This window comes from Pleuronectes platessa, chromosome 4 (assembly GCF_947347685.1).
Source record: "Pleuronectes platessa chromosome 4, fPlePla1.1, whole genome shotgun sequence".
Lineage (NCBI taxonomy): Eukaryota > Metazoa > Chordata > Actinopteri > Pleuronectiformes > Pleuronectidae > Pleuronectes > Pleuronectes platessa.
The window spans coordinates 22,420,637-22,564,815 of record NC_070629.1 but is presented as its reverse complement, the minus strand read 5'-3'; the positions used below and the strand labels follow the sequence as shown (position 1 = coordinate 22,564,815).

Genomic DNA, 144,179 nt, shown 5'->3' with positions numbered 1-144,179 from the left:
TTCGGTCTCTCCATCGAGGAGGTTGTGTTGATTTATTGTTGTTTTTTTTAGCAAGATAGCACAAAAAAAACGGAATGAATTTACATCTAACCTCGTTAAAGAATGAAGTATGGGGCAGGGGATAACCCCGGAAATTTGGGGCCAGATCTGGATCAGGCTCTTGAATCTTTATTTGCTTTCTTCAACATTGTTTTCAGCATGTTTACCAATTTGTCCAGGGAGTAATTCATGGATCTTGATAAAAAAAAAACCGCAGGCACATTTAGGGAATTGATATCTATAAAAAAACTGGTGCAGCCTGATTGAATTCAAGGCGACTGTTGGGCCTTGGCGGAGGTAAGTGCTCCATTTTCTTTCTTGGTCCACCTTCATTGTGACTGACACGAGGTCTATATATTTTACTGGCATGTAACAGCATGCTTTTAAACCAATAGAATATTTGGATACAGCTTGGCTCGGCTGGTGGCACTCAGCAGCCAGGTTGCTACATCAGCTTAGTTGAATTTAAAAAATATTTATTGTTGTTTAGTTCGCATCTGAATGCGGGCTTATGATGTTTACGGAAAGGCTGCGATATTTCTTTCCGCGGTGGCGTAAAATCAATATCTTCTAAATAAACCTGAGTGGCGTCTCGGCTCTGGCGGCTGTTTGTTACCACGCCGTTCCGGTGGAGCCTGGGAGTGTCGAGAGGTTTGATGGAGAGTCATTCATCCAGACACTTTTGACAGCCACCAACTTGCTGATATGAAATAGCGTCTCAATAGCTTGTTATCGACTCTTGCAGTGTTTTATCATTTATTTTAATAAGCGGAATCAAATCTTGAACGCTGGCCAGGCTGCTGTTAGTGGAGTGGACCAGGCCAGTGCGAGTGTGCGTGTGTGTGTCTGTGTGTCTGTGTATTAGTGTGGGGGGGTCCCAGAGACAAAGAAGACACAATTAATGTCCATTCGTTATCTCTCTGCCTCGCTGGATAAACAGACTGTGAGGAGACTAGGAGGTCAGCGCTCTGCAGCCTGGGACCGGGGCCCAGAGGACGAGGCCTGACTCGGTCCTTTAAAGATGTTATTAATGGCCGTGGGCATACGCACACATACACGCCCTGTTTGCAATGCATAACTCAGGAGTAAGCCTCTTTCTGTGTCCTGTCACAAGAGATGGGGAGCAGGAGGCAGAACAGGGTGACTTTATAATCCCTGCTGTATTTATACTCCACCCTACTGACTCTTGCAATTCTCATGCTTATCTTTTTTCCTCCCATTTCTTTATCCTTTCTTTTTCCAACCCCCAATCTCCTCTACACACATATCTGATATTATCTGGATTCAAAAACCAAGACTTCTTCTTCTCATTTTGTATTTCCAAACTTCGCAGACCCTCCTGTCCAGTTTTTACATCACATTCCTCGAGGGGCTCTCGTTCTTGTTTTTTATTCTATCGCTTCCTCCTTTCTTTTTTCTTGCCCTTTTACTGTCTCAGAGTTATAGGAGAAGTAAGGAGCTAACGTGACTGAACTATTTCCTTTCCTCTGTCTCGTTTTCTCACTAAACCCAGGACTTATCTTTCATCTGACCCCGGCCTGCCTCCCACTTTTTATCAATTTCCTTTTTGTAATTTCTCTTTTTTCTCATATACCTTTCATTTGTGGCTGTTTACCGATACCCGACGATACATCCATGCACATACATCTTCATGATATTCATGCAGGCGCATACTGTCACTGATCAATACACAAACAGAATGAGAGTGACATTGTGGGGTAGAGAGCTCCCATAGAGCGTATAAGCAATCCCAGCTGGAGAGTCTGGATACCGACTGGGAAGGTGCAGAGAGGTCTCTTCTCAGATGACTCAGAGGATCCCCCACTCACAAACTTTTCGTGTTGAAGAAGAAAAAGATGAAAAACCCTAACAGAGAGACAGCACAGTCGGTCTCCTTTGAGAAAATCTAAACGTTTCACACCACAGGCTTGGAGGCACCATCATCATATCCCTTCTCGGGTGTTGTTTAGGTCACGCCGTGCTTGATTTGGCTGCACTTCAGAGAACACCCAGCAGACAGAGTCAAGAGGGTGAATCAGCTTGTGAACTGATGTGCTGAAACATACTGGTTCTCCCCAGGCTTAGCACACATACTTTAAAACCAGTAACAAAGAAAAAGGTTGTGCAACACATTAATCTATGATCACACAGTTATATCTTTATAAACTCTTTGTGTATGGATTTTCCATCCATCCATTATCTATACGCTTGTCCTTCAAGGAACAAAAAAAGAAAAAGATTCCTTAAATGTTCATTCTGCTTTTCCTGTAAGTCTGAGGCGGAGTATACACCCTGACAGGTTCCAGGGCCGACATACAAAGATAAACAACCTACGGTCAATTTAAAGTCAATTAACTTAACTCCAGTCTCGCTTGTCTTTGGACGGATGGAGTAAGAGAGAAAAAGTCTGCAGACTCAGGGAGAACATGCACCGGGATTCAAACCAAGAAGCTTCTTAATAGCCGTTGAACCTCAGGGCTGCCCCTGTATTAAATATGGCAGGAATCCTTTTTAAATGTCAACAAAAAACTGTCAAAATAGAAGAAATCTGGGCGATTAACTGCAGAAGAATCCTGTTGCCAAACATGAACTCAAACATCCCTGGCTCAGGAAAATAAATTGTGTGTGACACTTTGCATTACTTCACCAAAACATTGCCGAACAGTTTACAACCTTTCCTCATCCTCAATCAACAACAGAAACTAAGCCTCTTCCATCTGTTTCTTTTCTTTCTCCCTCTTCTGAATCGGACTCATCGGCTTCTACCGGTTATCGCTCTCCTTTTTCTTCCCGTGGTATTCCACACCAGCTGCTCTGTATTTCTGCAGCACCACAGTTTGTGTTTGTGTAAGCTTTATTATTATTATATATACTTTCCCTTTATGAATCTCAACAAGAGTCAAAACCTCAGATGTCGGAGCTGTGCCTTAATACCCACATAAGTGGAGACCCGTATGGAATTCAAGATGTGTAAGGTGCTTTCATGATTACAATAAATGCTACACAATTAGTATTTTAAAGCCTGCGCCCCTGTAGTTTCTTAATAAAAAGACAAGTTCAACAAGTTAACGTATTCCTCCTGGTACGTGTTTAATCACTGGCTTTAAAATTGCCTATAAAACCACCTGAAAACATCACAGCGCTGCATTGGCCTTGTGCTGTTGTAAGAACTAAAATTGCATTGAATGGATGTTTGAACCACATTCTTCGGTTCAGTGTAGCTGCTCACGCTTTTGAAACTCTACCAAAATACTCCAGGTATGACTGCACTTTGTATTTTCTCTATAAACACTCGTCGCTGTGGTTTTAAATTCTTCTATTTAAAATTTTAAAAAGCCGACAGCTGAATGGCCTCTGGTTGTCTTACATCAAAAATCTCCTCTGGTTCCTTCTCAGACTCTCGTTATTCATCAACAAGTTAATAAGCTGGTATTAGTGTGAAAGAGCAATATGCATCATTGGCAAGAGACACATTACTCTTTGTCCCTTATCATTTTTTACGATCTTATTTTCAGCCCTATTGATTTTCTCGTCTCGCTCCCTCCCTCAGAGCGTCTCTCACCACCGTCCTCAGCCTCCTACGTAATGCCACACAGAGGCACCGACAACTTAAACAACTTGTAAACCCAGATAAGGAGGCTGAGAGCACATCTCACTTTGACATATATATTGTCATTTTTACTACCAGTTTATACAATCCTTGCCCTTTTGCTACCTTTTTTTTATTTTGTTTCTTCAACCGCTCACAAATTGGACGTCGACTTTTACAGGTCAACTGTGACACAGGAGTTCACGGGGGGTCAATCACAGCAATTTGGCCTGTGTGTGTGTGTGTGTGTGTGTGTGTGTGTGTGTGTGTGTGTGTGTGTGTGTGTGTGTGTGTCTGCATCTCTGCATGTGAAGTCTGAGGTGTTTAAAGCTGGATATGCTGCTGTCATAAACATAGCAGAAGACACAAATGCCCAGTGAATCCTACTCAGCGTGAGACTTTATTGGACGCTCCCCTGTGTCCATGTTTGCACTCTCTCATCTCAGAGTGTGTGAGGGGGAGAAGAAGAGAGACAGCAATGCGAACAAGATGGAGGGAGATTTACACGTCCACAGACTAACGGGGGAACAAGCACTTAAGCTCGGGCATGGCCAGTGGAAGGGGCGCGGCCTCCTCTCGTTAAGTTTAATAAAACACTCCCCCAGTCGATGCCCCGGGCTGTAAAACTCCTGCTTCTGACACTCTCCAGCTTCACCCCTACTGTATATCTCCAAACTTTCCCTTTCCCAAGTAAGTACACACATACACACACAGACACACACCCTAGTAATTTATACTTATCCTGTTTTCCCACCCTTCATGCAGTCATTTCCACACTCTGGTCCAAGCATGATGCATTTCTGGGTTGAGGACAGTTCAAATTGTTTTATCGTGTAATATAAATTAAAAAACATTAAAAAAGCCCTGTGATACCATGAGCACAGATTCAATACTCTCTAGGATCTCTAGGAGAAATGATTTTAAGAGTAAACATTCACTGCCCTCTTAACATTTAGGACCCTGATACAACCAAAGTTCCCATGTTACGAATAAAAAAAATGCACACAATAGAAAATGGGCTACTTTAAAGGTAATCAAATTCAAATTAAAGAAAAATCTAAATATGATTCAAATGATCTTATTTAATATACATACATGCTTCTCTTATATAAAGCAAAAACCATGCCAATAAAAAAGACAAGCTATTGAGTTTAAGTCTGTTAAACAATGCAAAGGAAAACCTCATACAAATACAAACATTTAACTAAATTACAATCAAAGTATAATAAAATTAAACCAATATAATATAGATAAAATAAATAACAATAGAGTATAAACACAGTGATGTGTAGGCCATCTTGTACAGGGGAGTTCTAAGGAGGCACTTAAAAGTGGAGTCTGATCTCACACTGAAGGGACGGCTGTTACAAATCCTATCTGAAAAATGCCCCCTCAGTTTTATCCTCTGGGAGAGCTAAACGTTTTTGATCAGCTGATCCTGGGGTGCTGGCTGAGCTGTAAGAAGTTAAAAGCTCTTTAATATACTCTCGGGCCAGGTCGTCTTAATAAGACTTTAAAAATGTGTTCTACATTTAATGGGCAACCACTAAATGGACACTAATATGACAGGATATGGATTTAGTTCATAATCTGGTTGCTGAGTTCTGGATAAGTTGCAGTTGTGAGACTGGGTGGGAGTTTAAGCAGGAAAAGAGAGTCCAGGGAGTCCAGGTATGAAGATATAAAGGCATTTGTCACTTTGTGGTGGTCTCATGGGGGCTCTTATGGAGACCTTTCTTAATTAAGAACAATTTTGGATTGTCTTTTTGCCACATTCTTAATATATGTGTCAATGACCTTGGTTGAGCAGGAACACAGGCTGGATTGTTCAGTTTACACGCTTTAGTTAAGAGATGTCACATTGTATCATCTGCATAACGCTGAAAAGAATGTGTTGTCCCAAAACAATATGTTCAAGGGGTAGATTGTGCATTGAGAATAAACGTTGTTCCCAGAATAGATCCTTGGGGAATTCCGCAGGTGATTATATAACTGTAGTAGATTTAAAATCCTGGATGGAGAATACAAACCGCTCCAGTGCATCTCCAGTTATCACTGCCCATTGCCTCTGTCTTTCAATGAAAAGTTTATGTTCTATTGTGTCAGGCTCCATTGAAGTTCAAGCAGTTTCAAGTCTCTGCAGCCAGTAACATGTCATCTGTTACAGGAAGAAGATCTCCTTCCATACCATATAAAAACCACCGCTCTGGAATTTTTCAAAAAAATATTATTGTTCCTCAGCGCCTCTAGACGTTGACTCAAAACCACAGTCTCTAATACTTTTGAAATAAATGATAACTTTAGGAAAAAAAAGTCTGAAAGTTGTGTGTGCCAGCTGGTTCCAGTGTGGGCCCTTCTCTCCGGAGCGGCTGAGCACATGCCATCTTAAAGAGGTCAGGCACACATCCAAAGGAGAGGGAGCTGTTTATAATCGTGAGCAGATGAGGTGCGATGGCATCAATTACCCTTTTAAAAAATTTAGTGGGGAGAGGGTCAAGTGGGCGAGATGACATGCCCACATGTGACACTGTGTCAAGAAGGTCGCGTAGCAATGTGGGAGATATCCAGACATGTTGCAGGAGGACTTGTATGTGCTCTGGTCTTATTTATCATATTGATAAAGAAAGTAAGGAACTTATTAAACTTGGCTGTGGGGTTTCTGTGAGGGGGGGGGGGGGGTGCACAAGGTTATTAATAGTTCTGAATAAAGTTGGAGGATGATACTGGTTTGCAGAAACTAACTGTGAAAAGCATTGGTTTCAAGCTTCCGTCACTTTTCCTTCTTCACAATTTATTATAAAGTTGTAACAAATCTTTCAATGATCGATCCTGAACTTGTAATGTGCCTGATTCCATCCATCGTTTTCCTTCTCATGCATATTTCTCTTGATAGATTGATGAATATCACAGTTTATCCAGCGGGGCGCTCTTATTGTCGCAACCTTGATCAGGCGGAGAGGCACAAAATATGAAAAGCATTTTGTGAGGTAATTTCTATCTGATATGACCTTTTCCCTGTGGTTGGCTCAAGAGGGAGAGAAGGAAAAGTTAAGTAAGGAGGGATATACTGAGACAGAGAAGGAGAGGCATTCATAAAGAGAGAGAGGGGGAAAAAATATGAAAATAATGGATGTAGAGCAAGAAACTGGAGGAACTGGTGAGGTATGAAAAGAAAGGAAAGGAGAGAAGGAAAGGAGGAGGAGGAAGAGAAGGATATTAAATGGTCTGAATTAGTTATACCATTTTAGGGGTTTGAATCCCGGATGGGACTGTGTGGGTACTCTTGTTTCCTCCAACAGTAAGTGTGTCAGCTCTGTGATAGGCTGATGACCTCTCCACTGTTTATCCCCCATTCAACAACCCAGAGGTAAAGCGGTTCAGCACTAATTGCTTATACAGCTAACTCTCATGTCCCTATCAAATAAACTAAACTAAAAATACGTTACTCATCACATCTTAACCGCTGGGGAGAGAAATAGATGCAACCTGTAAAGGTGATGTTTTGATATCATTTGCAATTGTGGAGTTTGGGATTTTAAACTTATTATTGAGTACAGGAGAAGTTAGAGGGGGTGAAAAGACCATAGTTTTCTTAACATGCCAATTTTAATGAATATGAACCACCTACGGCTACTTATGGCTTAAACAGATGTTAATCGCTTAATCAGATAAGAGACTGTGCTTTATGAAGTTTAATATATGGAGACACACATGTTCCCATGCAGACGTGCTGAGTGATGCAGCGGGGAGGGCTGATTAATAAGTTGGGATGCGATGGAATCTCCATTTTTATTAAGATGTTGAAAGACATAGGACGTTAAGCCGCACACACACACGTGGACACACACACACAAATACACACACACACACACACACACACACACACACACACACACACACACACATACACACACACACACACACACACACACACACACAAATACAGTCGGGCCTGACTCAGGGAATTTGCTTTATGAATGACCACACATTAATACCAGAAGGAGAAAGGTGATACAAATTAAAAAACAACATTAGAGGCAGGAATTTCTTTAAACAAGCAGAGGCATATAAGATAAACTTTCAAATTGTTCAAAGTTACTTGTGGCGCATGAGGAACAAGACGGAGCGAAGGATTGTTTTTGGCTGAAGAATAATGAACAAAATGAGTGCAGATGGAACAGGCAGATGGTTTCATTTGTGATGGGCAGCCCAGGGCTGCCATGGTGCTTGATGGGTAATGGATATTACTCAATGGAGCCCAGGGTCCTTCCTGAGGACTGTGGCACAGTGTCAGTCACATGCTGATAGAGCACCAGTTTAGCATGTGATCCTTTAATTGCTCAGGTTAGAATTCCGTGACAGTAATTTGATCCTTCTTCTGTATCTGAGGGGGAAACCTTCCCACCTGCTCTAAACAACCTGGGACTGGTTTGAATTACATGTTCATTTTAATACATGTTATACAAAAACATGTTATTAATGTTCTTGTGTAGCTAAGCAATCTAATTTTAGATCAATTCATTTATTTGACTTCTCTCTGTCTATCCGTCTAGCTTTATTTCTGGTTGTGTGATATTTATTTTGTCTCAATGGCTAAATGTGGAGAACATGTGGGTCACACCGGGTAAAGCTGATTTTCCAGCCCCCCGTGTAAATGCTATTTGAATGGTCTGCGGGTTAAATGTCGGTAAGAGATGGGAAAAAATAACAGGAACCATAAGGAAATAACAGCACAGAGCAGCACTGGCCAAGACAAACAAACTAGATCAGCACCCTTCAGAAATACTGGGATAAATGGGTGAAATGAAAGATACGGACAAGATAAGGTCAGACAGATTGACCTCTCCCTGCCTCTTGAAACCACAGAGATGTTCAAGTGCAAAAATTACATTAGTTTCTCAATTTAAAAGTATAAGCGACATCTCCCCTAATCCCTTTATCAAAAGTGTAAATAAACTCTTGGGTGCATCTTTCCACAGCACAAGAAAAACTAAACCCATTCATCACCTCGGTAAATACCACAGCAGGACAGTGAAAACAGAGCTGCGAGGGAACTCTCTAAAGGAGGGTGATTGTGTATTCAAAGCTACGTTAGAATTATCTCTGTCCCCGAATCACAGGATTATCAGGCCACATCTGTTGGCCATTCACTGGCTGCATATGCTCTAATCAGGCAGTGAAGAGTAATTATCATTATGGAGCTTTGTGAACGTGTGAAAGACAGACAGCAGGGGCGCCATTATTATTATTATTTTTTATATAGAAAACTCCACATTCCAGAGGGACTTTGGAAAGATTTAAGAGTGACAGAACTTTGGAAATGTCGCCTAAAAAAACGTCCTGTGATGCACGGATAATAAGAAGCAGAGGGAAGGTGTGTGTTTCTCTCTCTCTCTCTCTCTGTGTGTGTGTGTGTGTGTGTGTGTGTGTGTGTGTGTGTGTGTGTGTGAAAGAGATGGTGCTAGTGACTGTATGTTTTTAGTGTGTGTGTGCATGTGTGTGCAGGCCTTTTCGTGTGGCTGCAGCTGAGTGCACTGTGCACTGTGGGTTTCAAGGTCAAGACTAAGTCAGTGTGTTCAGGCTCTTTTCCATATTGCATGTGTAGGTCATGTGTATTAATAAAAGGTGTTTATGTACATATGTGTGTGTGTGTTTACTGCTTTGCTGCTGTTTTTTAATTGGTAGGATTGTGTTAGTGGCTGCAGCTCTACTTTAGGGATTCAAAATCGAAGCCCCAAATGCTGAATAGGTGTGTTGCTCTGAAGGGAGTTTCTATACTGCAGGACTCTCCCAGTCAAACTCCTCTTCCTCTTCCTCTCCTCTTCCTCTCCTTTCCTCTTGTAGACAACCCAGCAATTTGCCTTAATCCATATTGACTGCTCTTCCATGACCTCACTCCATAGGGTCCAGCAGTGAGGATTTACTCTGAGACAGCCAATCTAAACAACCTGATTTAACTTCTTTTCCTCAGTATGAGTGTGTTTCTGTGAGTGTGTGTGTGTGTGTGTGTGTGTGTGTGTGTGTGTGTGTGCCTGCGTGAGAGAGAGACAACAAGAGTTAGCCATATGTAGGTAGATGTAGCTTGTTTTTTTACTATCAGTGTGACATGATGAATGGGGCGAAGATGTAAAGTCAGAGATAAAGCAAAGCCCCAGTGGCTCCCTGGGAGCCCCACAGCCGAGCCATAAAAGTCTCCTCACTTTTCACATCCAATCGTTGGCTTCGTACATGCAGGCCTGTCCAAGCAGCAGCCATGCACATATATTTTAACAGCGGGTTGGATGAGGTGGGGGTGGGCGGTGGGGGGGGTAGTCCTGTTGTAAAGTTGGCTGCAAGCAACTAAACTGTCCACACAAACAAAAACAGAAAGTTGGATGGTGAAGGGAAAGTGTTTCCTTGCTCCCTGACGAACTGCTCATCCCTTGCAGACAGTTCCTCTGTGTAGATTCTGTCTGTGTACATGTGCATACAGAAATGTGTAAGTGCATTTGTTGTCTACATTTTTCTCTGTTTTCAGATTGTGGGGGGTTGCGTTTGTAAATGTGTGTGTATGTGCAGATTGTGCGTGGGTGTGTGGGTTGTACCACCAGCTGGGTCAATTTCTATCTCTTTGCTTAATTAATGGTTTGCCGCTGGCACCACTGTGCAGAGAGCTCCGATCTGTCTGCTCCTGCAGCTTTCTCACGAGCTGCACAGTGTACACACAAACAATACGTTCCTCCGACGTTCACCCACACCCCGACAGGTGCACAGGTACTCGTGTAGGAAGACGAGAAGACAACAAACAACGGCAGCAGTGAACCTCTCACCTAGGATTGAACGCGAATAAAAAGTTTGAAAAAAGGACAGAGGACCCTTCACAATAAGCTGAACCTCCATTTTTAAAATGGATTTAATGGAACGTAAGAGGTTCGGTTGCGTTGGATCTATATGGTTCAAACAAGGGTCCCAATTTACACAGAGGTGCCAAATATATGTCTTTGTTGAATTCCTGATTCGGCAAGATGCACATTTAAGTCATTGTTATTTATTGTTAGCTCTGTAGCTTAGAGCAAAGCATATCACTGAAGTACGTTTTCTAAATTGTTCCTTTTTCAAGTGCTTTTGAAGTGCCAGGGGACCCCCAGGGCCCACCCATGAACCCACCCCTGTCTGGTTGTCTGTTTCCTGTGGCTGCCCACATAAACCCCAATAACTCAAGGACCACTGTTATCGCACTGATAAAAACCAGTTTGTAAAAGATGTGAATCTCATGACATTTTTAAGGACTTACATCACATCCTGCCTTGTAACCGAGTGTTTATTCCTTTAATGACTCTCTGACCTTTTACCATTATTTGTCGGCCTGCCAAAACAATTACCTCTCTATCCTTCCAGTCCCTCACCGCCTTCAAACTCTCGTCAATCTGTCCTCTCTTATTCATCCATAGCCTTGCCAATGCCGTTGTTGGGGTATTCATGAATTCTGAACCTTGTAGGAGGCGGGCATCTGATTCACTGACTTTAGAAAGCACTGGATATCCCGTTTAGGGTAGTGCTCTTTTTTCCCATGCAGCGTTATTAAGATGCACATGTTTAATTTATGATCAGAGACTTTCAAAGGGGATCTGTTGTCTCAGAATCAAGCTCTGTCCATACCTTCCATATATATTGCCTCATTCTCTGTCTAACTCCATTTTCTTATCCCCTTTTATCTCACTCGTGCTGTAATGTCGACATGGTAGACGCTCTAAGAGTATATACGCATGCACGCCAACACACGCTGACAACACACACACACACAATCCTGTATAGCAAGCATCTGTGGACTGAACATTCGCACAAGGATTCCAGGACCCTCAGAGCACCAAGAGGAAAATCCCCAGCTGATTCCAGTTAATACCAGAAAAACAACATTGGACGTGGCGTGTCTGATGTGCCATTGTTCCACAGGCACAGAGGAGCCTATCTGAAGTATATCCTGTGTCAAGTCTGTGAGGGAGCGGGCGATAAATCTCTCTCAGGTTTGTCAGCCTGTGATTGGACCTTGTGGGTCCAGGGGAATAGTGAGAGAGGAGCTGACAATGTGTAAAACTGTGGATAAGCAATTGTAATAGGTAATGGTATTAGTGGAGCCGGGGGATTAGCGCAGAACAATAATGAGAAACGTATGGGTTTTAGTAAAATGCGTCACTGCAGCTATAATATTGAGGAAACAGGGGTCAAACAGGTCCTTTTATATGGAACCAACCCCGAAAAGAATTAGATCAAATAGGTTGTTTGTCTTTGTCTTCCCAAACAGCCCACACAAGCATTTTCAGATTTTGGCACCAGGACAACTTAGGTTAGACCGAGTATTGCCGTTTTAATGGGGTGCGGATACCCTCATCGAGATGAGCCCACAGCAAACGCAACCATTCAGAGTCTCTTTTCTGATGAGCTGGCAGAATAGCTCCACATGTATTTATTATTTTCAAAAATAGCCCCTTAAGAGAAGTTCTGCTCAAACTCTGTCAAACACAAGTGGTGGAGGAAGCACTGAAATATTTTAAAGTAGTGGCATTCAACCCTGTTACATCCCACCACTGCCAGACACATTGCATTTCCTGAAGCTACAGCAGCTAAAAACAACAGGGCTGTAAGAATAATGCTGATGTCTGAAGGATGAACAGGAGCATAGGAACTAAACTAAACTCCAAACATATGACAAGTTACTGAGAGACAAACCTTTGAAAATACAACCAACGTGTGCTTGTAAAAATAAAGTAAATATTTATTATTGTGAGACACAGTAAAACCGTCTCAGGTTGACGCCGGTCCGACCTGCTACCAAACAATACCACAGGGGTGTGGGTCACGGTGGTTATGGTCCGCTGGGGGGATGCTGTGGTGCATTCGGAGCTTGGAGCAGCAAACAACTATTTAAAGGAGCCAAACCAGGTCCAGAGATCATGACCCAACAACCACTGAGGCATTTTTTTCATTTATATTCATTTTATAACAGAACTGTGGGTTTTTATAAAAGCAGCAATTGACAAACATGAGTTTGTGACAGAAATGAATGGAGCAGTGACCCCACTACTGTGTTCTACATGTAACTGTAAATGACCAATTACCATGCAGCATGTACCCCTGCCACAAACCTTAGAGTCATTGGATGATTTGCATAAGTAATTGGCTTGTTTCCTTTGGTAGGCAATAGATCTCTCTCTCTCTCTCTCTCTCTCTCTCTCTCTCTCTCTCTCTCTCTCTCTCTCTCTCTCTCTCTCCCTCACCACAGGGCCTCGAGGTCTGCAGCAGAGTGCAAATCCATTGGAGAGCTGTCATTGCCGCCCGTGTTCCTGCTCCACAGTGGCAGGTGGTCCCATGTCCCGCCTGGGGCCAGGAAGTGAGAGAGCGAGAGAGACAGAAAGAAAGACAGAATGAAGGAGAGAGAGAGAGAGAGAGAGAGAGAGAGAGAGAGAGAGAGAGAGAGAGAGAGAGAGAGAGAGAGAGGGAGAAGCCAGTAAGATATGGCTACAGGTGAGAATGTGAACATACTTCATGGGTGGCGGTGAACAAATCAGGACACGCTTGTGCTCACTCATCTTGGAAACCGATTCACCCGCTTCCGCTCGTTGTCATATTTCTTTAAGATGTGAGGGTGATTGACACGACAGGAGTCATGTTTTATTTTACTGCTCGTCAGACATGACACATGCCACAGAAGTGGGTGATGTGAGGCTCCTGTAGTGTAATGTATGTTGCCTTTCTACCTCCAGGCAAACATGGCGGCATAGAAATACATTACCTTGTCCTGCACGAACTTGTTAAACTACATGAAAAACTTGCGGAAATGTATCATCTGGACTTTGACGTTATTATGTTTCATTGTCTTAAAAATTATTACCGTCATCCTTCTTCTAGATCACAAGAGTAATGCAAGTAATTTAATGAGCCCGTGTCTCTGTCCAGGACATTACCTTGTCATCTGAATGCTTTGATGGAAATGTTAAATATCCTGTGGCCCCTGACCTGAGAACATGTTTCTTATGGACACCAGATGTGTTTTCATGGAAGCACGTACAGCCTTAATGTGCATGCAGTATTTTACAGTGCACACTGTGACACATATACTGTAGTAGTCTCAGGACCTGTTCGTTAACATCCATGACGGCTGATCTGCTCACGAGTAGACAGCTGTAAGTTCAGGTTTTAATGTACCAAAGAAACATTGAGGAGGTGCTTGAGATCCCATCAGTCACACCAGGTCTGAAGGTGCAGGTCTGCTCCGCTTGTGGCCACATTCCTTTAGTATTATGCATGCAAATGCATCCTGGGCCACATCAAAGGTCCTCCTACTCAACTGATGTCCTCTGGCCCGCTGCAGATACATAACAGACTACCCATACCTTGATTTGATGCAGCAGCCTGCCACAATATCAACATTGATTACCACACAGGCTATTGATTTTCTATATTCTATTTTACAATTTCAAATGAGTTAAATCCTATTTCATTGCAGAGCTGAGTGCAGAATATTGATCCCCGCCCCCCTCTCTCTCTCACATACACACACACACACACACACAGAGCAATGATGAACTAGGGTTTTATTTGTGGAAGAGTGGAAGTGAGAAAGTACGCTCGGATCACAAGCGGTCACTTGAAACATTTCTCTCTCTCCTTCCTGTAGTGGTGGTGGTAGTGCTTACTGGTCCCATACAGATAAACAAATGGTGACAACCCCAACAGCATCATCAGTCACATAACTGAGTCGATATATATTCATACAATACGTTTTCGTTTCCCCACAAGCATCTATACTAACAATACATAAAATGCTACTAACGAGAAACATGAATGGTGAAAAGTAAGACTACGTATAGGGACTATGTTTCTTGGTCCTAAGATGAGGTGGAGGACCACCCCAGTTTGTGCCTGTCCATACTACAACACTACCCCAGAGTTGTGAATGGAGGCAGCAGCATTACTAAATGTTTCAATTTGATGTCCTCGAAAACTCTGTGGCCTTCACAGACGTGAACGTAGCAGCAGTGATGGGTATTAAAACGAAGCAGAGTGGATATAGCTTGAGGTTCCTCTTCTACTGAGTGAATCAATGGAGATGATGGCGTTTGAAGAGGAAGGGAGAAAGGTACAAATTTAAAAACAGAGAGAGGCTGAGTTGTTATCATCCCTTCTCACCCGGGGGTTAATAATTAGCAGGCACCGCAACTGTCGCTGGCGTTACCAGCTGCAGCATCACTTGAATCATCGCTTCTTCTGTTCGAGGAGTCAGAAGAGATAAAAAGGCAAGCTACTCTTTTTGTTTTGGGCTGTTTGGGGATTTAAATAAAGGCAATCAACAGTTATTTCTAAACTAAAACTTCTGGAAGAAAGAGCTGTGTTGTATAATTAAGGGCCATTTGGAACAATATCCACCCAACGCTGTAATTACAATGAATGTCTGATTTTGAATTATTGTTGTTATAAACTCTTTAAGGCTTTTTTCATTGCCGTGTTTAAGTGAACAACAAGTTCATTCAAAGCGCGTCACGGGAGGCTGTTTATGATGCAAATGATTTGGTTGGAAAGTTGCTGATTGGCACAAAGCCCCCTCAGGCAATGGCATCCATTTGAGAGGACGGTGTCTATCCGATAGATCTCTCTTTCTCTTTTTAAAATCTCAGCGGAGGCCAGACCTGCTTGGCCTCTCTTTCGGCAAATGTCACTGCTAATTATGACGTGCTCCTTGTTCCTTAACAAGTCTGGTGTCGGTGCTGCTCGGAGTGTTTGACTGGGTCCTACAGATGAATTAGGCGCCGATGACCCCTGCGGTCCGAGGGGGGGGGGGGGGGGGGGGGGGGGGGGGTGTATATGAAGGTAATTGCTCCAATATCCTGAGCTGCAGGGATATATAGTGCTGACAAGTTGGTATTAGTCAAACATGGCAGTTCAGAGGGCAGCTCTGTGTTCTGCTGGCCCGCAGGTGTGGGAGTCTGGTGGGTGGATATTTAACAATGATACTTATCACACAGGGACGGTCAGGTTGCGTAACATGGCTGATGTTTACATGAGTCATTCACCTTGGGAGAAGATTTGGTGCAAATTTTCCAAATACTTCAAAAAATTCATCTAAACCTACTAAAAAAAGTTTTGTTTGGCCAAATCAAAATATTGTGTCAGTTATTTGCCATGAATTCTAGTGGTTGTTTTTCTGCAACCACCAAATGCATATTGTGAGCTATGCTTTAAAAAGGTATGTTAAACCGGTAAGTGTGCTCGGAGAGAGCATACCTCTATCAATGCCCTGTCTCACCATGTTTGAGAAAGTGAAATGAATAATATTATATAATTTATTATAATAATATAATTCCTGGCTCCATCTCTGTATCCCAGTCCGCTCCAATAATTTAGACATAATTTGACAACTTAATTCCCTCTGATAACTTATCAGATAAAGATTTCTTCAGTGAATATTGGAATTGTCTTGACTAACTCAGTTTTGCTGCCATAAATCTGGAGGACAACAAATACGTATGTTCCACCGGTACTAATCATTGTAATTAAGGTGTCACACTGCAGTAATATAGGGCCTACGCCATGATTAAATCAAAATGGCGGTGACATTATATTCCTGATCCATGTGTTTTGGAGGTGCCGATCCACCGCCTTAGATTGCACTTTCTTGTGAGTCATTGTGATTGATGTTACATTTGAGGAAAAACTGGACTGACCTCACATTTCCCTGGATTTTATCAGTGGACAGGGCACTGAGTGATGACATCATATTTCATAAAGAGCTGAGGATTAAATTGATGACATCACAACGCAGGTGGGATGGGCGTCGCTTTCAAAACACAGAGTCAAAGCGAGAGAGGCCAGATCTGTATTTGTGTGTCTGTGTGCAGTGTCTGAGCAGGAGGCAGGCAGCTCTGCTCATAATCCTGCATCTTCATTATGTGGCAAAAACCAGAGAATGTGCGTTTTCACTTTCCTATCAGATGTGATTAGCCTGAACGCTTCCCTTGAGGAAAAACACACCCGGAAAGATTTCCATACCCCATAATTTCCAAAGGCTGTATTTTCACGTCTCTGTGTCTGTGATTATGTCTGTGAGAATGTCAGCCCTTCTACTTCTACATGTGTCGAGTTGTGCGCGAGAATTGAAATCCGAATCTGTGCGTTATGGGTTTTGTGAGTGTGCGTGCCCATGTGTGTGTGTGTTTTTCTTGCCGGTTGTGTGCAAACGCGTGCAAACACAACTGACAGGAGATCAGATGGGAGTTTACCCTGAGCACCTACGTGTCCGTCATTCCTTCCATTAAAACAGACAAATTAAGAACACGAGAAGCAAGTGGACTATCTCAGCGACTGAGTGATATCTGGAGAGGGAGAGGATTACCGTGGCGTCGGGGGATATGAAACATTCGCGCATTCATACAGACAGTCAGGAATGTGTGACTGACACAATGGGGCCAAGAGCCGCTAACAAACACACACAAAATGATGTGGTTTTGTGGAAGTTTGATGTGTGTAATAACACCTCTGGAATGAAAATGAACTGTATATGAAAATGGATCGCCCGTAGCTGGAAACAGTCTTGCATATGCAGCGTGAATAACAAATGGCTCCTCGTAAATACCGCAGGGCAAATCTCTTTGTCAATAGCCTGTCAGCGATACTCTCCGTGGCAATTGTATTTCTCATTATCAGGTATTCCTGTTGGGAGGGAATGATCTTAATTTGATCAGCGTCATAAGCCCTCTCGCAAGCCTGGATCTCAGCTTATCCTTTTATGTGCGGAATTACAAATGGCCCGATTAGAAAACTTCCCATTATGGCAGTGAGAATTAGCAGGCTAAGCATACACTAATGCTATTGTACCATCATCAATGATGTATAGCTGAGCTCTTCAGTGGTGGCTTTTTCCACAGAGCAACACCCGCTAGAGAACGAGGGAGAGAGAGAGAGAGAGAGGGACGGAAAGACAGAAGAGTTTTAAAAGAGAATCAACTGGTATTAATAAGAGATTAATGTTCTTTGGCTCGAACTGACACACGGCACTATTATTCTGCTCCTTTGCTTTGAACAAGGCCGGCTATTAGCTTTGTCCTGGGCCTATGAATCCATATTTTCTTTCGACTGAAGAGCCATAAAGGGACAGTGGAACATCAATTTCTTCCTGGGACTTCAAAGGGAGAGACGTGAGGCCCTGTAGAGCCGAACGACTGCTGCGTCGCACACTGTACCCAGGGATATCAAAGGCTTTCTACATTCATAGCTATAATGAAAGAGCAGGCAGAGCACAAAGAGGACTCGATAGTTGCCCACCCTCTCTCCTCCCAGCTTTTTTGGTCACGATTGTGTGTAAGTATTACTCCGAGTTGAGGATAGCCACTCCAGACCGCGGCCCTTATTGCAGAACCCTGCAGAAGCACTGTTCACATTAGGGAAGGGACAATGTGCTCATAATATCTATATCAGCGGTGTCCTGTCTTAATTCACTTTTATTACATCCATTCATAACGCTCTCATAATGATGAGATGGATCCCAGCCAAGGGATTTTCACAGTGTCACCTTTATTATCACATACTGTGATTTGTCATTTGCTCCTCTACAGGCCCCTGTAATGAGGATAAGTTAGACGTCTCTGAATTAGATCTGAGGATAAAACCCCACAACGCCATGTATTCTTAATCATTAACCCTGCGCTCGTCCACTAGAGGTAAAATACACTCAGGGGTAATAAATGGTAAGAGTTGGGTTTAAAACGGCAACGAGGAAAAATAACTCAATACTGTTGTGGCTAATATGTTTTTAACACACACATGTGGACGCACAACGAGTTATACACTTTGTTGTCCTAAAGTTGGGAACACACACAGCTCCGCTCAGCTGGAGCTGATGTCATTAGTGCGCAGTGTGATAAAATATCGCACAACATAATGCATCACCCACACAGACATAAAGAAACAAACTGTTTTGTTGTGGACTGAATAAACATTTAGTGGGCCAGCGGGCTGTTTCTCTGTGTGTGTGTGTGTGTGTGTGTGTGTGTCTGTGTATGTGAGCGAGCCTTCATTCATCTAACTGTGGACAGAATGGGAGGGAAATATCACACAGCGTTACTGTAAGGCTGCAGAGAAACTGGGTGTAGGTCAGACATGAAACAGCTGTTTTCACACCAGTGTTGGCTGATAACGTCCAGCTAAAGAATGAAGAATGCTCTTATTAATGCTTTATCAGCTGATGGTATGTCCCACACTCCCCCAGTGAAACGAGCTTGTGTGGACACTCTCATTCATCCAAGAAAGTAAAACTGCTCTTTGGAATATTTATTCTTAAGATACAAGATAAGACTTTAAAAGCAAAAGTCCCTGAGACGTGTATGATTAAGTCTAAATACACAGATATGAGGTATGCGTGTACCTAGAGACTCCCACATGCATTACACATGCACATACACTCCCGGGTCGTTTTCTATAGAGGATCTAGATCATCCATATGCACCAATAACCAGAGCAAATTCTTTGTAGGTGTAAACCTACTTGGCAATTATTACTTTCTGATTCTGATTCTGATTCTTAAGTGAAGGCAAAGAACTTTTGTTTAATTTGATGGAATCAGAGATATTTAATATCAGAGATAGATGGACATTTTGGGGAAATACTCTTGTTGGCTTTCTTAAAGAGAATTAGATGAGAGGATCAATAACAAGATGCTTGTACAGTAAATATGCCAGTAACTGCTTGGCTAGGCCGAGTACAGATACTGTAAACAGCAGCTGTCCTGGGTCTGTAACAAAATCTGCACTTGTGCAAAAGTCAATCAATCAATCAATCGATCAATCAATCAATCAATCAATCACATTTTAATTGTATAGCCCTCATCAAGAGTAAGGAAAAACTACCAAAAAAACTCTTGACAGGGGAATGAAAAGTAGAAAACTCAGGGAGAGCCTTTGTGAGGAATCTCTCTCCCAGGAGTTACAGAAGTGGAATAGTTGCCAAAGTGTCTGACTTGGGCATCAGGCACATATCAACAGTCAGCGTTGTTTTTTTAAAAATCATGAGTGCAGTCTTTCCTTAACTTTATCAGGTAGTTTTAGGGGTCGTTCACGCCTGCCTAGATTGGTCCAGATCCTTGGACTTTTCAGTTTAGTCTGAACCAAAATGACAAGCGTGAAAAGGTATCCGGACTTATGAACAATAAATTCAGTGCGACCAACAGATGTGGTCTCGGTCCGGAGCAAACTGAACCATGGTTTGGTCTGTTTGAAGTGGGAAAACAGTTTTTCTGGGGATAGTTTGGACTTTCTGGCCAATTGCAGGAAACCGAGACAGCATTTAACAATAGAATAACTAAAAAGAATTGAAAGGATCTTGTAGTCTTGCTAACTTGTAGGATTGCTTGTAGTCTTTGACTCCCAGGACAACAAGGAATTTATTTTTGCTGTTAGTAATAACATAATGACATTATGATAGTTACGGTATTATATGGCAAAGAAGTTAACAAAGTTAACCAGATTATAGATTTTCTCCATTCAAACAGGAAAACTACCAAGCGAATTGACAACAAACCTACGTCCGACACACACCCGTCTTTATTGCGCTCTCTAAATTGCAAAAATGAAACAAAAACTAACTGGATCAAACTAACCAAAGGTATGACGCTTGTTTTGGACATGGTCTGGGCTTTCAGGGGAAAAGACCCAGACTCAAACTCGACCAAACCTTTATCCTGGAAAAATCATTGTCTCAACCGTCATGTGAGTCCGAATGATCTTTTTAAGTTTGGAAGTTCCTTCAAACTTTTTTCTGACCTTGTCCTTTTCCCCGCCTTATCCTTGAGGACATTCGGGCCTCAAGGAATAAAAGCCCACACACAGAATCCGTCTTCGAATAGTTCCCTTTTCCATCTCTTGCCTCTGCACAAACACCGGGAAGCCATCACCAGCGTAGGCTCCTGCTTTCTCTCTATGAACAGAGGGACCTTGGCTGTCACTATTGAAAACCTGACTCCTCATTGAATAGGAAGCCCTTGTCCTTACATCGCTCCGAGTACTGCACCGGTGGTGTACTAATGGCGACACCCCACCTGGTGTCCATCATTGGGATTCAGGGCAGGTCCCCGTCGCAGCAGATACATCCGATTAGTCCCTCTCATCGATTTGTGCTGGCTCGTCATGACTTAGTCAACCCAAGGTGTCTCTTCTATGACATGCTGTCTCCCTGTGATTTAGTTTGCCAATGCTCTAAGTGCATTGAGTGTGACAATAAAATCTTTAATCTAATATGCATCCTAAAGAGGGAGGCGGTGGAGAATAAAGAGCGAGTGAGGGAGCGAGACAGAGAGGGGAGGTAATGTTCTTGATGAGCTCAGATGTAATGAGAAAGGTTTGTGTCAAGTTTATGAATATAAATGATGCAGACGCTCGGGTTTCGAAGAATGCGCGGGGAAATTGGGCCCGGACATTTTTCGGAGATTGCCGTTCACACATGGAGAAGGCAGCAGGAGATTGAGGAGGCAGGAGAAAGAAATTCCACTGCAGAAATCATATGTTTTTGTTTTGTTTACAGGACACCGGCATCGTCCCTTATTGCCAAAAGCTCTTGAATCTCTTTGTCTTTCCAGGTTGATGTCTTGATTGGTATCTTCTTCTTTTTCACCCTGAGATATCTGTATAAATGTTGTGTTTACTTAGTTTTCCGTCCGTCGCGTGTTAGAAAATGTGATCTTCATCCATGCTGTGAATTCTCCGGACATTTTCCTGCTCTATTCTCACATGAGCTCACTCTGACATTTTACTGATATTTTACAAAGCAGCTGGAAGGAAGAGTTCCAGAAAATGATCATTTAACTGGGACCTTTCCTTTATTACCTACAACCCAGACAGAAAGTTTCAGGATAATGCCCGAACTTCAGTGCATGTCTGGGAGTAGTTTATGGGATTAAATGACAACTACACCCAGTGGCTTGTTTGTAACTCTTACCATTATCTTCTGAAGTAGCCGAGAAAAATTCTCATCTGTGCTCCAAAGAGGTGAAATCCTATTTTCTCCTCATATGTAACCGCGGCCTGTAATCTGCATTTGCAGTTCAGAGCATATGATAGTGTGAATGGGGAGCGATGCATGCGCAGCGCTCTCTGTTACTCCAGCTGACAAGGATCCCACTGCCTGGGATTGTGAGAGAGCATCATATTTATGGACGTGTGAGCTGTATATCAATGAGACTTGGAGCGACACAGTCTGAATAGATCATTACCCAGATCCTCTACGCTGCTTGATCTACTGTATCCCAGCGCTGCCCTGCATCTCTGTAAACAGACAGAGCATTAGGAAGGATGCAATATCTCGCAGTGCATAGTAAAAGGATATGTATACTTCACTTGTAAGATTTTTAAAAGGTGTCTTGAGAGCAGATTTAATGTTTCTTTTTTTTATGGTTTATGGTATTAAGAGCATCCATAATACCTGTACGGTGCCACTTTGTCTGTGCTGTGGTTTTATATCTGTTTTGATGGGCGGCCATTTCATAAACCGGTTAATGAAATTCACATACAATGGATGCAGCAGATCCCCAAATGAGAAAAGACGATTAGATTGTACAGTTTTAATTAGTGCTTTGCAAAAACAGTGTGACTTTTTATTTTTTTTCAGCTGTCACAAACCTCTAATTGACATATACTTTTGGAGGGAATAAATTCAAAGGAACCCTTTGGGGTTTTCACGGTAATAATTGGCTGTTGGCATGCCTGACCTGCCGTGTTGACACCAGACAAACCGAGGCACACTCTCACATCTTTTTAATGAGTCTGTGTGATGATGGGCTCTCTAATTGTCCTGTTGGCAAAAGAACAATAACATAATAAAAAAAAAGAAAAAAGGGTATGAACCACCTACTCAGCCTTCCCATCTCACCCGGCTGTGACCCTGGCTGAGTGAGCGTACACCATTCACCGTGTGTGAAAGGGGCAAATTCTTGGGCTCGAGGCCAGACACTTGTCCGAATGACTTCTAAAAATTGAAGCCCCTCGATGAAACCGGTTATGCATCAAAGAGGCATTACGAGAACCAAGGCCAGAATTGAATTGGACAATAGAATGTCAAATTTTAATGGTTTTAGAGGGAAGGAAAAGGAGTTGCGACACAATTTACGAGAGAGAATAACAAAGGGAGTTGAAAGAGATGTAAGAGACAGTGAAGAAGAGGGGAAATAAGCCTACGTGCACGACAGTCGCTCAAATTGTCATATCTCTCGTAAAACACATCATTTGATCGCTGATAGTGCGTGTGAGTATTGTTTCCTTCACACTAATCAATCAAACAGAAAAATAAACCCCAGCCTCTTTTGGGGGGGGGGGGGGGGGGGGGGGGAATAGAGTTCAAGCCATCGTCGCACCACTCTGCCAGAACACGCAAAGGGAGGCGAGGGAGAAAATAGGCCCGCGTGAGAAGTAATCAACGCAGCCCACTATGATAGTGACAGCAGGGTTAAGAAGGGGATGGCGGGGGGAACGCTCTGTTTCTGTTTCGGGAGAAAATGAAAGCAGCTGGGGGTACACTCTGTGTGCACTCGTCAGTTAAATATGCTTGTTACCAAGTGTGTTCTTGTATGTGTGTGTGTGAGACGGAGAGAGCGTGAGTGAGAGAGAGGGAGGGAGACGGGGAGGGAGAGAGAAATGGGACGCAGCAGGAGTGGAATGCAGTCATGGCTGTAAAGTGGGTGTGAAAACAGCCATGTCCACTGACCTCCAGGCTGACCTCTCCCCACCCCTCTCCCCTGGTGGTTGATAGTGTCCTCTCTGAGTATGTGTGTATGTGTGTGTTGCAAAAAACATGCTTGAAAAAAACGTGTTTATGTGATAAGACTTAGCATGGGTTTGTATAGTATAGTGATGGCGTGCATGTGTGTGTGTTTGTGTGTGTTTGTGTGTGTTGTGGCGCAAGTGCCCTTGTGTGATGATAGCCGTAAGTGAACAGCCCTTAGTTTACACCATTCCAAGGAAAGAGGTCAAGAGGATTATCTTAAAATATTAGCTGCCCTCTCACCCTTTCTCCCTCCCGTCTTCCTTCCTTCTCTCTTCTCTCGCCCCTCCTAAAGCAAACAGCACCTGTTGCACAAGCACAGAGAAGGAACTTTGGACACAAACTGCATTTGATTTTCTTGACTTTGCAAATATAAAAAATATATGTAACCGTCATGTTAGTTGCAGGAACTTATTACTTTCTTTTATTTTTGTTTTTACTTTCTGTCTGACAAACACTGACAAAAAAAGTAAGAAATGAATAAATATCTAAAAAACTTCTTTAGATCAGGTTTTCATGCCTGTATAAAGTATTTTTACCGTTTTGAAATGTATTTGTATTTTGGATTGATACTTCAACTCACATTACGGTGTTTGACCTTTAATGTATTAATTATACAACAATCACACGTTGTTTTCTACTTATGTGTCAAGAGGCCAAAAGAGAAAATTAAGTTCACACATTCTTCTAGAAAGCAATTTTTCATAACTAATCACTCACCACACACACCTTTAAAAACAATACTGTGCATATGGACTTTTCCACCTAACACTCCTAAATCTGGAGAAATATCACAACTCTTTCTAAACACACACGAAGCCAGACGCTCCGCGCTCTGAATCCACATGAAATTATGTTACAGTTATTTCTTTAGGGATTTCCCACCTGAATTTTGGGGCCTGCTGCTCATATTCTAAAGTTTCATAAATCCTCCCGGTGAGCACTTGTGTGATTTGAGGCGACGACAGACGCGGCTCCCCTGGCGCGCACTCGAACTTGGATTTGTCCTCGGCTGAGTCAGCGATCCCGCCTGTTTGCCACTGCGGGGCGTCTGGGCGCTGGAGCGGCGCCGCGGACCCGTTCAGCTCGGTGTCCGCTCCCCGCAACAGGCTGGACCGCTTCATCCATCTCCTGCCCCCGGAGCCTGCGTGGCCGTCGTGTCCCGGCATTACGCACATGGATATATATCCCACATGCAGCTGAGACGTCTCCACCCTCTGCCTGCACCCTCCTACTGAAAGAACAGATGTGACCTGGAGTAGAATTCCTTATAATTAAAGATAAATTATAAGGAATATTTTTTTTTAATTAATACTACTGAGAAAAATAGTAAATAAAATTAACCATAGAGAAAAAATATATATAATTATGCATTGTTTTCCCCATTCATAAATATATACAAGTCCAGTGTATATTATTTAAATACAGAGCTATTTTTGTTATTATGAAAAAATAGAAAATATTGGAATGGAGTTAAATTGAATTGAGACCCAGAGTCACTGGAGCCACGGTTCTCTCTGGTCCATTTTGCATATAATTAAATCGCACCGCGCGCACTTATCGGACGCATCTGACAGTGCATGGTCTAAAAGCGGGTCCCTGTCCTGTGCGCCCCCCCCCCCCCCCCCCCTGCCCCCTCGCCCCCCCTCGGCTCTACCTCTCAGTAATTGAATTAGCTCGGTTTTAGGCGGCGGGTGGGGTGGGGGTGTGGGGGGGGGGGAGGGGTTTGGCTTTGTTCGAGCGACGCCCATTCAAATAATTCCAAACCAATGGGACCGTCCCCCGCTCCTCCGTAACCAAACCCACTCGCTCAGTCGGCGCTCGGAGGCTGCCTGCTTGTTGCCCCGCACCTTCCTGCGCGTCCCGGCGTTTTAACACCCCCCCCCCCAAAAAAAAATAAGACGCAAGAGAAGAGGAAGACCGCGCGGCGCACACGCACATGGGGGAGAGCGCGAGGTTGCTTCTTTTTTTTCTCCTTCATTCCTGCGCGTCGCACGATGGCTCATATATGAGGAGGACACTTCGGGATGTGGACATACTCGAGTGTCTCCGCGGAGAGAAGCGCATGAGAGAAGGCGACCCCGCGTCCGACTCCTCCGACACCGAGACGGACTCCTCCCCACCTCGGCCGTGACACCTCCCGGTAAACCGCCGAGAGAGACGGATAAGTGTGTTTGTTCCTCCGCGGACGCTGGAGACCGACCCTGACGCCGCCATTCGCCCGCCAGTGACTGATTGTGTGGCTTTAAAAAGTTGCCTGGAGAACATGGACATCTGACGTGCGCCACACGGCGTCATTGGACACATAGGGCCCCTATCTCTCTCCCTCTCTCTCTCTCTCTCTTCATCTCTCGCTCTCTTCTCCATCACATCTCGGACAGGCTCATCCCCTGCGCTTTGGCTTTGGAGTAAGAAGAAGAAGAAGGAGGAGAAGTGTTGAGCAGTTGTCATTCGCCCTGACACGGGCTGCATCCAGGAGCTCTACCTGCAGGAGACCGCTGCCTGTTGTGCCGATGCGCATTCGCTGATCTCTGTATCTTGTGCACGTTCTGTCAGCGCACCTCGGATTTGTCAGAGCTGACATCCCGCATGAAATAAAGCCAATGAATCATCTGGACCCTCGCCCTGCACCCGAGTGAACAAACGCAGTGACGCGTAGCTTTTTTTCCTCCTGAACCCTAAACAAGTGTCATCGCCTGCCCCCCCTTGAATGGTCACAATCTTTTTTTGTGCCATTTTTCCTTTTTTTGCATTTCCCCCCCGAGCCACGCGTCTTGTTTGTCATCTGTGCGCGCGCTCAACCCCGAACTGCGCCAGAGAACAACACACGGCCACATGTGAGCGAGACCCGTCACCTGTCCCGGCTGCAGCGCGCGAGTCCACCGACTGACCGACCCAACACCGGAGAGGAATACGTGCCGAAGTTTCGCTGTAGTGATGCTGCAAGTGGAAATGATCATCGTTGTGTGCCTGGTGCTGTTGATGTGTGTATTCAGCCAGGAGCCCAGCTCCAAAGTGGTGGCGGACCGCTACGCCGTCTTCTGGAACCGGACCAACACCAAGTAAGTGGCCTCGCACACCGGGCAGCTTCACCGCGGAGAGTCGGCGATTTGTCCGTCTCCTCCGCGCGTTCGCGTGGATCACGGGGTTCGCATTGTTTCTCGCTGTGGAGCACATCGGTGTTTATTCTCCGCAGTGAGGGCATAATGCCAGTAGCTGTAGGTAAAGAGCCCGTAGCCGGGGCCAGGAGTGTAAAAGGCGACTTTGTCTTTATTCTGTAAATACGTGGCTGCTCGCATAGCGCGTCCCCCGAGGAGACGATAGATTAGAACCGTGCGTAATGAGGCCTGATCATGTGTTGAGTTTCTTCGCTTTAATCTGAGTCAATACTCCTGAGCCGAGGAAATCCAGCATCTCATTGTGAAACACTCCAGGTACAGAGACAGAGCTGTAAAAGGCTGTAAAAACCCGCAGCGTTATCTTGTGTTGTTTCTCTGCACCGGTGGCTGGATATTTGCACAACCCCACTGGACCCATTAACACCAGAGTCTAACTGGTCTCCACAGGGCCACACGGCAAACACGGCCCACATCAGCACAAAATCCACAAAGTCCATTTACTTTGTAAAAGTGGCCCTTCACTGCCGCACTTCACTCTGCGTAAAAGGCTCAGTGCCTTGATCTGGAAAAAACTTCAGTTGAAGGCGCACGGGCCAAACGTGTAGACCGGTGTGGTGAGCTTCTCTACGTGGGTCTGTGTGTTTGTTGTGTGGATTCATCACCGGAAAAAAGTGTAAATATTACCATCTAGAGCGTAACGTACCAGTCAATATTAAAGGAGCTGCCTCACGAAATTCAGTCCAGTTTCCCTAATGCAATTTACTGTGCTGATACGGCGGTCTCAGCACTTCTAGAAGTATCTGAAGAAGAGATTCATGAATATTACAGAGGCAGAGAATTAGCCTCCATAAAGTGAAACACACTCAAAAGCTGAAGAGGAATATTAAGATGATTTTAGGTGAGAATGTGTCAGTGTTTATGGCCCTTAAAGGAGATCAAGATGATTTTCTGTTCACATTTAATACTTAACACAGTCGTAGAACTGGACTTTTTAAATGAAGAGATGTTCTCTTAAGAACTCGAGCAAATTGTTATAAATTTTGAATGAACGATAAGAATTCAGATATTTCCCAGCCAGTGCGATACATTAGGTTATTTTAAACCGTGCAGCATAATAAAATACATGCATCTGAATACGTGACATTTAAAGCTCAGTGTTGCAAAGTAAAAGAATCCAGGGACATTTGGTTGAATAATAGGCCCCGGATTTATTTGCTAAAACAAAAACCTAAAGAATGCAAATAAATGCTGGAAAATAAAACCCAGTGCAGTGACTGTATAAAACTGAGAGAGGGTGTCGTTAAAGTAAGGGCAGTGGTGGCTGCGCTGTGTGGAAACTGGCGACTAACCCTTTAGAAAGTGGTGAAAACCTTCACTCTGTCGAACACAGCTTCCCTAAAAAGAGTTTCCCTCAATAAACAAGTTTCCTTTATAACTTTTATTGCACTTTAAAAAATACAAATATAGCTTTTCTCAAATAATTGAAATATTTCCAAATGTGGAGGACTTCAAATTGTTGTTTTCACTCCATTATTTATATTAAATCAACGTGAGGAGACTCAGCCAAATTCTGGCAGTAGTAACGTGAAGGTTTGATGTACCCTTGACTCCGAGGGGGGGTCAAGCTAGGGGACCTCGGGCAGAGTTAAAATTTCGAGTTCCTCAGATGTTCTCCCAGCTCCTCTCTGCTCGGACAACAGCCTCGAGTGGCTCAGCGTTCAGCGGGCGTGTTTGTCGACACAGCGTTTCCCACTGAGAGTCCTTCGCGGAGTCAAGACTGTACACGGCCTTGTCCCGGGCTTATTAACTCTAAACACTGCTGCCGGAGTTCACAGAGATCTTTCAGCCTCAAAACTGCCAACGACACTTAGTATTTGTTGAATAAAAACCCTTCAGCTTACACCCTCCGACCGTGCACAAAGCCATTAATAGCGCACGCCAAATTTGTTGTACAACTATTTATATTCAGCTTGAAGTTTGGGGAAAACATGATTTATTGCTTGAAGCGATTAGTGGTCAGGGGTACGAGGAGTGTGAGCGCTCTCCTGGAGTCAGGGCCGGTCTCGCAGGGGTGCAGAGATCCTCGGCGTGATAGACCATAGACCATGACTGTTGTGGTCTGGGTCTCTGCTCCGACTCTACCCCGGCTGTTTATTTATGGAGCGCTTTCTTCAATGGTGGCAAACACAATTTTGAGTTAAATCTTGATTTCCCCTCTTGATAGACCTGCTTCAATTAGAGTGTACTTTTAGTTTTTTGGGAGGGGGCAAAACAGTTTTCACTTGACTAGCTGCTCAGTGAACTTGATCTCTTCCAGATGTGCCGACAAGTTTTCCTAGTGTCAGTGAATTTAGGTAAATCTCAATCTCAGATCTGACACATTAACACTGTGAGACACAGAGAGAGAGAGAGAGAGAGAGAGAGAGCGAGCGAGAGAGAGGAATCAAGAAGTTTGAGACCCACGAGTCTGCGTTCACCGTCTCACTCTCTGTGCGACCCCGGTAAAAGGGGAGAAATAGATAGCTTCCCCGAGCCTCATCTGTTTCTGACGCTCTGACTCGCCCGAGGAAAGGAAACAGGTTTTCACAGAGGCTGTAATGCGGCTAACACCAGTCACTCCGTTCTACTTACTCTAAATAGAGTTTGTCTGACTCTCACCCCTGCAGGGCTGAGGGAACGGAGCCAGAAAGGTAACATAACAGCGGAGAGCAGACCGGGAGAGAGCGAGAGAAGCCAAACGTGTCTTATCGATGACTCAGTTGATAAATATTGAGTCCCTCTCCTCGTGCATTACCGTAGAGAGGCGGGCAGGCCTGCGTCCGCCTTTGTTCCAACTATTTAAACTGTGAACGCCCCTAACCGACACAAAGTTACATGCCAGGTTAAGAGCGTAATGAATTTAAATCAACAATAAGTCATTTGTGAGCAGGTAACTTAAAGGATCATTACAAAAATATTTTTCCCTTTCAATTCTTTCTTGTCGGGATCTGACCAAGGTCATTCAGGGCTTCTTTGGCTTTTTCCGGAAAAAGCCATTAATTGCAGCTTCCACAGACTTTGTTTTAATTGCCCAAACTGAAATATCCATCACACGGAAGTTTGATTTTGTCTGAAATAAAATGTTGATTGTGCCCAAGTGGGATTTCACATCAGATGAAAGTGAATCAGATGAATTTTCATCTAAAAACTGTTTTACAAAAAAAGGGCACATCTCTTTCACTTTTCAGTGGATATCTAACTACAAATAAAAACGTTTAAAAAGCTTAAAAAGTAAAAAAAAAAGGGGAAAATGTAATTGTCTCATCGCACGTTGATCTGTTTTATGAGAACTCATGTGGAGATAGTGTGAAAAAGTTGTAGTCAAAAATAAACGGGTTGGGTAGAAACTCCAGAGGTCACTTCTGACAAAACCCACATGGATGTAGAGACTTGTATAACTTTGATTATAGACATATCAGATTGTTTTTGCTTGTTAATCTCTTATTTGTTTTTCCACTGGTCAGAAATTACAAGCAACCGGTACATTAGTGTGGAATTTTATCGCTCTAAAGTATTATGCCGTGTGTGAGCTGTGCCACAGTTGTTTCTTCTGGGTGTTTGTGTTGTTGTCTGATGTGGGTATAAGGACAGGAGGGGATTTCCTGGCTGTTGATTCTGGCCTCGTTCCGCCTTGTGTTTCACAACTAGTCCAGAAACGTCTTTATTATTCCGAATAACACTTTTATCCTCTACTTTGTTTACTCATCTCTTCAGCGCATCCACACTTTCTCCTCTTCTGCATCTGGTCACAGATTTTCTTGGGGGGTTTTCCATCAACAGTGATATTTTTAGGGTGAGTTGGTGGGAGACATCTTGGAGTTTAATCTGTCCTCAGAGAGTTCCTTTAACTTGAAATACGTTGAGATACAGAGGGACGTCTCTCTCTGTGGACTCTGCTATTGTGCCCACTCTCTTTGCTTGTGAATATTTATTCTAATGAAGAGACGGACGCTCTGATGATGTCTCGGCTATAATGCAGAGGAGACGGCCCTGCCCTTTCTTGTTCCCCGTATCCCTTCTCTCAGCGCTCTCTTTCTCTCTCTCTCTCTCTCCCTCCCACCCTTCTTCTTTATCTCTTCTTCTTCCCTCTGTGTGTTTCTTCTCGCTGGGCTCGGAAAAACAATTAGATATTTCGGGAGTCCCTCCACAGTTGATGGTGAAAAAAGACACGCAGAGGTCAGAGGCACTCTGTGAGCAGCTCGGGGAGGAGGTCACACACACAACAAACACACACACAGACACAAACACACACACACACACGCCCGACGAGGGATAAACGAAGCAGAAAGTTGGCCCGTGAATGACAAACTCGTAACTGGAACTCTCCTTGAAGTGGAAGTTGTTATTAACATAAACAGTTTGGCTTGGGTTGTGATCATGGTAATTGCTCAAGGTGATATAAGTATTTTGCTGCATAATTTGTAGTGCGACAAATAGCCTGGGAAGCATTTTTCTGTCACGCTGCCTTGTGGGTAGTTTTCACAGTTCCCCCTTACAATGCACTGTAACTGGAGGCCTGCACGAAGTAGTTGTGTAGCTGGTATCAAACTTTCTTTTGTTGCAGTCATGTCTTTGTCTGTGCAGGTTTTTGTGTTTGAGCATGCATGCATATGTGTGTGTGTACCCATGGGCATGAAAAGTACCAAATGAGCCATGAGGTCATATAGTGCTTGTTTCCTCTCCTTCAGACTCATATACCAGAATAATTACATCTTTCTCCTTCGGACGTCTCATTATCTGTCACAGACCAGTGGAACGAGAATAAACGTCTCGTCAATCTGTGCTTTTATGTGTGTGTGTGTGTGTGTGTGTGTGTGTTTGTGGGTACGTGTGTGTTGAGGCACGTATGCACGGAGGTGGAGTGGCGCACAACAATCTGACTTTAACAGATGTGAAAATCAGGCTATTACAATATTCAGTCTTATTTTATAATTAAAATGCTGGAAACCTGTAATTTTGAAGATTAAATGTCCATTTGATCTCCAAAGTGGATAGTGTTGCCCCCACGCTAGTCCATTTTTTTTCGACTCTCTCGCTCTAAGCTGTTTTACTCACTCCGCTGCTCTGCCTCTCGTTTTCCTTTCTCCTCCTCCTCCTCCTCTCGGAGTCTGTGGGCTGATTAGTTCCCGTTAATGACCCCTTGCTCTGTCATTCTTTTATGCCCGTGGCACTGGCAAGCAACGAGTGCTGGCCGAGCTGCAGGGACAGCGAGTGCTGTGGGGGGGGGGGGGGGGGGGGGGGGGAAGACACACACACACATGCAGGGACAGCGAGATGCGGAGGATGCAGAGAAACAAACACCCAGGCCCCGGCCCAGAAGAAAAAAAGCAGAAAACTGCAATAATGGTGTTGTGAGACGTAATACTTTTATTAGCTCTAAATGGAACTGTGTTTTCTCACCAGACCTGTAAATGCACTTTCCATTTAAATTAGATTTTTTTTTTCTTTTCCCCATTAACTAGAAAATGAGCCCAGCAGGCAGTAGTCAATGCGTAGTCAATGTGCTTGGCAGAGCAGCTGTTCCTCAGTGCACGGTGGGAGAGGGGGATGACTCTTGGCCGTGACCCTTGTGGAGGTGCTATGTGGCGGACAGAAGCAGCCCTGTCGCCTGGTGGACATGCAGGCGTCTGAGATATGCTCATTATACTGAAGAGAAAAAAAAGCCTTTGACTATAGACATAAAGAGGAGACACTATAAGAATTGCTGGTTATTTATATTATTTTAATGATCTACATGAGTAGTTACTCTGTTATATCTATACATATTTCATCATTTGTTTTAAAATATAGCATTTTTCGGTCCAACAGTGGGGATTTATTAGTTTGCTTTTATAAAAAGGTATATTAATTTTACTCTTGAACAATTGACACAGGGTTTTGACCTCCATTTTGGTGATTAATTTCCCGAACATAATAGAAAAACAACCCCAGTGTTTGCTCATGATTAGATAATATTCCTCAGCCGGACCAAGGTTAACTGAGTTAAAATACCATCATCTATTAGGTTCCCCACTAAAGAGCACGGACAGGATCTCTTATTTTAATGGACAATATTCAACAGCCGATTCATTTCAATAGTGCGTGTTTCCCTCCCTTGTGCTAGGGGGGGGGGACCATGGTTTTAGTGTCCAGGTTTTTGTATTCAGAGTAATCCCTCCAAGGTCAGACGCAGCGCTGAAACTCAGCTATCAGCGGAGCGATCTGTCTTTAGCCCTTCGCTCAGGCCCGCAGCGGAACGCTCCGTATAGCTCGACTTGGAAACAATAAAGTATTAACCAGCTTATGCAACACCCACATGTGAAAAGCTTGATGCAGGACCATGAGAATGATAAAAATAATTTTTCTCTTAGTTGCTCGCTGGACAAACTAGATGCATGTGTTTATTCAGGGACACATATCTTTTCTATCCCGACTCTGGCTGCCTCAGTTTCGCTCTGAATTTCAAAGTTGTGGAAACTTTTTTTTTTTTTCTGTCCTTCCCCAACTGTTTCTTTATTTTTCCTAGAGTTACTCTGTGCCACCCCAGAGCAGCTGTGGGAACATGCCGTCCAAAGTTGTATTTTCGCTGTGATCACTCGAGTAGATTTGTGGTTAATATGAACATAGTAGACAGAGAAGGAAAAAGAGCTATTTTACTGCCAGGTTAATTTGACTCCCATCACAGAACAGGAAAGCCTGTTTCTGTAAGACCCCCCCGACAGGAGCGATTGACAGGAATACAGGATCGCTGCAGGTCCAACCGGGGCCAAGATACCAGATCTAAAAAATCCAGCAGTCGCACATGATACGTCCTCGTTCATGGCTGAAAATGGCGCTACCATATCCGTCTTCAGCTCCTCTGCTCTCCTCTGTAAGATGGAGGCTTGGAAGCAGCTGTTACTGTAGGAGCGCTCGGCTGATCTATCACCCCTGACCAGAAAGTGGCGCTACTGAGAGTGGTCTGATAGCCTCTGTTGCCCTCTGCTCCTCAGGCAAAAGCATTGCAGTCATAGAGAGAAGGCTACATACATTTGCCTGATTTTAAACTATAGCTCCCTCTTTTTTGCGTTGGTTTATTTGACCTCGTTAAACTCATTTACTGTCAAAGTCATATTGGATTTACAGGACCCACACTGGAGCGAGTGGAGGCCAAAACCTGATGGGTTTATTTTCTCTCTCTCTCTCTCTGTCTGTCACTGTTCACGATTTGAGCTGGAAAATGTGACGGGAACGATTGAGACTGTTCGTTTTTTTGTTTTTTTTCTCTTTTGCCAGACACATTTTCCACAGATAATTCCTTTCATGGGAGGCTGGCTTCGGACCTTACACTGTCGTTTTCCTTATTTAACTTGGGGGAGGCTTGCGGGGGAGAGGCTGGATGTTTTTCTAGCTGGGCAGCAGTGTGGAGAATAGATCCCAGAAGAGAACACATCTCCGACTTGTGAATAAAGACCTAATTGACGGCTTGTAGCCTGTTGTAAACGACTCATGAGGTAATTCATCGTCACAGGCGGACGGCGGAGAGACTGGTTTTCCCTTTGGAAGTTTGGAATCCACTGGTTTTATTCCCGAACTTTTATATCTGCAAATAGAAAATTTTAGGGAATCATAAAAATTTGCCAGACATGGTGACATCACCTCCTGACACGTGCGTCGTGAACGGTCTTATATGGCTTCTCGTGTTTTTGTTTGTGTTGGAACAGTCGTCTGAAGGTGGAGTGAATGAAGCCAAAAACACCAATTGATGGCTTGGCCTTGTTTTTAATATGAATGAATGAATTAATAAATACAATCAGACAATGTTGCGTTCGGTTTGTTATATCTACCGTTGTGGTTGGATGTGCTAATAATAAGCTAGCTTCGTTAGCCTGTTTGAATTGACAGTAGAGAAAAATACTAGCAGCCAATACCCCTCCACCTCTCTCCTTCCCCTGAAATGCTGGGCCAGGAGAGTGAAAGGCGGCCATTGTTCTGCCGCCTCTGTCCACTCCACAGCCGAGGCTTAAAGTAATGCATGCGCTTTAAACGGACAGGGGGGGGGGGACAGGGATGGGAGGGCAAAGGAGAGGAGTGAGGGTGAATGGCATGAATGGCGAGGGGGGGGAGAAGGAGAGAGCTCAGCAGAAGTTGTAGTTCGCTTTCAGACAGATAAAAGGGAGGAGAGGAGGACTAGAATGCGAGTGGCAGACACAAGGGGGAGAGGCATGTAGTAGCCAGGGGTGACACACGAAGAAGAGGTGGCGGTTTCTCTCATTTCCAACTCGTCCATCCTCTCTCATCTGCCCCCCCCCCCCCCCTTCCCCGCCATCGTGCTCATCAACCCCCCCTTCCTCCACTTCTGTCCTCTCCAAGGTTTAAAGATGCATGTGTCTCGCTGTCTGTCTCGCCAGCCCCCCCACCCCCACCCCCCTGGCAGTGATTGGTTTATTGGTGCTGGTTCTCCAGGGGACAGACTCTGGGGTCTTCACCCTGAAGAGGTGTTGTCTTTGCAGGCCGTGGGGTTTGGTGACACCGGGGCTATTCTCACCAGAGACCGGATTAAGCCTGCTCAGGTTTAGACCCCTGCTTTGTTTCCTCTGACACTGAAGACTCCCACGCACAGGACCTTGTTTACTCGGGAGCCGCGGTACCAGGTTGCATCTTGGTCTCATCTGCTGTGACCCATTGCACACGTTGCCCTTGAAGGTGAATTTTCCGCTGAGATGCAGGTGTCACAGTTGGAATGCCAGGCTGCGTGTGTGTAATGTAGCGGCTTAATGAAGGGTTTCATTTCAAAATGCTATATATCCTGCCGTAGGGACAAATTGAGCTGCTTTTGTCCTTTCGTCCTCATAAAATGATGCATCTTCTTTCACTGGGATGAATAATGTGGATAATTATGCATGATTGTAGTTCACACAGTCGATATCTCATTTTGAAACAAATCTCTTTGTATTTGTCTTTCGACCCAGCTCGTCTCTCTGGCTGCATCAGTTTGAAGGCAGGGGTTTTAATAAGGCTAAGTGGGAATTTGACCAAAAATGAAATGCCAAATTAAAACTGTTTCTAAATCTATCATACCGTAGATTAAAAAATGTCTCATGTCAAAATTTAAAATGAGCTAAATTGAACTTCAGAGACTCCTTTGGCATGAAAAAGCTCTTCTTTCAGATTTCGTCCCCTGGCTCCACGGCTTTCATTAGACAACAGATGCTTGTCTGATCTGAGCTCTAAGAAGAATCTGTAACCGAGCGGATAATAAATCATGTTTAAAAATGTAGAACACAACTGAATCTGACGTCCTCCGTCCAATCTGGGTTTGATGTTCATGCGAGCGAGTGTTTTGCGTTTGTGGGTACCCATGTTCGTGTGGCTACATGTGGCCGTGTCCATGTGTTTGCTGGCAACTTGTGCACATATACATCTGCTTGGGGATATTTATGTGCATGTGTGTGTGTGTGTGTGTGTGTGTGTGTGTGTGTTAGTGTGTGTATCCCGGACTGACCTCTGCTTCGAGGCCTGCTTTAATGAAACAGCAGAAACCCACACCCTTTACTACAGCAGAGCACAGCACTATTCTTGACCCAATTCTCTGGGAGCGCTTCTCTGGGAGCTGCCTGATAGTTTTCCCATTTTGTAAAGTTGTATTATGTGTGTCTGTGTGTGTGTCTGTGTGTGTGTGTCTATCTGTCTTTGTTTACGGTTTTCCTGTGTGTAACTCTACTGAATGTGTTTTTTTCCCCTGAAGTAAAAAAATGATTGATCCCCAGAACGTGTGATGAATGCCATCTTCACCCTCTCCTCTCATATGAGCGCAGCCTTGACTGGTCTGGCTCAGTCTGAACATTATCCCACATAACCGAATATGACACCCCAAACAACATAGTGTGACAAATACACGCAGACATACACACACACACAGACACATACACCACTCTTGTTTGGATAGGGCAGTTCATTATTTCTTTAGCGGGGGTTCACGTTGCAGGAGATGTGGTATTTATTCTGCTTATTTATTTTCTTCCTCTAAATCAGCGAGCAGTGAGCCTTGGAGTGCAGCAGCCTTTGAACCGCGGCCTATCCCATGACTGCAGCCCTGGGTATTAACCCAGAGCCACTGAGAGGCTTAAAAAGCCATCAGCTCATTGTCCGGAGACACAAAAAAAAACCTTCCTCCAAATTCGCCCTCCCCCCATCCTTCTCTTCTCTTTTACTCCTTCCCTCCTTTCTTAAGAATGCTTTGAGCTGGTTTCTGCTGGCATTCATATTAATCAGTTTTAAGGGTCTAATGAGATAAGTGAGACTTAAGGGGAGTCCCCAAAGTGGCCTAAGCCCTCCGGATAAACAGAGGTGATGAGCGCTGCCTGTGGCTACATCCTCAGGAGTGTGTGTTTTTCAACAGCATTGTCATGCAAACAAAACTTTTTAATGTCCCTAATCTTTTGAGAACCAAGACAACCACTACACTACATCGGAGAGGCCATCATAACTTCTCCACGTGTGGCGAGGTGACGGGGAAGTGGTTGATTTTGGTTCTGGGCTGAGAAACTAGCGCGTTTGGGAATTTGACCAGGATCAGATCTGTTCCCTCCCTTTGTCCTAATCCAACCCCCACACCCCAACCAGCTCATGCCCCCTGTTCCTTATCCAGCCAAGTGACCCAGGAATATAGGCCAGTCGGTTTCCTCCCGCTCTTTTGCCCTACGTGCCATATTGTCCTCCTCTTTCTCTCTTTCCCGTCCTTTCTCCTGATACAGGAGACTGTACTGTCCTTGTTCGTGGGTCGGGGGGGGGGGGGGCGGCCCAGCATGCCCACTGTCAGCATTAGGATCATTGTTGTGGCTGCAGCTCTTGACTGACAGTCACCTACACTCTCTGTCTCTTCACCCACTGTTTCTCTGTCTGCTTTCCTTTTCTTATCATCCTTCTTAAAAAACAAACAAGTCTTAACTCCATGATAGAGCTACTGTCTCTCTCTCGCTCTCTGTGTGTTTGTGTGTGTGTGTTAATATGGAAGCCATGTCTGAGTCACTTCTGTTTTATAATGTTAAGAATTATAGACATTTGTAGGGAAAAAACATTAATCAGGCAACTGTAATAAAAGCTACTCAGCAAGGATAAACTTCTTAAAGAAATTAAATTAAGTGTAATCTTCAATAATCTGATAATCAAACCAGTTTTAAAATTACACTGTAAAAGTTTATGCATTATATATATAATGTGCCACGTTGCTGGTTCGGAGAAAACTGAAAATATTTTATCTTCATGCTGTTGGTTGAGCTGTACAGTCAGAAGTGGTGGAGTGGCTGTGAGGCGGGACGAGTTCCTCAGAGTTCACTTTCACCTGCTGTTCTGTTCCTTGGGGCCGCGGGACTCCGCGACCGGAGACATTCCAGCCGGGATTAGAGCGTGCATGGAAAACGGAAGCACAAATAAAAGGGAGTGAAGGAGCTTTCCTTTTGTTCCACAAACGGCTTTTGACCTGGATGTTTAGTGCTTCATGTGCTTTTCACATAAAGAAAAAGTGTTTGGTCCTCATTAGCATTCAGGCATTAGCAAAATATCAAGTAACTATTTTAGAATAAAATAAACATTACACTTTTTATTTTATTAATTCTAAATAAATATTTAACTACAAAGAAATGTCAAATTTGTTTCACAAATTTGCAGCTGCTTTTATACATTTTTGTTATTGTGTTTTGAGAAATTCTGTCAATTGCATTTATTTATTGATCTGTTTTTGTTTCACTCAAAAATATGTAGCGCTTAACAAAACAACTTCTTACAATAAGATGTGATCCAATACTTTTTAACATCTCTTACTAGTTTTTATCCATCTATTACTTTTAACACTAAATAATGTATCTTCAAACTTATTGGATTTGAATTTCAGTTCAGGCATAGAAATTTCAAACTTGCCCTTTTAGCCATTTTTCCTTTTGTGGAAAAGCCTGACAATTTGCACACGTGTGAGTGGTATTACTTCTTATGAGGTTCGGGGCTGAAGTGGATTTTTAGCCTGTGGGAAAAGCGATGCATCATATTTCTCACATTTGCTTAGAGAGCGTGCGCTTGGCTTTGGCTGGAGTGATGAAATATTCATTGTTTGTGATGTCTGAGAAGAGTAGCACTTGCAATCCTTTGCACGCAAATCATGAAAAAATGAAGTGGAGGTGGACGTGTTGTTGAAGGTGATGGAGGTGAAGGTCTGTGACCTTAACTGGAAACATTAAGGATGGCTGACAGGGCGCAGTCCTGCACAGGTTTCCTCTGTGTGAATGTGTGCTCTTATTTGCCTCAGGATTTTATTAAACATTCATTATTTTGGACCGGCTGGATTTCTTTAGACTTTGAATTCCCAGTTTTCTTGTTAACACACTGACAGGTGTCAGTCGCCATGTCTGTGACAGGGACACACCTGTCAACCCGAGTGACATCAGGTTCAAGGCTGCTTTAATAATTCAGGACAGCCACGTGTTTTATCCTGCCTCTCTCCGTCCCCTCCTTCCTCTGGGAAGTAGAGACCTTTCCTTACATTAAAGCCGGGTCAGATTGTGTCTGCTGTCGTACATTAGCGGCCAAGCCTCCCTGCCTGTATCACTGGTAAGAGGAACATGGCACGAAGATGGCTGAATTATTCACACTCATAATCGGCCTTTATGTCCTGCTGCCAAGCCGGGCCTCACTGTTATTCTAGTGCATAATTGATGGTGCTCAGAAGTGGAAAAGTTAGAATAGCAGAAGTAATGCGAAGCGAAAGTGTAGTCAGGCAGCACAAGGAGGGAAAAGGGGGGATTGGCGGGGTAGTGAGTGGGATAGATGGATGGAGGTGGGCCTCTATAGGAGTTTTTACACTGAGCCTGTGTTAGCCTTTACGGGGCTTAGACCCAGATATCGTGAGGATCGCGTGTGTAGGCCAGCCAGACTAGACTGGGGGGGAGAAGAGAGGGGGATAAGAGCGGGATGAAAGGAGGTGGAGGGAGAGGAGATGGGGATCCAGAGTAACAAGGCCTGACGCTGAGCCGGCCCAGAATGTGGTCTGTCCCCCCCACCCCAAAGTTTCTCTGGGGATCCACTGTGGGTACATACATTTTTTAAATTGAATTGAATTTGATTAGAGAGTAAAAAAAAAGTTTATTTTTTATTTTTTATTACTGGGGAACAATGATCACAACTCTTCTGTTAATCTGTTACCGCTTCTGCATTATCACACCTTCACATACTTTATCTATTTTCATTAATACCATTAATTACTTATTATTTTTCACTCTGAGTCAGTTTGTGTGTATTTATGTGTCATTAGTTACTTGTTATCATTTACTATCATTATTCACTGCATTATTTGCATCTGTCATTATGTATTTTATATTTTGATGTAAATGAAAGTTTATTTTAGTCGTTTGTTTAACTGGGGAACAGTGTTTACAACTTATAAAGGGTTCTGTTTGTTATTTGGACCCAGTTCAGTGCTAGCTGCTCCGACACTGGAGACCAGTAAGCCACTGACATGACATAACAACCATGTAAAACAATTATCAATGCAGCCAGCAGAGTCATGCAGTGGTCAGCTCCATTTCAAAAGGAAAGCGAGGTCATGCATCTATTGACAAACTGAGTTAGTTGATGTGACAAAAAAATGCCAAATATTTGATTTTATTACATTATACACAACTTCCGTCCCGTCATCTCTGTGAGTTCCTCTCGCTGAATGGAACACGCCTCCATGGAAGTGAGAACGTCTCAGGTGAAGGTGTTAACACGGCCCCAGGTGGAGCCTATTTAACACCTCTGTGACCCTTAACAAAGCCGCACTAACTGCTGCCTAGCTCTGCCTTTTGTGCTTCATAACAAAGCCCTTTAGCTTCTAATAACACCGCAGCACTGGTAGTGTCAGGAGAAACCTGAGATAAGGTCCACATCAGAGAGCTGGTGGGAACTGTTTAATCCGCTTCTTGAAACCAAACCAATACACAACAGGCAGGGATCATGTTTGGCAAAGTGGCCCGCTTTGATGGAGGGATCGGATGGTGTGAGTGGGAGAAGTGGGGATGAGGAAAAATAGAAAGGCGGCTGAATGCCGGTAGTCTTTCTCTGAGCGGTGAAAGAGAAGAACATCTGGAGAACAATACGTGAGTGCGTGGTGCGCACAAACACACAAACTGAACCTGAGTAGTGTGTTACTCATATTTCTGTTGTGAGTATTTCCCCTTTTAACTACAATAAAAGTATTAATTTAGCTCAACTATTCAGGTTGTTTTTAATCCTACCTAGTCACATATATAACAAAACTACTAATGAACACATTTTCACAGACTTGAAAGTATTTGTTCTTTAACATCCGGTGATTCTCCTTCGTGTAATAGAGTCACCGTCACTTTTGCAATATATTAGAAAGTATCTTTCACCCGAGTCACTACAATGTGGCCGTAAAACCGTCGAGTGGAAACATTAGCAGCGATATGTCTCAGAAACTCATAAAACCAATTTACGAGTGCACTTAGGGCGCGTACACCTACTGGAGCCGTTCTATAAAGATGCAGACAGAGATTGCACCAAACCTGCTCCAATTACCCACGTTTAAAAGTAATAAACCTGGATCGATAAGTGATAGAGGGCCTGTTAATCCCAGACTTACCCGGTTATTTCTAATTTAGACACTCCTCTTCAAACTAAAATCGCAGCTTTTACAAGCTTACCATTGATTTACTTTATTGTTTTCTTCCTATGGGCTAAATGCTGCATTGAACGGTTGTTCGCACCCGTCCTCCAGAAGGGATGTTTCTATCTGTTTGGTAGTGTTTAAATTCTAAAGAGACTCGCCTTTATCTTATTAAAAAATAATTTGCAACGGGCTTAAAGCTTTTTATCGCAGATTGTCTTTTTTAAATGCAATTAAATTAATTTGTTGACATCTCGAATGAAAACAGGTAAAGAAGATTTAGAAACATCAGTGTGAGCTCCATGTGAAACAGAGGGGGAACCCGGTTGTCCAGCAGCAGGATATGTGACTGGGCCAGTACGCCGTTGCCTAGTTAAGCTCATATGCTTATTTATTTACAGCTCGGCTCCGCATGCCGGTGCTGGAATGCTATCGGCACTCGCAGGTATGGATTAGACCCCTCTCCGTCTCACTGTGAAGTTAATTGAGGGAATCCTCCTCCCACGGTGGACCGGGACTGTCTCAGATCCGCCTGCAGACTCAGCTCGCAGAAGCACTCGCAGTTTCACTTTTAATTTGCGATTCCCGACTCCAGTCTGAAGGGACTGCGTCGGATGAATCATTTCTCCGCGACCTTTTTACACGCTTCGTTTGGGACGACACCCCCGCCAGCCCCCCCCCATCGCCTCTAATTTAACGTCATTAATGTGATATAATAGCTTATTACGGTGTCCCTAATTAGATTGCGCAGCGGTAAGATGTGTTATCATTCTGCCCTCCCTTTAATTGCCTCACTTAATGGTTTACTTTTACATATTTACATGGAACTGTGCAGTAAATCTACATGCCTATATGTGTTTATGTGCCGCAGCAAAGCAATAGAATTGCGTTCCTCCTGTCTACAGTGTGATAGATTCAATTTATCCTTAATTAGCGTATTATCAAGGAAAAAGTCTCATCAGGAAATGCCACTGTTAATACCCAGAGAGGGAATTTAGTTTAAATACAAACATGGCTGATGGTGGATGAGCTTCAGTCTTTTTTTTTTCTTTTCGGGAACATTTGTCAGAACCTGTGTTGTTTATGTGCAGCTTTTATGTAAATAGCCAATTAATTAAATGTCACAGAAAAGCTCAGGCACACGTGTGTTTGCTCCCAGTGCTGTGATTTATAAGAATTTCAGGAAAGGCAATTGATCCGTGATTGATGTGGTGTTGTTTGCCTGTCCCAGCTTATCATATGGATTTATGAATAAACACGTGAATTGTTAGAGTATGACTTGTTTATATCTCAGTGGCAATTTCCATTTTTTTTATGTCCGAAAACATTTCTTTGGTACCTACTGAATTATAAGTCAACGTTCCGGGTTGTGTAAATCTTTTATCTCCATGTATCTGCACCCAGAATAATTCCCCTCATTCTGGATTTGTTTTCTCTGCGTCTCTGCCACTCTTTTAATTGTGTATTTTTTCCAGTGTTTTAAAGCCCAGTAATGATTTTATAGCAGGCTGTTTTACGCCAGTGTCCAAACCATGCAGCCCGGGGAAGATTTAGTGTGTTGCCGCTGTTGGGTAGTGAGCTCTAATTGGAAGGTCAGGAGGACGTGTCTCAGAGAAGCAGGAGATCACCCGCGTTCCGCAGATTTAAAGGTTATCCAAACCCACCCGCGGACTTTAAGGTGTAATTTTCCTGTTATTTTATTAGCCATCTGGATAGAGTATATTGCATGACAAATTGATTTAAAAATTGTTTTTTTAAAAGTGGCCTCAAACTTGCCTTTAAGTGACATTTGAATTACGCCATATAAAATAATTTGTCCTTTCGCAAGCGAATAAAAGTGCAAATGTTCTCGTTTCGTTCCATGATTTGTCTGTAATAAAAAAATAAACACTGTATGTAGTGTAATATAATGTACCAAGGGTATTTTAATTTGAAATTTGCCCACAATGCTGTTTTAAAAAATGTAGCCATAAGTAAAATAGTTCTCTCCGTTGCTTCACGACACGAGGAAGATTTTTTTTTTTTCATCCAGTCATGGCGTCTCTCTTAAGAACAGCTGCCTCTGGTCCTGCGTGGCACGCCAGGAGTTAACCACACTGTGGACTTGGCTGGAAGGCTGAGACGTCTGTGCGCCCTGACTCTTGTGTGCACGTCTGAGGGGCTCCGTTTCTGCATTTCGTGCCACAATTCGTGTCTATCGCCAGCCCGTCTCTCACGCTTGCCTGGTCCGGTGTCGTTGATGGGGTCTTGGGTGGAGGGTGGGGTGAGGAGGAGGAGGAGGAGGAGGAGGAGGAGGAGGAGGAAGAAGAGTGGGCTGCCAGTACATAAGTGGTAGATGTCTGGCTTTTGCTGTCGATGTAGGTTGGGGTAGGCTGCAGGTCACGTGCTGGACCCACAAAAAGATCTCCCTGGGTGATTCTTGGCATGCGATGTTTTGAACTCTGCATGGACACACATCCTGTGGACAAACTGCTAAACACACACACACACACACATATACACAACACACAAGCTTTTTGACATTTTGGTGACACAGAAAACCAATGTTTTACTGGCTGTCAACCCGATTGGCTCGGGCATTTCAGAGCTATTGTGTTGCTAGTGCTTTTTGTTCACCTGTCAACACATGTGTGTGTGTGTGTGTGTGTGTGGAGTCAAGTGCGCCTCAGTGCTTTTCCACCCACCCCTGGTAGCCATGCAGTTATCGACAACAGAAGGAAAGGTGAAGTTTCTGCACACAAAGAGGCAGAATGTGCTGAGCAGAGCATCCAGCCACAAAAGGAGAGTGGGCTGAGTCGGGGGTGCGGAGAAAGTAGATGCACCATAAACTGCTCAAGTGAAGCGGCTTGCTGACCGACTCTCCTCTATTTTATTTCTTCCCTTCTCCTTCCTACATCTCTCCATCCGCTGTTTCCTTTTCTTCTCCCCTCTTTTTTATTTGTATTTTTTTTCAAGAGGGCCGTCTGCCATTAAAGTAGTGGGAATTGATTTTTCTCATTCTTTCTTCCCCCCTCCCCCCCCCCCCCTTCCTTTTATTTAATACCCCTCTGCCGTCACCTACCCCTCCGAGTCCAAATCAATACAGTATCTGCATGTACACTGGAATCAAATACAAGCACACACTATCAAAGTGTCACAGTGGGTGTCGGCCATTCTGAAAGACGGCGACCTATTGTTCGTTCATCCTTTTACCTTCTCTCTCTCTCTCCGTATCATGCACTCTGGCTGTGTGTCCCTGCATCGCTCCTCCATCCCCCCCCCCCTCCTTGATTATTTCATCTTGTATCTGTGCCTCCTCGCTCCCGTCCTCTCATCGCAGCTGGGATGTATAATGCAGAGAGGTGAGAAAGTTAAGAGATTGAGAATGCATTTACAGTGTCCCTCTTCTCCTGTGTGTCTCCTCCTCCTCCTCCTCCTCCTCCTCCTCCTCGGGCTGACTTGTAATGAGAGTCTGAATGCGTGTATGTGGGTGTGTTATGTGTGAAAGTAATGAGAGTCATATTGGTTCTTATGGGGTCACTGGGAACGATCACGCACAACAGAGCATGACTCTTGCCATTATAACCCCGCACCCTGTGTAGCTGTTGTGATGTGGCGTGTGTATGTGCATTTGTGTGTGTGTGTATGAGTGTGTGTTTTTTTGTTCAGGTTACACTATAAAGGCACAGCTGACTCTTATCTGCAGTCTGCTCTGCTTTAACCTTCTCTTTGTCCCCAGTCAAGCTTCGTCTAGAGAGGAAACATGAACAGGCGCGAGCATATGTATAGGCCCACAAACATACACACACACACACACACACACACACACACACACACACACACACACAGGCCCATTTATATATCCCTAGCTGTGAGGACACTCGTACTCTGACCTAATTCTAATTCTAACCTTAAAACCAAGTCTTAACCATCAAAAAACCCTTTGAAGAAATGTGGACTAGCCCAAAATGCCCCTGCACTGAAGTTCTTTCCTCACAACCATAGAAAGAAATGTACACACACAAATTCATGCACACACACACACTCACACTCACAGCAAAGCCATCTGTGATGTGGACTGACACACACTTGCAAACACACCGACACTGCTCCATCCCCTGACTACTTGACTATACCCGACTATATATTCAGCAGTTCTGGGGCGCAGCATTGAGAGCTGTCAGGCCCAGTTTGGAGCCCCCATGCTGGGCTTGCTGTTTCCTCGAGCTCCCCTCTCTGATGACAAATGACCTGTGTCTCCACATCAGACACCGGGCGCTGCTGTGGGGGCGGGGTGAGGGAGGGTTTAATAGTGTAAAGTGCCCGGTTCTATGGACTGAATTTTAAAAAGGCACGAGTGGAAGGGAGTAAAGGGGAATAAAAAAAAAAAAAGGAGCCGAGACACGGAGAGAGAGAATGACCCATATCTGTGAGAAATGGACCCTTTAAAGCGACAAGAACCTCATTCACCTTTACCTTCACCGAGTCACCTTTACGTTGTATTACAAAATGCGATATATTTTTTTTTACCATCAGGTATGTAGTCGAAACGTCAGGTTTGATCTCAGCTAAGTACAAATCTAAACACGATTAAATACACACACACCTAATGAACTAAATGAAGCTGTTGCAATTTCCTTGAGGTATTCCTAACAACGAATACAACATGTTCTTGATATTCATTCAGGAAAAATAACTTCAAAATGACTCTGTGGTACTGCAGAGTAATTGAGGCCTATTAGAATAGCTGCTGATTGGAGCCACTATTATTTCGGTGTATTAGGTTGGTGCATGGCCTCTGATTCAGTGCTTGTCGCAGGACGGAGCAGCCCAGGGGGGGGGCCGGTGTGACTAACAGTTCCTCTTTGTTCATGCCAAGGTTTTCATCAGGCCTTCAAGACCTCAATTTTTAAACAGAAATGCCTAATTCATCCCACATGGTTCCCTATTCCTTCTCTCCCTTTCTTCCTTCTTTATGCCTCTGCACCGTCGGCAGCCTCGGCTGGATTTGTTTCGGGGTTTTCTGCCCTTCCCGTTCTCATGAACGCAATATCTCAGGAACACCTCGAGGGAAATTCTTCAAATTTGGCACAAACTTCCACTTGGCCTCAAAGATTAAATGATTAGATTTTGGGGATCCACGGGCAGAGGTCACAGTAACAGAATGTGTACTGGGGTCCTAAATCAAGAAATAATGCACTGATTATGACAAATTTCCAGACAAATGTGTAATTGGGTAAAATTATGAAGTGATGACATTTTATTGCTGCCTTCATATGGAACTTGTGAGCTCATGGTTACGACATGGGAAGCCGTGTACACAGAATTCTCGGCATTCAAGTCGTAAAGTTGTGGGATGCAACGGGCGCCATTATGAACATCACTGTCAGCGTGTAGAGCGCACAGAGCTAGCACGCGTGTAACGCAATACAGGAAATGCAAAGGGGGGGGGGGGGGGATGACAGAACAAAAAGAGGAGGCTGTTGGGAATATCAACATTTTCCTCAGACTAATACAATTCTGAATGGTAGAAAGAAAATATACCAACATGCCAATCCGTCAAAAGATGAACTTCCATGGCCTCTGCCGCACGTCACAACTCGTGAACTCCAAGTTTTCAGAAAACACCAAGGTCTCAGGTTGTGAATGTGCCACGAGAAGTGGGCGTTCGAATGGACTCCTCGCATCAACACGACCTCATCTGAAGGCTGCGTATATCCAAAAGGTGAAAGTTCAACTTCACTTTAACATCATAATGTTCTGCAAAAGCACCTTTCGGCCGTTATTCAACAGCATAACTCAGGAACGGGAGGGGGGGGGGGATTACTGCAATATTTCCTGCGACCTGACTGGCTGGACGAGGCATACAGCTGTAAGGCAGTAACTCAGGCACACACATCGCAGATTACACCTGCACACACATGGCAAAGCCTGAGTGATCATGTACATACAAACACAGACAACACACACATTTACATCCATACACAACTGAAGACCTTCACCCTCGGCTCCTGCTTGGCTGTGCCTCTCCCAGTCAGTCAATGTTAGCATCTTGCTGATTCAGACAGCTGTCACTGCAGCGTCAGCTCTGGGGGCTGTGCCAGACAGACACCAAGCACTGCCATGTAGACGTTATGGTGTGTGTGTGTGTGTGTGTTTGAGGGGGAGAATGCATATGCTATGTGTCTGAGCATGCACCGGTAGTTTAGGTTAATTCACTATATCCTGTATTCAAGCAAAATGTATATTTTAATGCCTTTCTGTGTTATTTCATGAGGCCAGACAGGGTGGCCCTGTGGTTAGAGAGCTGGTGCCATGAGTTGAAGTTGCAGATCTGACAGCCAGTGTTTAGTGTTGAGTGCGTTTGATGCTCTGCTCATTCTTCTCAACTTGCTCAGGATAAAAGCATCAGCTGAATTACCTCACTCTGAGACAGACCGGATGTGACAGCGATTTCACGATAAAACGTCTTTTTTTCTCTGATTTGATTCTGAGGAGGATTCACCTCTGGCATCAACGTCCTGGAACAATCAAGTTAACCCCAAACTTAAAGGGCCAGTTCGCCCAAATCTGATTTCATGTCAATAAAAGGGAGGAACGTGAAATTAGGGTTCAGTCAGTTTTCATAGGCACAATCTCATTAATGTAAAAACTTTCTAGAATAAACAAATGTGCATGGTATTCTATGGGGGATCCAGAGAGACCAATACAAGAATTTCAGAATATTTTTTTTTTTTCAATGCTGTGAAAAATACATTCAATAAAATGTATTTCCAATTTATTTCCATTAAATTAGAAAACAATGTTTTCTATTTTTATAACAGAACCTTTACTTTAAATGTCCATACATGGATGGGTGAGTGTGCAAATACTGACTCTGTATGCATGAGTCATGTGAACGTTTGTGTGTTGTTCTGTTTAGAGAGCAAGTCCCATTGGTGGTTGATGGGTAGAAGCGCAGCTTGGGGTCCTCGGCTCCCGCTGTGTCCTGAGGAGGGGGGGGAGCCGTCCATAGATTAAATACCATCTGTCGATTGTCACTCGACAAACACATGAACACAGAATCACATGCACACACAGACACACGACCCGAATCATAACCTCAATTAGCGCCTTACCCCCTAACCTTAACCAGAACCAAAGAAATGACTTTGTGCCTCATTAGAACCAGACTTTGGTCCCAATGAGGCACTAATGGTCCCGACAGCTTTGGAGCAAAAAAACGTAAAAGGTCTCAGAAAGGTAACGGAAATTAGCATACACACACACACACACACACACACACACACACACACACACACACACACACACACACACACACACACACACACACACACACACACTCTCATTTACACTACTTTATTTATTCCTTTTCTTTCTTCTAAAGGGTTGTTCCTTCGTTCACCTTTGTCGTCACCTTGACCTCTCACCTTCCTTTCTTCTCTTTCTTTCCCCTCATCTGTTTCCCTCCCCGTTGCTGCCGTCTATCTCTTCTATGCCTCTTCTGTTTTTCGATAGTGTATCTGCCCTCGTTCATTTGCTTCTCTCTATTAATCTGCCTCCGTCACTTCTTCATGTCGTCCCTCTCTCTATGCGTCCTTTATCCTCAACTCTTGCCTCACTTCCTCCTTAAATATCTCCCCCCCCCCCCTTCCCTCCCGTCTGTCTAGTTGGAGTCTTTGGGTGTGAAAGACTATCATTAAAGAGATGCCCCCCTCTCCTGCTGGGAGTAATCATCTATGAAAGAGGACACATTAATGTTACCACAGCTAACACTGTTGCCTCTGTGTGTGTGCGTGTGTGTGTGTGTGTGTGTGTGTGTGTGTGTGTGTGTGTGTGTATGTGTGTGCGTGTGTGTGTGTGTGTGTGAGCGTGTGTCTGAGTGGCTCATGATGCCAACATGGCCCACTTTGTTTCAGCCAGCACTCCCTCCTCACACACTCACCAAATCCTCCCTCAAGGACACAGTCACTTGGACCAGACTCTCCTACTCCTCGTACGTGTGTGTGTGTGTGTGTGTGTGTGTGTGTGTGTGTATATGCATATGTCTCAGTCTGTTGCTGATCCCATGACTCTTGCTTTCTCATACCTAGATGAATAGGGCTCATTCTCTACTGAATCACAGACTTGTTTTTTTTTCTTTTCAAATCCTATTTTTGAAATTGGCGTATAATCCGCGGGACCAATTTCACAGGAATTGATGGTGAACTTAAATAAATGTGCACATACTTGAGTGTGACAGAGTGTGGCTGTACCGGTGATGTGTGTAGGCAGGTGTGTATTTTTGTCAGCATGTCGGAGGACAGGCTCTATTTTTGTGCCGGCATTGTTTGTGTTTTATTTGTGTGTGTGTAGTTGTGTGTGTTGCACCTCTGTGTTTCATCCTGCCTCCTGGGGCTCAATGCTCTCTGACTATTCTGAAGGTCAGAGATGACACCGTGGGAGAGGGGTCAGTCATCACTGCCACCCCTCCATCTCCTCCTCTGTCCATCTCTCCATCTCCTCCTCTGTCCATCTCTCCTTTCATGTATTCTCATCTCTGTCCTGTGCCGCTCTTGGTATGTGGACTTTATTAAATTTGTCTCCGGGTGGGTGACGGAGAAGACAGGAGGGGATCAGGGGAGTCATCTCCTCTTTGCTGCTTTCATCTGTCTCTCCTCTTTCATTCCCGTGAGGGGACTCTGGTCTTAGGGTCCTCATGGTGAAAAGGTAGCCCAAGAACCTATGCCCTCTTTGGGCACTGTGCTTCATGACAGCTCCCTGATTCTATCTGCAGGTCAGGGGCTGGAAAAGAGATAAAAAGAGATCTCTCTCTCTCTCCTGTCACATATTATACCAAGGCCATGGTGCACTAATTTCTTAAAGCTTTAAGCCGTACAGAAAGGTGCGAAAATCTGTTCAGCAACTCAGCTCATCTCATCAATCCTCCTCAATCAATAGAAATTAAGAAATGTGCTTTGCAACAGCAAAATGAGATTCAGCCCCGGATTGCTTCGCTAAATCAGTTAGTTGGATCGTGAGCTCTTCTTTTTACCGAAAGGGTCGACACATCTTATTCTGCAAAGGCAGACACATTCCTAAATACGACAAGGCAAGTCCAACACTCATAAGAACACACACGTGCATGAAAGTGCTTCTGTGTCTATTTGTTTCAGGTTGGATAAGTATAGTTAGAGAGCAATTATAGAATTACAGCTGTTTATAACCTAATGGAAGTATTTTATTCTCTCCTTATCTACTTTGATGAAGACCGATTTCCCTTGTGGTCACAACATCGAGTTTGTGTGAGCATGTGTGCGTGTGTGTGTTTGTGTGAGTGTGTGTGTGTGTGTGTGTGGGGGGGGGGGTGTTTAAACACTTAAGAGCTTGAGGATTAAAGAAGGAAAGACGTATAATTCAAAATGTGTTGGAATGTTAAAAGAGTAAAACAGACATGGAAACCTGTGAAGGCTGCATGAATTTGAAAACCAGGATTCAACCAGTTCATGCAGAGTCCTGTTTATGTTTCATGTGTTGGTTTATGTGGTTGTTAATAACCGACACAGAGCAACGACTCAGTGTTGTTGAACAATGTCGGTTTTTCTCTTCTTTTCAGTAGCTGCTGAGTCGTGTTGATTCCATGTTTTTATCTCTGTTTTGTACCATTATGAATCATATTGTGGTCTGCCCCGCGGCTCACACTCTCTCTGTTACAGCCGGGGAATCAAATGAGGTAATTGATAACTTAAAATGATAGATTTCCCCCTTCGTCCCCTTTGAGTGTGTGTCTGTGTCTGTGTGTGTGTGTGCACTGCAGCTGCAGCTTTGCGGAGATCATTTCTCCTTATTTCCCCATGAGGAAATAAGGTCGGCTGTTTTACATGTCACTCTGCAGCAGTGCTAAAACACTGCAGCCAATGGATGACATGAGGTGTGTAGAAGAAGGTTCATTGTAAATTTCTCTCCCTAAAAACAAAGAAGTTCCTCCTGGGGTTTCTACTCTACCTTCTACACAATGGTGCCATGCACATCAATTCATTTGAAGGGAAAACGAGCTGGTTAGTCAGAGGACAACACTTTGAATGCTGAGTTTTGCCAGCTGCTTTGTTTAATGTGTTCTTTATGCAGCTGATTGGGAATGAGACCTGGCCACCCATTTGCTTAATGAGAACTTGTAGAGGTCACGATCACAACAACAAATTATTTATCTCAATTTTGTGTCATAAAGCACGTTGTTCTATCTGGTGAAATATTCCCACATGGGAGTGTCACAGATCAAGTAATGCTTTCCTCCTTGTTTAACTCTAAGCTCTGCAGCCAAAGGGGCAGGATTAATAATTTGTGTTAACAAGAAGGATGCCACCCCTCCTTTCATACATCCTCAACTTGTGCCCCTCTCTGCTTCCAGCCCTTTCACCCTGCTGATTACACCTGACAGCTCCTCCTTCTCATCGTCACACATGACAAAGTGTTGCTTCCGTGCTCCCAGAGTCTCATCCCTCACCCACGGATGGCCCAGATCACAGCTGGAGCAGATATGAGGCCGGGGAGGGGGGATCCGTCACAACTTTCCCTTTGTACCTGGAACCCATTTTTCAGCTCTTAGATAGGTCGAGTGTGTTGCATCTCTCAGTGGTAAATGGGATTTATCCACTGAGCTGTTGCTTGGTGCATTGGACGTGGCTACAGGAGCAGCCAGACTCACAATTAACACTGATTTATTATCAGGCTCAACTGTGAGACTCTGAATCAGCAGCGGTGATAATGAAGATGCTCCTGGTCAAAGCGTGCTGGAGTTTTTATAGCATTGAAGTGAAGTGAGAAGTCGATTTGTGATGTGTGTGTGTGTGTGTATGTGTGTGTGTGTGTGTGTGTGAGGACAGAAAGTAGGGCAGTCAAGAATGCATAATTGGTTAATATAACACTTCGGAAAGAAATGTCAACTTTCAACCAACTTTTTCACAAACCAGGACACCCTGTAATCACGAATGTTATGACGTGATGAATAGTATTAAATCCAATCACCATCTATCTGTATCCACATTCCTTTTTCCTCCGGTACCTTAATGGAGGGGAAAAGCTCAGCCGCATAATTTAACACAACACCAGGCGATTAGAAGACAATGTAGGCAGCAGACGTTTAGCAGTGCAGTATTAGACAGGATTAGGATGATTCACTGTAGAAAGGAGGCGCCCGAGATGACAGCTTAGCTCCGCGTTTCACTAGGTGTCAGTTAATACAGCTCCTGCTGAGACTAAATGAATTCAGTCATGATGACTCCTGCTCCTTTCATTCTCTTGCTTTATATATTTAACTATGTTTCATTTGTTCCCGTTTTCTCCATCAAAATTTTTACGTAGTTATTAAATCCCAGTCTTTCTTTCCACTGCGGCAGCAAATCAGAACTCAACCACTTTGCAAGAAAATCATTCAATTTTATCTCTCTAATTATTGACATAAGGGGGAGTGAGGGGGTGTGTTAGAAACACTCACACATGCCCATTACTGGTTTCTTTGAAGCCTGCAGAAGCTTGCTCTGTCAACAGGTTTGCCAAGAAACTGTGACATGATTTACAATCATGTAGACAGTTAACGTCAAATAGTTTTCATACACACGCAGCGAAACAGTGACCACATTTCATGTGTGGTTAGACGGCGGGGCGTGCAGAGGAATTCAGCGAAACGCAGAGAGTGATGAATTCAAAACAGTTTTGCATCATCTCCCTCCCGCAATTTTAAAGCACGCCATAGTTCATCATAATGCAAAATCCCATTTTGACATAGAAGACAGTTTTCCTGACTCCACATGCTTCTCTGTTGAAATCCGGTGAGGAAAAATACATTTATGTGGCCGGCGGGGACTAACGGGATGGCAGGACTGAGAGGGGTGAGGGGGTTTAGGTCTTAGTCTAATCTGCCTCTAATCTGGGTCTGTGTGAAGAAATGCTGAGTGCAGGCAGTGGCTGGAGGTAAGGTCAAGTCCCCGATGTAAACCCACAACATTCTTCAAGCTCTAATGGTGTATTGCAATCATTTCGCCTGCGATCTGTTTGTGTGTGCATGCATGTGTGTCCCTGTGCATTTTCACACTTCTACCATATCAACTTATATTTCCACTGTGTGGGGAGCTCGGGTCCCTCGAGGGCCCCGGGTTTATGCTATGACGGTCATAAAGAATCGTGATGGCAGGCGATTGTGTGAGAACGTGTTTATGTCTGTCTCCGCCAGGCGCCGACAGGGCTCTCTCTTGAGGTGGGTTTTAATTCCAGATGGACGTGTGAGGGCAGGCATAGAGTAACGTGTGTGTATGTGAGGTGTGTGTGTGTGTGTTGGTGGAGGGGGTAAAATGGTTATTGTAGCTTAATCAGCGTGGTGACCTGAGCCAGAGTTAATATTGAGGAGTTTGACCTTTTCTGTTGGCGGGAGATGAGGAGTGCCCTCAATCCCCTGTGGCTTTATGCAAGCATTCTTTCAGCACCATCACGCTGCACAGATGCACACAAACACACAAAAACACACACAAACACACAGAGTATTTCTCTTTCTTTTCAAAATGGCAGAACAATTAACATTGATCCACCCACACCCAAATATGCTCGGACAGACACCTGGTTCCACACCTCTGTTTGTGTCTCCTTATGCTACATATAGTAACAAAAAGGATAATAAGTTTAATTAAAATGTATGTTAAATGTATTTGTATGGCCCATATTCACAAATTACAATTTGCCTCATAGGGCTTAACAATGGCCTCTCTTCTTAAACTTCAACAACAGTAAGGAAGAAACTACCAGAAACAAGCCTTTTAACAGGAGGAAAAGAACGTGGAGACCTCAGAGAGAGCCACATGTGAGGGATCCCACTCCCGGGACGCACAGAAGTGCATTAGATGCTGCGCGTAACTGAGAACATCAGCAAAATAACAGTATTTACAACATTGATTAGAATAAACAGTTTCTGTCTCACTAGAAGAAAGTGAGACATAAAATGGAAAAACCATAGAAACAAAGATGCTGGGTGCCTATTCACCTGCTGTCACTTGGAATTTCATTAACATTTGGCAAACCTGCTCATTCCATGGAAAATTGCTCTAAACTTTGACAGAATAGACCACTTTTCTAGCAGCCACTTTACTTATCCTTCACTTTTCTGGCTCCGTTATTCTCTGACTTCATCTGCTTTCATAACCTCCTAAGCTCTCTCTCGTTTATTCTCACCTCTTAAATCCTCCCAGTGGTATTAAATTTGTGTTTATTCCTCCAGTCTCCCTCCCCATGTATCCAGGTCCCCGAGGAAGCATCCAAAGTACAGAGCCCCGGGTAGGGAGCCGCAGGCTGGGCTTGTAGCCGCCTTGGGAGCCCTCACAGGGATTGGCAAGCCCTGGAGACCCCGCACTAGTTGCACAAGTATTTGTCTTGCACCAGAGAGAAATGAAGAAGGAGAGCGAGTAGGAATAGTGTTCAGGGAACAAAGTGCTTTCCTTGTGAACCTATATAATCATAAAGGCTTGTATTTCCCTGTAAATCTACACTTCTGGAATGGAAGAGCAAAAGCCTCCAGCATGTATATGCCATAAAAGCCTTTCTACATGTGAACCCCAGCCTCCCATTTGTCCGACAGTGAGAGAACAATTGCCCTCACTGGTTTCAGAGGCCCCGTCTCGGTCTCAGCTTTGTGCAGGGATATGATGATGTCCCATGCTAAGAACAAAGCTGGATAATTGACCCCCTTCAGAGGCTCGAACATGGCTCAGATGGCCTGTTGGACAGCGACAGCTTCCTGTGCACACACATGTGCACCCATGAGTGCACTGACAAGCACAATCATGCTCACACACCAGCGTTCAGAAATGCAAACAAACGTTACTCAGTGCTTGTTTCAGTCGGACTGAACTAAAACAGTGTGTGAGTAAATGTGAGCCGTGTGTCATTTGTCTCTTTGCCTACAGAGTGCCTTTCACTAGCTGAACATATACACCCTGTAATCTTTTCTGCTTTGTTATACAGCCTAGGTGTTAACTTTCAGCCGTGATGGACAACTTAACAATAGGCAGGCTTCCCCCCCCGTTCCTCCGAGTGAATGGAGTATTCGCTGTGATTAATAATAGGACATAGTTAACAATGAGAAATATTTAACACGCTTGGTTGGAGTTGAAATATACCTTGTTGCTCCTAATCTCTTGATCTATGTCTCTCAAATCTGGATGTTTTCTTAATTCACTCTCCACGTACAATGCACTGTAAGTACATAATGAATTGGGAACTTTGCTTTCATGCTTGAAATCTGAAAGCTGTTTTCCATTTGAACCTCAGGAGAAGGAACACAAGTCTGATATTACCTTTCTAGCATAGAGGGGAAAACAGGCTCTCATTTAGTATTCGATGCAGCATCAAAATTACTCATGAGAGCTTTCAACCTTTTATCTCACAAATTGGATTCATTTGTTTGTGAGAAAAATAACTGAACAAAAAAAAATATCCCAACATAATGTGTTTGAATCTGTGGCCCTGCTCATAAAGCAACACGCATTTAGAGAGAGTGTGTGTTTGTGTGTTATTGAGCTTGTGCACAGCGCGGGTCAGAGACATCAGTCATTTTCCAGCGGCCAGAGTAGCAATATAGTGTATGCTAATTGTTTGCTGCTTAATATGCTACATCAATCAGGACTAATTATGACATTGTTTAGCGCTCAGCGTCGTTTCAGCGAGAGAGGCCGAGTGGCAGAGCGAAGGAAGGAAACAAAGACGGAGAGAGGCTTCACAAGTGGAGGAGAACACAAACACAAGATGTGCAGATGTGCTGTGTATAAAAATAGTGTTTGAGCTGAACTCCCTGTTTCCTTCCAAGTGTTTTCCTTGTGCTACGATGAAAATTGGCATGAAATGCACAGCTTTCGAGACCAGAGATCATCATCTACGGCTCAGGAGGAGGTCCAATAACCTGCGAGCCGACAACATGCACAGCACGAACACACATATTAAAAAAAAGCAGCTTAACTGGTGCTGTCTGTGGGTTTCTCCTCACAAATATGGGGGATCATTTTAATGGGTGTCGCATTAAATGCCTTTCATGATTGATAACCTCAGGAATTCCTTTTAATGGGTTCCCATCACACAGCTGAAGAAGCACCTCTTGTTACGCTGAATTATTGTCAGATATTGTGAGGAACCAGGTTATCAAAATATTATTTCCCCTGTTCGAGAAAAATACCTTAAAGCCCCCCCACACACACATGCGCGCCCCGCCGTTTAGACTCTCTCTCTCACACACACACACACACACACACACACCTTTAAAAACTTCTTGACTGCAGTGTGTGACCTCCTGGTCGTTGCCAAGTGCCTGGGAAGGGGGCCCTCTGGCTTGTGAGGCTTTTTAATGGACTCCTAGACAGTCCATTTCCATTGTGTGTGGAGAACAACCCCAGTGAAAGCAGCAAATTAATCACATTTGGACCCAGATTGGCGGCCACTTTTCAGCATGAGCCCCCTTGCTAAAGTGCAACTAGGAGGACTAGAGGGGTCAGACAAGCACAAAATGGAGGGCTGAGGGAGGAACAGGGGGAACCCTTTAGTTTAACCCTCGGTTGAAAAAGGAACAAGGCTGTCATTTTGTATTCCAGCAAGGCCTCTTTCGTGCTCCTGGTGCATTTGTAGTGGTGCGTCCGTTTGTCTTTGTGCGTTTGCGTGAGTGTGTGTGTGTGGTTGCATGTGTGTAGGCAGACAGCATTCTAGCTGTTTCGCTGTGGCAAAGGTCAGCTTGTAGTGCCAGCTGGAGACAGGCCTGTGAGGCCCCTGGACGGGCAGACTTTGAAGGAATGAATGAAAGGTGGAGGGAGATGGCGGAGGAGTGCAGTGTAGGAAACGACAGAGGCTTGAAGCTCAATGATTCAGGCTTACAGTTTGATTGGCTTTTGTGTATTTAATTTAGAAGACAAAAACTTTGCTAGGTTGTTTCAAATTGGCACAAGCCGAAGCAGAACGAGGGTAAAGTGGGACGGAGGAGGGGGCGGGTGGAGAGGACGGAGGCTGGGGAACAAGGGGAGGTGAAAGCATGTAGAAGAGGAGAAAATAGGCTAAGTAGTGAGAGGAACCCCCTGGGCTCGCCGTGGCCCCTGTTCAGTATGCATTCCCACTGCCGGGATGATAGTGGGGGCAGAAGAAGGCCATTGTTCCTCGCGGATCTTCCTCTCCATTGAGAAGCGAGATGGATGGAGGAAAGGAAGAGAAGAAGGCGAGAGACAGAAAGAGGGTTAGAGTGGGGGGCTGACCCGTGACCCACCCCGACCCGCAGACACCGGCTACAACCAGGGCTTTTGTCTCAGGATCGAGCTCTCGGCGACCTCCTCCATGTAAAATCGAATCCCTGGAACCAGACCCCCTTCCCCCCGCGGACACACTCGAATGTGACAAGGTCAGGGTTCAAACACTGTCGGGGGCCCGGGGGCAGTCGGACAGAACTAAGAGGCGGCAGAGTGCATGTGTTCCTGTGTGTTTGCACCTGGCGAAGGGGATATGAGTTTATATGGCTCTGCGTGCAGTTGTTAAAAAAAAATCTGTGGTTATGTAATATAATAAGGGGGTGGGCTTAAAAGAACAGATCTCCCAGTGCTTTGGAGTGGTTAAACTAATGCTGGCTTTATGTTCGTGTCAACACCCGTTCAGCCCTTTGCTATATGTGTGTGTGTGTGTGTTGATACGTGTGTTCAAGACTCATGATTTGTCCTTAAGTTTCACTTGATAGAATCAGCCCCATTAACTTAAATATGTTTATAATAAGGACGAAAAGCTTTGATTGGGAAAAACTCGATGGAAACTGAATCTTTTTGTATTTTCATGACCCCGCCGCTGGTCTCCAAGACAACCGGGCAAACACACATTCATGCAATAGTTCTCCGGTCTTTATTTCTTTATCCTTCTCTGCCCACCACTTTATTCTCATTTCATCATTGGAACATCACAGTTTATATTCACTGCAGAGCCCATATACTTGTGCAAAAATCACAGGAGCCTGACTGTTTCCATGTGTCAGGTTTTATTGCCGGTTTCCTGCTTCGCTAATGTGGATTTTATCAACTCAGCATGTGAATGGAGATGTTTGAGAGAAAAGTAACGTTTCCCCCTCCATTTTATTTCTTTGGAAATTTCCTAAAAGAGGAAAAAAAATCCTAATAAACCCTCTACGACACAGCTGGTGCTCAAGAGTATGCTCTTGGACATACGTAGACTTAAGTCATGATCGATATAAACACAAAAACTTGCTTTCTCTCTCTCTCCCTCTCTCACACACACACACAAGCACACACACACCACTTTCACACTTCAGAAATAATATGCTTTTGGGGATAAAATAAATCATCGCAAGATCACACGCACCCGCCTTCAACTCTTTGGCAAAGCATCCACCAATATAAATGAATTTCATAGACCTGGCGAGTGACCAGTGGCCAGTAGAAAACATATATTAACATTTTCCTCTATATTTCAAGCTTGTCAAATGAAGGGGGGGCAGACGGGATATGCAGCTGGTAAAATTGTTTGACTGATGCTTGCTGTCTGGATCGGAGCATTTAAAGCCTCAGCAAGTGGGAGGGAGAGCAGGAAAGAGTGAGAAGAGCTAAATGTGGAAAACATGAGGATGCTGGCAGATATGCGGGCATTCGAGCAGCGGGGGATCAAGAAAGAGATGGTTTGACATGGCTCTGTCAAACCAGTGTAATTACTAAACACCCCAAATTACATACCCTCATTTAGTTGCACCCTATCATTTACCACTATCCGCACAGTGCTCTTTTTACTCCTCTCGGGCCTGCTCATTTGGGCTCTCTCTCTTTACTGCTTTTTACTGCCATTTCTCTGTCTGCTTCTTTTCCCATTTACGTATCCCCCCCGTCTCTCCACCTGTGGTTCCTCTGAGGTTTGGGGTCCCCGGGTGTTAGAGAAAAATGTCATTTTCACGTAGTGTTTTTTTCTGTCTTGTGAAACTCATTTACACGCATGTAGAGACTCGTATTCCTGATTGCGTGCAAACAAAAAGGCAACGGCGACCGGCTGTGGCTCAGTCCTCTATTTGCAAGGTCAGTGGTACAATCCCAGTTTTCCCATACCATGCCAACGTGTCCTTGGGCAAGATACTGAGCTGCCCATATGAAGGTTTGTATTAAAAAAAAGCAAGCCTGTACTGTAAAGCACTTTGAATGGTCATCAAGACTAGAAAAGTGCTCTTTAAATACAGACCATTTACCATCACTGGCACTAATTGCTAAACAAGGAAGCGGAGTGGTGGCCTTGAATAGCAACCGTGATTGTCTAAAAAAGATACAACTGTAAGCAAAGCACATTTTAAATTCAGCCCCACTGTGGGTATGAGGTTTGTTGTTGTGAGAACATTTGTTTACATTAGTCCCCTGACAGTGAGTGAAACATCATTTCCATCGGCCTCTCTCACTTCCTCCGGCGCGATGGAGGCAACCATATGTTTGGAAATCGGGAGCTTGACTCCGGGGTTAGAGCGCCCACTGTGTACATCTGTGGGCTCTTTTGTGTGTGTGCATATGAACATCGGAGTGTATGTTCTTGCACGTTTTTAAGTGGCTTAATGTGTATGTGGTTAAGGGTGTATGCTGGTATCAATCCTCTGTGATCGTCCTGTTCTGATTACAGCCGCGCTAGTTTGCTTGAATTGGCACAACGAGTGGCACAGGCCAACACCAGGCAAGGAGCAAAGCCTCTGCCACAGACTAAATACCAGGCTGAAATGCCCGTATCCAGTGTCCCTCTGTTTCAGCCAAAACGCACTGGTAGGTTTCCTGTTTGGCTTCCAGTTTGTACCTTGTTGAATGGGTTCAAACCGCCGACCATGCCGCCTCGCAATCTGAAGTGTCTGCTTCTGTTTGTTATGGAAAAGAATGAAGCACTTAGGAACGCGGCCCGCTCCAACATTTTGTGAACGTTGGCTCGAGTCCTTGTGGATGCATCAGACTGTCAGGATTCTCACCGCCATATCTCTGCTGTGGCAGCACACTGATGATGTCATAAACCTGCTCCAGCCCCTCTAGATCATGGCTGACATTTTCACGGCTGACGGGATCTCGAATGGGCCGAGCACCTCACATCAAGGAAGGTATTCCATTACCGCTCTCGTAACTCATAACTCTCTGGCACGCGCGCCCACACACACCCGTCGTCTACCACCCACTCTCAGGACGTAGACTTGAACTAGAGGACAATCCGCCCACTGGACACCCATGTCTGAAGAGGAGTGTGTGTGTGTGTGTGTGTGTGTGTGTGTATCATTCCCAGTGAGGACGTTTGGGGTTTTCAGGGTCGAGGAGTGTGTGTGTGCTCCGTTCGTCTCTGTGGTGATAATCGCTAGGCGCGGCCCCTGATTTATAGTCCCATCAACGGCCACGGAAACCATCAGCGGAGCGATGCAGATGAGCGGAGAGGTAACGGGATGAAAAACGACAAGAGCAACGAAGAAGTGAAAGAGAATGGGCTGTGATCAATAGGAGAGAGTGGTGTCCATTTGGGTAATGGGCAGAGGCTCATAAGTGGACAGGGTCAGAAGCAGTTTCATTATCCACTCCATCCTGATCTCTGTCTTGTTGCCGTGTGCATCTGTCTGTGTGCATGAACGTACATGCATGAGTGCGTGTGCTTCTTCAGATAAATGTGTGTGCGTGTGTGTGTGTGTGTGCGTGTGTGTGTGTGTCTGTGTGTGGGCCTCTTGTACACGCTGGTGGACAGGTTGCGAGTCAGCTCCATTATCTCGTCCATCAGCTCTTTTTCTCTCATCTCGGCCATGTTAAGTGTATTAGAACTGAAAGAGCGGGGCTGAGTAGACGGCCAGTGTGAGAAGCTGACACAACTTTAAAGTGAGCATTAAGATGAGGAGTATCGAACGTCCACCATATCATAACGATAACACAGCGTGTCGATCCGCGAGTCCGATCCGATCGCCTCGCCTGAACTCTCGCAGCTTCATCACATCACAGCTCTAACACGACCTCTCGTTCCACTCAGACTTTCGTATTTCTCTTTTGTGCATATGCATTTCTTCCTGAAGATGCAGGTTAAGTTGCCAGGTCAGCGCCGAGAACCCCGTCTCTCTGCCGTGTACACTATTTGATCCCACGCTCCTCAGCGATGCTTTGAAGTGTATTTGCATTGTGACTTGCTGCCAGGTGCTCTCTTTTTCCCCCACTCCATCTCCCACCGTCTTCGCTTCTTCATCCCCCCCCAGCCCCTTTGTCTTCTGCCCTCTCTCTCTCCTTGTATCTCTCCTTACCTTTTCTATCTCCTCATCCGTCTTCCTCCTCTTTCCTACATTTTCGGTTTGCAATTCATCTATTCTCTCCCTCCTTTCTTCCCCTCTCTGCCTCTGAGCCAAAAAAAGTGGACTCAAATGGATGAGGTCACGGAGACCTGTCATCACCGTGATCATATGGCTGCTACCGCCTCTGCTAACAGCTGAGGATGTGCCTCCAATGGCAACTCAGTGTTTTTGTAATCTCAGGAGAATCATAGGCTCATGCAGGAGAGAATGGAGAGACGAGCTTGCTGGCTGAGTGATAGGCCGACGTGCGGAGGGACAGGAGGTGAGGAAAAGGGAATATTAAAAACAGCCTAATCTTAACCATTGAACACTGATAAACACTGCTCTCAGGTGACTGATCTGTCCGGTCATGTGTGGGGTCACAGCTTTCTTCCCAGACTCCGGCGGCATATACCTTTTCAACAGACGCTAAAACATCAGAGAGAGAGACGCCATGAGAAGGTGTTGATTCGATCTCACATCCACACCCCACACACATTCACACACAGTCTTCTCGTGCTGAGGGATTTCCCTTCCAGCCCTGGAGGAATGTAGTTAATGATTTTCAGACAGTGATAGGATCTCAGTGGTCTCACATATACCATGCAGATAGGATGTGAACGTGAAACCCCCTCTATATGCTTGTGAATGCCCGTCTCCTCTTTCAATACAGTACATTTTTATGTTGACATTAAAGGTAGGGTTGTTCCTGAAAAACTTTATCTCATTTGTTGAAATTCTTCTCACATCCCGATAGCCATCACTAAATAAAGTCATCAGGAACCCCCCCCCCCCCTGCCCCCGTATCAAAAAATACCCGTCTGCCTCTGAAGGACGGAATCAGACACGCTACCCAGAAGTTAGCCAGCGAGGTGCGGGAAACTTGGCCTCCACTAAATGTTCATGTGGGCGTAGCTTTGACGAGAGGGCCGATGGGAAAAGGTGTGACGTGTCGGTTGCATTATTTCAAAGTGCAGCCTGCTCTCTCTCTCTCGCTTTTCCAGGCCTACCGACCCTAGCTTTAACTGCACGTACATTATGCATATGCAGTTTGAGACAAAGCCATAGAACTGATCACAATCAGCAGGTTGGGGCAAATTATGTGATGTCCACAATCCCCAGTGGTGTTTTGTGTCTTTCTCAAACATCCTGTCCTGTTATTAACTCCAGCAGCAAGTTCACAGCTGCTTTCACTCAAAGAGACCCAGGACACCGGTCGTCCCCACTTGTCGGATCATCTGATGCTCCATTGAGTCTCTCAGCCCTTCATTCATTCGTGTGGTGCGGACTTGACACAAACTGCTGTTGTTGCTGATGCTGCCTCAGCTGCCCGAGCTTCCCTCTGCCCATTTACAAATGAAACACTATACTTCCCGTGGCAAGCCTTGTCTCTGGAAGTTATGTAATCCATATGTCAATAAGAGGTGTTTGCCGTGTTGTCTTCTTTTACCTCTGGGCAGTGAGTTACATCTTTAACATGCTGCCCTGCCCAGTCTCTGCTTCTAACTGTGGTGGCAAACTGCAACTTGAATTCAGAGACGTATAAAGTGGCAACTGATTCAAAACTCTGCTTTAGTTCATCATAGGTCAACATTTATCTTGACAAACATCCGTGAAGAGTCCGACAGTGTGGTGCCAAGTTGTTGGTGTGTTTGCACATCTTTGTGAGTGGTGTGTGGTGAAAGAGAGAGGGATGGATTTTAAATTGCTTGTAAAAATATACCCTGCAGGTATTTAGATGAACCAGGCCATGCTGGTGGCTTTTGCACCGCATGTGGCCAGAACAACTCCCGGTAAGACTCTAAAAGTCTTTGTCACCTCCGGGTTCACGTAGAGACGCCTCAGGCTACTGATGTTTACTCAGGGATGGCGTGGGCTGATGGCGCAAAGCATGTGTGTGTTTGTGCACCCGAAGTGGATGTGGTGCATCTGCTTTTTAATGCCCCCCCCCGTCCCCTTAACACTCCACACACACACACACACACACAATAACACACATATAAAAAACATACATTCACACACAGACACCCAGTCTCTCTTTCTAGATGGTTATAAATGGCCGGGTATGTGGTGCCTGCAAGCTGTCATTAGGAAGCCATTAGGAGCATGCAGGGGAAGGACGGAATGAAACGGAACAGAACAGGGGAGGACACATGCAACTAAGATCATCATGGAGCTGCCACACTACATCCTCCTCCTTCTCGTCCTTCATCCTCCCACCCTGCAGCAGTGTTGAGGTGTTTGCCTAATGGCCACCACACCCTCCCTTCAACTGGCCCAGGCCCCCGGCGCTGCTGTCAGACAGAAAAACATACAGGGAGGAGGAGCCGTAGGTGACTGGAGGGGAGGGGAGTGGAGACAGACGAGGTTAGAAACCTGGCAGAGCCAACAGAAACTGATATTGGACAGTGGAGAGAAAGAAGGGGGGGGGGGGGGGGGGGGAACAGGTAGGAAGAAAAAAAGAGGACGAGGAGAGAGAGGAGGGATCAAGGATGGAATATAAGAAAGAAAAAATGAATTGCACGGGGCCTCCTCATTTCACAACGGCCCCCTTGTCTGACACAAAGCAGGAGATGGGAGGAGAAGAAAGAAAAATCAATAGTTTGACTTTTCTTTTCCACCTCCTCCAGTTTCCCTTCATCTCCCTGCAATGCACAGGCCTCCCTTTCTCTCCAGGTTTCTCTCTCCTGGTTTGAGCCCCCCGTCTCCCCTCATTGTCTTAGTTTGTCAGTGAGAGATAAAGTAATAGGACAACAAACAGATACAGTGAATCTCTGTAAAATAGAAAGATGAGGAAAAGAGAAGGGGGGGGGGGGGGGGGGGGGGGGGGGGTAAATAGAAGCTTGTGAATAGCTGCTTGAAGCGTGGACACGGGGTCTCCTAGCAACCAGGACCAGCTATGCATTGCTCCTCTCTTTGTTTGGTTTCCTTTAAAAGACTGAAAGGGAGAAATACACTTTGATTAGGAGGAGAAGAGGACTGCGGTTTTGTTCTCTGTGGACCAGCAAAGGGACAACAACAGGGATTTACTATATCTCTTAGAAGGCTGGCAAATGGGATAAGAGGAAGCGGGGGAGAGGAGAGGAGGAACTAATAGAAATAAAAAAGGTATAAAAGTGAGGGAAGAGATTTGGCCCGGAACCAGGACACGAGGAACACACCCTGTTTTACGATAGAGGAGTTGGACCTGTCTCTGGATGATGTGACGGCTGAGACAGAGTAAAGGAATGCGGGCCAGACAGTTAACCAGAGCAGACATTTTGTAAGACAGGGTGGAGGTGAGGGTGGAGCTAGAAGGAGCGAGAAATAGCAGATCCCTGTGCGATCCAATCAAGCTTAAAAGTTCCCGAGATGATATCAAGCTGCTGGTAGCAGATTGCACCAACAAGGGGGAGAGAGAGGGAAAAGAAAAGAGAGAAAGAAGTTGCAAAGTTTAAGTGATGAGACAGAAATGGGAGCAAACTTAGATGGATTCTATTTCCTCCCAAAGTTTTATAATGTTCCACTTTGTATCATCCACAAAGACAATAAAACCTCATAGACCACAAAGCAATGATGCACATCCGATGCAGTGAAATACAAAGTGAGAGATATCTGAAAATTGGGACATTATGAAACTTTGGGACGAATTAGAAAATGCTTGTGAATGGCAAGGCAGGGCATTAGCCTTGGTGGAGGTCTGCACCCTCAGAGCACCTTTCCAGTCCCTTTAAAGTTGATTCTCTTTTCTGTTTCTTCTTTCCATTTCAAAGCTTATTTCCAAGCAAATTCTGCTGCAAGTGGCGTGCAATGCTGTTCTCTCTCATGCAACAACTGGTCTTTCATTAAATCTGTGTACCTGTCACTCGTAATCTGCTGAGCATGAGAGTGACGTTCGTGTGGGTGCACGAGCATCCACGCAAACCGCCGTGAAGCGAATGAATTCTGTGGGAAAGGCGGCAGAGAAAGTAAACAAATTCCTGTATCTGCCCATTTTTTCAGATCCACAACAATATTCAATAAGTTCTTTCCTGATCCACCCCACATCCGTCCAGTGGTTTGTGTGTAATTCTGCTAACTGACGGACAAAATGAAAACATAACCACCTTGGCGGAGGTAACAATGCATTGCTGTCAAATGTAGCACACACGTGGTTAGGGTGGAAGGGTGAAAGTGAAAAACCAGCCATTTTGCTGCTGTGGCATCGCTGCAAAGCAACCGCAGTCAATCCAAAAAAACAAACTTCCTTTTGTCTTCTTGTTGTTTTTACCGTGGTGACAAAACCTCAGAAAAACGGTGATGAATGGTTGTGCATGTACACGCATTTGTCCGCAGATTTGTTTTAGTTTCATGCCTTTTTGTAAACGCTGTGTGTAGATGCAGATGTGTTGGCTTTTTGTTACAGCCTCAGTTTCTGTAAGACAAGCCGTGAGTGAAGCAACTCATCTGGGGCGCCCTCGAGCTCGGAGATCACGGCAAAACCATCTGTATATATGAGTAAGCTTATTGTAATCGCTTTGTGTGTTTAAGTATTCATCTCATCCCGCAAGAGGGAACAGTGCGGATAAGTGGTTCCAAGAACAATAGATAATAGGATCAGAAATATATAGTAAACAGCAGTAAAAAAAAAAAGAGCAAGGGCACGATTTTTCGGAGGAGTCAAAAATAACAAGGCGGGTAAGAGACAGAGTAAATATCACTTTATATTAATGACGCCTCGGGTCATTGTGTAACAACAGCATATGTCATATAGTCGATGAAGGTGGTGAGCTCAGTTTGCATGGAGCAGAAGTAGACGGGACCAGAAGGGGGGGGGGAATCAGAGGAGGAGAGATTAGATCATATCTCAAAATTGACTTGCTGGTGCCACCCTTGACTTAAGATAATTAACATCCCTACAGATAGAGGGAGAAATGTGACTTGGTGGATATGCAGAGAAAGACATTCACTGGTGTGTGTGTGTGGGGGGGGGGGGATTTGTTTGATTGAGAGCTGCTTGTCAAAGAAGAGGAGATTGTGCTTATAAATGACAGTGGCACCACCTGTTTGTCAGCCATCGAAAAAGACAAGATAAATCAAAAGTCATTAACTTGTAGTAGCTTTGAATGGTGAGTCTATTTTATGAGAAAGTGTATAAAAGTTACTGAAAATCCTCAGTGCTGCCCAACCGCCACTTCTCATTCACACTTTATAATTAAGAGCCATTGGACTTTACACGTAGCAGTGCCTTCAGTTCAGTGAGGCTTCTTCCTGTGGATAGACAAAGAACGATGTATAATCGAAAACTATGTTGTTCGCCCTTATCTCCTCTCCACTGAGTCACACTCTGTTTTTCCAACGTGCCGCCACACACCGTTGTGGTCAGATTCATCGGGGGGGGGCAAATAATTCACACATGCTGTAATGTCACAGTGAAGATATGATGGTTGTGTTTAAAAAGGGCAGATTAAGCCTGATTCAGACAAAGTCACACACACACACACACAAAAAAAGAATGAAGATGAGAGCAGGGTGCATTCCTGCGTAATAACCAGCCGGCCTGCCAGCCCTTGTTCTTGTTTACTGTAAACACCCTCATGCCAATCATTCTATCTCTCGCTCCGTCTCTCAGCGCTGTGACTCCGAGCTAGTGTGTTGCCCTGGGCAAGTTTCAAAGTTTGGGTTGAAGCCTGCGCTCACATGCAGGAACATTTGTTGTTGCATGCAGGCACGTCTAGCTTGTATTTTTTTTGTTATTTTTACAAACACTGCTTCACGTATAGTCACAGATTTACACGTAGACAAACTTCTTGTCCCTCCCACGCAGACATTCTATTTCCTGCACACCAGTCTCCATGGGATATATTTGAAGCCGGAGCAGGAACAAGGAAGGACTTGAACTAAAAAATGCCACAGTTACCAAAATGCCACAGTTACCAGCAGTAAATCACCTCATCAGGGCCCAGAGAACATTCAAATCAACAGACCACCAAAGTGTCGACATGTGAACTCGCTGGCCGACCAGCTCCAGTGTGTGTTTTTTGATCAATTGCAGGTGGTAGTGTAACGTCTTGGAAGTGTGGGACAGTTAGAATAGCCGAACTGAGCACTGTGGCCCACATGGCAAACATGTGATGTGTTGTTTTACCAGTTAGGTGTAGGAGTGTGCACGTGTGTGTGTGTGTGTGTGTGTGTGTGTGTGTGTGTGTGTGTTTGAGGGTTGAAAAAGACGGGAATGGAGAGACGAGTGTGACAGATTTCCTGTGTAACGCACGCTGCTCTTCAGGCGTCAGGATGGTGGTTGATCCAGTATAATGATGAACCATGATGGATCGACGCTGGGCCCAGTAGCCACTTGGGGCTGCCCATGCTAGAGCTGAGTGAGGGGAGGGGAAACAACCACCGTCCGTTAGCCGACACAGAGCCAAGATGGAGAGCGGGCACTCGGGGCATTTGTTTATTTATTTCCTCCCGCATGCCGTATCCTCTGCAATGCTACAGTGAGTCAGCTCAATGAGGCATAAGGTGAATGCTCCATCAACTGTCTTAGGATGGGCCGGCTTTTCTGCCTCAAGAGCCGCTCACTCAAACCTCCAGCATGGAAAGTGATTCTCTGGAAGGTTTGGGATGGGAACAAAGCTACTTTTGGCATTTCTCCGTACAGGCCAGGGGATTTGTGTTGCTCACTCACTCTCTGTCCAGGACTCCCTCTGCAATGCATAGCAAACATATTAGACTTTTACAATAATAAAAAGCAGACGCCACCATGTGCCAATTTGACTGTTTTGGACAATTTGAATATAACACATCTTGTTAATTACTATAACAAAACATTTTCCCATGACTAAGACAAAAGGTGAAGAGATCGGCAATATCACTGACATAAAAACACAGCACAAAAATGTAGTTTAAAATTTTTTTTAAGACTTACGGAAATCTCTGTCCCTATTTTCCCATGCAGCAGCTCTGTTTCCCGAGCTGTGCACCGCACCGCAGCTGCAGCTGGATATAATTGACCGGTATTATGTTGAAGTCTGCACCCCCACCCCCCCCCCCCCCTCCTCCCAGGAAGCACACAATGAGCACTACAGAGTAACTTACTGGTAGTTAACAGTGACAACAACAGGCCTTCAGGGCAGGAAACAAAGTGATATTTGGGCCCATTTTCCTCACAATGACGAGGAAAGAGAAAATAACTAATATGTTGCTGAAGGGAAACGATGAGGCCTTAATGTAGCTGGTAAGAATACCAGAGACCTGAGGAGACACATCAAGGCCTCGCCACGAGTAACTCCAGGTAAGTTATTGAAACGTTAAGGTTTTTTTTTTAAATCGTAATGAGCCAACTAGAATATTTACTTTACAAATATATTAAAACGGTAGCGAGACGCTATTATAAACACCGGCTGTATGGATGTTACACAGTCTGGGGACAACACCACAGAGGCCTTTCAAAACTACTGAATAAATCCAGCACCTTTCTGGCCCAGTCCAGACAAAAGTGATCATTTACAGCAGAAGTATTATTCAGGGTTTTGTTGGGATTGTGTAGAGTTTTCTCTTTTCTGGATATTCAGCTCAGTGGTTTCCCTGGATTAGCTAATGTACTGAGTCTTTGCCAGTCCTATTGTTTCATTCTCCTTCGTGTTTGGATGTTTTGCTTGAATTAATGACATCAGACCAGACACCCTCTCTACAAAGCCACGTTAGCATTCGATCATGCATCCTGTCATTCTGTGGCTTATTTTGCATTGTTTTAGAAGCCAAACAATTCAGTTGGATGAAATCGTATTTGAAAGCGGTTTCCTGGAGTTGGACTGAAATGCTCATTCCTCTTCTTGACTCAGTGGAGAAGGAGTTCATTGTCAAGTAAAGAATAAAATGTCAACTTATCCTATGGTGACTTATACTCTAAAGATTATAGACTAAAAAATAGACAAGTGTTGACTAAATATTAATTAAATTACCTAACAATTCATTTAGCTGAGGGAGTTGCTCTGTTGTCAATCTTGGAGCCAAAAGGCCAATTTGTTGTGAATATCTGGGTCAAGACTTGATCTTCTAGTCGCTGCACAAAGTTTACAGTCCGACTTTATTCTTTTATCACCAGAGTACAACGTTTCTCCACCTGAAAACCAATCAGCAATACTTTTTGTGGGTGTTTTAAGTCCAGTCCACTTTAGAACCTCTATTAACAGATATGTGAAAATGAAAGTCCTCTAATGCCCACATCTCAAGACGGTAACAATACCACCTCATTAGCAATTGTCCTTCTTGGTGTTTGTTTACGCCATATGGAGAGGTTGGAGCCGGAAGGGTAGAAGAAGGTTTTGACTCACTTTACATCCCAAATAGTTTTGACCTTTTCATGGAAATTTCGTTTGAAGTCTTATTTGTGCCGGTAGCTTCAGCAGGGAAGCATTAGTATGTACAGCAAAGGCCAGAGGAAGAGTTGCAATGGGAGAAAGTATCAGACGTGAACATAAACACTCACACCTGGAAGCTTTCTGTTACAAGACTTTATTTAGGCATCAGGCTCAAGGACAAACAACAGACGCTCCTCAGTTCATCTGTGTTGCAGTTAGATATTTTGCATTTGTTCATTTCCATATATATCCAACTGTCCATTCCTCAACCGTACCAATTATTTTTGCATATTTGAAACACTACGAATCCTGCAGGGTTATTGAGACTGTGAAGGATTTTCCAATGCACAGTTCTACTATAGATTTTGTATTTTTTTTTACCTAGAGGCAACATTATCTGAAAAGTCTCTTTGGGTTCATCAGTTGGAAGGTGACATCCAAGACATCAGTTTCTTACTTATGCATGTAATTCTCATTATGCTTTTTACATCGTCCAGATATGTTTTTTTTCCCAGCTCAGGATTGATTTTCTGACATCATACCATGTGACTTCAATGCTTTTTCGCAGCTGACCCTTGAATCTTGGACATTGAAGATTGCTGCAAAAAATAGGGGAAACACACCTAATTCATCCAGGAACCAATGTGCTTTGCTTATTGGCTGAAACACTCTCTCATTTCTCTGATATTGAAAACAACTTGGATGCCTCAACAGCAACTTCGTGCTTCTTTAATTTAATCCTCGTCTTTAAAGAGATTGCCTCTCCCTGTCACTGCTTTAAACACAAGCCTAGAGTTTACGATAAGCCCCGACGACTACACGTAAGATTTCACATCCTGTCAGGATTAACAGTTTGAGTATCAACGGTGACAGTTTCCTCTCATATGTTGCCTCGTGCGCCACATCATCGACAATAGCCCCGTCCCATCCATCACGCCCTGGTAAATTTCAAGGCAATAATGCTGATTTTCTTTTCCTCCCAAAGACCCACACGCCACCTTCTTTAAACATATTAAATTATGGTTATGGATTTAGAAAGTCCCTGCTTGTAATAACAAAAGCCCTCACACAGTATCTCAGTGGCATTAGAGTTTATGAAGCATAAAGCTGTAAACGGTATAAAAACTTTTTTTTCAGAAACACTTATAATAGGAGATGTGGCAAGGAGAAATTAATTCCAATATCAAATTAGTCTGTGTCCAATCACATTCTGACACGGAAATACACAGCGGCTTGGAGAGAAAACCAATATGGAAATAGAAAATGGAAATTAAAGGCGACACCATTTCTTCAGCGTTACACAGAACAGCAGAGGCAGGAGTGTAACGGCTCTGTGATGGGAAACAGTTCCATGTTTAGAAAGCAGTCTGGTCCTTTCATCTGTATATATGCAGAGTATTTGTGTGTGTGTGTGTGTGTGTGTGTGTGTGTGTGTGCATTTCAGAGAGCATAGTGTGAGTGTGTACGCATGTGTATCTAATGAACAGTAATTTCATTTAGAAAGCAGCTAGATGGGAGGTGCAATCAGGCATCCCATTTCAAAACGCTTTCCCCTCAGGTCTCTCTCTCTCTCACACACACACACACACACACACACACACACACACACACACACACACACACACACACACACACACACACACACACACACACACACACACACACACACACACACGACACACACACTCACACACATACATACTATGACTGTAAACGCATACAAAATAAATGTCTCCTGGCTGCTATCTAACTATCTAATTATTCCTTTTTTCATTAAATGGGTAAATCAGATTCTAATTAGCTTGTCTGTCATTCAGCGGCCATGGGAGTGAGAAATGGTGAACACGTATTGGACAGTATTAATCTGAGAGGATAGTTAAGGGTGTGTCTGTGGCCTTCTGTGTGTGTGTGTGTGTGTGTGTGTGTGTGTCTGATAGCGTATGCTCTCCTCTCTGTCCCTAGGGCAAGGTAGAGGTCTGTGGTAATTACTTTTGTTTTCGCCAGGACAGAATGCCAGAAGAAAAGAGGAAGGAAACCAGCACTAACCATCTGATTAAAGCTTCTCCAGACTTATCAATATGCACAGTTTGGAAGGTGGACATAACTGTCATCAGATTATAACATTTACATTTGAGCTAGTAAAGTTTATTAAGATGCACATTTATTCCGAAGAATAAAGTACATGTGTAAAACATTGAGAAAATATCTGATCCAGATAACGCTACACGAATTTGCACATTTCATTACGTGGGAAATCCTTAAATTTGCCCATATCTGATCTGAATGACTGGTCGCCCCAATTTGCTGTGCTTTGTTGTACATGTTTTGGTCGTGAGTAAAGGAGCATCAGATGAAATAAAGCAGAGAAGAGGGTTGTGGAACATTGCTCCTCTGACTAATTGGCCCTCAAGGGACTCACTGCACTGAAGGAGGAAACTTTCTTCTCATTCCTGTCCTGCAGCAGGACCACCATTACTGCACTCACTCTGCATCTTGCTACAAGTGGGAACGCAGTTTACTTGGCGTTGACCCAACAGGGCATGTGTTTGTGTGCATGTGAGTGTGTTTGCACGGCTGCCTGGAGGAGGCGGGGGTGTGCGTGTGACAGCGTTCCCTTTCTGATTGGCTGCAGCGCCTCTGTTTGTCCCATGAATTGATGTAAAACACTTCAGAAATTACTATCTCTCCCAGATAAGATAAACATCAACTCATCAGGAGTTCCAGCACGGCACGGCCGAACAAGGCTGCCAAAGTTTCCCATCACCGAACCTCGGCTAGAATGTCAATGTCCCTTACTCCTGATTCTGATTCTAATCCTGGCCCCGGCCCCTTCACTCTGGGGACCCACTGCAGATTTGTTTGGGAGGCTTTTGAAATTTTGTGGGACCTTTTGCATTTGGCTTCTTGTTTCATGCCCGACTGTCGTTCTAAGTTTTAATTGCAATAAGGAAACAAAGATAGAGGACCTGCACCGTTCCAATGCGTGCGTACGCATGCGTCCCATGTGTTCCAGCCGCTGTGTGACAGTGTTAGTAAGTAGTGGTGGGAATTTGGATTTGGTCTAACTGAACAAAAACATTCCTGCATAATGTTTGATTCTGAGCATCAACGCTCTGCTCCTCACAAACATATACATAGTTCAGGCAGCCAATGGGGGGGGGGGAAGGTTTGACATGAGGTTACGATGAACACGGCTCTCGATGTTTGTTCTTCAGTTGTGAAACAATGACATTAGCTTTTATCTCAAATACACACAGAGCCTTGTTCATGTTTTCCTGACAAGCAACTTGAATAATGACTGATGACAGTCTCCGTAGGAACAGGACGCTGCTACAACACGCTGGGAAGTGGTAGGGACGAGGTCGTTGGAAGGTTATTACTTTACTTTGTGTCCTTCCCACAATTAACTATGGTTTCTTTGAACAATGGATTTTCCTGAAGGATGTTTTATAGATATATAAACATGTTTTGTCATCACTTCCGCCAAGGGGGTTATGTTTTCATAGGATTATCAGGAATCTTGGTGGAGGGATTTGCTGTGGTTCAGGGTATAACCAAACGTGTGCTCTGGATCCAGACAGATCCGGAAAGATCCATAGATTTATATTTTTAACAAATATATTGAAAGATTTGATTACATTTTTGTTAATTTGTCAGAGAACTATGTGTAAATCATATTCAGACATATTAAGTTGGTGGGTATGGTAAAAAGTAAAGCAGTAATGTGGCTTTAGCTGTAAGGCTTGTTCTAGTTGAAGGGGACTGTAGGGCCTTGGCGGAGGTCTACGCTCTACTGAGTGCAGCTCCAGTTAACTCATGAGGACTTGTTGCTCTCTGTAAATTAAACATCTGCTCTACTGGCAGCAACAGGAACCACTGACAGTCTGGGCTCTGGGGCATAAGTTTCTCAGAGAGTTCATGAACACTGGCATCATCATCCTCTCTGTACTGTACAGAACACTTAATCCCTGTTTGACCGATACACAGATTGGAGTTCAGATAGCAACACCTACTCGTGCACACCGCTGTATATACTGTAGCTGTTTGTGTTTGAATAGACAACACTGTATCTGTGCAGTGCAGCGGTTCACCACAGTCCAGCACAAAGCCTGGTTACGATTCAGGGCCTCCAGGGGAAGAGAGGAATTAACAAGAAACACAGAGTGTTGCAGAAGACCGCAACGGGCTCGATTTTGAAAAGTGCTCTGTAGAAAACACAGAATGAGACTTTGTGTAAATAGTTAAAGGCTTATATTCAAAGACATCTCCTCACTTGTTGAAGCTGTTTTTCAAAGCACAAGCCTTCAGGATATTTGGTGATATTTTCTTTTTCCAAACACTGTGATTGAGAGCAACCCAGATGAATCATTATAAACAAAGAAAAACAAGAAACGTCTGTCTGCAGGCCTCGTTGCTCACTCCTCACACCGATGACATCACCGTCTGGGAGGTCCCTCTTCATGGATGTGTGTGTGTGTGTGTGTGTGTGTGTGTGTGCGATTGTGTAGTTGAAGCTCATGTTAATCTTTGGAGAGTACGATTTTAAGGATATGACAGCGGAAGAAAGAGATGAATTTTGTGAATCTGGCCCTTTCCTCTCCCATCTTTCTTTATTCATGTCCAGTGTTAATTTTCAGACAATTATCTTCTGACAGAAGGAAAGAAAATTCACTCTCTCTGTCTGCTCCTCTCTTTATTCCTCTGTCTCTCTCTCTCTCTCTCTGCTCCTCCCGCTCAGCCCTGTGTGGGTGTTCTGATTTGCGCAGGCAGCTCGGCCACATCTGGCCGCTGTTTGAAAGTACAGTTATTTCGGCAATTAGGCTTAAAAACAAATAGAAGACCTTCGGTTTACGCTTGCCAGCCTCCATTTGTAAATGCCAGCATGCACAGGCGCAAACCGTCGCTCGCACCGCACAAGCGCATGCGGGTCATGCGGCATATACAATGACAGTCGCTGTTTATGTTTGTCATCCATTATTCATGACCAATAGGTGAAAAAGAGACTCTCACGTAAAGCGAGTGGCCACCCCCCGAAACCTTGGCTACGGCAGGAAATCTCGGGCTTTTCAGGATGAGGCTTAGAAATGAGATGTAAGGGTGCACGTGCAATTATCGTGTTTACATGATATATGTGCATCGCTCGGAAATGTCACACTTTTTCTTTTTTTTATTGTGTTTGTGTATTTGTGCAGACGCCTGTGTCGGTGTGCGATGCTACCTAGACCTTTACAGAGTACAGTAAACTTTCATCAGTTTTGGACTCACACATCAATCATGGCAGATTAGCTGACACCTCTCCTACCCACACTGCTCTGCTTCCTGCCTGCAGCCCCCTGACTGATAGGTGGGGGCCAGAGAAAACAACACACACTCTCAGATATACACAGGTTCTCTCTCGTGCACACACACACACCCGCACACACAAACACGTATTCGTCTTCCTCCCTTGCTTATTTCCTTTTTCTCTGTCTTTGTTTTTTCTGCTCACTAACTCAATATTTTTTTTTCTGCCCACTCCCTGGATCCGTCCGTCTTCATGTATATACGATTTCTTGTGGCTTTGCTTGTGTGTGTGTGTCTGTGTGTGTAAGTCTGTACATCTGTGCTCTGGTGTCGCTGTGGATACATTTCTCTGATTGTCAGGTCTAGCTGCGGTGGCTCGACGCCCACCAGGTTCGGTATCAGGCTGATCAAATGCACAGCACTCTGTCGTTCTGATCACACAGGCAGGCCAGTGAATCCCCCGATGATTGGAGCTGTGTATTACAGTCTGCTGCGGACCACCAGCCGGTCCGGTCCGGAGGTTGAGCCCAGCTGGGACTGACAGACGGTTTGACAGATAGGCAGCAGATAGTTTAGAAACTAGGGCGTATTAGCTCCTTGAAAAAACGCTTCAGTACCAATCTGCACTGTAATGTGGAGGTTTAGCCACATCATTCACTTGTCCTTCTGACAAACTTGTTTTCGCAGTCGCCAGTGGTGGAGGATCAGTCATCACTGGTCTGCATTAGAGAATCATGCTGCATTGGTTTTGTTTTTTGTGTAGGAGGAAGAAATAAAGAGGAATCAGCGAACATAAGAAAGGTCTAAAAAGGAAAAGGTGTTAAGACACAGAGTAATCAAGCAGCTTTTAATATTACCTTCAATATCAGAGTGTCTGTCTTGAATGAACCGGTGACCAGGCATCACCACAGGTCAAGTAAACTGCCCATTCCAAACAGGCATGTTCAGAAGGGCCCAGTGCACTAGTCTATTAAATTGTGAACGTTCCATTCACTCAGAGCACTAACTGCTCAAAAAGCTGAAAAGTTCACATTTGTTCGACGAACAGTTTCCACTGCACGGCAACACGAACACGCACAAGATTGAGCAATTGCAGTCATAGCCTGAGAATGATCTGAATGACGGGCACTGGGAGGGGATTGCCACAGCGTGTGCATGACCAGTCTGCCCTGCAGCACAAGAGCTGCCTCTGTGTTTATCGGATGTTTACAGCACATGATCAAAAGTCAAATTTCTCCATTAAAGGCTGAAGTGTGAGTTGACTAATCATCTCTGCAGGCAAGACAATCACAGAAATGTTGAGAGATATCGAATACTACAATAATGAGAACCACCTGCTAAGCTGTGCCGGGGCCCCGTGGTGGAAAAGAGGCCAATCACATGGTAATGTCCCCGCACAGCTTGAGTCGTATTCTTTAGAAACAATATTGCCGTATGCAGCCCTGTACACAACTGGAGACAGTGGAAGCTCTTTGTGGATTCTACTGTGTGTGACTTGTTTCAGCAGACCTGTACTCTCAGCCCATGGGACCAGCTGGAATGGGCGGACCACACAGGGGGAGAATAGGTGTCAGCGTTGTGTTTCTCTGTGTGTTTGTGCTTTTTTTGTGAGACTGCACCCTGCTTTTTCTTGATTAATGGAGTGTGAAGGGATTATGCTGATTCAGTTCATAACTGGGGCACAGTGACACAGTCATTACATAGGTGAGTGTGTGAGTGTGTGTGTGTGTGTGTCCTTGAATGGATGTTTTCCCCACACAGGCAGGTGAATGGAGATGGCGCAGGAGTGTAAACGTCCCAGTCCCTTTGTCCTCTGTGCCAAAGGCAAACACGGCAGAGAGCTCTCGCTAATCCCCTCCTCTAGCCTTATCTAAACTACACCTGAGAGCAAAGGGGAGAGAAAAGGAGAGGGAGGTGAGGAGAGGGGGAGGACGAGGTGCGGACAGAGAGGGAAGAAAGAGGAGTTATGGCAAAAGTAAGACGGTTAGATGAAAAATGTGCACAGTGGAGACGGGAGGAAGAGCGGAGTGACGTGTCGACAGGCGAGAATCACAAAAACATCCACGGAGAGCGAAGAAGAGAACGAGCTTCAGAGACACTGTAATAATACACAGTGTCTGTGAAAGCTTAGCAATAGTTATGCAGTACGTAGCGTGTAGCGTGTAGCGTGTTATGTGATACCTCCATGGTTGTTTCCAATTAAAGGCTTGCAGTCTTTAAATGAAACCAGACAAAACCATCTCTATTACTATTAGTGTCTATATCTGGACATGAAGACTCGTAAACAAATGACCACATCGTCTCCATATGTTCTGGGTCATCTCAGTCAGGTCACTGTTTTAGGCTCTGACCCGGAACAATTCATTGGCTGTTAGCAATGATGATATACTTATACAAGATCTTTCATGCTGAACAAGAAAAACAAAACAAAGAAAATGTATTGAAGTTCCATTGATACAAAAAATAAACTTTCACTACAGAAGGCATTTATATATATTTAAACGTTGTTAATTTAAACAACTCTATTTAAGCGAAGCACTTTTTGTTACTTGCTCTGTGAAAGGTGTCATATTAAATGAACTTTCATCAGTAATGTGCGTCAGATTTTTGGCACAATCCTGGTTCGTTCACAAAAGTGTGCGACCTTTCCACCGGCACCTTTTTCTAACCTGCAGCGGCCACTTCAAACCAGTGAGGACAGCAGAGACACAAACACAATTACCGAACCCTCTGATGTGAAATAACAAAAACTGCAGCGACTTGTGTGCGTTTCTGCTGCTCTACACAGAATTCAATCACACCGAGCTCTTGCTGTCACTTTACACCATAGCATCACAATACCTGCAAACTCTGCTGCCAAACACAACAATGGGGACACAGAAAAGAACAGTTTATAGTCGTGAACCGACAGAATGCAGAGTTTGTGAGACAGCGTGTAGAACAAGATGAGCAAAGAAAACCCGGGTAAACATCGCCTGATTTCTTACAAGCACTTAAGTGTAACATTTCCTTTTGTTTGAGATGCTATGATGTGGGGATTCTCTCAGCTGCTGTGATAAGGATTCAGTCAAACGCACAAACAGTTGCGTTAGCTGAAGCAGAGGGTGCAGCGTGGAAATCGCTGACAACAGTATCGATGTTTTCATCCTGATCTAAATGAGTGTGTGAGGCTTTACTGGAGTTTTCTCTTCTTCTCCGTTCAAAGAGCCAACCTGCTCCCTCCTGTCAGACACAACGAGCTAACAGATTATCACACGGTGGTACTGCAGGCTGCCGAGAGCTAAGGAGGAGCAGAGGATGGAGAGAACGGCAGAAAGGCAAAAAGATTAGATGGATGATGCAGATGGGTGTGTTGGGAGAACACAAAGGATATCTGTCTCCCTGCCTTCCCCCAGTCTTTGCCTCTGCCGCTCTCATGTTCTTCTATTTATCCCTATATATGTGTGTGTGTGTCTGTGTGTGTGTGTGTGTGTGTGTTCACTCGCTAAGAGCTGAATGCCATTTGCAAGTGTGGAAAGCAGGAGCTGCGCCACAAGCGTTTTACACAGATCAACACCTGCACTCACTCCACAAACCAGGGATGTGGATGTCAGACAGACAGACAGACAGACAGACAGACAGACAGACAGACAGACGCTCTCACTATCACCAACAATGTTTATGTGGAATCCAATAAATCTACCACCACCTGTCTTTCTCTCTCCCCCCCCCACAAAATAAGAACCCAAAACACACAATTCTTCTTTTTGCTCCAACAGTGTCCCCAATGTATGAAAAAAAAACAAAAAAAAACTGTGTGAATGAGTGATGTGTGTTTTTTTGTAAAAATATTTATTCTTCTCTTGGGCTTATGACAGTATTCCTGCAGGATTTGCTTTTGTTTTTGAAAACAATATTCCCATCCTGAGCTTCACTCGGCCGGGTGTCTGATTTATGAGGTGGGTGGGGGAAGAAAAAGAAAGGGATCACGCTTAAAACACAAAAACATATGCATTTTATACACGCATGTGAACCCATACATGTTGCCATGTATACGTTAATACATTTTCCAAAATGTCCTTTATGCCGGTGTAAAGCTGTAAAACATGTTCAGAAACTTGGCTTCAGACAAAACACGTCCAGCATGTGTTCAGCTGTCGTGTGTGTGGAGGTGCATTTTGTATCAATTTTCTGTCAATTTTCAGTGTGTGTGTGTGCATCCAAAAGGGTGTGTGTGTGTGGGGGGGTTTGTGTGTGTGTGTGTGCGTGTGTGTGTATGATGAAGTGCCAGGGAATGAGTTGATTGGCCATATGTCTGCACAAATGAGCTCTTTATTTAATAAGGCCGGTGATCTAAATTGTCATTACTGTCAACATTTAACTGTGGTCCTCCCTGCCAGATGGTATTTGGTTATATATCACAGCGATGAGCTCTCTCAGATTAACTCTTTACTGATCAACGCAACCCAGATCAGAACGTGCTCCAGCTTTCACTCAGATTATCTTAAAGAGCTTTTAATGCTTCTTTTACTTAGTTTTCCCCTTAAATGGCTCAATGGTACAAAAGGGTGTTTATGTTATAGCAAATCTAAAAAAGTCTAAATCCTGTCAAAATGTGTTTACTCAAATATGGTTTCATTATGGGTGTTCCTGATAAACTGAGATCTAGCTGTGAATACGTAAAATGTGTTCTTCTAAAGCGAATACAATATAAGTTAAATTCTTAACTGACAAAAAAAGGAACCGTATCTGAATAAGTGTAGTGACACATACTAAACTGGGTTTCTGAAGATGGCATCATGATAGAAGGTGTGCTAGTATCTCAATCTGGGCTTTCATGGTATTGTTTCATTCATCTCCCATCACCCAGCACAATCGCTGTCTTGATGTCGGCTGCATGATAATGGCGCTCTTTCTTCTCCTGACAATGCAGGACAGCTGAGGCAAATGTCAGCCATGTTTGTTAATGGTTGGGATGTCCCAGATGAGGTCAGGAGCGCGGGGAAGGCAATTAAACTTTGGAGAGTGTGTCGCATGCACACTGGTGTCAAACAGGCGCAGAGACAAGAGCTGAGGCATTTATAGGAAACTGAGGCTAATTGAATATTTCTCTGTGCTTTTGGGCTGAAGGGGAAATTGATATAGTGATACTTAAAAGCCCAAAACTCAGGATGAAGAAGAGGTGTCCTAAATGCAGAAGAAGCCGACAGAGAGATTTCAACTTGAAAAAAAAAATAGATTAAAGAGCTTTTGCTGATACATGCTGCAAATAAACATCTAGGATTGACGCAGGTGAAATCACGTCCTGCCTCCTGCAGGCTCCTCCCAAATCCCCCTTGTTTGAATGTTCCCAGTGTTTATCTTGTTGTTGTGAATGCATCTGACACAGAACATCTCCCACTGTGTTCTTCATATGCAAAAGAAAACTCCTGAAAGCTGTAGTCTTTTCTCCAGTTTTTCATTTGGTCACTTTCTCCTGCATATGTCTGAGAAACAGCGAAACGCAGCTAGGAGGGCTTCACACTGTATACGTGTGTGTCTGTGTGTGTGCTTGTGTGCATACACATATGCCTTTACAATAACAGAACAGTAGGAGGAAGGCAGTGGAGGTGTGATATAATGACAAGGAGAAAGCGTGATAGAGTGGCGATGCAGAGCGTGAAGTGGAGATACACATTCAGACGGATTTGTAAAGACGGAGCAAATAGGTGGACACAGACTCTCCAGCAGGGAGAAAGCTACAGAGTGAAGGAAGCAGAATAGTGTGTGTGTGTGTCTGTGTGTGTTGAGCTGCTCAGGTATGTCTTTATATCAGCTGTGGCCCTGTCACTGTTGCAGAGTGTGTACGCATGGCTGTATATATATAAACCTGTCATACCCAGTACATAAGTGCAGCATTGTATTTTACCTGCCTTAGGTTTGTTGTCCCTGTTCCAACCCTCCTGACATTCAACATCACACTCACAGTCTGCATATCGATTCCTTCTCTTTGGGACATCTTTGTCCCGTCGGTGCTCCCCGGGCCACGCATTTTGGCAATCTTTTTAATCAATGGCCGTGCCATTAAAGCGTCACGCCCTGGAACAGAACCGAGTGCAGGAAAACAAAAGTAGAGACTCTGGCTCTGGCTTCCTTTCTCGCTGTCAGGGCAATACTTCAGCTGGTTATCACCCTGCCAGTGGAATTTATTCTCTTCTTCTTTTTTGTTCGGATTGAATCAATACAGGGGGATTTAAAAAGATATAACTAAAAAAAAGTTACAAATCCTCTCTGTGAGAACGGAAAAAGTGAAAGGGAGACATCTAATACACCACGTCAGAGTCAGAACAAACACAACCACCGAGCGGAGAAGCCGTTGTGTGTGTGTGAAGTGGAGTCCTGCTGTGGACTTGGCAGTTTGGCGAAGAGTTCTTTTAATACGGCATAAAACAGCATATGTTGACAAACACACGAGGGAAGCGACAAATAGTGCTCCCACACCGAGGAGGTAGCTCGTGTAATTCTGATGTTCATTTGATCAGACATCTTCGTTTCCTTTGACGGCCAGTGTCTGTTCTTTCTTTCTCTAATGGAGACAAAAGGGGAACTTTTTGGTTCTTTTTCCCCCCACACAGTTTTTGACTGTCTTTCTCTCTCTCTCCCCGCCCGTCTCTCCCTGATGGGGGTTAAGTGTTCAGGTTAATTGCAGCCCTAAGAGGAGCCCCCCCACTGCAGCTGCACAGGGAGTATTCACACCATCCTTTCTGTCCTTTATTCTGTCCCTCATGCCATCAGCTGCCCTTTAGAGTTTCAACACGACCCTGTAGGACGGGCAGACACCGCACATCTCGGCCTGCCCCTCCATTGTACACACATTTTACACATTTTACCAAAACAAAATTCCATGCACACCAGTTTCATCACAGCACTGGAGTAAATTAAAACCATAGCTTATCGTTAAGATCCGAGGTGCAACACCAAACAACAGCTTATTCTTTCTCTCCTTGGTATCTACCGTCTCTGGTTTCTCTTCCCTCTCATCTGTCATCCCTCCTGCGCTGCCAAAAGAGGAGAGGGATAATAACAGGGAGGAAAGTAAGGAAGGAAGGAAAGTAGGGAAGGGAGAGAGGGCGGAAGGAAGGAAGGGAGATAGAGAGAGGACAGGGGGAAGCGATTTGTTATAATTGTGCAACAGAGAGAAAGTACAGAGTGATGGTTTCCTCCTGCTGCACTGTGGACATTCAGGGAGCCCAGGGTTCTGCCTCAGATGGTCTTACATGTTGAGTTATGGCAGGAACAGAACATCATGTATAGTTTAAGATCAATATTTAAGTTTAGTTTGATTGTTAAACTCACTCTGCTGCTTTCTGACATGCACTGAACTCTGGGCTCTCTCCTGAAATGTTCCTGTGGGGCTGAACGCAAATGTACGAGTCAATATCTTCCCCGAATTTTCCTGCCAGCCCCCTAAAGTACAATGTCAATGTGGACAAGTTTCTAACAAGTTTGTTACTGTAGATTTCTGGCACTAGTATAGATGCTGTTTGGTGTAAATGAGGAGATGCTGCTGCTGCTCAAAGACGAATGCCTTCACCGGGTGGAGGGTGGATTTAAGTTTCCAGAGCGTCTGATCATGTGAGATTTGAGTTTCTCTGAGTCTTCTTGTTTCTGTTGATTAGTCTGAATTGTGTATCTGAAAAAATTTACTGCAGATTTATTGGTTCGCCGCACAGCGTCCCTTCTCTCTCTCTCTCTCTCTCTCTCTCTCTCTCTCTCTCTCTCTCTCTCTCTCTCTCTCTCTCTGCTTACTGTCATTCCACCTCACTTTCCGTTGGTCTTTATTTGCCTTTGTTTTTGACTCCATCTCCGCACTGACTTCCTCTCTCTCTTTCTCTTCTCCCCCCCTCCTCTAATTCTATTCATGAGAGGTGCACACTCCATCATTCTGTCTCCCTATATCTCCCTCTGCCCTTCATTTTCTCTACACCTTTCTGCACCACAGTGAGATGGAGGGAGAGAAAGAAACAGAGAGAGGGAGAGAGAGAGAGAGAGAGAGATGGACAGATTAGGTGACAGTGATAAGCGATCGATCTCAAGGCCAAACAGCCCAGGGAGGATCTCCCTCCCTCCCACCATCTTCCCCTCACCCCCCCTCCCTCCCTCCCTCTCCCCTTACCTCCACTCTTTTCTTATTTTTCGTTTCCACTCTCCACTCCTCTTTCTCTCGGTTCTTTCTCTCTAACCTTTGTTCCCTTCAAACTGACAAGGGTTCATTAAGGACCCACTTTGTGTGTGTAAGTGTGTGTGGTGCTTCTATGTGTGTGTGTGTGTCCGCGTCCATGTGTGCACTCACTTTTGCCTGTCTACCTAGTTGATAAGTCATGAAGGATAGCTCCCTAAGGTGCCCCTAAAGAGCTTTTAGTGGCTTTCGATCACACACACACACACACACACACTCACACACGCACCCATTAGCACATCTATCTTAGTGAGGACACTCATTGACATGATGGAGTCCCTAACCCCCTACCCTAACCTTAACCCTCACAACAGAACTAGACCTAGCCCTAACCCTTAAACCAAGTCTTAACCCTCAAACAAGCCATTTAAAAAAGGGTCAGGAAGTGAGTCCGGATCAAAATCGTCCTCACAAAGATAAACACACACACCTTATTCACACATTTTGGTTCATGTCTGTATATTCATTTTGGACCCTGTTGCTTTTCTGCTCAAACCCTGTTCACACAAAGGAAAACCACGGAGCCCATCTCCCAGCCGCACCTCCCCTGTCACACCCACCCACCTCCCATCACCCACCTCCCATCAACCACCTCCCATCAGTCTCCTGCGTCTCAGAATTTTTGCCCACCGCAGCATATTGGCCCCTAACGAGGTTGTCTATTGATCAAGTGATGCTCTTTGTTCGGAATGCCTAAATGGACCTGCAGCTACTCGCACCAGGCCTTTATGGGAGCTGTTATGGCTTTGGCCTGATTACAATAGAAGCACTTACAATGTTCAATGCCTGATGTTTTATGCAAGAGCACGCCCAGCTCCAGAAATGTACTGTGTCTATATAGGGCTGCTACATTACAGCGTTCCCCTAAGTGCATGAGTTTCAGCGTGTTTCTCCTCACGATGCTCATTGGTGGTTGCGGCTGTCGGATTGTTTCTGAGTAATTTGTTTAGCGTAGGTGCTGAAAATGAAAGTCTGAGCAGCTCAATTGGATGTAGGAACACAAACACAATTTCTGTTGATTCACTCAGTCCCTGGCTAATCTGTATGATTGAAAATGTGTGTTTGTACAGTAAGTGCGTGTTGTTTTTCTGCACATGTGTGTACGTGCATGCGTGTTTGAAAGTGCTGCAGCGGCCTCCTGTGTGCTGGCTTAATTTAAGGCCATCCAACTGTGACCGTGGAAGCATGTGGAGATATTACCCACAACCCATTTCACTAAATCCCAGGTTTCCCTCCCTTCACTGCCCCCATCACCTCCCTGCCCCCCGCAGCATCCTCCCGATAAATAAGCTTCTCCAGCCAATCATTTCCTCGGCTGTTTATTCATGATGCACTTCAAATATTTCGCCATTCACCGGGAAAAATATGGAGTCGGGCCTGATGAATTATGAAAATGTCTGACGTGTGAGTGTGTGTGTGTGTACGTGTGTGTCTCAAAGACCATCCGCAACATGAGCCAGTGGATTTAACTTTTATTAATATTTTGTAAAACACTGATTGTGTCTTGTTTTGCTTTGATTCATTGACATCCGTCAGATTTGCTGAAATGAGACGTGCAATTTCTCTCTTTCTCCCCCCCTCTCTTTCTCTCTCTCTCTTTGTCCGTTAGTCTTTCACATGAGCCTCTTTCAGGGAGCATGAAGTCAGAGTCTGATATTAAACCCACCCCTGTGAACGCCTCACACTGCACGCTGACGTGCTGAACTGCAGAGATGGTCAATTAGATTTCCAACACTTTCATAATCTCCTTTATTCCTTTTGTCTGTTCCAGTATAATATTCACTCTTTCATTATCATATTTCTTCAGCTCGCACCTAATATTCTGTGAAATATTAACTTCTCTTTGCACAAGAGAGGAACAAAAAAAAGAACAGTTTTTCTTGGACCTTTTCCGTCTTTTTCTTCTTCTCCTTATCTTGATCTGTCTTTTTTTTCCTGCTCACTCCCCAAATATCTGCCTGATGTTTCTTTTCCCTGCAATGAAAACAAAAGGTCAGCAGTATTTATGGGAATTTCTTTTTTTTTTTTTTTCTCGCGGCTTCAGAAAAAGGCCGACTTCTCGGTGGAAAAACAGGGGAGGATATAGCGCTGGATCTGTTAACAGCTGTGTAATGTCAGGGACTGTGAAACATGCAGGTGAGGGCGTGAGCTGGGATTAGCGTATGAAATGATTTGTGTTTGAATTGATCCCTAACACCTGTGGGAGGTTTCAGCCAACCCCGCTAAGCCCCCGCAGCCTCGACTTGGTACGGACCATCTCCTCGCACATATACACGGACACACTTGACTAATGCTTCAACTGGGACATCTCACCCAGGCATCTGTGTGTGTCCATGATGAAGGGGCCCCTGCTGTGCCCTGATGGGGACATCAATACCAGACGGTTTAGGCTTTCGACACACCAGAATCGGAGTGTGGAGAGAGAGCAGCAGGTGGAGTGAGGACCGGGGGACGGGCGGGCGGGTTCGCTCCAAACAGAACGATCATTGTGTCGTAAACGTGAATATGAACATAATGTCGCCCCAATAAACTTGTGAGAAAGTTGGAAACCACACATCAACAGACGGTTTACATTATCTGAACTCTGCAACCAAATCATGTGAAATCCCCTCAGCCCCATTAAAAAACACAGTAATAACACACCATATGTACCAGAGCAACATGTGGTATTAGTTTTAGCTGCAAGGCAACAAATGGAGGCTTTTTTCTAACACAGATTGATGGTAATTTTAATTTTATGAGGCCTCGCTGTACCCGGCCGTGGAATGTGGTGAACGTACAGTATGTGTCGGAGCAGGAGGCCCGGACAGGCAGCTCAGGTCAGGGGATGAGATGAAGGAGACAGCTGGGGAGAAGTGTATATTCAGGGATAAATGGACACAAGGATGGAAGGCATTCTCCAACTGCGCTAACTTTAGACCACACATGTCGGTAAACCTCCTAAAACCTGTCCACAGTGTGTCACCACTTGCCTCCATAAACCCCCCTTTGTGCTAGTGTGAGTGTGTGTGTCTGTGTGTGTGTGAGTGTGCGTGTGTGTTCGGCGAATTTTGGTGAGCATTTCTCTGTTTGCCCGAACCGACTAGAGTGCGAAAATAAATAGCACAAAGGGGCCAAATCATTTGCTAGTATAACAAATCCTTCCTCTGTGTTGAAATTTCATCTTCCCTCCAGAAGCTTATTGTTTCAATTTCCTGCTTTGCGAGGCGAAGTTCAAGAGTTCACGAACTCACGGTTGGAAGTGTGAACAGAATGTAGCTTGTGCCCACCAAGACGTGACCTACAGACCTTGTTCCAGTGCCAGGAAACCTTCCGTCTCCGTCCACGGGGATAAACACAACTGGGCCAATTAAGTTCGAACACGCAGAACTAGTTTTGGTTCAGTGAGAAACAATCAGGATTCCATTATCGGAGAAATGATTTGGGAAGGGATTTGTGTGTGGGTGTGTGCATATAATTGAAACACGTGGAAAGATGAGGTTTGAGCCCAAAGACAACATGTGGATGTTGAGCAATATTCATTTGTTTAATGTATTTGTTTCTCCTCCTAGTTAATGGCTTGGATAAGGACTGTTTGTCTCTGTTGAGAATCTCATACAAATATGACAAATACGAAACAAATAGGAGATTTAAACATTTTGTGTCCGTCACTCATGAACGTTCCGGGGGAGCTGGCAGGAAAAACTCCAGAGAATGAGCGACTGATTTGTTCTCACATAGAGCCGCTCTGGATAATTTCAGAAGAACATCCAGAGTTCAGTGCATGTCTGAAAGCAGTTTTACAGTAAGGTCACCTCCCCCAACACACACACACACACACACACACACACACACACACACACACACACACACACACACACACACACACGCACCCACACACACGCAGGCAGTGTGTTTGTAACACTAATCGCCTGCGGCCCCACTCTCCAGGACGGCAGAACAAAGGCCCACTGAGCATCTTTTAGCTTGTTTGACGTGACACAGAGCTCCGCTAAACTGGCAGAGTTCCTGCTCTGTCAAACTCAGGCTTTTTAAACGGGGCCGACTCGGGATCAAAGACAAGGACGGGACTGACTGCTCCCACTTTGTGCGTTTTGATCCTGTTTGCTGCTCTTTCAAAGGGGAAACACACCAAGCCGGCTCACAGGAGAACAGAAAAGGAAAGTTCCAGCGGCCGTGCAAAGTTTTCACAAGCAGGTGTCACCGCAACGAACAGAAACTTTGTCATCAGATAATATTCTCACTTGGAGGTCACCCCTACACTTTTTTTTTAGATTGGTGCAATGCATGAATTCGTCTGTTTTAAAATATGGAACGTTATAGCTCCTTTTCAGTTGAATAGAGTTGTCTTCCAAGTACACCAAACATGGGGGTTGTCTGTACATTAACACTGAACAAGGTCTGTGTGCAATAAATACAAAAAAAAGAGGACAGACCAAGGCCTCATCGAGGTAAGCCATATATAACATAGGCAACACAATGATAAGGGCAAAATGGCCCTGAACTCCACACTTTAACTTTTGCGGGATTTATGTGTGCACATGCGTGTATATATGCATTCAGATTTGTGTGTGTGTGGGTCTGTGTGTGTGTGTGAGTGTATGCGCACTCATGTCTATATTACATACTGACCTTTGGTGCCCTATATAACACAGGCTTTGCCCACAAGAAGACACACGGCCCAAGCACCCGACACTCCACTTAACCCCCTGCCTGGGACCTTGACAGCTTCTCCATGGGAGGCTGACCCTGAAGGTCCTGGAAAACGCTTTGTTCATACCAAACACATACACACACACACACGTCTGTATTACAGACTTAGACCCTGCACATGCATGCGCTCACATATGCGTATACAGTGTAGTGAGCTAAAGGATGCATATAGCTTTTAAACAGGAATGAGGAATTAGGAGAGAGGCCCATGTGTCAGCCCCCCACTGTTTATCCCCCTGGAGTCACAGCTACTGCTCCGTGCTCTCGACCGTCTCGCCACGTCTCCCGGCCTCTATACGTCTTCCTCTGTCGGACACATGTGCAGTAACGGACACTGAAATACCGTATGTGTAAACACACATATGTGTGACAATGTTTTTAAAGCAAGCATTTCAAACATTCTTGTCCCTAAAATATTAAGATGTACTGCCAAATCTGTTTTCTATCGTTAGAAGTACAATATTTGTGCGTTTTTAATTGTTTGCCAAACCAAACAAGACATTTGAAGACAGGACTGTGGGTCCTTGCAAATTGAACTGGTATTCTTCACTTTTTCTCTGAAATGCAATATAAGTGTATTCACTGATAATAAAAGTTGTTATAGAAAGTATTCATGCATGCACTTGCCTATGAAGGTATGTGTGCATGTTTGCATATATGCTTGATTTGCAGGTTACATAATAAACATAACAATATTAATGAATATTTGTGATATCTAGAAACAGCAGTCCATTTTTGGTTATGAAAGAGCTCCATCATCTCCTCATTCACCTGCTCTTAAAACATTCTGCCATTTTTTACAATCAGCAGATGCTCTGGAAATTACCTCCTTTTTCCCTCTGCTGCCACATCAACCACATCTCCTGTCTGCCAGATCTCCAGTAGTCTAATAACGAAGCCGTAACGCTGAGAACGCTGGCGAATGTCGATTGTTCTTAAAAGTTATGATTGAACTTGAAAGTTATTATCTGACTGGTGAGAAGAAAAGGGTCCATGCAGCCCCTCTAATCAGATTCTGATCACTGTGATGGGTTTTCTCTGTTCAGATGAAAGTATTAGCCCTTTCAAAAAAAGCAAAAACCCCTGGTTTCAAATTTTAAAACGATTTGAATCGTTTCCAGGGGTGATAGTTATCAGGTTATATTGCTGTTTTTCCCCCTGTTATCTGATGGCTGTGTCAACACTCTCCTAATGCTGCATTGTGTAGACTGCCTTGTGACTAAGGATGGTGTTCACTGTCTAGACTGATGCAGATAACAATGGGGGCAACACATGTATACAAGATCTGACAAAACATTCTGTGGGCACAAGCATTTATTCAGAGGATCCACCAGTAGAGTAAAGGAATTAAAAAAATGTACCTATACTAACTATGGAGGAAATCAAACCACAGCCCCTGGTAGAGTTCAAACCTGTCTCTGTTTGTTGTGTGGCAAATTAACTTTTGTTTAATCATGGGCTGGCACATGAAACATGGTTCACATCATTATGCGAACAAGCATAAATCATAAATCCGTTAAATGAAATACTTGAACACAAGAGGCATGGGAGAACAGGCAGTGGGAAGATGTAGATTACGGTGCGAAGAGTGAGAAAATGAGCCTAGAGCAAACATTTGTGATAGCAATCCCAACAAGCTTTGTCATATAGTCTGAACTCAGCGGGGAGGGTGCCTGATGCCAAACAAAACATTTCCAAACACGATTTTATCTAAACCAGACCGGTGACGCCTAGGTAATATGAAGCCTTCCCGGAGTAATCAAGACTGAAATCTAGGAATGACCCTGAAAATATGAGTGTTTTAGCCAATACAGAGACCTGTTATTTAACAAGACTGTTCACGTCTGAGAGATTCCCAGCAGCCCTTGCTCACTCTAATAAACAACTATTCAAATTCATATGCAGTATATATTTCATAAAATAGAAAAAAGCCGAGATAAGTACATGTTTAAATACACAGCCTAAAATAAATGACTATTCTTGAATGAAATATTCTTTATAAAGTAACATGAAGTTTGTACAGTAATGAAACTTGCAGACTTTGAGATAAAAGGCAAAATATCTTGTTGGTGAAATCTGTTAGTCTGAAAGTCAACAGCCTTTGGTAGAGTTTGAAACAATCAGCTTTCACGAGACCCTATTCTAACAGTGAGACAATGTTATACAGGCAAGTTGTGTGGTGAGCAAACAGAGTGAGTGAACTGAAGCCTAAATCAGAGGGAGAATTTGTGAAGCAGCACCTTGTGGCTGCTGCTAGCATCGGACCATGTAACATTTTTTAATTGTCAAAGTATAATTTGCAGCAAAAAAAACAACAGCCCATCTAGACATTATTCTTTATTGGATTACTGGTGAGTTTGTTACTAGGGGAAATTACTGTCTTTGCAAACCATGCTAGGCGAGGATTTGTTGTTTTGGTTATAGCCATCTGTGAGTAGCATCACCATTATCACAACCATTGGACATCCGCTTCACCACAGAGAAGCAGTTCCAGCCAGTGCATTAGAGGTGATAATGTTTTATAAATATATGTGTTCAATAATTTAGAATGGCAAGTGAAGGATGTTATAAATAAATCTAATGGCCCTTGATAAGATGCATATAAAGGTGTACAGGAAGTGTGTGATGTTCATCTTATTACATATGAATCATATGGACAACTTCTGGAAACAACAGCTAATAATACACTTAGTTTAAGGTGATTCTGGGTAAAGTTTGTCTGGATATTTGAGTAAAAACAAAGTAAAACAGCAATTTTTTTGTATTTTGACGAGGGGATTTTATATTTTTGTATCTCAGCTGTAGATTCCTCTCCCTCAGTGAGGGGATCCCTCAAGGCAAGACAGCTTTCACATGACAGCAGTGATTTGAAAGGGGCACAACCATAGCTACAATCTGCCAGTAAAGCAACATCAGCCCACAGACATTTCCTGACTGTTAACATCTGGCTTCCAATGGCTTCTTCGTTAAGTTTTACATACTGTATACTAACCCAGCCTTCACAGAGAGCACACACACACGCAGACACACACGCAGACACACACACACACACACACACATGCAGACACACACACACACACACACACACACACAAACACAGTCAGTGTTTTGTGAACTGTGAAAGGGGCAAGGGTTTTATGAAAGTGGTGACATTATAACACCCTGACACAGCTCCATGGCAACCTAGCTTGAAGGTCAGTGTGTGTTTGCAGGTGTGTATATACACAGTATATTAAGGTGTCAGTATGGATCAGTAAGTGCACGTGCGTCTTGTTGATCGATACCTTAGGTGAAAACACAAAGATGAAACAAACAGGACACAGCTTTGTTTACTCTGTTTTCTTTCTCTTTTCATCCTTGCTCCTGTTTTCTTCTACCCACATGTTTACCCCTCCACGTTATGATTTCCTCCATTTTTTTGCATCTCTAAAACGTTCATAAATGACTTTTCTTCTTCCCCCTACTCCCACTCTGCATCTCCCCTGTGTCTCCCACATGGTGCGCTTCCTTTATTCTTATTTGTTTTTGTCCATCTCTGCCATTTTTGCTAGTCAAATCACTCCTCCACCCATCTGCTGCTCGTTCATCCAGCAGAAGCAGTGAGACAAGGAGTGAGTGAAGCTTACATTGGAACAACAGAAGACTAGTGGGCTGACGTTCTTCTGTAATGGGCCACACACAAGGGGCGGATGGAGCAAAGAGAAAACATAAAGGAGATATGATGAACACATGCGCTCTCTGTTTCTCCGGGAAGTAGACTAGAGAGGGGCCAAAGCAAAACTATGCTGAGTGTATTCGTAGGTAACACCCCCCCCAAAAAAACATCAACAACAACAACAACAAGCCCTGCCAAAAAAAACTGAAAATGTATCACACGATAACTAACTGTCCATAATCCTACATATCTATTTGCAGCATTCAAAATTTTTATATTGCATTAAAGACACTATTAGATCACACAGTGCGTCTGAAGTGTGCACCAGTGTCTTAAATCCTATGTTGCTTTTAACGGCACCATATCCTTAACTAGCTATTAGCCGCCTGCCCTCATCATTTATCTTTCAACTGGTCTAATGCACCAGTCAGTGATAACTGTTTGTATTTCAGGACCTTGAGTGAAACACCTCTGGTCCTTTTTGAGACATCCTTTTAAGGTTATTGAATATATTACATCATCCAGAAGATGCCGCACGTCACCCGACAAATTTCACAGATCAAACAGTAGCTTTTAGAGTTAATGAAGTCAGGTCCTTTTTTGCTACTATAGCTCATCATCCCAAAATTGTTTTTCTGAAAACATAACATGACTCCATAATTGTGGCATGTGAGATTTTTTCCAGTCCAGTAGCTGCTTCATTTACTTTGCAGAGATCCTTTTACACCAGGGATATTATTCAATGTCGCCTCCTGTTTGCACACAAGCTCCCGGGAATGGTTTCTTCTCTCTGTATTTACACATGTATGCTCCCTCACCCATCCCAGTGTTATGTCACTTATACTTATGTAAGCATTAATTGCTGCAGATACATGGTGACTTTTCACCGGCCACTGGGGGTGTGTGTGTTTATTTAACCTTCTGGCAGCTTTTCACCGCTCGCCGACGGCTCAGAGTCGAGTGCAAGTAATGGACTGAACAACAGACCAAGGTGTCAACTCTCTCACTGACAGTATGGGATGTGCTTCCTTCTCCGTCTCTCACATTAGGAGGACATGTTACATGGCTCAGAGACGTTTCATTGCCGCTGTTCTGTCTCAGCTGCCAAATATCACGTCACCATAAAACAATGACTTATGATTAATGGCAAACACGTTTGAACACCCGTTGATATATCGGTATTAATTGACACTAACAGCCCATGCGTGACTGTGCATAAACTCACATGCATCCGTGCACACATGCCCACTATGGTCCTAGTAAACATGTCAGAGCAGTACAGTATTTACAAAGGGATTGAAGTAGGTCCGGGGGGCAGCAATGATTCAGGGGAATGGCCCCCGGGTCTGACAGGATGTTGGGGGGATGTGTCATTTTTCCCCTGAATCCCTTGGTGACGAGCGGAGACATAAAGAAACCCTTTTACACGCCGAGAGATAAACACAGACCCACATACATACACTCAGCCATTCACTCATATATATAGCCTACACACATCAGTGTTATACACCCATAAAAATGGTTGTTTGGCAGAGTAATGAGTAGATGAGCTCACAGGAAGTATCTATGTGTCCCCTTCTGTTTTTCCTTCCCCCCCTCTGATTTGGATTTGAGCTGCAGCATGCTGATGCAGACGCCATCGAGCACTCAGCGGAGCCCTACATCTCACAGCTTCACTCAGCACCAAGAGCAGAACAAGAACTTGTCTGTCACTGCTCTTAATTCATTGTCTCCCCCTGGGGCAAAATGAGCGCTGACGGACATAAATGGCAGAAATGAATATCGTAAGATCACAAGTCCAGGGTGGCGGTGGTGGCGGGGGACGGGAGGGGAGGGGGCCGAGGCAAGGAATGAATGGAGAGATGTGAAAGAGGAACAGAAGCAGAGAGGAGAAGTGAAGGAGAAAGGTTTGAGTTGGGAGGATGAGTGAAGCTAGATGTGAGAGCGAGAGAGAGAGAGAGCAAGAGGTAGGGAGAGAGCGAGAGAGAGAAGGAATGCATGGCTACCTCTCTGTGTCCCTCACTGATGACAGTCTGTATATTATACTGGGCTGACCACCTGCTCTGAGCCTGGAGTACAGCGTCCATAAAGCTACAGCAGATGGAACCAGTAAAACCCACCGTGACCAGCAGCTATGTATGTGTGTGTGTGTGTGTGTGTGTGTCCGTTACGGCATATAGGCTACCTCACATAAACATATAAAAAATAAGCCTGCGTTCACACATACACACATCCCAGCCCTCCACCCTGTCCCAGAGGCAGCACCAGTAATGTGTGATACCCTATAGGTCTGATCTGTCCACGTCTTCTCCCCGAACCCCTCCCAGTGCTGTAAGCCAGTTAGCCAGAGAGGAATGTGGCTGTCAACTCGTATATCAACCAGTGACACTCTCGCATGTTCTCCCGCTGACTTCACTGCTCTTTACTCGTCCTTATAGCCACTTACCTCAGCACATTGTTAGCAGTATGTTGGTGGTTGCATCTTTTTCATCATCTCCAGTGTAGGCTGCGTCCACCTATACTTGACATTGATTGGCTCGTAGGCGGGCGTGCGTTCGAAGTCAGCAAGGTGTCAATACGCCGATCGGCTTCGCTAACTTTTCTATAAATACTGCATAGAATATAAATAATCTACCTTCGTTGCCACTGTGATGGATTTATGTCATGCTAACAGCTAAATTAATGTCTGTGTGGTTGAAACATTATATCGTGTGAAGCGAAGCAATCACGCAGGCTTCTTCCTCTTCTTTTTCTTCATCTACTGTTTAATGCAGCAACTTCCTGCAATTGGTCCAAACGTTCAAACTATCCAAAAACATGTTGCGTCAAAACCAAATCATGGTTTGTTTTATCTGGACGGAGACCACCAATTTTTTCCCGGACAAAAATTTGGCCCAGTTGTCAGGACTGTGGTCGGAGGCACGTTTCACACCAGTTATTTGAGTTCAGACTAAACTGAAAAGTCTGGCGGTCCAGACCAGACAGAGTTAGGTGTGAAAGCCCCATGAGAAGGTGCTGCTGCTAAATTGGTGTGGAGCAAGAAGGTGGAATGAGATCTTGGATCTGAAAGGTTCATTATTGGATTTTTTGTTGCTTTGGCAGAGTGACTGGACATTTCTGAGATATAACCATGGCAACTTTGCTACAACCAGTTTAAAAGCAGCAGGAAACACAAGCACACAGATAATGGTCAGTCTTTTTTGGAAAGATCGAGAATACAAACCAACGTCTGATCCAACTATAACCTTCTGTATTGTGCCCACACATAGTTTAACTGTGCAATGAGGAATTATTAACAACATTACGGATGGTTTAGAGAATCTGGCCTTTAACCCCGGCTTGTTTAAAACCTGCCTGAAGCTGGGTTTCTCGAAACCATGAGACTCTGACGTTCGGCATCTAATCGAGCCGAGTTACTGTTAAAGTTGAGTCTGCACAGTTTGTGTGATTGTTAGACAGGTTAAGGCAAGTTCAGTTGTGTGTTATGAATTGTAACATGAATATCCCAGAAGGTGGTGTTGTCTTTTCTTGCCAGTCCCTCAGACAAAACAAAAAAAACAATTCCATCTCCATTTCTCAGAAAAAAATGCTACTGTGTAATTCCTGGGCTGGTGAGGAATTCAATTTTCCAGTAGAGATGATTATGAAGTGTAAATATAGGATGCAGCTATCTGTTCCTAACCCCCCCTTCCAATTACAACAAAGTGAATACCTCTCTGGATAAAACAAGTCCTTTTCCAACCACTGTAAATTAGAAAAAACAAGAACTATCAAATGCAGCCTCCTCTCTTCTTTCCCTCTGTCCCTCTCTATCTTTCAAGTCGTTCTTTGTACTCTTCAGTCTTTCATCCTCAGCCAGAGCAATTATCTGTAATTAGACAACTGCACAAACTATATCAGGAGGTGTGTGTGATTTACATGTGTTGAGTATGTGTTGAAAGCTCCTGAAAAGGCCTTTGCATGTCTCGTCAGGGTTCAGGCCGAGTTCATCGCCTCTTGGGTAAACATATTTTCCCTCCGGACCAAAATCAACAAATGATCTTTCGGTTAGGAACATGCACACATTCAGGATACACACTCCACTTCCACATAAGCACACCCACGCTCAACAGGACACACAAGAAAAGTTGGGAACCAAACAATCACAGATTTGCCTTTTTAGGTCCAAGTGCGTTTCTAGTTTCTTGGTTTCTGCGATTTGATTTATCAGGCTGCGCTTCCAACCGCCTGAGGACATTGAATGGAAAATATATCAGATGTATGAATTTCAACAGGGAGAGGTGAAATAATGTAAATGGATCTGATTTGGGGTCACGACAGGGCCGAGGGAGAAACAGAAAAAACGAAATCGAGAAAGAGGAGTGGTTGGAAGAAGGAAGTCCTAAAAAAGCAAGAAAAGAGAACGGGGGGGAAAGAAAGGGAGAGGCAAACAAAGAGGATCTTTTCCACTCAGGTAGATGAGGCTCTGGCTCTGTAATGCAAACACAGCTGTCAGCCGTGTGTAAGCACTTACAGCCCGTCCTCGTCAAAGTCTCTGCCGCTAACGAACATGAAAGCACGATTGTTTCCGGCGTTTCTTTTTTTTTTTTGCATAAGAAGTTGAGCATCTTTACAGTGTGACGGTGTATTCATGAACTGACGCTCCTTCGAGGCAAAATGTCATTCCAGCTTCAGAGTGACACCAGTGAGTGCTGTTTCATCCACAGATGCCCTCAGGTTTACCCCTGAGACCTGCTGTTTGGCTCGCTCGGCATTGCTGTGATTTTATACCGTGCTGCCCTTTATGTCATGGAGGGGGGAAAAAAAGAAGAGAGGCATTGAAGAGTGAGAATTTTCTAGAGCATCTGTGCCCACACCGAACAAGGATTTCCTAGAGGATCGGTTTACTCCCCTGACATGTCGTGTTAGTAGTCACTCCCTTCTTCAGCCTTCTGGGTCATATACCTCTGAGCAGTCGTATCTAGAGCAGCGCTGAAAAGTTGCTCACCTATTCGACTGGTTTGATGACTGGGATTGCTCTCTGCTTCTTTCTGCCCCTGAGCTCTTGATATCCTCCTTTTCTCTGTCATTCTCTTTTACTGAGGTTAGCTATCTCCACCCCCAGCCCCCCCCCCCCCCTTTTTTTCTTCTTGCTTTCTGTCTGCAGCCACCGGTGCAAAGCTCGGAGAAGGGGCTGATGGGAGTTCATTGGGTACAGTGTGTGTGTGTGTGTGTGTGTGTGTGTACGTGCAGGGCCTGTATGTATACATGTCGTTGTGTGTGTGTGTGTGTGTGTGTGTGGGTGCTCGAGCGTATGCACAGCAATGTCACTGGGCTGTGTAATTGAAATGGAAATGAGCCAATCAGTGACTGCAGTGGTGTGCCACCTTACCCAGCATTCACTTCAAGATTCAAGCTCTTCCAAACTCACTCTCTGTGTTTGTGACTCTGTTTGTGTTTCCCTGGGCATCTCTTTGTGTGTGTGTGTGTGTGTTTTTGTGTGTGTGTGTGTATGTGTCTTTGTGCTGACAGTACTTGGCCCTTCAGTTTCACTCCTTCAGAGCCCGAGGAGGTGGTAGGAAAATGTAATCAGTTGGTAATAAAGATTATCTTCCCATCTTTCTCACACACACACACACCGACACACACACACACACACACACTTTGTGTCCAGCTGATTTTTCCTTGGCTTTGTGCTGTGACCCGCAGCTCACTGGGACAGCTGTGGCATAACAAAGACGTGTAATTATCACCATTTGACAATTAGCCTGCCATCCAACTTGGCTCCTTAATAACTTATTTTACGGGGACAAGGCCTCGTTGCTAAAGTCTCCTCAGAAAAATGGAAAAGATTGAAGCTCACAATATCACTAGCAACATCTTGTCAAAAGCGGGGAAGTGACTGTGGTGGAGTGTGTGCATGTGTGCGTCACTGGCAGCAGAGCGAGGGGTACACGGTGCCAACTCCATCTGGACAAAATCGGAGGTGATGTGTACCAGCTTCTAGCTTTCATTACTGCGACATTAATAGAAATGAACACGTAAGCTATTACTGTGTGATTATGGAGTGCGTCACTGAAACTCTGACTGACTTGTTGCATGTTGCACATTGTTGCTTACTTCTTTTTTTTTAACACAGATACACAAAAGCAGCTCGTCATTTTAATATTTATTAGTTTGATATATCTTTGACCTATCAATGACACAATTAGGAATCTATTTTTCATTGGTCCATTTAATTATTTATAACTATGCTAGTTATATATGAGTTTCAATGGATTATCTTTATGTAGATTTAATACATCAACATGTAACTGCTAATTAAAATTGCTGAGTTTATTAATTAAAGTCTGAGAAAATGCAATTATGCCAGTGCCCCACTCCACACAGTGCAGTGCATCGCTGACAGACACACTCGCACAAAACAGACCATTTTTCTAATGGAGCTTTAATTTACATTTTCATTTGTACCCACATGGATCAGTTGATTGTACAGTATCTGTGCAATTACTCTCTTCTATTGAAACCAGGGTTACTGTTCCTGCTTATATTTCACTCTGTGGGATTCTCACACAGCACTGCCCTTAATTTACATTCAGCCGGTGCAACCCCTTTGGTGCTTGTGTATTCCACACAGGGAGGCCGATGCATGTTGAACAACACATTGGAGGAGAACGCTTTCCCTTTTCCTCCTGGAAAGTGGGGGACTGTTAATGGAACAGCAGCAGCCGATTAAGTCTGCCATCACTATAAAACAGGACACCGGCCACATCTAAAACTCCCAAATTAGTCCCCTGATAAGAGTTTTTTTTATAAGGACTATAAACACGGCGTTCTAAAAAATACAATACGTTTTTTTTGCGATAAATCTTGACGACATCCTGCAGTGAAGAGATCTGGTGAGAGTTTACAGCTCGGGGCTGCAGACCCTATGCCATGCACATGCAGTTGTACTAGAGTCTTGTGTAGTGATAAACGCATGGTTGAATAACTCCTTCAAGGACTTGGATTCGCTGCTGGAGCCTGGCAGTACTATCAGCAGTATTCAGTCTTGCTGCCTCTTTTTTTTATTCCCTCACTCTCTTTTGGAACCAGGTCTTCTCTTTCTCTCTCGGTTTCTCTCTCTCTCTCCCTCCCTGTCTGTTTCTCACCCTCGCTCTCTTTCTCACTCAGTGCCATTAGCAGCTTCTGGCTGTCTCACTTCTGTTCCTTTGCCAATGTGCCAGGCAGCTCCGTGAACTGATAACACAAACTTAAAGCGTATGTCCGGGGAGGTGTGTGTGTATTAAATATATGTTTGCACGTGTTTTACTGTATATATTTGTGTGGGGGTGGTGTTATGTGCAAATGCCCGTCCTGTCCCTTTTTATGTGCTCACTCACCCAAACATCCTCAGCTTAATTTGCAGTCAGGGCCACAAGCCACTACTCTGGCTGCAGAGGCAGAGAGAGAAGGCCAGCTGAAACATCACACACACACACACACACGCATAAAGACATGCACATACGTATATACACACCCATACACACAGATGCTGTGGTAAGCGGATGGGAGGATGTGATCATTAAGTTCCCCTCTTCCTGGACCTCCACAGACATGTTTTAAATGAGATGTTACAGATGAGCTCCTCCATGGCTTGGTTGTAAACACCCTCACATTGGTATTTACCCTACATGGGTAAACCCGGATAAACAACATTTCATGCTAGCTCATGCTCCCATACACATACATACAGAGCTGAGCCAGAGGACACATGTGATCACAGTAATGGGAAATGACTGTTGTTTGGATTTGTCGCTTGGCTGTTACATTAATCATTTGATTAAACCAACATGAATTAAGTGACAAGGGGCAGGCACCAAAATGGTTATTTGATCTTCAGAACAAGTGGTCTGGTTCTCATTGCGTTTGTTATTCTGTGCAGTTTTTCTGAGATTGAAGCCGACGCAGCCGAGCAGGACGAGAGCTTTCAGTGCACAAACTGCTATTTGATCTCAAAATCCATCCTTTAGAGAGTGAACTCGAAACATCACATTAAGAAAAGAAAAGAAGAGAAGAAGAAAAAGAAAAACGAGAACAGCTTTGCCGTTTGGAAAAGCGTTATAAGTGGGTGGAATGAGTGACAGGGACGAGAAAGAGACGTTCTTACACCATTGTGCAGCACTGTAATTTTATCAGCATGAGACATTTGGTGCCAATCAGCGGGGAAAAAATCAAATTTTTCCTCAGCTGGTATTTTAAGACTGAATAAAAGAAAAAATTAAAAACATATTCTTCATTCAACCCATTCACCCTTCAAAGGAGCCATGAATTTTATATCTTGAAAAGAATCTTAAGGACGTTAATGGATTTTTGTACATGAGGGCAACAGTGGAGGTGAAAGAGGTCCACAGGATAAGAGGACTTCAGCCTGTCAGGCGCCCGGCCCCCTTGTGCTTCCTGTGGCTCCAGGTGCCCTTACCTGTAGGCAGCAGTGGTGCTTTTCAATTAAAAGTTTTTGTCAGAAGTCTTGTTAGGTTGTGTTTTGACAACATTAAAGAGGTGTCAACTCACACCACCTGCCCCCCAGGTAAAATGAGTCGGTGGCACCAGCTGCATGTGTGTGTGTGTGTGTGTGTGTGTGTGTGTTTACTTGTGCAACTTTGTGGTTTTTAACATCACTCCGAAAGGTCTTCAAGTGTGTGTGTGTGTGTGTTCCAAATCGTTAGTTTACAGGTGTCCAAGGTTTTCTTTGTGAAGTCTCCTGTGACCCAAGCCTCAGGGTCGTTCAATTCAAGACCCAAAACTAACAACACAGGAATTGCTCTTCTAAATTTAGTATCTGTGACAAATTCCACAGGTAGAAGGGCTATATTTTGGGCAACAGACATGAAACTGTGTGTGTGTGTGTGTGTGTTTGTGTGATTTAAGGGCGTGACAGTGCGTGCCCTTTGATGAATATGCCTTTATATCTCGAAGACCCTCTGACCCTGTGTGGCCTGTTCTAGATCATTGCAGCTGTAAAGATGCCTCACTGCTCAGCCAGGCCGCATATTTTTCCTGCCTTGACATTTACTGTCCGGACCTTCCTGTATCCCTCTGATTATGTCGACTTTGCACTCATCCTGAGGTTGTCTAAGGTGTTCTTGACCAAGTTCAGTCTCTTATTTTATGAAAGAGAAAAGAAAAAACCAACGGAAAAAGCTGTTTTCTTGAAAGCATATTTCTCAGAGTGGAAGACGTCAGTTTGCCGTCACTCGGAAGGCAGATTTGTGTACGTGTGAGTAAATATCTGTAGCACTGATAGATTTATGGATAAACCAACCCTCCCATATTTATTGAAGCCAGAGGACAAGAGCGCTGGTGCTTGTAAATTTCCACAGAACCCTGAAAGAATATTGATAGATCTAACCTCCATTCTCTATGTGTACCTACTGGATTCAAACCACAACGACTGAAGCAACGCTGGTGCATAAACACACAGAATTATTATGATTATCGGATTCGCACAAGCAACTTCCGAAGTGCTGGATAATCCTTCCGAAATCCCGAGGTCTGTACTTCATAGAAATAGCAGAAAGCTTAACCTCTTCCTGTGTCTCTTCCCTTCAGGTTCCATCGTGGGGACTACCACATTGACGTCTGCATAAACGACTACCTGGACGTCTACTGTCCTCACTACGAAGACACGGTGCCGGAGGAGCGGACGGAGCGCTACGTCCTCTACATGGTCAACTATGACGGCTACAGCACGTGTGATCACACCGCCAAGGGCTTCAAGCGCTGGGAGTGCAACAGGCCGCACTCCCCGAACGGGCCGCTCAAGTTTTCGGAGAAGTTCCAGCTCTTCACTCCCTTCTCCCTGGGCTTCGAGTTCCGACCGGGCAGAGAATACTACTACATCTGTGAGTGCTTGTCTCGATTGCATTGCAAAGAGCTTATGAACAGAAAATATTTGTTCTGGCTTTTCCTTTAATTCATCAACTCTCTTTAGGTATAGTGACATATCAGAGAGCTGCGGGGATACTGCAGTGAATTCTTTTTTTTTACTCTCATACGTATTGGAAGTACTATGATGTTGTCTGGTATATTTTCTAAAAGCTGCTTAAAGATCCCACATGTATTCAGAGAAAACCCTGAAAGCACATAACCCCACATGTCACGTGAAAAAACGACATTGGCCTTTTCCTGACCTGAAGGTTTTCCTTTAACACAACAGAGCAAGGAGACACACACACACGCACACGCAGACACACACACTCAATCCCTCACCCATGTTTTCACAAGTTCACTACGGAGCTTTGAGTGTGGCATTACCGTGAATCTGAGTGGGTGCTTTCATGCTCCGCTTTCTGCCAAGCCTTTCACACCGCTCTCATCATTCGGGGGGAAAACTCTTCCCTAAAATGGCAATGGAATTCAAGGGGGAGTTAAATTGAGACAGTTTGAAAGTTATAGCTCACTCTTCCCCCCCGCTGCACAATACTCTATATATAAAAAAAAGGGCCGTCCTCTCTGCATTATGTTACGAGTCCAATTCACCTCACACTAGATGTTAAGTTGTCTGCTTCTTGGCATAGGAGCTGAGCCTATAACTGAGTTCATCTGAAGTTGAAGCCCCTGGGAAATTAGGTTTTATCAAAGCAAGGTGATAGAGTAGAGTTCCTCCTCCCACCGCAGACGCTCCGCACGCGGAGGAGCCGCCGTCAGCCGGGCCCAGTCACCGCCACTCGCCCCGAACACATTCGTCACAGGGATTCGCTGATATTACAAAATAGGAAGCGCAGCTATGTTCTCATATGGGCTGCATTAGGGCAGTATCATGCAGTGTAATGCATTTATTGCTTCAGCTGTTGAGGGGGAAGCACAGAGGTTTGGGCACTTTCTGAGCCAACGATTGAGTCGGAAAAAACTGCAGGAACTCCCCCTTTTATCAAGCGAGATGACAGTTGACAGTTTACACTCCTGTTTATCTGTTTATCTGCAAAAATGTATCAGGTGGTGTTGATGCAGCTCCCGGTGGCTGTCACATCCCTGCGTCTTCGTGTTCTCTCTCTCTCTCGGTGACGGCGTTGAAAGACTCAGCAGCGAAGCCGAGCGCAACACGCCGAGATCTGTTTTCTAAATTGGCACCTTTTTATGAAGCGCTTAGGCCGACAGCCCGCCAACTCTCCTGTCCTTTAGTCATTTCACATGTTGCTCTCTCTCTCTCTCTCTCTCTCTCTCTCTCTCTCTCTCTCTCTCTCTCTCTCTCTCTCTCTCTCTCTCTCTCTCGGAGTTAGGGACCTGAGTAAAAAATGTTTGCCACTGTTTCCATGGTGAGTAAGTGTTTCCCTTCTCAAGCTTGTCCACAGAACAAATAGCCTGAAAGCCTTTCTGCAGGCTGCTTCCACAGCCAGGTGTTTACCCATTTGTCGGATAAAAAACTAACCAGATTTCCCTTTTGCTTTTATAGCCAATTTACATTGACAGTCATACAAAATGAGAAGAGGGGAAAGTGGCAGTCTCAGAAGTTGGGCGCGTAGATGGGGTTAGCACGGGGTTACACGATTCAGCCACTCCCTCAAGTCTCTACTCCCAACATATTCTTTTCCATTTCTGTTGAGAGATGCTTGTCCTAAGGGCTGGATTAAATTACACTGCGACCGACAGAGCTTCCATGGAACACATCCATTCTGCCGTAGCACGCCATATTGGTTTAGTGGCCCGCGGCTCCATTGGCTATTGAACGATTCTAGCGTATAGCCTCTCTGGCTACTGTGGCGGATATTAAAGTCATCCACCATGAAGTCATACGACATGTGATTTCCCAGCGCCATTGTGTCCAACCTGAATGTCCAAAAGAAGCAGGAGGAGACGACGAGCTCTGTAGTGGACCGAATCTAAAAGTGAAGAAGGGAGATGAACGGGGGGGCTTGGGGCAGTTTCTACACCTGGAAATGAATCTGCAGCTTCCGTTTCTCTCATTTTTCCTGATGAGAGAAAGTTTTCCTCATCATTTTTCAAGGATTATATTTTGGCTTTGCATAATAATTATTATAAATATCCGAAAAACAAGCCAAGCCGAGACTTGATAATCTTTAATCTGTTCAAAGGAGAAAAACCTGATCCGAACACCACAACATTGGAAAATCTTCCCTAATCGTGTTTGCTCAACAGGAGCAGGTCTATTCGGAGTGGACTGCATCAACTCATGGTCACTGGAGCTGGAGCTGCACAAAACTTTTCATAGACATATTCCAAGTTCTGTTTCCCTCTTTGGACCCAATACGTGCACATACAGTTTTACCAGGTTCAACTGCTGGTCAAGTTTATGCTGGTAGTTTGTTTTATGGGTTTTTCCTGCACCCTCGCATAAACTCCCTATAAAAATGTAAAATTATTCCTAACGTGCTCCGTCTGGCATTCATATTTATCGGCTTATTAAATTATTCCCACTAATTCATTAACAAAACATTGCCTATACGATGTAAGTAAAACAAGATTTGGTCTGTTAAGTACGTGGCACAATAGCAAGTGAGTGCAAATTAAGGTATTTATAAACTTAAACACAAAGACTTTTATATTTGGAGTCTGTTTAATCGCAGTGTGGTTGCGTAAAAAGGAAAATCAGCTCCTCTGTGTCACGTTCCCAAGCAAGATGTTGAATATTTCAGAATTTCTTAATGTGCATGTCACTTCACGGTAAAGCATGATTTGCAGATACTGTCCAGTGTGGAAACAAATAACCTTCCAGACATATCGGTTAGCCTCACTCACAGCATACATAATACAGCCAGAGCCGAGATAGGAAAACAGTGTCTGAGTCCAGGAACAATAATCCTGACAGGTCAGCCTGCATGTTATTTCTGCAGCAGATATTGTCGGGAGCAGGTATGTTGTGGGAGGTTAGTGTGGTGTTTGTTTTCAGAACAGACTCCAAAGCCTTGTGCTGGAACATTCTAGGTGATACAGTGCCAGTAGTTTGTCAGTGTCTGATGACATCGGGCTGGTTTAATGAAGTAAAGGCATTGCTTAGCTCATTTTTAACGTTGTATGAAGAGGTTGATTTCCGAGATGCTGACGCCTGTTGAGATATGAAACGTGACGGCTGTGAGCCAGCCCTCCTGTGATGATATCCAGTCTCATTATTGTCAGAATTGAGATTTAACACTCCGCTGTCACATTTGAAGTTTTCAAGTTGTTCTGTTGTGCGGCCACGAGTTCACGTTGATTAAACTCGACAGCTTTTTGGGACACTGGTTGATTGAGTTTGGAATTTACATAGGTCATTCTAGGGTAGATGTGAGTTTTCAGTTTAGGGTGATCACCGTTGGTTGAGATGTGACTTTAATGAGCAGGACGCTAAAGATATTAGAGTGATATCAAAAGTCCAGAAAGGTCTTACATGCTGAGGGGCACAAGGTGAAATAGCCACCTTTCTTTAGATAGTTATATTTGCCACGAGAATCATTAAATGTTCAACGTTTCTACTCCGTGCATAGTGAGAGATTAAGAACCTCGGGTCATGTCTGTGAATAATGGATCTCTAATCGCAATCATTGGCTGTTTGTTTTAATTTTTGAGATATTTAATAACTTATGAGGTTGGTAATAACTTATGATTTAAAATGAATTTGTCTCTGTCTCAACAAAGCACCACAAACAGTGACAACATGTAGCTTCTATACAGCATAGAGGGTTCGACTCAGTAAGTTAGGGTGATATCTTCAGTTCAGCACAAAGTCAGTGGTCAGGACTTTGCCCTTGTTGCAGATTTGCCTACATTCTGTGAATGCTTATAGTGTAGCACGGCTAACAGAGGAAACCTCACGCATCACCTGCTGAGGCCGGTTATACTGAGCACCTGCACTGCACAGAAATGTCAATGTGTCCTGAGGCAGAGGGCACCATTCATGAGCATAGGAGGCCCAGGTTAGCAGCAGTAAGTGTGAATGGGTTCATAGAAGTAAGACTTAACATGTTATATCATCAAGAGCAATTCAAGAAATACAGATGTGACATTTATGTAAGTGTGCTGATAGAAAATCTGTCCCCAAGCTGAATTTCTGTGCTTTAACTAATTTCTAGAAGTTAATGTTTAACTACATGCAGAGCAGAGGGGACATAATATTGTGTATAAACTAATGCAGTAACAAAATATGAATCTTCTTCTCATCTCTAATAATATTCTGTAGCCGAATGACCTGAAGGAAGGGGGAATGAGACGCCTGCCCTCAGTGACGTGACTGAGTAGCCTTGTTTGTAGAGGAAAATTAAGATGTCAAATCATATTCATGCAGCGAAAATACCCGTTCATGGTGTTTTCGCCCTACGAGTTTGATGCGGGTCGAGCGTTGATTTGTTGCATTGCCGAACAAAATTAGATAGCGGAGACAGGTTTCTGCTGTCATCCGCCTCAACAACAGAAACAGCTTAATCAATGCTCGCAGGACGGAGGGGATTTACTCAAATGGAGGTCATAATTCTTCATTTTTGTTTGCGTCAGCCTCCTCTCTCTGCCTGTGGCGGGTAATTGAAGACAGGAAGAAAACTACAATCATTCAGGAGCCTGATCCTTTTTGTAGTCGACACCCTGCTGGTTTTTTTTCTACAGGTCAACACAAGACAGACTCACAAAACGGGGGGGAGGCAGAGAGATAAAATAAAATAAATTGAAGATGTAAAATTTACAAGATTCTGAGAGACGCAAGGAGCCATTTAGTCCTGGAAACACATGCAGGCAGTTCAGCAAAAGGCAGTATTAGCAGTGAGTGAGTTACAGCTCGGCCTGTATGTCTTCATGACAGACAGGGAGGATGAGCAAGGACGGCGGGAGCACTTCTCGTGTCGGAGTTCACGGTGCAATCAAGGTTCAAGTGAAACCCATCCCGCGGAATGCTGATGCGAGCACGTTTTTCTAATATGGACACGAGCCACAATCTTGTATTTGAGTGATTTTAATCTGAAAAGGGCAGAAATCCAATATCCGTGGCAGCTCCCTGTGAGAGATGAGTGAGAGCAGTTACGGTGTTTTAGGCGTGCAAGATTTGTGGTAACTGGGAAACCGCTCGGTGTGATCATGCGGTGGCAGATTGGCGTCGGGAGAAATGGCGTTTTCTCGCGGTGCGACTTGCTCACCTACATGGACTGGAACTGCGTCTCACAGAATCACACAATCAATAATACGTTTGTGTCTGGTTTGTGGCTGGAGTTATTTTCTAGATGCTTCTGGGGTTTGACGGTGCAAGAAAGAGGAGGTTTACAGTAACGCAGGAGTCCTGAGGAGAAGCTGGGCCTGATTGCAAATGAACTCTTAGTAAATGGCAAACGAAACCCAGAGGGAAATGGTGGGCGATGACTCTACACATGTTAAATGACAAAATGAAACACATTCTGCGAGACTTCGATCGCTCTGCAGACGCCTTTAGGCCAATATGCAAAACGAAACACAAGAGCGATCATAAAACCAAGTTAATAAGAAAGAAAACCTCCAGAAGGTTGTTTCCCCCCCCCCCCACACACACAATCTCATAAGGTCTTATTCAACTTTAGTGGACTGCTACACGCACACAAAGCACAAACAGATTCCCCAAGACATGCACTGTAGCTGTGTTGTGATGGATCATAAATCCTGTGATGTACCATGTGCCTTGAGCCGCTCTCCAGAGGAGCAGGCAGCAGAGACAGTGGAGAAGGCAGAAGCAGGAAAATGGTATTAATGGACAAATGAAATAGAGGCAGGGGACGGTGTGTGCTGTCTGTGTTCTGTTGCAGCCATGCTAGGCTTTCCTAATAATGATAAAGAGCCAGCGCAGCTCCATTTGTGGTACCAGCATATGGACACCATCATAACTCAAGAGCTTTCATCCATTCACATGAAAAATCCAGCCTGTCATCAACATTCAGAAATGATCCGACAACATGGAATAATGTGACAGAGAGCCACACACAGACGGATCTGCCTGCACTCCTGTACAATATGCATACACTTGCATGAACAAGAAGCCAAAGAAGCACGCTGTCTGGAATGCATTATGGTAATTCTGAGAGATAGACATTCCAGCACCTCTAACTCCCCTGGTTACTACATCACTTTTAGGTCTGTACTACTTAACTTACCCTCCACTTTTACACCAGAGACCTGTCAGCTATTCATTGTTGGCCTTTTTCTGTTTGCATTTTCCCTACTCTCTGTCCTATACAGTATATACAATATTTGAATATAGATGAATTCCATTAACATTTTCTTCTGGCAGACAACAGGTTAACCACCAGTCACTTCCAAGCCGTTTTCCAAGCTGCTGCTCTACACTGATTTTATATGTGGGATAAAAATCATCACTCACATTAGGTAATTCCTTAATAATCATGTGAAAGCACAAGATAACATAGATGGTTTTGGTCTCTGTTTTTCTCTTACAGTCAGAGTAATAAAGGTTTGAACATGCTACTAAGAGGTGAATGATTTTAGTTCTGCCTTCAGATGCCTGTTTAGGAACTTATTATTTTGAAAAATGTATGGGATCACATTATGAAGCCTTACTTGGTCCAAGTTAAAATTTGATAACAATACAAGTTTTCTATGGATACGTCCTTTCTATAAAAGGCCATTTGAATATATTCTAGGAGGACCATTATCCAAAGTTACGGTACTTTGGTACCTAGGATAAAAAAAAGTAAATTTTATAATTACTATGTGTACACATCAACAGGCTGTGGACATGAAATGGAGGCTTCTTTTGGGCCAGTTTTGGTGTCAATGAAAAGTTAAAGGACACCTTCCTTAGTAAAACAGGGACATGGCTAATGTTTAATTGCTAATTTAAGTGTTAATAGAGAACACATGGACATTTTGGATGATGTTAGGGTGTAGTTATGGGTTTAATAATTGTTTTTGTAATAAATACTGTATAGGATCAAGTAAGCCTCTCAATGTGACAGGACTGTCTATGTCACAGTTTGGTTGATCTATGAGGCTTCATGTGGAGTAAAAGAACCCTTGGAAACGACTTACATGTATGTATGAGTGTTCCTTAACACATGATTGGACCGTCACAATCTCTTTCATCAAATCTAATAAGAAGAACAGGTCATCAGGTCAAGTGTCCTTGGGAAAGACGCTGAAGCCCAAATTACCCCCGATAGCCGTGCTTGCAGTGTGTGAATGAGATGGATAGAGAAGTGCTATATATAGACGCGCTCTGTGTGTGACTGGGTGAATGTGACTCTAGCATTGAAGCACTTCGAGTGGTCATTAGGACTAGAACAGCTCTACATAAATGCAGACCATTTACTATTCAAATCACTGTATTGTCCTCGTCCATACTGAATACATAATTCAAATGCTCACAGCTTCAACTGGAAAAAGTGAATTGCTCAGCTTTGACATCAGCCAAAGCTAACTGGAGTCAGGAGTCAATGAAAGCAGATTGGAGGTGTTGATTAGAGCTAATTAGAGTAATAAAAACACTTAGGCGTATGGGTTTGCAATTCACAAGAAGCGGCTGATGTGAACTGTGCCTTAAAAGAGATATCCAAAGACTTATAATCTTGAATGGTTTGATTTTTAGATACTGATCAGTCCAAAGTTAAACAAACTGCCTATTAGAGGCTGATGATTTAAATCTGTGGGACGTCCAGCAATTTTTTTTTACAAAGACTCAACACAAATTGCTCAATGAGAAGGAAGTCGAGAGTATCTTCAGGAGTTGTGCATGTGGCCATAGGCGACTTGACTCTGGATTGTGAGTCTACCTTCGGCAAATCATGTTGGGTGGAGCACGTTGTCCATTGTGTCCTTCCACAGAGGAAGCTATTGCTCCAGGAAAGTATCATACCGTACTGGAAGTTGTCCAAAGATGACCATGAAACTTTGCAACACTACTTTGAAGATGTTTTGTGCATTGGCGAAACTAAAGTTGAATTGAAAGAAAAACAGTATTGTGGCTTAAAAAGGCCAGTTCATTCCAACATGGGAACATAAGGTTGGATGTGTGCATCATGATTTGAGACTTCCTTTCTGCCACTGGGGCTGGGCAGGCCGCCCTCGAGCAAAATATGAAATCTCACTTTCATAAAGATATCTTAGAGGATCATTCCAGGGTGGCTGATTGCCAGCTGAAGCTCAGTAAGTTAGTTGAGGGAGCAGGACAGTGATCTTTAACATGGAAGTAAATCTTCTCGAGAATGACTTCAAATGAAGTGAATCCGATATTTTGAGTCCGAGCCCAGACCTTGAACCTATAGAGATGTAGAGGAATGACCTCAGGAGAGACAATCACACCAGGCATGCTTAGAATATGTCAGAGCTGAAGCAGTTCTATAGGAAAGTGCAGAACTCCTGAAATCCAGGTAAATCCAAAGAGTTCAAAAACATTTCCCATCCCTCTGTAGATGCAAATGATCCTCCTGGGAGAAAGTTAGAAGCAAAAAAATCTCTCTCTTGTTTTGTTTGTCACATATTGCACAGCCTGGGTAACAAACTGCTGCTCTGCCGCTCACTGTACAGAGAGGAGACAGAGAGTTGTAACTTGCACTCCCCAAGCAACACTGCCAACTTGGTTTGTTCCAAAAGTTTTCAGATTTGTCGCTATGTGCTAATTTAAACAGAAACAATGCCAATTGGGGGGTGAAAGGGCTATAAGTCTGGTGACAAGTAAGTTATAATTTTGCAGCACTGCTTGTAAACATCCATCACTTTGGTAACTTTTTACACAAATTAACATTTTTCAGATGAATAAGTTTGGTCTACTGGCTTCTGAGGCATAAGCATGTTCGAGGTCTGGCTATGACGAGCTCATTGGAGTGCCCCCCCTTTTCATAACTAAATTGAAAACAGTCAAATGACCCAGCCCTTTGGAAGGACTCGGGGTAATAACAGGCCAGGACTTAAGTCGTGGCACAACTTGTTGACAGGCCAGAGAATGTAAGACGAGATGGAGGGAAAACTCTCTAATCAAGTTATTTCAGTTTGATCACAATAAAGTAGTCATCACTTTGTCTGCCGAAAAAACAGAGAGAGAGAGTGAAAAGCAAGAGATGAGAGAGAAGTGGTGCAGGCGGGAGCTGTGATTCAAAGGGCATAAGGTTCCTCTCAGCCCATTATGATTCATGCGTTTAACAGCCATCTTCAGAACCCTGGTTATGATTCATCATCACAAAGGCATTTTATCCTTGGCCACTGAACCATTAACATATACTGTATCTTTGTTTACGCAGTGCATTACTCATTATGATGATTTGCCTATTCTTCATTTATTTATTATTTATTGACAGACACATTGACAGACACACAGTATTTCTCTTTTATTCGGTGGGTGGACACTTAGGCCATAACAATAATATTCTGATTCCATGTGATGCATTAAGTGCAGTAATGAAACATTATTATGTTAAGTGATTTAATACTCTATGGCTGCTCTCAAAGGCTGAACTTCCCCTTAGATTGTTAAGTTCCAATAAACTCTGTGATTTCAGTTTGAAAACATTAAGGGGTTGATGGAGTTCAAGGGTTTTCAGTCTTTCAATCTCCAGGAAAATAATTGTTGCCCTGAATCACTGCATTGATAAACGGTACAATAAGGATTTAACCCACTGTCCACTCTGAACATATTCTGCTTTTCTTTCCCTCATTGCTTTTGACCTTGTCGTGCAAGTAGCACATGGGGGGGGAGAGACTTCGGTTCACTTTTGATGGAAGCTGAAAGATGCAAGGAAGGAGCAAGAGGGCAACTATCATCAGGGAGGGAAGTTTATGTTCCTTCTGCTGCCGGAATCAGAGTCATCATCTTTCACCTCCCAGCTCCCTCATTCCCCTCCTATTGTGTGCTCGCTGTAGTAACATCTGGTTAATGGGCCTCTTCGATGGATAGCCTCCTCCATCTTCTAATACACACACACACACACTCACACATTGTGTAGGAAGGCAAACACAAATGCACAAACACTTCTCCCTTTAACGGTGGATACAAATCTTTTCAGAATATTTATTTTTCTGTTGTAAAGGTGACCTAGTTAAAGTCTACAGCTTTGTATGTGGGAAGGACATTTTGTGAAGGTCACTGAGTAACTGTATCAGTGCATATGTTCATTTTATTGAATATGAGTTCATTCTATATACGAGTGTGCTTTAGTAGGCTCCATAAAGACAATATCCTGGACAGCGGAGCAGCTGATGTTACCTATTGGAGGGCTGGAACTTTTGAATTCAAGGTTTTCTACCATGTGTTCAGTTATAAATTGGCTTCTTTTGACTGCTCCCACACACTGAAACCAATATTAACGAATCCCAGCAGTGATTTTTATGCACTGAATAGAAGAAACTGCTTCCAGCTGCAAAACTGTCTATTAACAATAGATGGAAACATCAGTAGAGGATGTTACAAAGAGTCTGGAAACGTCAAATTTTGTATTTCGTACATCAGGTTTTGCAAACTCAGTCTACAGGATCTAAACTTTGACTTGGTCTGTGCGCTGTGAGACAGAAGAGTTTTCTCCAAGACGAGGCCAGCGGTCTGTTTTTCAGTGAGCTGGCAGAGGTAGCTGGCGAGGAGCGCTTAGGGCTGGAAGAGTCAGACTAACAGGAATGCTAACATGATGATATTCATGTTACACTTTCACATGATGGCATACGAGTCTATGCGAGGCTTGGCTTTTGACGCCGAAATGTAAGGAATGCTTTATAGTGAAATACTGTTTCATACAAAGTGTTGACAGTTCGTGGACCTCTGGGAAAAGTACTCTCCACAGATAATTAAGAGATGTTGTAGTGCCGCTCTACAAGCAGGACAGCCTAAAACACAGTTGTCAAAAGGGGGAACCTGAAACTTCCATAGTACAAAATTATTAAACCATCTGTACCTCGCAGAGTGTCGGTCTGCAATACTGCATTAAGCCCTGGTACTGCGAAATGTTAAAATTTTGTTTAAAGTATAACAGACTATGAGGAGACCCTAAAAGACATCAGATTTAAAGTAAAAGAAACATCAAATCAAGCTTTTTGTAGCACTTGGATTGCCTCAACCTGCAGTATTGTGTTACTGCAGAGCCACTACACCTCCGACCAGGAGATTCTGTGCTTTATTTAGCCAAGTTAAACTTTTAGCTCTCCATCTTGCCAAGACACGTGGTTGTCTTTCCTCACGTCTGGAATACGCTGTTGACTCCCCCACTGAAAGGAAAGGAGGAAATGTGTTTTCCAGATAACATTACAGTTGCGAAGAAGCTTGGCTCGGGCTGTGATTGAAACAATACTGCGCCTAAGCCGCACTGAGCCCACCTGTTTGTTCTTCCGTAATTGGATTCTGCTTCATTCCATTTGCCTTAATGCTGATGCATAATGCAGTGTACTGAGGGGACCAGCCATTACCAGCCAGGGGACACGGCCTGGAGGAGTAACCTGACCCCGCCCCACCCCCCCCAAACACCCCTCCAGCCACCCATCCCTGAGATTTCTTTTCAGCGTCTCTGTCCTTCAAAGCGGCAGCCACTTGCTCCGGCTGGATGGATTGATGGTTTAGGCTACATGTGCAGGGCCTGATGGGAACCAGAATAGCAGGTGTTGATGTTGCGGACTAGAGGAACAATAAGCTGGCCCTCGGCAGCGTGTTAATCCAAAATAAACAGGCGCTGGCCCGGGCGGTTCGGGGCCCGGATGGGGAGATCCTCATCAAACACAGAATTAAGAGCCTGCTACCAAGAAAAGGAATGTGGAGCCAATCGTAATCTTCCCTTTGTAGTGAAGAATGTACAGAAACACACCTCGTTCGTCTGCATCATGTCAACTCAGCGGCCACGTCCAGGCGCAGTTAATCTCATTGACTTCATTTTTCTCACATTAACAGAACAACAGAGACGTGTGCTGGTCAATGTCAGACAGTGTTTTTATTAGAGCCAGGCCGATATGGATTTTAGAGAGCTGACGCCGATTTTAATAAAAATACAATTTCGATACCAAAATCTTTAAACGAAAATGTAATTGAGGCTTGATATTTTATGTTTAACCATAAAACTCATTATAGATAACTATAAACAAAAAGAAAACGCAAATACAGCGGAGTATATATAATTTGAATTATGGATATACATCAATATATATTTTTTTGCAAAAAGTAAACATGAATGTAAATTTTTGCACTGTTTGTGTTTGCAATTATATGCTGATATTGATATGTCTGTGAAAGGCTCGGCTAAAGAAAAATCTTTATACTTAATGCAAACAGCTTGAGGAAACAGATGCAAAATTCAATACTTCCTCAGAACTTCATAATTGATGATAGCCACTTCGATCACTACAAAATTGAGATATCTTTCACTTTATGTTCACCATTTTCTTTACATGTGGTGTTACGGCCAAATCTCCAAACATCACCAACAGCTCGGCAGACTGTCGTCATGACAGAGACTCCCACATGCTCTCTGCCATTTTCATCAGCGCCATACTTCTCTCATGATCAGCTGCCTTTGCTAAGTGGCTGGTGTGGATGGCTGTGACTCAGCTCTGCCCTCAACAACGATGAAGATAAGACATCTGGAGAGGGTGTGCGTGTCTGTGTGTGTGTATATGTGTGTGTGTGTGTGTGTGTGTGTGTGTGTGTGTGTGTGTGTGCATATCGTACGTGGGAGCGTAAAGTAGTGGTGGAAAAGAGAACTGGAGCAACAGGAAGAGTGACATAAATTGTGTGGGTGCTGGTGTGTATGAGTGGGGGAGCGACGGTGGCCAAGGTTCATTAGCGTGTCATCGGCTGCCTCCACACCGAAATAATAAGGCCCTCTCTCTCTCTCTCTCTCTCTCTCTCTCTCTCTCTCTCGCTCTCTCTCTCGTCCACTCTCCTCCCCACCAGCATCTGTTGAATATGAACCGAGCTGTGAAAAAGAACATCTGATCTCAAGTCGCCTCTCTCTCTCTCACACTGACACATGACTAAGAAACAGAGAACAGCTGATGAAGCAACAACATGTAGATGGTAAAAGCGAGGGCGAGAGGCAGGAGGGAGAGAGAGAACGAGAGAAAGAGAGAGAGAGATAAAGAGCTTGATGGGCTGTAGAGACGGATTCTGAAAATGATTGAAAGAGTATGCAGCATGCATTTGATAAGAGGCTGGCATCCAAACTCAGGGTAAATCAAGAGTGGAGAGCAACAAAATGTAAGAAAGTGGAATATATTTCCATCTCTTCTCGACCCTTTCCCGTAGTTATTAGTCAGTAATTCTCTTAATGAACACATCCCCATGGCTACAGAGGCCGCTCACTGCTTTTTCCATGGAAAAATAGATGCTGGGCCATTGATTACAGTAATGTATACAGATTCATCTTTGAATATTTAACACTGTGCAGACAAGGGGAGATCAGAGGATTAGATAAAAACTGTTAATTAGGAGCATGAAGAGCAACAGGACCAGACTGATGTGAAAGTCTGAGTGTAGTTCGGCTGAGCCTTGACGAGCGGATGTGACGGCGCTGACAGACGAGAAGAGAGGGTGACACAGCTGGGACCCAGGGAAGGGAAGAGAGGGGTTAGGTACAGGTTCACTGGACTTGAGTTGACAGTTCCCAAATGGTAGCCTTTGGAAATGCTTGGCTTCATTGCATCAGCTGTGGAATGATCCACAGAAGACGTGAAACGATGCCCGACAGACAGCTCTGCAGACAGTGTGGTCTCTGCAGAGCCGGGGGGGGGGGGGGGGGGGGGGGAAGTGGAAATGAAAACAAGCTACAGTAAATATCAATAATATGTCACCAGAGTGGGAGAAAACCAGAGACTATTTGCTATTTGAAACAACGTCATTACCCAAGACAATAAAATATATTTTCTAAACTACTGTATGATCTGCTGCCATGATGGATGCACCCGCTGTGCCCCAGGTGCCACATGTTTGACCCCTTTACTCTCCTGCCGAGACGGCACCTGGTGCCTCAACATCCTCCGCACTATTAGCAGCCAACCACACACACACACACACACACACACACACTCACATTCTACACATTATATTTTAAGGGGATGAGCTAGAACCACTACGGTGGCTCACGCTCAGGGATTCACCCCCGACGGGCTTGACAGGAAAGGATCCATTTCCTGACAGCGGCCGCAAACCATCCATACATGCACCGTGTAAATTCCCCGGTCGTGAACTTTGTCTCCTCCGGGAAAAAAAGTGCTGAGGTTTTTGCGGAAGGAAACACAAATAAACTACAAACACATCATCTTTCAGCTTTGCCTTTTCAATTTATTTTTCCTATTTTAAACAAGTCAAAATGATGCAAATTCCCTGATCCTTCCTAAGCTGCAGCCAGTTGCACAAATCTAAGATGCGAGAATTAAACTGTGAGCGAAGCACTCCACTTCCCCCCAGAGAGACTTTGCGAGCACATCTGTAAATACTTTCTAGCCATTATTCCCCAAGAACCATGACTAACCCACTAAAACCCACTTAAGAGGCAACATTAACTATCTCAAAGCTGATTTTTTTTCTTCTCCTGTATAAACCTCAGTTTTAACCGTTGCCCACAGGAAGGAATACGACATGAAATATTCATCTTTAGGAATATATTCATGCAGATCTTTGTGAGGAAACACATTTTCATTATTAACTGCACATGTACTATTGTTCTATATCTAGTGCTGCTGTAACACCGCTTTTTTACCTTTGTCTCTATTTGTTTCCAGCCTCCACCATCGCTGAGAACGGGAGGAAAACATGCCTGAAGCTGAAAGTTTTCGTCCGACCATCAAGTAAGTGTTTGCCATGCAACACGGAGGCTTTGTAACAGAGCTCGTTTGAGTCTACGTTATGAACTGAAAATCAAAACAATTTATGTCGACTTCTTTTTCTGTTGTTTTTTGTTTTGACTTCACTGCCTCTTCAGTTACCTTTTCACTCTCACTGTCCAAACCCCTTTATTTCATCGATAAGATAATTTATTTTTCCTCTTTTGAATGAAAACATGAGAAAGGATTGATAGACGATCACATCAAATGAAAGTCAGGTCACTTCATACCTCATCTGAACGTTGCCATGAGCTTTGTTGCTTGGGATGTTTTCATTTCAGGGCGTAGACGTGGGTGGGGAGAGGGGGGGGCTTCAAATGTCACTAACCTATTTGGCATATACCTCTAATGATCTCTCATTCTCCCTATTCTCTGTTATAGACAGCTGTGTGAAAACTATAGGCGTACATGACCGTGTTTTTGATGTAAACGACAAAGTAGACAATACATTAGAACCACGAGGTTAGTATGGCTTCCTGCTTTTTTTGATTCTCTTCAGTGTGACCTCCATGCATCTGTACATGTGTCTCTTGTTCTGCGCCTCTTTCCTCTTCATGCCGTTTGTCTGAAAGCTGATCTGGCCCTCCTCCTCTCTGCCTGACGCTTCTCCTAATCTGATTCCGCACCCGATTACCACAGTGGTGTCCCCTTACTCTCGCCGCTTACATGTTTAAAATTGCTGTTTTATGTAATTATACTGTGTTTGGCTCTCTCCCACGGTTGTTAAGCATTTTCACTAATTCGCCACAGAGACTCACTTTCATCTGCTCCATGTTCTGGTCTTGATTTTTTAAGAATGGAAATTGTTCCTTCCCTTATACACTCACTTGATTATTTTGATAAACACGACCAGTTTAAAATAACACAATCATGAAACAATTAATTAGCATATTCTAGATAATGGTGTTATAAAAAAAATTGTATCGCCACAATTATCATGTTTAAAAAGTGCTGAAAATGTTGGTAAATATGTTTATTATAAATAAAAACAATACAGATGATATAGCACCACATCAAATGTGCATCACTAATATTGATGGTCCGGAGTTATTGAAGAATATAATGATAATGCTGAAACAGATAAAACAGTAGTTTTTCGTTCTGATGTCCAGTTCCATCTCACAGCAAAGCAGCCTGATTGACTCATGACCAGAGTTCAACCATTTACTGAAGTTCAGACTAACACAAATAACACTGACTCCATCCACAATGTTTTTAAAACACACAACTAATTCACATTGCCTGATGCATGTACATTCACATAGTAAACATGCATATGCTCTTTATACTCTTCACTGAGTGGCTGTTTGGTTCTGCAGAGGAACATTCCTTATTGTCTGTACTCAGGACACACAGCATGTTTATGTCTTCATTCAGTCCCCCCCCCCCCCCCCCCCCCAATCCCCCGAAACCCAGTCACTGAAGTGAAACACAGGCTGCTGATACATTCCCAGCACCAGCTCCCTCCAGAGCTTGAAACAACATCTTCACTGCTACACAGTTTATAACAGCAGATTTTCAAAACTAATGTTTGACTTGACCTAAGTCTTTCTTCTTTACAAGCCCGGACCGCCCCCCACCTGATTCTCTATCTGCCTCTTTCTCCGTCTCACTATCCCACCTGCATCTCGACGTCTGCCTGTCACCTTCGCATGCAACTGTTGGCTCATTCTCTTATTCTCCAAACGAGGGAAATTAAAACATTCATCTGTCATCTGCTGTTGCCCTGTCCCTACACACACACACACACACACACACACACAATCACACACACACACACTCACACACAGAGTTATGTTACTCCGGTCCTCTGTTCTGTCAATCTGTCCTTTGCTGTGCATGGTTCAGCCTATTTCCCATGGTGCACCAGAAACATGGCTGCTCACACACACACACACACACACACACTCAGGAGGCGCCCTCACCTGAGAGATGCTTTCAATGGTATCTGAGGATGAGAGTAGAATCATTACACAGCAACTAAAGTTCATATGGCAACCGGTTTAAATATCACTGTTAGACTGTGAAAACTTTACAAACATGCCATTGTTTCTTCAGCAAGAAACACTGTCAGATTATGGCTTTATAGAAATATACAAACACTTGGGATTGAATTAATTGCAAAATATTATTGTCTTCAAGGTACTGTTGTATAAGAGTTGTTCACTGTATTTATTTTTCTACCCTTTCAGACGATACCAGTCACGAACCAGCCGAGCCTTCCCGAAGGGAGACAAATGCTGCGCCGCACCTGCACAACACAAGTCCACTCCTGGCTTTGTTGCTGGCCTGCCTAGCAGCACTCTTCACTTTATAGCGCCTCCCTATGTCCAGGAGGGCATTTAACACCTAGCGTGGCCTGAATCTGCCCGAGGCTGCAGGGAAGGGGCGGGCTTTGGGGGCAGTGTGTTGGCTTGATTGGGCGTCAGAGCAGGCTTCTCAAGGAACCCTCTATTTTTTTCAGAACAAAAAAAAATATTTAAGTGGTCTTTCTCCGTCTGTGAGTGAAAAAAGTTGATGTTGGAAGGGGGGGGGAGACACTCCCCCCTCTTAAACCTTCAACTAAGATGCCAAATCTCGTTTTTTGACACTTAGTGATTCTTATTTTCCCGTGACTTGACATCCCTTTACATCATGTTTATGTCATTGCAGCACTGATGTTTACCCACACATACATACAAACACACACACACACACACACATATACTCACACACACATCTTGCTTACAAAGTCACATACACATTGCCTCAAACAGTCAATAGCAGTAGGGTTTTTACACAGTTGTATACAGTAGCAGCCTTACACAGTAGGAAAGTGAAGATTCTAGGTCTTACAAATGATTGTACATACACAAAATAAATAGCTAATCCCGAGACCTCTCACGAAGCCTTTCAGAAAAGATCTTGATAGAATTCTGATCCGTCATTAGAAGCAGATTTCTTGTACCACCGCTGTACTGGGCTATGCGCTTAAAAGTGGAATGATGAAGGAAATTAGGAGTAATGGTTTAAAGCAAAGGTCAGACTGGAAACCACAGCGCTGAGAAATTAAGTAAATGGCCTGCACATTAGTCTATTGATCTTGAGACTGTCCTGATTTATAGATGGTGCTCAGTTTTCTCTTAAATATAAATTGCATGTGTTTGTGAGTAAACTACTTAGAGATGGAGCGAGAACCATTGGGCAACTGGTTCTTGTCCCTCTTTGTGCAGTCCCCGCTCAAACACCTCTCAAAGCACTCGGTTGAATCTGACTCACCAAACAACTAAACTGAAACTTTCTCACCAGATACTTTGTGGACTGTTATTTAGAACGAGGATCAATATCTTTTGAAAGCTGATCAAATAATTTCCCGGCAACAGTCACAATCATTTTATGCTGCGTTGACTCAGCTGGGCAACAATTGTTGCCTGTTTCCTTTGAGCTGTAGTCAATATTTAACACTCCCACGGAAATTTGCATCCACAGCTTTTTCTTTTCCTTCACAATTGATTGATAAAGTTATTGTTTGAAAAATGATTCACAGCTAAATTGGACCTCAAGTTGTTTTACTAATACTAGTTTCTCCAGACATTGCCTTTAGCTTTGCAGACCCAGTAAATTTAGTATTTTTGTTCCGTCTGTATTAAGAACAATAAGGCCACGATCACACATACACAAATGCAGGTTGAATGATAATCACCTGCTGAGGCAAATTACTGGGGGCAGTGCAGGATGTGACGCAAACCAGTTGTGGACCCACATATAGCCAGTTTGAGGTTGTGGTTGTTGGTTTTTTGGGTAATTTTCCTGACATCAAAGTAGCGGCGAGTTCAACAGATCTGAAATCAGGGTCTCTACCTCTATTCGGTCTGGGCTCACTATGACAGTCACAGCCAATGACGGCCAAAAGCCAAACACACAAACGTTGTTGCTACTGGTCGAGGCTGTGATGCTGCTGGTTTGAATTCACCAAAATTGAACTCCACTCCACTTGTCACAAGTGGGTCGCTCGCCCCCTCATTGCCACAGAATAGAAAGGAATGTTCACGGCTGGTACATTCGTGTATGTGTGACCGTGACAATCAAAATTTACATTAATACACTTTTTCCTCACATCTTTGTCCTTTTACAGCTTTTAATCATGCTCAGATGATAGTTAGTTGGTTCTCGGATTCAGATAATTATTATGTAGCTCCAATTAGTTACAGCATTGCTTTAAAGGAGAAAGTTCAAGTAAAGGCAATAGACAGCTCTAGTCGAGCCAGGTTGGTTTTAGCACTTATATTCAGAGCAATTCACTGTGTTTTTAATGATATTCAGCTTCCATCATCTCCCACAGATGCACATGGTGAGTTTCTTTTTACATCGGAGGGCAATGTTTCTGAGCTAATGTCAAGTACGGACAGAAGGAGGAATAAACTCTGCGTTACTTTCTCAGAGCCGGGCGTTGTATGACAAATAAGGCACCAGTTGGTTTAATGAGAGGTAGAGAGAGAGAGAGAAGTGGAGTGAGAGAAGCGGCACAGGCGCATGTCGCGTGTCCACCCTCAGCTCCTAGTGTTACTGGTTTAAGTAACTCTTTAATGAGGTTCAAAATGACAGGCATGTGGACCCCATGTTGTGGCAAGGGGAGTTATTTCTGGTATTAAAAATAGATGGCGGAAGGCTTGGGGGGTCTCGGGAGGAGGAGGAGGAGGGGGGGGGTATGGATTTCCACTGTGGGGGGGGGGGTTTAAAGCACCAATGACCTTGCAGATTGAGAGAATCGCTGAGTGAAGGAGACAGAAAGAATAAAACAGAGGGACGCACACGCAGAGAGGAGTCATGGGAGGTACAGCAGAAGGTAGTGTGACTGGAGTGCCTAACAAAACAGCTCGAAATCCACGCACCCCCACTGCAAACACAAAAACCCACCAGATTCAATGACAAACATACTGTTCAGTACCATTCAGTCTTAAAAGGCACACACTGTTTTGTTTTTGTGTTGATTTTATTTTTGTGGCTGCCTTTAATCTGTTTTTTGTTTTTTTGTTTTAGTTTTCTCCCAAGAAAGACTGCCTTTGCCTTTTGCCATATGTTTTTTGTGCTACGGTAACAATGCTATTGCAGTGGAAATAGCAGCTCAGCTACGGGGGGGGTAATAGGAGACCAGGCCATTTAATGAGGTACTAATTTTCAGGATAACACCGTGGGGAAATGAGCACCGCATACGATCCAAAATGGAGGCTTGTCAGCAGATTAACACTAGACTCTTTATCAGAAACCAGCTTTGACTGTACTCTCTTATAGTTACCAATACTACTCTTTGTCATTATTGCTATTATTACCATGGTTTCTTCTGTACACACCTTAACTTGGGAAATGAGGATCAACTTATAAACTGGATACTGTGTATCCTGAGGTAGTCAACCATAAAACATGTAGTGTTAGGGTAGTATCCGTTTTGTACCTTTCTGGAGGACAAAAGAAAAAAGTGAGATACATCATTGTTAAAACTGTATAATTATTATTATTGTTATGATGATGATGATTACGACTATTATTATTATTATTAGGACAACTTCTTGATGTAAATAGTGTTTGATATTAAAGTATTAATTTGGTTCTTATGTCTTTTCTAAAAAACGAACACGGTATTATCTCTGGGTTTTGCGGAGTGTGTACTGTCCTCAAACAAACGCATTGTGTGCTTCGATCCTCGATGCCTGATGAAACTTTGAGCTCATACGAAGGGGAAACCTGTGGGAACTGTGCACGCACCAGTGTGCAGGAGGCTGGACATTGGCCAACAAGTGGCTCACCTGTTACATGTTTCAAACCAGTCACCGACCCTCCACCATCTCTTCACATAAGGATCCTGCCTCGGAGAGAAACCCCTTGGGACAGATTGGACGGCCTATTTGTACGCTTTCTTTTTGTTTTGTGTTGCCTTCAACGTTTAGGAGGCAGCTCAACGATCTGCCCTGAGTGGACTGTCAGCTTTTCAACTGCAGGATCTCGCCGGTTTTCATTATGTGGCATGCGCATGGACTTTGATGACATGTAAAAAAGAAAAAGACAAAAAAAAAAAAAAATAGATCAAAAAAGTTTAAAAAATAATGTTTTTTTTCCTTTGCTCTTATTTTCCTTTTTAAGGCGTACTAGATTTTTTGATCACATTCATGTTGTGTGTGTTTTGCATCCCCATTTGAGTGATGTCATAGAGCTGTGTAGTTTCAGATGACAAATGTACATAACACAATCCATTGTTGTGAAGTTACAGTGGGGGTAGGTCATTTTGTAGTTCAACAACAATGTTTTTTTTTCATTTCCTGAGTGCGACTCTCGTCTGTGCTCACCTCCAGAATTCATCCCATGTAGTTGCAGTCTCCTCCGACTATTCATCCTCCTGCCGCCCTCACAAGAGGAGGCGTGTTGTGGAGTGTATACATCGATGTGCGGATGTTTTTCAGCTTGGAAAAAAAAATGTGTGAGACTGTTTGAGTTTGTGTGTGTGTGTGTGTGCGTGTCTCATTCGCTGTTGCCGCAGTGAATGGGAAGCGGCAACCCTCTTTGGCAAAGAAGAGTGTTTCCCATGCCTTAGCCCTTCAGCCTCTGCCCTGGCAGCCCCGTCTGTGTACAAGACGCTTTCTGCCATTGTGCTTTTACATGGAATGGGTGCTGGCGTCGGAGAGACTACAACAGGGCCCTTCACGTTTCTCTCCCTTTTGAACGCCCCAGAATCACTTGTCCCTACGGTATACGTTGCTCCTGGGTACAGTTGGAGGATTAGTGCAGCCCCTCCACCAAATCCTAGAGTGGATTGTTAGAGGGGGGGGGGGGGGGGGGGGGGAGTCTATCATCGATCCAGGTCCACAGCCTCTCTTTGTCAGTGACGCTCTTGCTGACCAGCCACTTGTTCATGTCTGTGCGACTGTCCCTGTCCCATCCCTCTTTGTGCTTGTATAACCTCCACCACACCACCTGCTGTCCTTGTCCCCCTCACCTTTGAACCCCGCTCCCACTTTGCCATCAGTGGGGGAATATTTCCAACCTGCTCTTTTACAGTATATAAACGACAACAAAAAAACTTTGACAAAAAAATAATCTGTATTTGTATATACACGTGTCTGAGCAACTATGAGTAATACAATAAAACAGAAATACATTGCTTTGATGAGCGTGCTTCTGTTTTTCTCTCTCTTTAAGCAATTCACAAGGTACAACGTAAATGTTCTGCAATCACGGTATTAGTCAGACTATTTACAATATGATAACATTATAATGATTTCAAATTATACATAATATATGAATGCATACTGCTTTAATTCATAACATATAATAAATATACTAACATTTATCACTGCATTAGGATTGTTTACTGCATTAAAGTCTAAATAATACAAAAAAAAAGAATCTAAGCCTGGAATCGTGTCTCATCAAGTGGTAAATTGAATGTTATTACACACACACACACACACACACACACACACACACCTATGTTTTTCCCAGTCTGTGCCTCTCCGTCTACACCGTGACACACACACACCCTCTTAAGACACACCGAGAGGAACACCATCCATCAGGATCAGAATAAGACCTTAAACCTCCTTTCACTTCACTCGGGCACTAATGAGGACACCTAATAACCTTCTGCTGGACCCCATCAGTGCCATTTAGCTTCACCCTCCATTATCTCTGGTAATTAGACTGAGTGCCAGCAAGCCCCGAGGACCAACCGGGGGAGGGAGAGCCCCCCCTCTTCGACAGGCGGATTGGACCCTAGTGAAATCATGAAGATCAGTGGAATATGATTTAACAGTAGATAAACACCATTGTTTGAACGGGAGGTGCATACAAACTGGTGGATTTAAAATATGAGAGTTGATAAACACAGTAAGATTGGATTCTGGGTGCCTCTGTTGCAAAAGCAAGTTTACAAATATGCTTTTGTTACATGGCTTCACTAAACCTAACCTCGGCCGTCTGGAGAACCTGAGCTGGTTATCACCTGTTTCAGTGAATCCTGGGTTTATCTTTTATCTCAGGTCTTTTATGAAACAGGTTTGACTCATCGCATGAGAAGAAAAGCAGATACATACTGGTAAATTCAGTTAAATCCAACAAAGTGAAATGTAAACAATATGATCACATTGACTGGAAGTGAAAGGAAACACTCCAAATAATTCAGCCTTTATTTAGTTTTTTATATATAGTTTTTTTTTGTTCTGTTGCTGCTAAAGCAAAGAGAAGAGAGGTAGTTAATGTGTGATGACGTCACTTGGACTGAAACTCTCCTTTATAATGACGGGGAAATATTATCATAATTACAGTGTGGGGATATTTTTTCCGCTAAAAAGACATAAGAGGGTTAAGGTTTTATTTCCATAAATAATAGAGACATAGTCTTGTGTTATTCTGGGTTGCAATGATATAATTTGTGTGTCTTTCCATCTTATTTAAGAATTCAATGAAGCTTTAATACTGATGCATTTATTTAGTTTGATAAAGCTCTGTTCTGGAGCAGCAAAATGATTCCACTCATCTATTCAAATATCTGTTGACATGAACTATTCCTCATTTTACTCGAAATGTTTGTGTCCCTGTCAGGATCCTGTAGGAATCATGACTGCAGTGACTTGCAGTGATCTGATTGGTCAGTACTTGGGCCATTGACAGATATGGATCCATTTTCATGAACTTCACCAGAAGATTATTGGTGCAGCATATATACGTAAACATGGTGATTTACCAGCTTCGTAAAACTGAAAACCCACGCAGAGTTAAAACCTGTTAAACCTCGATAACCACCAATCCTGACTCCTATGATACAGGCCTCCTAATAGTTATACTGCCACAGAGTCCTGGTCTGTATCAGAGGCTTTCTAAATAAGAATGGTTTCGAGTGAAGGTTAAGTAGACGTGGCTCTGAAACCTGCTTTGTTGATGCAAAAAGGCACAAAATCTCTCCCAGGATGCAATTCTCTCCAATGTCCTCCCATTCCAAAGCTGCTCCTTTTTTTTGAGCGTCAGAAGAAGAAAATACTTTATGCATGAACACACTTGACATGATGAGCCAATTAGTGTCAAGTTGTTCCTCTCGGTGGTATTAGCAAAGGAAGGCTCTGAAGATGCAGGTGTGTGTGTGTGTGTGTGTGTGTGTGTGTGTGTCTGCGAGGACCAATAAAGACAAATCACCGCGCCTGATCATTAAATCTGGGGTAATGATAGCTTTATGTGGGGATGTGTCCCAGGTGTGCTATTAAACTATGAACATAGTCAGGGTCTGTGACCGGCGGTGATGAGGGCGCTCGGGATGAGATGGTGTTCGGCTGAACCCACGTCACCCTGGAGAGGCCTTGATTCTGATTCGCTTTCCGAGAGAAGTTTCAGCGTTAACACGATAACTACACAAAGTCGCGGCCCACTCCTGAAAAGGCCACTTCAGTGAGGATGCCTTTTGAAGACGCTGCTCCCGAGTCAGTCGGCATCGCTACCGGCTGCATGGCTTCTCGTCTCCATGTGAACAATCTGTTTGATTGACAGCTCTGAATGATGTCTTCAGTTAATCGCTCCAGCGGTGTGAAAAGGTCATAAATCACCCAATTACGTGGCCCCGCTTTATGAATAGATATTTTTGGGGGGGAATATTTAAAATGCCTCCGAGGCATATCAACGGAGTCAACCCCATATTTATTGAGAGGGAGTTTGGTGAGGCGGGGGGGGGGGGGGGGATGTAGGGGCGGCTGCTTGTGCCAGAAATAACCGATAAGCTGAATACGTTTCAGAGTCTTAGTCACACTGGGGAATGTCACAGTGTTACTGGGTGAGAAAGTTGGAATTGCATTCAAGGTCAGGATTTAGATTTATGTCGGCTTTGACACGTTTGATGAATAAGTTAAAAAACCCCGAATATAAATAATAACAGAGGGAGGAAGTGAAAATAAAATAGGAAATGCTTGGTGGGCATGTGTGTGTGTGTGGGGGGGGGGATCTGAACAAAGCCATCAGCACAGATTTATCAGAAGAGCCGCAAAACAAATTTATTAGAAACACGTCGTTTATGTCAAAGCAGCCGCGATGCCTCTCTCCACTCAGCTGTGTGTGTGATCGATACTCGTCAGAATAAAATGTCTCAGTGGTTTTCATGGTGTTTTTTCAGAGTCGGTACCTGAGAGAAAACACACACATTTAGAGATCGGGGTTTTTTCACCATGTATTATTGAGTTCTCCACTTAACGGCTAACCCAGTCCAATAAACTGTCCCAACCGCTGGAAGGTCTCTAAATGCTGGAGGGACCCGTCCTCTAAACAACACGCTGACATGTTTGTGTTGCAGAGGTCCTTTAGGGAACGGGCCACAGCGGCTTGCATGAAGATATATGCTTTAGGTACATAATCAGTTGTCAGCGCTCGACGACCAAGGTTCCTCTCGCCCCGCATCCGAGGTAAGTTACTCAGCTCAGGCGGAGGTCACTGTGCTGTGTTGCACGCGGGTCATTTTCTTTTACTGATGCCTCTCACATGTTGACCTTCACAGCTAAGAGATGAGGCGCTGCAGCCAATCCAGAGGAGGATTATGGGGAGATGTGACGCCACTGCAAAAATATCAACTTCAAGGCAGATGAGACAGAGATGGAGAGAGGTGGCGGAGGACGAGGACGAGGGCTGACTCAGAGGATCACATGTTTCCACCTCCCACGTCTGACATCGTGAGGAAAACAACGATTATTATTCCTGGTGATATGAGAGTGGTAGAGATTGTTGTTTCCAGTCGGATGCTAGGCGGAGCTATTAAAACAGCAGGTTTTCACGCAGCGTTTCACACCACGTCTGATGTGTTACACTAAGTATTCACACATGCTGAAATGGAGAGTTCCTCATTTGATGTGACAGCTAATTCCACAGGGTGCTGTGAGAAAAATGATGAGGCCCCCAAACTTGCGCTGTGAAACCATTAAAACACTGGCTGGTTAGGGTTTGAACTGCAGGGGGGCTGGTTATCTATGAAACGCAACAACATTCAGAACTAGTCAGAATAGAACAAAGTAGTTTTGGTGTTAAATGGTTGCAAACAAATTGATATGGCACATTTCCTACTGTAAGTTAGTGTTGGTACTTCAATAAAATGGGAATTACAGGGCATTTGTTTCCCACCGATGGAGCTGATAATTCTGTTTCTAGTGTTTCAAAGTCCTGAACTGCAAAACAAGGTCAGGAAAATGGGGTCAGAACATAAGGGCGACAGGTGGCGCTTGGGTCGAGCATGTAGTTGGCAGGACATGACTTAAAATTCTCACTGCATAAGGTACATGTTCTTTTGCGTCAATCCAGAATTTCGTTGTTTTCAAAGTTGACGTCTTCATCAGCATCTTCCACACGCATTGCACCTCCTTTTTTATCTCGATATATTTGTAATATTACGGTTTCATGTCGGTCGCATGTTACTCTGACATTTTCGGGCCATCGCCTAAAATGGAAAATGTAAAGAGCGACTGACTTGGACATTTTCATTCTCACATTCAGCCCCTCTGGATAATATCAGGGGAAAGTCAGTGCACGTCTGAAAGCAGCTTTAACCCAACTCTGTTCGCGAGGACTCAAAAGTTAAGTTCTGCTCATTTTTACAGTTACAGAATTTAATCATCACAGACGATCAGAGTCGAAATTATATCCAGCAGATCTGTCTCCCTAACAGAATGTGTGAATGATATTTATCCGGTATGCTGGCAAATTTGATCCCACCAATTTACCAGAGTTGAGGGGAGGTGACCTCCGACATCTCCCAATCAGCTGGAGTGAGTGGGCCATTGAAATGAGAGTATTTCCTGTCAGGGCCCATTGAATGAACGAGGCAACAGCGATGACAGGGATATTACACTGACATGCCAACACTAGATCATGGAAAACTCTTTGCCTCAGGGTCATAAATTAGATTCTAATGATTTTGTCATCCTGTTAAAACATTAACTTTTAAACCTAGTCTCCTTTGTTTTGGCTCTATAATCTGTGATTTATGCTTTTAATTTTTTGATGGCAAGAAACAGTCTGACACTTGCGCCATTATGATGTTGATGGAATGAAATATTGTCCCAATCCATTTTCCTTTTCAGGTTTAATTAGTTTACTTTAAAATTCCATCCATCACGACTGGTGAGGAGGAAATGTGGAGAGCACTGAGAGCAGGGAGACTTGGCGAGAGGACTGTGTTTTACAGTTGACTTCTGGGGAAGTAAACGCCGGCTGCATTATTCATGAAGCTCGCCATGACTTTAATCTGATTCTTAATTCAAGACTTTCCTTCTCCGACAGTATATCACATCACTCTCTCCCATTTTCTTTGAAGCCTCCATCTCCGCAAATGTTTCTCCAGGTGGATTATCACTCCCGCTGTTGATAGCATCATATTGTATTTCAAATGAGAATGCGGCATGTCTGAGATCAGATTAGCAGATTAGGTCGGCGTGATTTAGCGCTCCAGCTTTTCATTAATCCGGAACCTTCATACCAGGAACAAGACATCAAGACGATAAAAAACCTGACATTCACGTTTTGATTGCCAGTGTGAATGTTCAGATCTTTGTGATCTGCAGCTCAAGTCATCTCCATTCTCCGTATCACGCAAGAACGTGAAAACTTTTACGACTTTACTTTGAAAAGTAGTTAACTGACGACCTTTCAGTCACCTTTACAGTTAAACTATTAAATAATTAAATTAACTATTTATAAAACGGAACCGTCAAACTATATTTTCCAGCACGCCAATAAGGCAAGAGTGTGTTTTCTAATGTATGATAAAAAACATACTATTATTAGTTGAGTGTAATTTGATATAAAGAATGTCTTGTTAATTCTTATTAGCGCACTGTGAAATTAAAAGTGTGACCAAATTAGCATTGACGAGTCTTAAGTAACTTCATGGATGGACCTGATTGGAATGAACCTTCTTGTCAGTGGCAGCAAAGGACAAAACCATTTGAATCTGTTTAGCTCTGTTATATGAACATGTTTTTTACACAGAATATGATGCAATGAAAAATCTGTCACCGCATTATCAACCCATACTCTCATCAAGAAGGTGACAAAGAAATTAAATAACTTTTTAGAAATATATATTATAATATTATAAATATATACACGTAACTCTTGCCCATTTAGGTCACACATATACCCACAGTCTCGAACCTTCGCCTCCCTTTCACTTCTCTTCTCTGTGAGCAAAGGGACGAATTAAACATTTGCTTCCTGTGGCGAAGAAAACCTGCAACAAGACAAGCCGAACTACCGGAGCAACAACTAGAGGTGCTGGTCTTACACTTTGTCTTAGACAAAGTAGTTTTGGCCAATCTGCTTTCACTACCAGACACATACGAAACTGGGCCACCTCCCATTCCTTCGCCTCCACATTAAGAGCCTGGTTTAATAGAAATCAAAACTGCGAACACTCAAATGGTTTTTGTATTTGTATTTGTGTTAAATGTTGTACATGTGTTTCTTATGCACAGGTGGCTTGGCAGCTGCTCTCTTGTCAATGTCAATATCTGTGCAAAGTGTTGACAACTCACATTGCCTATAGTATATATATATATATATATATATATACATATGTATATATATACTCAGTGGGTTATTATTCTTTGGCATGTATTTGTAAATGTGAGACAGTTCCCTTACACTGAAGTGTCGAATACAATTCTACTCTCCACAGAACTCTTTGATAAGCACTTCTAAGACCTGTTTAACATCACATATTAACCCAGTAACCAACTATTCTTTTTATATTTCAACAGAGCAGATCAATCACATTTAAACATATTTCATAATAAAGCGCTACTTTTGTTTTATCCTCTTATAATATATACACCATTAGTAAAACTGCGTATTATATTCTTCCTGACTGGATCTGATTAAGGTTCATTATTCTGAAGTGTTACTGAATAACATTAATTGAGTGAAAAAGGCAAAGCTAAGATGAGAGTTCAACTTGATGTGGTTGTTGTAATGCACCGTGGACGTGCATTTATTCATCCTGCACCGGCAGAATGAAGACAGAATATGATATGATTATAATAATAATTCTATTTTTTATTCCAAACTCAGTTTTCTTAGCAAAAGCCTGAGGCAATAGCAATATTTCCAAAGATCACGCAAACGACCCCTCTCACGTCTGCGTCTCTCCGCTCCTCCCTGCTGTCGACTCTCACTCCTTTCCACCGACCAGCACGTACATATCCTCTGTTCACACACACACACACACACACACACACACACACACACACACACACACACACACACACACACACACACACACACACACACACACACACACACACACACACACACACACACACACACACACACACACACTGGAGGGCTGCTGATAAATCCTCTAATTTGATCCTGTATTCATTTATTTACTAATATTTTATTAGGACAGCTGGATAGTTGTAGAACTGCATTTTAGCAAGAGCATGGCCCACTTACTATTACACATAAACATGCAAACCACTGATCATATACCATATTGGCTCAATATTCAGACTATTCAGATAATAAAACATATGCTTTAAACTGGCTCGCTCACTTTTGTGGCCACTCATAAATTCTTTGAGGTCAGATCTTCACATGACCGACACCAGTGCTGACCCGTGACTTTTTAGTCTGGTCTCTAAGGGCTCCTGTATTAAGCTGGGATCATGATGTCAACGTTCAAGCAAAGGTCCATGAGTTCTCCCATCTGATCTGATAACTAGGTCACCATACTGAATGCATAGGCACACAATACACAGTACGTAGCAACAAATATGTGGTGTTTATGGGTGACCTCACATCTGTATAAATACTATGGATATAACGGCTTTAAATCAGAGAACAGAACTATGATCCAAACATTCAGGATCTGGTCTCATGAAGCTGGAACTGTGATACACAAACTGCCTTGATTTTAAATATCATCATTACAGCACATGTTCATCATAGAATTAATGTTTTATACAAAATAAGAGTGATTCTAACATTTTGTAGATATTACATATTACACTGATTGTATTGTCTTCCAGCTGCATGAGTCACCTGACTTATTTGGGCCAATTATAAACAATTGATCACGCCCCTGCAGTCAGGGAGCCTGGTTTGATTAACTCAAGATGGAGAATAACCCTGATTCGGGACCTCCCACGCGCATTAAAGTCACAACTGTGGGAACATTCTGGTCGAAAAACAAATAAAAATAAAAATATGAATACCTTCATCCCAACTCAACTGTGTATTTAGAGAATTGTTACATCCCTAATGCAAACACAAAATAAATCTATCGGAATAGCAAAGTCATAGGGACGGTAGATATACTGTATATGTGTGTGTTCTAGGCATTAATAGCACATCAGAGAGAGAGAGAGAGAGAGAGAGAGAGAGAGAGAGAGAGAGAGAGAGAGAGAGAGAGAGAGATGCTGTGGAGTCTTGCAGGAGTTTAAAATCGTAATGTTTTTATTACAGAAAGCTAAACGTATCATGGCTGTTAAAATATTGTGCAAGAAAGATCAAGCACACATGGACAATTGCAACATCTCTCACAGTTGAAATGTGTTGCTACTCATTTCTAATGAAGTGGTGAAAACTTTTACTTCAATGGGAGGGTACGGCTAATGAAACCAATAGCAAGGTACACAGCATTCACCTGCCTCTAGTACCAGGAGGTTTTTATTTCAGTTATATTTGTGTAGCTCCAAATCACAACTAGCATTATTGTAAGGCACTTAACTGAGGCTGAGGCCTTATAGAGATATGCTACAGTGCCCATCATGGGAAAGCATCTGGCAACTGGAGAGGACAAAACCCCAGAAAGACAAGTACATGGTTTTAGGTGCAGGGTGAAAGTGCAATGAATTTCCAAATCCACTTCTGCTAATTTAACTTGGGGGAAAAGGGGACAACAAGCCACTGACATGGCTGAAAAGGTTTTACTTGGTCCCTTATTGAATCATAGATTTTGGGCATAACCATTCTGAGAGCAATTTCCCATCTGTCTGTGGCTCAGATTTCTAAGAACTGTTCATCTTGTCGGCTTCACACCTGGTATATTGAGCCTAGAAGTGCACTTATGAACATGGTGTGATTCGGACATGGCATAGGATCAATATAAATAAATGAATATATATATAAATATATATATATGTTTATACGCTTCAGGGTTCTCTGGATTGAGACTTATAAAGTTAACGAGACCTTGTGTATAAATAATGGAACTATAGCCCTTTAGAGGAAACTTAATGAAAGTATGTATGTGATACATTTATCAAATAAGCAAAGATAATCACTGTCTATTCACTGCAGGTAATGAATAATTGCTTTTTCAGCTAAAACTCCTCTAAGGTGATAGTTGCTTTCACAGGGAACTTTCCTGCTGTAGTGAGGTTTAATTTGTAGCATTTTCTATCTGGACACTTGCAAACCTCCACAGAAGTTATTGAAAAGGAGCAAGTATCATAACACAGCATGTCTCGTGTCTGCAAGGAGAAGTAAAGAACATTTTATAACATTTGAATAGCCTAGATGTTGTTTTATATGCTGGAACAGAGTAAAAGTTATACATGTTTCTACAATGAGTATAGTTACTGTACATAGACAAAAAGTGAGTGCAGATATGACAGCAGCTTTGAGAGAGGGAAAGAGGGAGAGCAGGGAGACAGAGGACAGATGAACAGATGTTATCTGACAGGTGCAGTAGGCCCTGCTTGGTGTGTGGCCAGCAGATATGACAGGGACTTTGCATACACTGTGTGAGCAAATGCTGTGCAGCTCGCTACCTGTCATGACTGTAACCTTATGGTCAGATACAGAAGTTTGGGATGGGATGTAGGAGGATTAGTCGTGTTCGTGTTTCACAGTCTCGATGTAACATGATTAGAACAACAGGAGCGTGAAGCCTGAACAACTGGGGCTGACCTGGTTAGCAGCAGAAAACAATAGACAATCCCTGAGAGGATGTTCTGGATTTCACGTTCTACATTTAGAAACACGTGTGCTGTTTGCAAGGAAGCTCTATGTGATGACACCTAAAGCTTTCAGACTCCCATGTTAAGAAATGACTCAGCGCAACACAACCAGCGTATGAAGAGGTGATGTGTTCTCTTTTATACATTTTCTATTTTCAACTGGAACCCTCATTCTATCCTGTTTAACCAGCAGCACTGCTCCTCAGGAGGCTATTTTGGCTTGAAGGTGTTGATTTGGTGTAATTATGGGAATAATTCATGGGTCGTGATGAAAACAAATCAGATACATTTCTGAAAATGATGTACATGAATGTGTGAAATTTGAAATCAGCTTGATTGAATTCAAGGCGACTGCAGGGCCTTGGCGGAGGTATGCTCTTTACTGGGTTCCATTCTGGTTGAAACGTAAATGATGACTGGCAGATTTTGGATTTGTGTTTATTTAGCTCTTGGTGTCCAGTTCTATTTATTTCAGACAGACATGCTGACACAGGGGGTGATGACCGGCAGCAACAAAGGTCAAGGACAAAGAAGACCAACGCCATTCTAGTCACAGAAAATTTAATTATCCCACCCGGACTGTAGCTGTTGAGTGAAGTGCACACACTTGTGCTTTAATGTGTCTGTGCGTGTGTTATATTTTGTGCAGTTAAACCCTGTCTGTGTTAAAGCTTTGGAGTGAGTGGTGGAGAACGTGTTGGGATGTTTGTGGGTTTGCTGGATGATGACAGAGCAAAGGTTTGGTGTGATGTGCTTTAAGCAGGTGGGTGGGAGCCTCTTAGGTGGGCTCAGCTACTAATTCCAGATAAAAGTCGAGTGAACTGTGGTAATGTGCGGCTGAAACCACAAACCCACGCCAGGATCTGAGGGTTGCAGTACAGTATGTGAAGATCAGAGATGCAAGATTTCAAGGAAAATCCCCAAAGACTCAGCCGAGAAACTCACCCCTTGACTGACAAAAAACATTTCAGTATTTTCCTTTTTTATTGATATAAATATCATAGTAAGGAAAGAGCTTTCACATCCCTGTTAAACTTCATGCAATGAAAATGCTCACTGGTTTCTTATAAAGCAAATGTTCAGACGATGCAGATTTCACCCTCTGTTTATCCGATAAAGAAACTATGTGCAGGAAAAAGTCAAATATAATAGTATACAACTGGTTAATTAAATGCACAGACTTCACATAAAGATGGATGGCATGGCAGCTCTTCAAAAGTGAAGCCAAAGCGTCTCCGTCAACCCGTAGTGGCTGGCTGATGTGTAGGGGACACAGCCTGCATCCTCCACAGATGGGACAAATCAAAATGCACATCAAATCGAACTTTCTCAAAAACGGTTTCTGTCATCTTATGTAGATTTTGCACTAATGTTTGTCCAGCTTCAACATTTTCTAAGTTTGTAAGTTTGGTTGTAATAAGTTATATAATGCTATTAAAACAGACTCACAACTGGTCGAATGTTGTCTCTGAGGTATTTGTATCTGGTTATTGTGGCTCCAAGTAATTACTGAGCAGATTCTGGCTCCAGATAATGTATCAGCATATGAGAAATATGAAATCTATTATTGTGGTGCATCATCCATCTTTATTTATAGTCGGTCCCAAGTTGGCGACACCATTCGCATCGTATTGACAGTTAAGTATGTCCTCTTCCTTAAGTTAAGTAGTGTAAAACAGAACCTTCACTCATGTCCATTATTTGTATTTATTATAGTTTCTGATGATTTCTTTGTGAAAATAATGAAGCCATTCGATTCAGACATTAGGAAAACAGAGAATTGTGAGATAGTTGAAATTGAGTCTGTTATCTTGAGTTTATAAGCAGATGATAATTAACTGCTCCATTTAAGTCCATCAATTTGTGGTTGTTAGTGAAATCTTTATTCTTCACACATGCTCAATTGGAATCATTTCACAATTATTTAACTGTGTATTTATTGAGTGACTCTCGTAGGTTAAACTACAAATCAACTGTCGTTAAATAATCCGACTTGTAAATTGTACCAATTAGGTTTTTACAAATCCAATAATTAGCATCAATGACACAATTCTTTCCAGGATAATTCTAAGAAAGTAACTGGTCTGTAAAATAAAAAACTGTAAAGCTGTGAGATGAGGCTAAATCCAGGCGGTGGTTTCTATAATGTTGTGTGTGAATGAAGGACACAGGAGTAAATGACCTATAACACAAATAGAGTCCAAGTGAGCAACAAACACACTAATGCAATCCTCGTATTTTTCATTTCTGCCCTTCAGCATTCATTACAGAATTCATATCAACGGACTACAGCTGTGCATGGCGACAAGTGTATCATCATTTCTTTTCTAAATCGCCGTAAAGCAGCGGTTAGTGTTTTTTTTTTCAATCTCTGTCCTAAATTGAATCACATATGTGGAAAAATATGAAAAGAGTATTAATCAAAACCGTGGCACCGGTGTCAAGGCCCATTCCCATTATAATTTATCACTCACATCCATCTCTGAAACCAGATAGCAAACAAAGCCATAACCACTTTTCAGGGTTTCTGGCCTCTCACATGGCCACCAAGCAGCACTGTAGTCGAAATGAGTCTCTAATAGCATGTCACTCTGCTTTCAGTGAAATCGAGCAAGCTCATTGTCATTGCATGAGCTGTGTGTGTGTGTGTGTGTGTGTGTGTGTGTGTGTGTGTGTGTGTGTGTGTGTGTGTGTGTGTGTGTGTATGTGTGTTGAGGTGAGAGGTTTGCAATTTGGATTATATTATATTAATATTAATATATTAATAGCAGTAATAATAATAATAATATCACAAGCCATGAATTATTGTATGATAAATCAATTGAAAGGTAAATGTATTCCATCTAGGAGTTGTTGTGTGATCATGTTTACAAAGAAACAAACAAATGGACGGGGGTGAAAACTCCTTTATAATAATCTGACGACCTTCTCAGGGCGTACCTCGCCTCTTAGCCAATGTCAACCCCCCCCCCCCCCCCCCCCTCACAACTCTCAAAGGATGAGTGGTGTAGATAATGGATGAACAGATGGATGGACGATCCAGCAAAGTTGATATGAAGCTAATTATTTGCAGGCAAAAACAACACTGTCTGCAAATCATCAACTTTTCTCTGTTATTCCGATAATTTAGACAAACACTATACAAACAAACTCAGTAGCAGTCGCTGCAGCTGATGTTGGACGCGAGCTCTCAATGATATCATCTGGCGTCGGCCTCTGAGGCCAGATGACTTATGTTCTTTTCTTCCTTTAAATAATACTCATTCCCTGAATTAGTCTTATTGATTTTTCCTTATTTCAACCTCGCACAAAGCTTCTCATTCACTCCATCATTCATCTCAGATGACAGAAGAATATATAGGTCTCACTTAAATCACTTCAATAACAAACAAAAGCAAAATAAGGTGCCAACTTCTCTCCTCCTCTGACTGTGAGAGAGAGAGAGAGAGAGAGAGAGAGAGAGAGAGAATCCATACGCCAAACATAAAGCTTGATATACTGATGCATAAGAGGAGCGACACCCCACCAGCCCTTTCTAATGTGCCGTCTGTCTAAGAATTTATTCAGTGGATAAAAATAATTTGATGACCTATTGTAATAACCATAAATTACACCCATGTGTTGAAGGTAAAGTGCCCTCAGATGTTATTCCTCCCGAATCACCACTAAAGCAGTGTAGTTTTAGTGTCGTCTGTGATTCTACCGTCTCGACAGTATTGATCAGACTTACTTCACTGGACTGGTTTTATTAGACAGCTTTGATTTTTTCTATTAAAGACATCATGTTAATATTGCCGAATCAATGAACATGAATATGGTGATGCTGGGGAACGTGGGGATAAGGAGGCAGTCAAAATTACAAAGGAGAGGATTGAGGGTGTCGGTCCGCACAGTGAGGTGCCGGACTTTTTTCCCTTTGTTGTGCACAAGCAGATATTGTAAGCTCCGGGTCACCTGGGAAGGACCGAAAACACAGAATCAAATCCTGACTTAAGACAGAAAAGAAAAAAGGAAACCTCCCCAGATCTTACCACAGCGCCGTGGCACGCATCACACACACCAGAATTAGAGATAAATGGACTGCTGTGAATTTTTATTAGGGGGCATTTAAAAAAAGCCCGAATGGCAGTTCATCTTGGAAGCCAGAGCGACCATGGAAACTCTCAATGAAGTGTTTGAACACATGTTCTGGGCTGAGCCAGCCGGAGCTGCCTGCGTGGGGCATAACCATAAACAGTCAAGTCTTGAAAGAGGCTTAATCCTGACAGGATTAGAGAGAAATAATCAGTTTATGTGCACCATTACTAAATGCATATGCAAAGAAATAAAAAAAAATCACATACAGTGTTGTTTTTTTTTAACCGATTTATTTTGAACATTTTAGTCTCTTCCTCCAGATAATGGCATTTTCAGTTAATTTATTTCTATCTCTGCCACTTAGAGCAATGTAACCCTTAAGTCAGCATTTCATGATTCAGACCGATGGCCCCACTAAACTGCAAAGACCAGACACATCCAAGACAAATATTTATGCAGTGAAGATGTTTTAAGAAAAGTGAAAACAAAACTATATATTTTCAGCAAAAAAAAATCACCAAAGAGTCGTATTAATCGGGAGAGTGCAGGGAATCAATTGTTCATCCATCCGTTCCCTACACCTGCTTATGGAGGTTCAGAAGTGTCATGGAGCAGATCCAGAATGCACCGGGCTGAAGGCTAGGAAATATTATCAACATATTGTAGCGTTTGCGGTCCGACACTGCGGGGCTAACTAGCGGAATGAGGAGGACACAGAGTGGCTGGTGTTTAACCGGAGAACCAGGCTTTATTCACCTTCCCGTACAACTCACTCACGGGGTTGGAGGAGTGCCCAAAAACAACATAGCGAACACGAAACCTGGCTGTTTCCGCCCCCTCTCCCAACTGGCCTATCAGGCTGAACTAGGGCAACTCCTTCCCCCCACAAACTCCCCATCAATCCCCCCCATAGTCCTGCTGGGTCGCTACACGGCCCCCCCCCCCCCCTCTAATTCCTCGTCCCTGAGGAAGATTATAGTCTTGAAAGCGACCCGGAAGTCGCCGTTCCCTCTGCGACCTCCTTACTCCACCATCCAGCAGAGGAATTCCCGTCGTTGCAGCCGTGTTCCTCAGCACCACAGCTCCAAGCGGCGTCACTTCCTTCCCTTGAGGCATATTCTGTTGCCGCCTCGGTGGTGTCCTCCTGTGGCGAGGTGACCTGACCCGCGCCCTGGGAGTCGTCACAGGGAAGGCGGGCTGCTGAGTCCCCCGGTATGGTGCCATCCTATCCCTGTGCAGCACGACTGTGCGGCCTCTGGGAGCCAGTCTGACTCTATACACAACCTCGCCAACTCTCTCAGCCACATAGCAGGGCCCAATCCATTTGCTGTCCAGCTTGGGGCAACGGCCTCTTACCCTCTTAGGCCCATACACCCAGGCGAGGTCCCCAGCCTGGAAGTCCTGCCCCTTACCGTGCATGTCATAGCATCGCTTCTGACGAACCCCTGCCTGCTGGGCCTGGTGTCTGGCGAATCCGTGGGCCGTTTCCAGGCGGTCCTGTAACTGCCTGGCATACTCCGGGCCAGCCATTGCATCCGGTGCATCGGGCGGTCGTCCGTAGGCCAGCTCTGGCGGCGTTCTGAGCTCCCTGCCCAACATCAACAATGCAGGAGTACAGCCAGTGGACTCTTGGACTGCACTGCGGCACGCCATGAGGATGAGGGGTAGTTGCAGGTCCCAATCACTCTGATCCGGAGCGGTGGTGAGGGCTAATTGGGCGCCTAAGGTCCGCATGAAGCGCTCCACCAACCCATCACTTTGAGGGAGAAGTGGGGTGGTTCTGGTCTTCCGGATGCCAAGTTGGCTACACATGGCGGTGAATACATGTGATTCAAAATTCCGCCCTTGATCAGAGTGGAGCTCCGAGGGTGTTCCAAAGCGGCAGAACATTCCTTGCACCAAGGCTTCGGCCACGGTTGTGGCTTCTTGGTCAGGTAGGGGGTATGCTTCCATCCACTTTGTGAAGTAGTCGATGGCGACCAGCACGTACCGTTTCCCTCTGCTGGTACGGGGAAGTGGGCCCAACACATCGACTGCCACCCTGTCCATCGGTGCCCCGACACGGTGCTACTGTAGAGGTGCACGGGACTGACCTTGGGGCCCTTTACGGGCGGTACAGGAGTCGCAGCGGCGACAGTAGTCCTCAACATCTCTCCTGCTCTGGCCCCAATAGAATGCCTGCCGTAGTCGTCTCAATGTCTTTGTCACCCCAAAGTGACCTACTCCGGGGGATCCGTGATGTGCCTCCAGCACTTTGTCCCGGAGGTCCTTTGGCACGACCACCTGCCAGCGTGGCTCCCAGTGGCTGGCTCACGCCAGCACCTCTTCAGAACTCCTTCCTGCAGCTTTACCCCAGGCCATTGGGACCACAGGCCTCTGACTGTGGCCGACTGGGCCACGACATCTTCCCAGGGCAGCCGGTTGTCTGTTTCCAGCCACCCCATGACTGTTTTAAGGTCAGGATCCACGGTTTGCAGTCCAGCCCAACCCCTAACATCCTCGGGTAATAGGGCTCGACAGATCACCTCCCCCGTCCGTAGGTTAGCTGCCTCCCGTTCTTCTTCCCGGTCACAGTGGTGACAGTCTGGGGCACACGGTCGGCGTGAGAGGCTGTCTGCATTTGTGTGACTCTCACCGGCTCTGTGTTGTATGGTGAACTGAAAGGCCTGGAGTTGTTCGATCCATCTGGCGACTTGTCCTTCAGGCTCTTTAAAGGACATGAGACACTTCAAAGCAGCATGATCAGTGCGAATGGTGAATGGAAGACCGCAGAGGATGTGCTTGAAATTGTTTACTGCATCAATCACTGCCAACAGTTCCTTGCGCGTGACACAATAGTTCCTCTCCGACTTATCCAAGGTACGACTGTGGTAAGCAACAACCCGCTCTCCGTCAGGGGTCAGCTGCGAGAGTACAGCGCCAAGGCCGGTGTTACTAGCGTCTGTATCAAGGATAAATGGCAACTCTGTGTTTGGTGCAACCAGCACTGGATCCTTACATAAGGCCTGCTTCAGCTCGTGAAAGGCTGCATTCTGTTGTGGCCCCCATTCGTACGGTGTGTCTTTGCGCGTTCAGACGAACATGGGGGCAGCTACAGTAGAGAACCCAGCCACAAAGCGCCTGTAATAGGATGCGAGTCCTAAGAACGATCTCAGCTGGTGGATGTCAGTAGGGGTAGGCCAATCCCTGACGGCTGCTACCTTATCAGGCTCCGTCATGATGCCAGCCCCACTGATCCTGTGGCCCAAGAAGGAGACCTCTTGCCGTAGGAATCTGCACTTCCCCGGATGAAGCTCCAGTCCTGCACGCTTAATCCGCTCCAGTGCCTCCATCAGGCTCCCCAATGCTGAGTCAAAACATGGTCCATGGACAAGGAAATCATCCAGGTAGACAAGGCAGCGTTCAGGGGGCATATCCACCAGGACCTTTTCCATCAGCCTTTCAAATGTGGCTGGGGCATTGCATAGGCCAAATGGCATGGTGGTGAACTGCCACAAGCCACGTCCCTTGGTGAAGGCGGTCTTGGCTTTGTCCTCTGGGGCCATGGCCACCTGCCAATACCCACTCTGGAGGTCCAATGAGGAGAACCATGCTGAACCAGCCACGTGATCGAGGGACTCGTCTATCCGCGGCAGTGGGTAGGAGTCCTTCACAGTTCTGTCATTCAGTGGTCGGTAGTCGACGCAAAACCTTGAGCCTCCGTCCTTCTTAGGAACCATTACGACTGGTGACACCCACGGACTCTCTGATGGCTCAATAATGCCAGCGTCCCTCATCTCTTGTATCATCTGCTCAGCAGCACCTTGGCGGGCTTTGGGCAATCGTCTAGGCCGCTGGCGGATTGGCTGGGCATCCCCTGTTTTAATAAAGTGTTGGACCAAATGTGTTTGGCCAACGTCGTTGGGGCCAGTGGCAAAACTGTGTCGATACTCATACAGGAGATTCCATAACCTATCCTGTTGCTCAGAGTTTAGGCCTTCCCGACTGTTCTCCCAGATGCCTCTGACAGTTTTACCGGCTGATGACTCTTCCCCAGAGATGGGGACCACACTTGCAATCCGTATGACAGCATGGGGGTGTGACTGGGCACATCCGCTGGTTCTGGGGGTATGAGGTTGTCAGACATTGTAAGAGGGCTTTCTGCAAAAGGGGCCTCCCATTGGGGAGGACATGGTGGGTCCCCCTCTGCATCCCCGTTCTCACCATCCTTGTTGGCCATTTCGGGAGTGTGGAGATCATTCAGGAAGGGAATGGACGTCCCGTCTTTGAACGTTACGGTACGTGCTCCGAAGTCTAGTGAAATCCCTGCCGCACACAGAAAGTCCATTCCCAGCAAACAGTCCTCTTTTATTTCAGCGACCCAGACTGGTTGGCAGGCTGAGTAGGTCTCTATTTCGATCAGAGCCTCCCACCTCCCCAGCATGGGAGCCTTTCCCCCGGTAACTGTGGTGAGTTGAACATCGGTTGCTTGCGTTTGGGTTCCGGCAGGCACGAGGTCTGGGTGTAGGAGCGACGCAGTTGATCCTGTATCCAGTAGGGCTTTGGTCCATTGGCCATTAACCAACACAGGCACTCTACAGCAGTCGGCGGTGAGTGCGTTATGGGGAAGAAGAGCATGGTTGACAGGGTGGTGAGGCACTTTTGCAACAGGTCGTGTGTCATTGTCTTTGGGGAGCGAAGGGTGGCTCGGGTCGCTCCCCTTGAGCCCTGAGCGTTTCCCGGCTCCTGCAGGGCAGAATCAGGCACTGTACAAAGGCGCCATGGGTGACCTCTTTGGTGGCATTTCCAGCAGGCTTGGTTCTGTCGGTCGTCCGGCGACATCGCTTTGCGTTCGTAGCCCGTTGGGTACGAGGTAGGTCCAGGAGGCTGAATGGCTTGGGTCTTAGGCCGTACAGAGACCTGTCTGGGTTGGTAGTCCAAGCCTTCTGTGAGTATGTCTTCGACTGCCAATGCTTTCTCTAGTGCTGCCTCCAAGGTCTGTGGGTCAGCGAGTCGGACTTGCTGGCGCAATGGGAGGGGTAAGAGGCCGCGAATGAAGGCTTCCTTAGTTAAAACCAAGCACGTTGCGTCATCAAAATCAGGAAATCCCCTTTGTGCGAGGTAACGCAGCTCAGCCGCAAACACTCCTAATTTTTCTCCGGATTCCCGCACTCGTTCGTTGAACCTCTGCCTCATCACAACTGCAGGAGTGGTGTTCCCAAAACGGCTCTTTAAGGCCCTAAATATAGCTTGTGGATTTCCTAGGTCGGCTGTGGTCACATCCAACAGTACTCTTCTTGCCTCCCCTTCCAATGCTGAGACTAATTGAACAGCCTTTTCAGCCGGGGACCATTCATTGGCTGTTGCTAGCAGCTCAAACTGGGCGCAGTATGTTTCCCAAGATGTGAGGCCGTCATAACGTCCCAATTTTATGCGGCTGCCCCTGGGGACGGGGTTTGGGCCTGGTTTTTGGAGAGTACCCAAGGCAGCAGTAAGTGCAGTAGTCAGAGCCGGAACCAGGTCAGCTAGTTGGTTAGCAACAGCCATGGAACTAACAGGGGCTACGATGGGGGGGGCTACACCCGTCAAGCCTTCCCCTAGGGAAAGTAGCTGCCTCCGTACCTTCGCCGGGCTGGGGGTTAGACTTGGAATATGGTATGTCGAGGGGAACCTTAGCATTTCTGTCAAGAGCAACTGTTGCATAAGCATTGTTAGCTTTATTAGCATCAGCATGGTTCCCTGCTTCATGTGGTTTAATAACACAGCCTTGTGATTCCCCCATCATGGACATTATGCTGCCTCTAGAGCTATTAAGGAAATGTCCAAAAGCACGCTCCATTGCCATGCTCATTCTTTGCATGAAGTCATCTTCTATTTGAGCTGTAATGTCTTTTTGTAACTCTGGGATAGACCTTGGTTGGCCACCCACTTTACCTTGACGATCTTTCGGGGCGGTGACGTCATCGTCGTCTGTTTGGTTGAAGTCCGGTCTGCACGCATGTTTGTTTACCTCTCTCTCAACGGCGCGTGGCCCGGCCGTCGCAGCAACACGGAACGGGCTTTTCCTCACAAAATCTGGGACTTCAGTCAGCAAAGTGGCGAGTGGTGAGTTAGACCTTTCTTCCTTTCTCCTTACAGCTTGGCTTGCATCAGTTGGTTTTCTCATTGGTGTGTCCGACGGAGTGTATAGGTTAAAGAGGTCGGACCCTCCGATTCCTCCTTCAGCCATCTCGGTCCTACGGTAGCAGCTAGCGGTGGTAGTAGCTAGCGGTGGTAGCAGCTAGCAGTGGTAGCCCGCGCGTGTGAGGGGAATGGAGGCTTGGCTATCCCACTTCTGACACCAGTGTAGCGTTTGCGGTCCGACACTGCGGGGCTAACTAGCAGAATGAGGAGGACACAGAGTGGCTGGTGTTTAACCGGAGAACCAGGCTTTATTCACTTTCCCGTACAACTCACTCACGGGGTTGGAGGATTGCCCAAAAACAACATAGCGAACACGAAACCTGGCTGTTTCCGCCCCCTCTCCCAACTGGCCTATCAGGCTGAACTAGGGCAACTCCTTCCCCCCACAAACTCCCCATCAATCCCCCCCATAGTCCTGCTGGGTCGCTACAATATATTCAGTCAAACACCTGAGAAAAAAAAACTGCAAGAACAAACCGTCCTCTGAGATTCGATCACATGATGTTCTCGCTGTGAGGCAACATTGTTTACAATCTAGCCACCCGAGAGAGATATTGACATACCGCAGGCAAAGTGTATAAATTATTTGCTCTACCAAGGAGGTTATGTTTTCGTTTTGTTTGTCTGTCTGTTAATTAGCAGGATTATGCA

At 44.1% G+C, this 144,179-nt stretch overlaps 1 protein-coding gene across 2 annotated transcripts; it reads left to right on the top strand.

The window, feature by feature from the left end:
• Positions 1 to 25,294: 25,294 nt before the first annotated feature.
• Positions 25,295 to 123,469, top strand: efna5b (ephrin-A5b). Of its 2 annotated transcripts, XM_053421422.1 has the most exons (5): positions 25,295 to 26,466; positions 101,197 to 101,489; positions 116,233 to 116,298; positions 116,716 to 116,796; positions 118,527 to 123,469. In XM_053421422.1, the coding sequence occupies exons 1-5, from the start codon at positions 26,342 to 26,344 to the stop codon at positions 118,649 to 118,651; spliced, it is 690 nt and encodes a 229-aa protein (XP_053277397.1). In that variant the 5' UTR covers positions 25,295 to 26,341; the 3' UTR covers positions 118,652 to 123,469. The 2 variants fall into 2 exon arrangements, with proteins under 2 accessions (XP_053277397.1, XP_053277399.1); XM_053421424.1 differs by lacking the exon at positions 116,716 to 116,796.
• Positions 123,470 to 144,179: the final 20,710 nt, after the last annotated feature.

Bases quoted from the DNA above. Each gene is read 5' to 3' on its own strand.
- efna5b (XM_053421422.1), top strand. From the start codon at position 26,342: ATGCTGCAAGTGGAAATGATCATCGTTGTGTGCCTGGTGCTGTTGATG. The intron at 26,467-101,196 runs GTAAGTGGCCTC...TCTTCCCTTCAG, and splicing joins TGGAACCGGACCAACACCAA to GTTCCATCGTGGGGACTACC. The intron at 116,797-118,526 runs GTTAGTATGGCT...CTACCCTTTCAG, and splicing joins CAATACATTAGAACCACGAG to ACGATACCAGTCACGAACCA.